General features: G+C 44.6%; 1 protein-coding gene across 4 annotated transcripts; it reads right to left on the reverse strand.

Annotated features, from left to right (window-relative positions):
* Window positions 1–7,608: 7,608 nt before the first annotated feature.
* On the reverse strand, window positions 7,609–117,472 carry ANKRD17 (ankyrin repeat domain 17). Of its 4 annotated transcripts, none has more exons than XM_079949173.1 (34): window positions 117,035–117,472; window positions 77,348–77,501; window positions 75,850–76,006; window positions 73,100–73,247; window positions 68,096–68,243; window positions 62,957–63,190; window positions 61,191–61,285; window positions 58,934–59,171; window positions 57,774–57,965; window positions 57,412–57,521; window positions 53,369–53,456; window positions 52,629–52,756; window positions 51,598–51,741; window positions 45,071–45,173; window positions 42,479–43,243; window positions 39,604–39,749; window positions 38,390–38,501; window positions 37,362–37,507; window positions 35,863–36,005; window positions 34,398–34,611; window positions 32,749–32,924; window positions 31,921–32,083; window positions 31,042–31,137; window positions 29,650–29,766; window positions 27,445–27,616; window positions 25,056–25,503; window positions 22,186–22,341; window positions 20,731–20,880; window positions 17,237–18,882; window positions 15,162–15,359; window positions 13,707–13,958; window positions 10,889–11,067; window positions 10,230–10,394; window positions 7,609–8,193 (listed from the first exon to the last, which is right to left on the reverse strand). In XM_079949173.1, exons 1-34 carry the CDS (start codon window positions 117,455–117,457, stop codon window positions 8,134–8,136), a joined length of 7,866 nt encoding a protein of 2,621 aa, XP_079805299.1. In that variant the 5' UTR covers window positions 117,458–117,472; the 3' UTR covers window positions 7,609–8,133. The 4 variants fall into 4 exon arrangements, with proteins under 4 accessions (XP_079805299.1, XP_079805298.1, XP_079805300.1 ...); XM_079949172.1 differs by having other exon boundaries at window positions 39,604–39,752; XM_079949174.1 differs by lacking the exon at window positions 117,035–117,472 and adding an exon at window positions 95,022–95,164 and having other exon boundaries at window positions 39,604–39,752.
* Between the last annotated feature and the right edge of the window lie 12,557 nt (window positions 117,473–130,029).

Raw genomic sequence — 130,029 nt, forward strand, 5'->3', positions numbered from 1 at the left:
AGCAACCTTTGTTGTTGACAAAGGACAGCCGGACATATAAAGGGCTCCATTAAACCTAAATCCAGCCCTGATTGCATCCTGAATGTGTAGAGTCAGAAGGGACCCTCATCTAGTCCAGGGTTTCCCAAAAGTGGTTTTTTGGACTACAACTCCCATCATCCCACTGGTCCTGCTAAGTACAATGGGAGTTGTAGTGCAACAACAGCCAGACACCCAAGTTTGGGAAACCAGTCGAAAACCCCTGCAATGCAGGAATCTCAAGTAGATCATCCCATGGGAGTAGCCAGGATTTATATTAGTGGGGACACGACGCCCACCTGTCATCATCCTCCTGTCACATCCCCGTGTGAGAGCACGCCCCCCCCCAAAAAAAACGGGATGTCCCAGCTAGTTGACAGTTCATTCCGAATCTGGAGTCGAGCCTGGTGGCACTGCAGGCTGCGTCCGGGCTGCCCTGGTGGGCCGCCGTGGTCGCCGCCAGTGCCCTCCTGCGCACCGACGTCACCTGCTCGCCGCCCTGCAGAGCCGCGTCCTCGCCAAGGTGGGCACTGCGCAAGGGCGCACAGAGAGGGGGCTCCTGAGCATCTGCAGAGGGCTGCCGCGCGCGTGTGTGGAGCAAAGGGGCGTGGGCTGGGGGTGGTGGAACGCGTAAACTTGGAGGAAAAAATGTAATGTACGGCATGACTTTCCGTGGCGGGTTTCGGTGTGGTCCGCGCGAAAGTTAAATAAACAGCAGATGACCCAAGCTAGTTGACAGAAGGAACTGTCTCCATGACAGTTGTTTTAAATTGCTTTCTTTTCACCCTAAATGCTCAGAAAAACCGTATCAAAATCTCTTTACAATTTCTACTTTATCTAATGGAATTTTTACATGGGATCCCACCAAACTACTGTCAAATCAGAGATCATATTTGTCTCTGCACATGGCACTGTTGTTTTAAGTCACAGATATGGTACTTCATGGCACCCACATGGTGGCAAAACATTGCTAAGAGGCATGGGTGTGTGTGTGCCTGCCTCGGGCACCGGGAGTTCACACTGCATGTCTGGTGGCACACACCTGTCAACTAGCTGGAACATCCTGGGTTTTTTTTGGGGGGGTGCTCTCACACGAGAGCATGGCACCCACAAATGTGCAGGCTTGCAGCAGGATGCACGTCTCAATATGAGAGCACAGCACCCCAAAGGTGGTTTTTTGGGGGGTGCTGTGCTCTCGCACAGGTCATGTGACTCGCGCAGGAGCACATGCATGGGATATGTTGGAGGGTATGGTGGCACCATTCACACACAAAAAAATGTACTTCTGAAAATGTTGATATCTCCGTGGTATATCAACATTTTCAGAAGTACGGTTTCCATGGCTTGGCTTTTGAAACAGGGAGGTCCGCAGCACTTAGCTAATTGGGAACCAGTGAACTAAAGCATTAATGTATCTAGGCTTGGGAACAGAAAGTGGCCTTCCCAAGTTGTGTTTCTCTTTCACTTTTCTGCTTTGCCGGCGTGAAGGATGCTGCAGAAAAGGATCCAGGTTAAGCTTGCCATCTTGTCATCTTTATGGGAAGAATAAAACATTCTCTACAACAAAAGCATCACTGTGACTATGACTCAGTAGAACTTACGGTAACTTTTTCCAGTGGACCACCTCTTTGGCTCGCTTCCTCAATCACCTGCCCTCCCTCCCTATTTTGCAGGTTAGGCTCTGGCCTTGCTATGGACTTTGGTTGGTCGCCTTGGTTGTCCGAGGGGCCTGGTAGGAATTTTTCCATTTGGCAGATTGGCACTGGCCACTTAGTTTTCGCCTACCTTGTAGCAATCGTCACAACTTTGATAGGGTTGCGGTTAGGCATTGTTTGACCTTGTGGGGGGGAGGGGAGGTGTGGCCATCACCTGCCCCTCTATGCTTAAGGGTGTTCTGTTAAAGGAATCCGGGGGTGTTGATCTTGTACAAAACCCAGCTGGGGGGCTAAGGCCTTGACACGACCCCGACGGGAACGCCAGGGGGAGCTTGAGTTGGTTTGCATAGACAGGGCTTACCCTTTTCTGGACTTCCTGCACAGTGGGCAAGAGTCAGATAGTCGGGTCCAATCAATGCCTAAGCCAATACCACTCACATTCTGTAATTCAATAAAATTATGGCCAAAATTTGCTCAATAACATAAACCTAATATTTGTGTCCAGGTGTGAGTTATTTCCCAACGAGGGGGTGGCTGTGGGGTCTTGACACGCAAGCTACGGTTTCAAATATCATCACAAATCCAATAGGGGGTGTTCCTCTCTCAGCCTCAGCTCACTGTATGCCCAAGGTGGAATTGTTGCTGGCATCTGTTTCGAGAGAGAACAAAGTGCATTTCCGGGGGTGAAGCCAAACTGCTGTGTTAGCAGCTCTGAAGTGACATGCCTGGGCAGTGTGTCTGTCGATCCTGGGCTGCCCAGATAAGACCACCCCGTTCTTGGCCTCGCTGATGTGGTCCAAAGGAAAGCAGAGCAATAAGTTTGACACCAGCTTGGCTGCTAAAATTGCCAGAAGGATGCAAGACGCCATCTAACCATTTTAGGGACTCCAGATTTGTGTTGGGCTTACTCCTTATTGACTTTTGATATCCCGCAAAGCAGCAGAGATTTGGGACCATTTCCCCCCTCTTCCTAGACAGGCCACCTCCCCAGGTTGACCAACCTCACCTGCCCCTCACTTCCCTCTGCAGCACGAAACTGCCTGCTTGACCGCCAGACCCACGTTTGACCTCATTCGCTCAATCTGCCAGAGCTCGTCTTTGCATACAGGGGAAGTCCCTAACTAACCAAGGGTTCAAGACCCATCAACTAACCTCAACAGGTTTAGCTGGCCGGCTGAAGCCGTTCCCAGGCTGTGGCTGCTGTCACATACTGGCAGTTTCTAGGAGCCACAGGCGAGAGCTGAGTGCAGGGTGGTGTTCAAAGGTGGACAAACTACCGAGCTCTCAAAATACAGTGGACGCTCAGGTTGCAAAAGTGATCTGGGCGGGAGGCACGTTCACAAACCGCAGCACTGCGTCTGTGCACATGCAGGTTGCGATTCGGCACTTCGGTGCTGGTTTTGACCTTTAAAGCCCTTCAGGACCTAGGACCCTCGTACCTACGGGACCGCCTCTCCCGGTATGCCCCACGGAGGATCTTAAGGTGCATAAATAGCAACACCTTAGTGGTCCTGGGCCCTAAGGAAGTTAGATTAGCCTCAACCAGAGCCAGGGCCTTTTCAACACTGGCTCCAGCCTGGTGGAACGCTCTGCCTCATGAGACCAGGGCCCTGCGGGATCTGATTTCTTTCCGCAGGGCCTGTAAGACAGAGTTGTTCCACCTGACCTTTGGCTTGGAGTCAGTTTGATTCCCTCCCCCTCTTTCTTTTTTCCTTTCTCCTCCTGTGATGAGGCTGCATTTTAATGTTTTACTGTTGTATTTAACCTTGTTTTTAAGTTGTATTTCAATCAACTTGGTTTTTATTATTGATTGTTAGCCGCCCTGAGCCCGGCCTTGGCTGGGGAGGGCAGGGTATAAATAAAATTTATTACAGTGGTGCCCCGCAAGACGAATGCCTCGCAAGACGGAAAACCCGCTAGACGAAAGGGTTTTCCGTTTTGGAGGTGCTTCGCAAAACGAATTTCATATGGGCTTGCTGCGGGGTTTTTTTCCTCCCCCTTTTTCTAAGCCGCTAAGCCGCTTATCTGCTTATCCGCTAAGCCGATAAGCCGCTAAAAGCGCTAATCCGCTAAGCCGTCAATGGGCTTGCTTCGCAAGACGAAAAAACCGCTAGACGAAGAGACTCGCGGAAAGGATTCTTTTCGTCTTGCGAGGCACCACTGTATTATTATTCTGCACACGCAGAAAGCTTGATTTAGCGCTTCTGCACATGCGCGACTGCCAAACCCGGAAGTAACTCGTTCCGGTACTTCCGGGTTTCAGCGCGTCCATAACCCAAAAAAACGCAACATGAAGTGTCTGTAACCCGAGATATGACTGTACAGCCCTTCCTCCCATCTCAGCAAGCAGAGACAAGGCAGCTAAAGCTTCCCATTCTGGCATGCTGATATTGCAATACTCCCAGTGTCCTGCTGACTGGAGCTGGAAAAAAAATCTTAAGTACCTGTCACCAGTCAGCTAGGCAGGGGAGGCCAATGATGGGATCTCAGGAATCGCAATACGCCTGCTCCTCAGCTGCTGCCAGTACCAATCCTGAGATGTGCAGGAAGGCTCGCCAGGGACCGCATGTGGAATGCCAGTATGTGTTATACAAGTTTCGTGAGATTGTTCTTACATGATGTAGGCAATCGGAACACTTTAGTCTGTATAAATAGTATTAATTCACGTGGTTCTCTCCCGCTACAAATTGTGTTGAGCAGCGGTTAATAACAGGTTAACATGGGAAACGCAGAAGTGGAAACTGTAAGAACACGGTCGTGGACTTGGATCGAAAGAACTGTGCAACTCATTCCAAGAGCCCAAGGGAGGTTTGGACTTGTGTTTCTTGAACAGCAGGCTCTCAGCCTCTGCAGTTTGTGGTGTGTTTATGTCTGCCATTCAAAATGGAGAAAGCTAAAAACTCACCCAGTCATGCTCAAGTCGCTTAGGTACAGAGAAAACAGCAGGTTAGAGACTGCATGTGGTCTGAAATGCACTTCAGCACATTAGGATTTTAAAGTGCCTGGGTGGGTTTATGAAGCGAGTTCAACCACATTTAGCGTGCTGAGATTTTAAGGAGTGAATGTGGGGCGCCTCTTTCATACACCAAAACAAAACAAATTAAAAATACACCACATCAGCCCTAAATCACATGGGGGGGGGGATTCTGCTTTTACACGGATCTTGTATGTTATAAATGAATATGTTTTAAAAAATAGAGAAGACCTAGAAGGTCTCAGAAGAGGATGTTCCTTGTTTTTATTGGTCAAGTACGCATTACATTTGAAATATAAAAAAGTGTTCCAAAAATGTTGCTAATACAGACTTCTATCACACCCCACCCCACCCCAAATATTTTGTTCAACAAGTCTCATCCAGGAAACAAGACATGGGGCGTTGTTCTCCTATTAACAGTTTTGCTTTCAAGTCAATAAAATACAGATAGCTTTAATAAGAAACCACATCCTAAGAAATTAAGCTCAGCAGATTCTGACAATATAGTTTTGTTGTAATAAATACTGAGCATCGACTCCAAACTGAAGGATTATTTCACGTGAGCAGAAATAATCCTAGTTAGTTGTGGAGAGGCATTTTGCATACACTAAAGGGGAGTGGTGTTATATAAAATACTTGAATAGCGTTACTCCCCCCTCCTACGTAGTAAAGTGCTGAAAATTAGTTTCTCTTCCTCTCCTTTCCACCAGTGGCTGTTTGGTTAAGTTAGGCATTCAATTTTGCTTCAACCAATTTCAGACATATCAGTAGGAATAGTACATGACAATGGAAAGGTTATTTTTTATTTTATTTTAAGAGCACCAACAGAGGGCATGTACACAGATGAACTGGTATTTATTCACAAGCCTCTCAACATCTTTTAAGTTGCATTTAGAAGGCTGCAGGGTTCTTTGGGAAAAGAATTATTCTTGCTGGCTTTACAGGTGAAGCAAGCATTTTAGAGCTCGAGTTTTGTAGCTGAGAAATTGAGCTGGTTTAGGGAATCTGAGATTTCCATTCATCCAAATCTTGAGTTAGAGCCACTACCTCTGTATGAGAGAGGGCTAATCTGAGTGCCAGTGTAACATTAAAACAGACTTTCAGTTCACTTTCTTCAAACTAGCAAAAGAAAGAGACAATGGACTGTTTGTATCCTAACATGCAATACTAAACATGATTAATAGATCAGTTTATAAATTTTAAAATACACATCACACATTCACAGACATATCAGTTATATGTAGGGTCTTCCGTTAAGATAATTGGGCGTCACCAGTTGCCGCAGGCACTTCTAAAATCCCCTCTAGAGCTAAATAGCTTCTTTCTTAATTGGAACGCTGATGCTTTCATGCCATCCAGCTTTCTAGGTGAGGCAAGTAACTAAAGATGGCCACGTTATTCATCTTAGATTGGAATCTTGCAAATCAATACAACTGAGCAACGAAGCCGTTTCATTTCAGAATAGATCGTTTTCTTGGCCTAGTAGCCCAAGGTCTTCTGAAGAATGCTTGTATTTGGGACACGCCCGATAGTGAAGTTCTATTAGCAGATGATGCTCATCCAGTCTTCAAAAGTTGCTAGCCTGCAGTAGCCTGGGGTCTCGTCCACTCAATCTGCCCCGAGCCTGTATTTACATGCAGAGTGAATCGGAAGTCTCCAGCCCTTCTTCACCAGCTTGCTTGACTTCTACGCTGTGGTGAAGGAAGGGGATTTCCTTCCTCTGTGGCTAGCACAGAAACCAAGCAGACAGGTGGAGGGAGGAATAGAAAGAGCTGTCCCTTGTCTCATCTGCATGGAATCCCTGGTTGCTTATGGCTACCCAGCAAGTTGTTGAATACACGGCTGCTCGCTTCACTGTATTTATTTAACGAACTAATGAAACTCACTTGAATCCAAAACAGATTTCAGGGGCAGGACGCATAAGAATTTAAAATTCACAACGCAATATTAAGACATAAATTAATGGGAAAAGCAACATAATCGAGAGGAAAAGAACTATTCAGCCAGCTGAAAGCAAGCATTTTAAATGCCTGGGCAAATAGAATTGTTCGAACGTGTTGCCAAAAAGAATACTGTGTACCGGTGCTACCACCCCTTGCAGGAGAATTTCAAAGTCGGGGTGCCACCACCGAGAAGGCCCTCTCTTTTGTGCATGCATAGCATCGTCCTCCTATAGATGGAACACAGTGAAGGGCCTCTCCTCTGACAATCTGAATACACAGGAAAGTTGATATGGAAAGAGACGCTTGTTCTGAAATCTGGGCTCTGAGTGGTTTAGGTAACCACCAGTACCTTGAATTGGGCTTGCTAGCACTTAGGCAGCTTATATAGTTCCTTCCCAGCTGACGTGGCTTCTGCACAGTTTGCAGGCCATTCCCACACATAATACATTATGCAGTAATCCAGCCTGTGTTATCAAAGCATGGACCACTGGGGCCAGGCTACACCAGGCTGCAGTTGACCACTTGGACCTCGAGTGACAGCAATGGGATCAAGGAGCACACCCAATCTATGCACCTCCTCCTTCAGGGGGAGCTATCTGTAAAAGGACATATGGCAACAACGATGGATGACAAGAGAAAGCAATGGAGGACTTTGCTCAAACACACCTTACGGCATCCTGCACCAGGCTTTATAAACCCACCTTTGGAGGAGATCAGTTAGAAGAGATCTCTGCAGAGCTGAAAAATCACTTAAAAGAACAGCAAAACTTATTGACGAAAGAAAAAAAAATAGCTTAGAAAGCGCCTAACAGTAGTTGAGATGAGAGATTTGTGTTTGTGTGTTGTGTTGCTCAGTGTCTGTAAAGGAGCAGGGGAACTAATTTCTCATATTTCTGTTACAAAATTAAACAAAACAATACTGAATCGATGTCAAATTCTGTAGTATAAAACTGTGGGGCACCCCACAAATAATGCCCAATTTTATGCTGTATTTAAAATTACACAAGTAGAAAAAAAGTTATGCTTATTAATAGTTTAATGTATGAAGGAAACATCCAGACTGCTGTATATGTAGATACATCTGTCACATTAAGTAGAGCCTGACATACTGAAAAAATTTACTTTCTGCGTAGCCATTTCTGTTATGTAAACAATTGTACATTTATTTGCCATTCTAAAACTTCGGGATCAAGTTTACATAATTTTGCTAAATTTCTGTGTATGCCCAGAAGCAGCTTACAGTACTAAAAACCAACCAGCCAAAGAACAGCTTCAACAGAAAGTTATGTCCCAAAAATTAATAATAATCAAAGGGGAAAGAAAAATGAAACTAAGAGAGGCTAAGTGGAACCATATGACGGCAGGGAATGAGCAGTCACAATGTTCACAGAAAAGGGTCAGTTAGTACGCTCCTCTGCAAAAGCCTACATCAGTCCAACCTATCGGAAGAATGATCTGAGAGACGAGGAAAACGGTGCTGCCATTTGCATTCTCCTCCAAGCCGAAAGGAAATCTCCGGGCGATCCGAAGAGACCTCCCCCGCTCAACCCAGCTGGTTCATATGCACACTGTTCATATGGGGTGTCCACGTTCCAGTCCATACCTGAAGAAGAAGAGAAGCGGGGTTAATCTATGCAGAACCAGCTGTTTCATACAGGTATAAAAATGGATTGCAATAGGGTTTTATACTGCCTGGCTCTGTATTTTAAGGACAAACTACTGTACGTATCTCAATTTACTTTTATTTTTAACCATGTGTGAAATAATCTTAGCGTGCGTATACAACTACACTTGTAAACTGCTCAGAAGCCTATTTCGGCATTTGGTTTGAATATAAAGCAGCAGCCGTATTAACAGCAGTAGTAGTCATGACGATTATAATAACTGTCAGGGAACTGCCATCAGTTCAGAGGCGAGAGGTGGAAGGGCAGTTGTGTTATAGGGAGCCTCCGAAAGTCTTGCGAAGCAGTTCCTCCTCCGCGAGGAGGAAAGACCCACCTCCAGTGGGGAGGTGGTGGTGGGACCAGGGGATGGTAGGGAGAGCCTCAACACCGACCCTGAGCAAGCCAGAGAAGAAAGAAGTACCCCTTTGTCAGTGCCCACTCTGAGCAGTAGGTTTCGTCGCAGGGAGGGGAGGAGAAGGTTGGGGGTCAAGCTGGGGGAGGTACAAAGACAGACCACTCCCAGATTCTGCTAGCGACTGAGCCAGACATGAACTTGCGGCGCTCTTCACTGTAAATAGTTTGCACTAAGAATAAAGCCTGGAAAAGACAGGTCGGAGTCTTGCCTGTTTGCTCTCGAGCAACCACACCAGCACCTGACAAGAACATTGCTGCCACTATGTCACATGCACTTATCACTTCTTTCATTGCAAAAGCAAAAGGGGGACGTAAAATGTGTAACAACTTAGGGAATGTGCTGGCTAAAGGCTTGTAAAACGAAAGGAGTGTGGAATGCTAGGACTTAGATGATGGGGCTTCGCTGTCCTGCAAAACTCCATGTTTCTGCCTTTCCGTTCTTTTCTTCTTCAACATCAATTTCTGCAAAAAAAGAGAGGCCAAAATTCCACGGGAACTCGGCTGTTACTGTGATCAGATTAGTAAACAGCACAAAACTGAATTGCTTTAATGCACCAGGATGCCAGTGCAGTGATAACACATGAAGAGCGCCGCCAACTCAGGCAATCTAAGTCTAGCATCTTGTTCTCACAGTGGTTAAACAGATACCAAAGGGAACTCTGCAAGCAGGACCTTGGGACGAACAGCACGTTCCCAACTTGTGATTCCCAGCAACCAGTATTAAGCATATCGCCTCTGACTGCAGAGACAGGTGGCAATTTAAATGCCGCCTCTGCTCAAAAAACTCACCCAGAACTCAGCACTAGGGTTACACATCTGTTATGGAATTAAAAATGCCATGATGGGGATTGGGCCAACTAAATATGTGGCAGGGTAATGGTCAGACATATGTGGAATAGTCAGTCTCACTTCAACCAACAGGCTTAAGCTTAATTAATGCATGAAGGGGTTAATGCCATAGAGTAAGCTGTTCTGCCAGGCATAGCTAGGTCACTACTCCTCACCTTGGGAGGAAGGTAGTCAAGCCTATTGTTCCCCTTCTGTCCACATGTGAACTCTGAGCCTCCAGCCACATGGCTCCAACAAGCCTCTCTTGAGTTCCTATACCAATAATTTAGGAACTTCCTTTACTTTGGAACTTGACCAAGTTTTACTGCCTGTGCATCTTTTTCTGACTAATGTATGGAAAAGTACATGAAACAGACAATTGAAGAGTTTGTAAGTAAACCCATTTTTTAAATTGCCAAATGTGAGGTCTTTTCCTACACCGGGGGAAAAGGGAAGTTTTGGAACTCACAAGGGCGTATTTTAAAGGTCTAACATCCTACATTTCCATGCTTTACTTTGTGGTATTTTGCCATTTTAAATCTCTGCTGGGGTTCTTTCACCAAAGAATACTTGCCCCTAACTTGGATCTCGGCATCCAGGAATTCTCCTGTTAAACTTATTTCCACCCCACCCCCCTAGCCAATCAACACTTTTAACTTGGAAAAGGAGGTGGAATAGTAATGCTGTAGTTTGAAAGTTATCAGCACATTGACTACACGACCCCGGAGCTTACCGTCTGAGGGCCATTATTCTCTGTGGAATTTGAAACCATCTTTATAAGTGAGTTCCAAGATGGGTCAGCAGCATGAGGTCCATTGAATATAGGCCCCCCAGTACCATCTGCAATGGGTGCGACAGGAGGAATCATTGCGTTCCCATACACTGAGAAAGGCATGCCCTGTAAGGGGAAAAAGAGCTAGTTGTACAACATGCTTTGTATTTCTATAGTCACAATAAAGATCATTTCACCTCTCAAATTTCAAAAAGTGTGCGCGTTTTCATCTCAGTTATAAAATCAACATACTTAATCTGCCAAAGAAATTTGTTTCACAACTTCTCTGCGAAATGATTTTGTTTGCATCGTTTTGAATTAATAGTTCTGCGTGTGTCAAGGTGGCCCAAATGTGGCTCCCGGGAACCTCTAGAGCTGCTCCTGGTCAATTTAAGGAAGTAACTAGGAACAGTCAGGCAAATTGATATTTGCTCACCCTCTGGCTATAAAGAGGTTTATAATACAAGGCCCACCAAAAACTACTAAAAAGGAATGACAAAGGTAATGCAGGCTCCGATAGAAAAAGCAATGTATGATGTAGCTTTTAAACAGGGTATGCATATTAGAAAGCTTCTATGTCTGAGTTTCTAGCAAAAATACAGTAACATTTGGATCGTTACCCCAACTTTAGGGAAGTCCATGTATCCAGCAGGGACATGCTGATGGAATGTACCGGAAGGAGTTACAATTCCTGTGCTGTCTCTCTCCATTGTTTGATGTTGCGAGAATACACCTGGATCAGACATTGGTCTGTGAATCATATGGTTCCCCATTCCACTGTGACACCAATCTACTTTATCTGGCAAGAAAGAAGTGGGTATTACCCATTAGTAGCACACTTTAACCTAAATTATTCAGTTGTGGTAGTAGCAGTTAGCATCCTGAACACTTGGCAGAACCATCTAAACATTTAGTACAGAGCCAGATTGGTAATTGGAAAGGTAAGGTATACTTAGTGGCAGCTTCATGGTGAGACTAAAAAGAAATTATGTTCTTAAAGCAGGATTAAATCATTTGTGAACTTTAAATTAGTCAATTCATGAACCATGCTGCAATGCAGATTCGTCAAGGCTACCATTTGTAGTGGGAATGTTATTTCTGCATTTTAAGTTGTCCTAATCAATTGTCTTTTTAGGACAATTAGGACACGGGTGGCGCTGTGGTCTAAACCACTGAGCCCAGGGCTTGTCGATCGGAAGGTTGGCGGTTTGAATCCCCGCGATGGCGTGAGTTTGGTCCCAGCTCCGGCCAACCTAGCAGTTCGAAAGCACGCCAGTGCAAGTAGATACCGTATTTTTCGCCCTATAGGACGCACCGGCCCATAGGACGCACCTAGATTTGGGGGGGAATAAAGGGGAAAAAATTATTTCCCCCCCCCAGGCGCAGGCCCGAGCTTCCCCCGACCCCAGCCCCCAGAACGGGAGCCAGAGCGATGCTGAAGCTGAGCGCAGCTTCGGCATCGCTCTGGGAGCTTGTGCGGCTGGGGGCGGGGGAAGCCCGAGCTTCTCCCGTCCCCAGCCCCCAGAACAGGTCCCAGAGGGAGGGATATCACCAGTTTTCATTGCCTCCTCACAGCGGATCAGGCGAGGGTGACTGGGGAGCCATATTTGCAACTTTGTAGTCCTCATGAACGCGCCCTTTCTCTCTCCCTCTCATCCTCCCCTCCCCAGATGTTGCAAAACTCAGGCATAGTTTTTGGGAAGGTAGGGGAAGTTCAATACAAGGGTTGGAGGATGGGTGGGGGGCTTAAACCCTCCGATATAGCGAAGAGGGCAAGGAAGCTGACGGCCGAAGCAGCCCCTGATGGAGCCACCATCCTCACGCAAACACAAGATACACAAAAAGGCGGGCGAAAGGAAGCGGGGGTTGCTGACTGGTTGAGTTACCCCCCTTTACCTCGGGGCTGGACTTGGGATGTTGTCCTGCTTCTGCCTCTAAATAAAGCTGAAACTTTGTCCGAGCGAGGAAGAGGTTGGAGCTGCATTTTGTAAAGTCTCCCAGCCACGCCCGGGCGATTTCCAGGGCTCAGTTTCCCCCCCCCCCCCCCGGTGCCCATTTGCAACAGAAGAAAACACTTCAGCCTGTGTAAGGTTGGGGCGGCGGGGGGGGGGGGGGAGAGAACTTGAGGCGCTGCATCCTTGCCGCCCAAGGAGAAATTAAGGTTGCCCGTTTCGAAGGCTGCTCTTTGTGGGGAGAGATTTGGGTGGCTTCTACTCTGCGTAAAGACGATGGCTAAGGAACCGGAGTGCGAGCTTTCATCTCCCCCTCCCATTCTTTTGCAAGAACTCGCCTGTGTCTGGGGAACCAAGTGCCCCCCCTCCCCAACCCCACCCTCTTTAAAGATGTTTTCCTCCGCTAACGCGGTGGTGGGGACATTTACGTAAGGTTTTAAAATCATAACGCAGTTTGGTTCCACTGTGCTGGTGGCGGTAGTGGGGGAAATGTATCTGTCACCTACCTCCTTTCGCCCCCATCTCCCTTACTACCCCTGCCTCGGAAGCAGCAGCAGCTGCAGCTCTCTGCGATTTCGGGCCCCTAGACAAGCGCAAGAACCTGACCTGCAGATTAATGTAACGTGCTCTTTAAACTTTAAAAGAAAGAAGTCTGGAAGGGGGGGACGCTTTTTATGGCACACACACTGGCGCAGTTCTGCTTCTCCCTCTTTCTCCGTCGCGGGTGTTGACTAAGGCTTGTGCGGGCAGACGCGTCTCTGGCCACGGGCGTGTTTGTGTGTGCGCTCGTGGGGACGCCGGAGCCGCCTGCTTGTGGGTCGGGAGCTCTGTCGGAAGAGCGCACTCCTCGGTCTGTCTCTCTCTCTCTCTCTCTCTCTCTCTCTGTCTCTCTCTCTCTCTGCCTCCGCCCCGCGGAAAGCCTCTGCCTAACTTGGGTCTCCTCGTTGGCACTGGCCACACACACTCCAAAGTAGGACACGGCGCCATCCCCCCCCCCAATCGAACTGCAAAGGAGATAAGAGGTTGGGTTGGGAAGCAGAGCTTGCCGGGCTGGGGGGGGGGTAGCTTCTTGAAGCCTGGAGAGCAAGAGGGGTCGATGTGTACCGACCCCTCTCGCTCTCCAGGCTTCAGCGAAAGCCTGCATTCGCCCCATAGGACGCACACACATTTTCCCTTCGTTTTTGGAGGGGAAAAAGTGCGTCCTATAGGGCGAAAAATACGGTAAATAGGTACCGCTCCGGCGGGAAGACAAACGGCATTTCTGTGTGCTGCTCTGGTTCGCCAGGCTTAGTCATGCTGGAAGTTGTCTGCAGACAAACACCGGCTCCCTCGGCCTATAGAGCAAGATGAGCGCCGCAACTCCAGAGTCGTCCGCGACTGGACCTAACTGGACCTGTACTTTTACCTAATCAATTGTCTTAGCTCTCCTTCAGAGAGAAAATCAGAAGATGATAAACAAGTATGTCTGTTCAGGGGCAATACATACCAGCTTGGTTTCCTCCTATCCCTTCGAAAGACCATATACCACTGTGCCCCACTGGAGTGGCCAAGTTGCTCCCTATAACAGAGGGTGTAGATGTTCCAGTTTGTCTGATACGCGCAGAACGCTCTGTTCCAATTGGGACAGGGACCTTTCTGTCCTGAGAGACATTGCTGGGTTTTTCTGACCCCAGGGAAACAGATGAAGGGGTTGGAGATGGTGCTCGAACTCCAGCAGACACTGGCTGAGCAGGTGGTTCTGGAGGAAAACAAATTTTTAAACGAGTTACAGACATCCGTCCTAGTATTTAAAGGCAATATGACAGCATTCAAAAATACTCTCTCTACACCAGTCTCAGCAGAAGTAGCAATGCAAGCTCAGGAAATTTCATGACTTGTTAAAACAGCATTAGCTACAAAAAGCCTATGAGAGGTTTGCCACATTGAGCCAGTAGTTTAAACCTTTTATAACAGGCTTTCTATAATCAACGTACAATGGAATGAATTTTTGTCAGCTGCAAAAAAATCACTGTCAGAGTTATCAGAACTCAATATATTAAAAAGTGATTACTTAGGATATAATGGTCCTTTTTGCAAGTCATATTAAGCAAATGAACTGTGGTTTAATGTGAATGCTCAGTGTGCTGTACATACTTGACAAAAAGTTCTCTCTGCTCTACTCCTGCTGCTTGAAAACAAGGCAGAGTCTGGCTTGTTGTGATGTTTCTAGTTTGTTTCCTGCAAACTAATCAGGAGTAGTAAGCCAAGAACTTACTGCTCAAAGTTTATTTGGAGAGAAATTCATGAGCCTGGGTTTGCACATCAGATCTGCCATGTTGTTGTTGTTGTTGTCAACTGACCCAGACCCTGCAATGAGCATCTCAGGCCCTTCTTCACAAGAGGTCAGGAGGGTGGCAACATGAGAACAGGCCTTTTCTGTGGTGGCTCCCCGTCTGTGGAATGCTTTCCCCAAGGAGGCTTGTCTGGCACCTTCATTACATATATTTAGACACCAGGCAAAAACATTTCTGTACAATCAGGATTTTGGCTGATTAAAATTCTATGGCCTTTTAAATGTGTTTTTTTGGGGGGTTATTAGTCTCTCTTTGCTTATTATGCATTTTGTGTTCTCATTTTGTATTTTTATTTTGTGAACCGCCCTGTGATCTTTGGATGAAGGGTGATACACAAAATTTAATAATAATTAATTAATAATAATAATGGTTTTCTGCTGCAGCACCAGCTGAGCTACAGTGCATGAGACTTTGGTCTATAATTAGGCACATAGCATTAGCGCTTCATAGCAATGGATTAGAAAGAAGTACTTGGAACAAAGCAGAGCAGAACTCCCCGAAAAGGCAACCATCCCACTCTTCCCAGCATCATCCAATTCAGAAGTTGGAACACCCAGAGTTATATTACAGCAACAAAATAGTGCGGTTGTTGTTTTTTAACAGCTTACCATTTGATGCAGAGGAACATGGAGGCAATAGGTTCAGTGGAGAAAAATGCTGTCTGTTAAAATTAGCAGCTGCCGGTGCTCCCCCAAGGCCTGTTCCTGGTGCATATACTTGACTGCTTGAAAGGTTCGAGGCAAAGGTACCCAAGTGCGCAGAAGGTGGTGTTACAGAACCATATGGCGAATCCATACTGACAATACCTATAGAATGATGTGCAAAACGTCAGTACTTTCTGGGAAAATAGCAGCATTCAAAGCAGGAGGTGTAGGGAAGGAACTTAACTTTTGCATTTTGTACAGTTTGCTTCCAGTTCGGATTAAAATAGTTATTCTCTTCTATGGATCCTGGAAAACTAATTTGTTCCAGACTGCTTTTCTGTAGCCTATATTTTTATGGCACTGATTCCTGAGACTATGTGCTTCCTTAGAATACTGTATTCTTACGGTTTGACCATTCAGATATATCTCAATGGATCAGTGATTCTATTTGAAATTAGACAAGATGCTCAGTAACCCACATTTAAAATCATCTCTTTGGAAATTACACCCCCAGCATACTTTCAAACAAATAAAACATCTGCCTTATCCTCTCATGAAGCATAGCACCAATGGGTTATAATTTTGTTCTCATTTTTAATTCACATCCATTTCCATTTGTTTCCCCCATTCATTCTAAACTGAAGCCTCTTTTGCCAGTATCGAGTTGCTCTATAAAGTATAAAAACTGCCTATGTTTTAGAGAAAATAGGTTATGCAAGTCAAAATCAAGGCATCTGTCATAATGTTTGCAGGGCAGTAGAGCAAGTAGTGCTCCTGTTTCCAGCTGGCCTACAGGAGAGAGAACCACTCAGCGGCCAAGTCGTTGGACTGATGTGCCCTTGCTGCCCACTCTCAGTCAGAAGAAGTGGAGATAAATTTTCTATGCCAAGCCTGCCAGCTATGTGCAGAGCAGCTGACTCTGCGAATTCCATCCCAGATTCCCTACAAAAATAAAAATGCATCTTTGACTTCGGAAGTGTGTAGAGAGGGAAGGGATGATTTTAAAGGGTTGGGAAAATGTGGGGGTGCAGGGGAAACCAAAAGTCAGAAGAAGATGGGAACCTCAAGGGTCTCCAGGTGACCAGGGCTTCTCCCCCAACACCAAACTGGGCTACTCTGGTCTACAGAGCTCACCCCGTCTTTCAACCAAGAGAAGGGACTATCCTGGAATGTGGCAACTGCATTCTGGCCATGGAGGAGTATAGATAGGAGACTGCACAACCTGAATCTATTCTTGTAAGATGCAAAGAATGCTTGTACAATTTCCCAATTCACTCCTCCATCTATTTTCGCTGCAGATGATCCTCAATGGGATTACCCATGTCCGGATCAAAATCTAGCATCTGAAGAACTGAATCAAAAAGAAGTGACAAGGCAAGTTCTAGGGGAAACTGACAGATTGCAAACAAGTCGCCTGCCCCAGTTGGCATCCAAAATTCTGTGTCGGTTAACCTAGCAACTGTTTTGGTGAAATTGGGGAAAATAAATCATTATTTAAAAAACCATAGAACCACGAAGCTTACAGAACAACAAGCCTTTCTGGGGAAGAATCACAGCATGCCTGGTATAAAGGGAAGTTCTACCATGCCAATCTTTTACTCTGAGAATGTTAACAAGCATATGAATGGATGTGATCCAGTCAACACTATATACCTGGATTTTCAAAAAGCTTTTGACAAAATCCCTTACCAAAGGCCCCTAAATAAATCTGGAACATCGTGGTTTTCCTATGGATTAGTAACTGGTAATGGAAAGAGAAAAAGGAAGCATGGAAATCTCCCAAGGATCGGTATTGGGACTGGTGCTATTTAACTTGTTCATAACTGGACTACAGTCAGCAGCGAGGTGACCAAATTTACCAATGAAACCAAGACAATGAATGGACAGCAAAACAGCAGATGAGGTTCAAGGGTTAAGTGTAAAGATATGCATGTTGGGGCAAACCCCATCCCCCCCACCCCGCCCTACTGCACACACACAGATGGAGCAATCAGACCCGAAGATCACTTTATCCTTGCGGAATATAAAGAAACATTCACCTGAGGGACTTGGAGCTGGTCTCTGAAGTGGGGGCCTAAAACCTGGGGCTTTGGAAGTATCTAACTGGTGCAATGGATCCGAGTTTGGCAGAAATGAAGACTTCCCAGACAGAATGGATTCCGGCGCTGCCTGAGACGACAAGACAGATCCCCCCCAGAAGGTGTGAGCAGAGGCAGGGCCGTTCTCAAACAGTGTGCTGAAGGGCCCAAACGGCAAAGCAGCGCTGAAATTTGGAGCCATGGGCTTGTTTGCCGGATGGACAGAATTCTGAGAGACACTTTGCGTACTTAAGGTAGAAGGAAGTTGCACTGAAGAAGGAACACTGTGGGGTCTTTTGATGTGGCTGATATTGAGGACGGCAACTGAGGAACTCTGAACGGGAGCGGAATTCTTGTGCACGGGGTTAGCCCCATGGGATGCTAGCCTGATCGCGGGGCTTTCCATTTTAGCTGGCGGAGATGGCTGAGCAGATCCCACTGATGCCTGAGGCAAGAGATAGTTCGCTGGCGTACTAGCAGGCGCAGCTACCGGGGCAGCGGAACTCGCAGTTGCTAAGTTTGGAGGCACGGCCATTCGCGGATCTTGTGACGGAACCTGAGGCTGCTGCAGAGGTGGCCTTGCTTCCTGGGAAACAGACCCGAGTGTCTGCGGCTGAGCAAGATGCTCCGATGGAATCCCAGCAGAGCCGCTATTCGCCTGCCTGGTGCTGGTCAGATTTGCTGCTTCCGCTGCTGGGGGGCTACTGACTTCCTGGTCTGAGGAGGGCACCCCTTTGCTGGGAGAACTCGTGACACATTCTGAAGGACTGCTTCTGGAAACCCTGGCTGGCTGGGCTGGCGGTGAAGGGGAGGAAGTGGACGACACAGGGTGGTGCTCTTTGGCAGTAGGAAAAGGGTAGGTGGCGTTGGTAGGCGTTGTGCTGTTGTTGCTGGCCGTGGTTGCAATGGTGGTGGTGCTGGATGTCTTGACCACGGTGACAAAGAGCTGCCTTCGGACGGAAGGGGAGCTGGGGCTGCCATTTGCAGGAGGAACAGGCACAGCAGACACGGCAGGACTTGTGGTGGCCGTTGGGCTGGGAGCCAACGAACCCGCCGAATTCACCTGAGAACCGCTGCTGTTCTGATTGTTATGGCGAGGCACCGTGTGAGGCTTAGGTGAGTTAGTAGCTTTTGCGGGGCTGAGAGGCCGAACGGGGAAAGGACCCCAGGTGGACTGAGCGGGCGGGAAAGTCCCTCCAAAGTGGGTCATGGGTAACCTCGGCGGACGGATCTGCTGGAAAGTCTGAGCAGCCAGCAAGGCGTGTGCAAACTGGGGAGGAGGGTAGGCCAGCGGCAGAGAAACTGGAAACCCAGGCCGCACGTTATTCACCGGGTTCTTGACTGCTTTATGCGTCGGTGCCGAAGGGAGGACAGGCACGGAAAGCGCTGTGGCCATCTGAGACGAGGAGGAGATTGCGACAGTGGTCACCTTGCTCCCAGCGACGGAATTGTGGGTAGTCGTGGGGCTGGCGTGAGCCCCTGTTTTGGGATAGGCTGCAGAGCTTCTCAAACGGTTCTTTGGAATGAGTTCGTCGATTTCTTTGTCGGGATCCTTGATCAGAGCGTTGATGAGCTGTGTTGCTTGTCTTGTTGATTCCGTGCCTCCCCTGCAAGAGAATCATAGAATTGTAGAGTTGGAAGGGGCCCCAAAGGGCATCTAGTCCACCCCAACCCCTGCAATCTCTTGGCCAACATGGGGATCAAACCCACAACCCTGGGATTAGGAGTATTGCTCTACTGACTTGAGCTCTCCTTCAGGTCTAAATGCATCCTTCAGGAATAAATGCATGAAGACCATTTCTTCATTCATGGATAAGCTTAATAAGAAATATTTCCCCTTTTCCGGCCTAGGACCCTCGTACCTACGGGACCGCCTCTCCCGGTATTCCCTACGGAGGTCCTTAAGGTCCATATATAGCAACACCCTAGAGGTCCTGGGCCCTAAGGAAGTTAAATTAGCCTCAACCAGGGACAGGGCCTTTTCAACACTGGCTCCGGCCTGGTGGAACGCTCTGTCTCATGAGACCAGGACCCTGTGGGATCTGATTTCTTTCCGCAGGGCCTGTAAGACAGAGTTGTTCCACCTGGCCTTTGGCTTAGAATCAGTTTTATTCCCTCCCCCTCTTTTTTCTTCCTTTCTCCTCCTGTGAAAATACTGCATCCTAATGTTTTAATGTTGTATCTTAATCTTTTAAATTGTATTTTAATCAACTTGTTTTTATCATTGGTTGTTAGCCACCCTGAGCCCAGTCTTGGTTGGGGAGGGCGGGGTATAAATAAAAAATTATTATTATTATTAAAAAAAATGCATGTAAGTGTAAAAACCTTCGCATGAATGAAATTTAACGGTTTTATGATGCAAGGCTTGAATACACAACCGCTCCCTCGGACAGCAAGGTTAGGTGGTTTGGTGCAGACTGGACTGATTCCATTTTTAAAATGTTAATGTTTCAGCTGCAATGGGGCCTCTGAGAAACAAAAGTGGGGTGTCAGCATATATCTGAGTAAAAAAAAAAGCTTTAAAAAGCTTGAGGAGGATTGAGCATGCTCAGTGGCCTCCAGAAGTTACAAAACAGGTGGAATAGGAAAAAGCAGACTAAGTGGGTGGAGAGAATAAATGGGCCTGACAGACTTATAGAATCTTGGAAGAGGATATGAATGGCTGGCTGCATTTTAATTGTTTTAATGTATTTTAATCTTGTTTTTAAGTTGTATTCATTCAACTTGTTTTTATTATTGGTTGTTAGCCGCCCTGAGCCTGGCCTTTGCTGGGGAGGGAGGGGTATAAATAAAAATTATTATTATTATTATTATTATTATTATTATTATTATTATTATTATTACTGGAGTTCTGAACAGGACCAACCCTGCTGGAGGGTAAGGAATCACTGAGACATTCTGATTCATATAAGTCCCATGTATATTTACCGCTTTGAAGTTGTTGGGGTGTTTTGTTTTTTAAAAAGTAATCAAGCAGTATATAAATTGAAGCAGTGCATAAATTATATAAAATAAATAACTAAATGTCCATCTAACAGAAATTACAGTGGTGCCCCGCAAGACGAAAAACCCGCTAGACGAAAGGGCTTTCTGTTTTTCGAGGCTCTTCGCAAGGCGAATTTCCCTATGGGCTTGCTTTGCGAGTCTTGCAATTTTTTTCGCTTCCCCCCCCCCTTCTTCTAAGCCGCTTTGCCGCTAATAGCCGCTTTGCTGCTAAGCCTTTAATAGCCGCTTTGCCGCTAATAGCGTTAATCCGCTAAGCCGTCAATGGGCTTGCTTTGCAAGACGAAAAAACCGCAAGACGAAGAGACTCGCGGAACGGATTCTTTTCGTCTTGCGAGGCACTACTGTAGTTTGAAATCTGTTTCCTATATAAAGTGAATGGCAAATTAAATATGAAGTCCTCCAAACCAATTCAGTAACTTAAGGTAAACAGTGCCTGGATAGGAATTTACCTTATTGTTATGATTCTGTCCCCCGTTTTGTCTTTCTGCTTATCAATGTCTATATGCGCGCCAGTAAACTCTCGGATAGCGTTGATGTTGCAACCCCCTCTTCCAATTACTCTGGAAATGACAGTTGACGGAACAGAAACCTTCTTTGATCTAAGAGACAGAGAAAATTACGGCAATCAGGTAGAACAGACTTAGTATAGTACACTTGTATCAAACTTAAAAGTTTGGTAGCAAACGGTCGGAAGCAAGTATGTATGATGCAATGAGATGCGCCAGCGGCTTGTACGCTTTGTAACATGTGTGCCATGCCTGAAGTCAAAGAGGCCCAAAGGCTGGCTATGGATGCAATCCAACATAGCACAGGCAGGTGTCTGCTTCCGCAAGTGGGCTTCTTCTTTCTCTCCTCTCCCCTCTAGTCCCCTGCACCCCACCAAATCTGCTCTGTGGGCTGGGGGGCGAAAAAGAGAAACTGGGAGTCCCATTGCGCAAGCAAGACATCAATAGAATTCACCCTATAGATATTTAGTGGAGAAGAAAAGCATTCTTACGAAACATTCTCCTGTCCCTCCACCTTTCAAATGTAAAAACAGAAAAGCTAATACAGTGGACCCTTGAGTTACATACCGCTCTGGATACGTAACTTTCGGGTTGCGAACGCAGCAAACCCAGAAGTGTATATTTCCGGGTTTTGCTGTGCGCATGCGCACAGAAGCAGTCAATCATGCCATGCGTGTGCGCAGAAGCAGCGCCTCCAGCTACGGACTTTTCAGGTTAAGTACGGACCCCTGGAACGAATTTAATTCATATCCGGAGGGTCCACTGTACATGGCCTCTGGAGACTGTGGTTAGAAAGCTTTAGTAGTGGCGCCTGCCCTGTGGAATGCCCTCCCAGCAGATGTCAAGGCAATAAACAACTATTTTACTTTTAAAAGACAACTGAAGGCAGCCCTCTTTAGGGAAGTTTTTAATGTCTAATGCTGTATTGTTTTTAATATTCAGTTGGAAGCCGCCCAGAGTGGCTGGGGAAACCCAGCCGGATGGGCGGGGTATAAATAATAAATTATTATTAGTATTATTATTATTATTATTATGGGCTGAAACAAAGCACTGAAGAACTCTGCTAACAGTTGTAGCTGTGAAAGTGTCCCAAGTCTACACAAAAAGCTGAAGAAAGAGGAGAAAGAGAAAAAGAAAAAGAAAACAGGAAGACACTAGCATGGGTAATGTATTCATATCCTTCTTCTCAGGTGCTGGCACCGAAAACAGGCTCTAATGCTATCTCTTGGAAGTTACAGACTTTGAGGACCAAGGAATGAAACTGCCATACCATGACTAATTTTGCCAGCAATGCAAAGCATGGTTTAAAGTAAAATATTCAAAGCAGGGACTAGTGGTGGGTGGGTGGGTGAGGTAGAGAATCACTGGCAATTACCACCATCACGGAATTGGACTTACCTTCTTACAACCTCCTTCCATCCTTCCTCCCTTTTCTGACCACGTTTAGGGCTAGCTAAGGTCAACTTTCCATTAGGAGAAGACAGCGGCGATGGAGAAGGTTTTGTGCAAGTAGATAAGGAATTGCCAGTTACTTCGCTAATAACTTCTGACAACCTTTCAGAGGAAAGGGGGAGGGGAGGAGAAAAGAGTGATTGTTAACTTAACTCTTATGAGAAAAACATAAAAGACAAATGCAGAGAGTCTTGTTTAGCCCTTTAATAACATCTTTAGTATTAGAATATTAAATTTAACACCATGCTAAAAACTAAACTGATCAATCATAGACAAAGTACGCTTGGCTTTTGTTTGCTTGCTTTTGTTTGTAAGCCTGTTTAGAATAAAAGACATTTGGATATACCGTATTTTTCGCTCTGTAAGATGCACCCGACCATAAGACGCACCTAGTTTTAGAGCAGGAGAACAAGAAAAAAAAATGTTCTCTCCTTCTCTGCTCAGTGCCTCTCTAGCAAAGTGGGAGGAGAAATGGAAGGGGCTTCGCTGAAGGGGTGCTGTGCAGAGAGGGAAAGCTGCACAGCATGTCTCCAGCAAAGCAAAGTGAAGCCAGGAGAGCAAGAGGGATCGATCCCTCTTGCTCTCCTGGCTTCAGCGAAAGCAACGCGAAGCCTCCAGAGCACAGCGGGAGGAGCGCTCCCGCTGCGCTCAGGAGCCTTCGGGTGGCTATCCCTGAAGCCAAGAGAGCAAGAGGGATCAGTGCGCACCTATCCCTCTTGCTCTCCTGGCTTCAGTGAAAGCTGCGCAGCCTGCATTCACTCCATAAGATGCACACACATTTCCCCTTACTTTTTAGGAGGGGAAAAAAGTGTGTCTTATAGAGCGAAAAATACGACAAATGAGGATGAATCTCGGTATCCCAAGATTCACAGTGGGGGGGGGGGATGAGGCAGATGAAGAACAGCGCCAAAGCAATCTACACTAGCAAGACATAAGAAAACAAAGTTTTCCTCTTGCATTTCATGCAAACCATAGCTTGAAATGCACCTAGCAACTGATAATCAAAGTCCATTCATATGTAAAAACACAAGCGGTGGAATGAACACTACCTTCATCACAATCTAACTCAAAATTGGGCCTTTCCCTCTTCATCAGCAGAAATGGGCCGTCTGAAGGCAGAAGTAAAATCTTAAAGGGAAAAAGCTGCATGCACTTGCAAAGTCTAGGATGCGAAAACTGTCACAGGACTCTCAATGTTTGAATGTAGCAGTGATTCTGGGATTCTGCTGTGGGGATAGGATCTTGAAAAGCTCCCACCTATGATTTTGGTCTTCTGTTACTATGGTCTCCAATTAAGCAACTCAGAACTAAGCCAAATTAGTTTGGCTGCTCAAACAGCTATTGATTATGCTATTTTATCTGCTGCTTCACGGTCAGTTCTACTGGCATCATATACCGTATTTTTCGCCCTATAGGACGCACTTTTCCTCCTCCAAAAATGAAGGGGAAATGTGTGTGCGTCTTATGGGGCGAATGCAGGCTTCAGGAAGCTATCTGCAAGCCTTGCGAGCCTGGCAGGAGTTCCCATCAGGCTCCCAAGGCTTGCGGTTAGCAGCCTGCATCCCGAAGCCTGGGACGCGCTGCATAGTGCACCCCGGGCTTCGTGCAGATATCGGGCAGCCCCACAAGCTCAGGGGACAGCAGGGAGGTGCAGTGCGCCTTCCCGCTGTTCCCCGACCTGGTTTGGAGGCTGGCGCTGGGAGAAATGGGCTTCTCCCCAGCGCCAGCCCCACAAGCTTGGGGAACAGCGGGGAGGCGGAGCGCCGCCATCCCGCTGTTCCCCGACCTGGTTTGGAGGCTGGCGCTGGGGAGAAGTGCATTTCTCCCCACCGCCAGCCCCACAAGCTCGGGGGACAGATATCCACAAGCCTGGGGACACCGGGCGACTTCCCACCAGGCTCCCTTGGCTTGCGGATAGCAGCCTGTTCTGGGGGTTGGGGTCAGGGGAAGCTCGGGCATTCCCCGCCCCAGCCCCACGCCTGGGGGGGGGGAGAATAATTTTTTCCCCTTTATTTCCCCCCCCCCAAAAAAAAACTAGGTGCGTCCTATGGGCCGGTGCGTCCTATGGGACGAAAAATACGGTATTCTGGTTTGTTCTTAATAATTCTGGTAAACCACTTTGAGTACCAAAGTGGTAGAAAGGCAGCAGAGACTTTTCAACAAAATAAAAAGTACCATATTTTTCACTCCATAAGACACACCTGGCCATAAGACGACGCACCTAGTTTTTAGAGGGGGAATGCAAGAAAAAAATATTATTTAAAGGGAGTGCTGAGCAGAGGATGTATGCATCCCAGTCTCTGCTCAGCGCTCCCTTTCATGAGCCACGTGGAGCGTGTGTGCGGCTCTTGCAGGCTTTTCCCCGAGGAGGGAGAAGGGCAGCCCATCACTGACGGGCTGCCCTTCTCCCTCCTTGGGGAAAAGCCGCCAAGGGCTGCACACACGCTCCACGCGGCTCTTTAAAGGGAGCACGGCTCTTGGGGGCTTTTCCAGGAGGTGGGGGAAGAGACTGAGGGGCTAAGCCAGAAGCTAGAACAGTGAGAGGGATCGCTGTGCAGCAATCCCTCTTGCTGTTCTGGCTTCTGGGATAGCAGCGTAGCCTGCATTCGCTCCATAAGACGCACACACATTTCCCCTTACTTTTTAGGAGGGGAAAAGTGTGTCTTATAGAGCGAAAAATACGGTAAATAATAATTTCACAGTTCTGGTCCATGAAGTAACACTGGGGGAAGAAGATGGAAGCGTTGAGAACATCCCAAGAGATGAGATTACAACTTGTTTGTGTGTGTGTGTGTGCAAAAGCTAAAGTAGCTTACTTGACTGAAGATTTCCCAGAAACTGCTTTTCGCTCTTCTTTTGGGAAAGTGACCAGCACCGATGGCTGCTTCTTGTTGCTCTGCGCATTAGTGACTGCTGTGGAAGAAAGACTGTCACTCTTGTGGCTGCTGTTACTATTGCTGCTTTCATCGCTACAGCTGGAAATCCTCATGTTGTCACTATCACCACTTTCACTGGTACTGCTGCTTTTGGATTCGCCATTTATTTTCTCTGGTTGAGAATAGGAGATGGGGAGCTGATCATCAAAGATGATCTGAACAGTATCTTGGCCAATTTTGTTTCTCCTGCTTTTCCTCTTAGAGCTGCTCGTAGTGACAGTATTGTTTCTTTTGCCATGGGAACCTGCCAAAGTTGTCCATGTTGCAGATATACCTATGGTGGTCGTTGTGGTAGCACTGGGTGGTTCTGTTAGCATCCCTGGCTCATCTAATTGAGAACGAGAAGAAGAATTGACTAAAGTCCACAGTAATCATCTTGCCTGAACAGGTTTTTACTATGCTACTGGCCCATGAAGATCAATGCAAGTCACTTATACAGTACAAACATCCTCTGATACTACTTCATATTTCAAACCTATTTACCTAGTGCATATGGCCTAACACACACACACAAAATTTCTAAAAGCAGTTTAAATTAATTTACAATTGTAATTTACAAATATCCAGGGAACTGGAACACCTGGGTTTAGGGACTGATTGATAAAATAACTTTATTGCCTTTCCACGTGAAGAGGGTTTGGAAGGATTAAGCTCTTAGAGCAACCTATGGAAAAGTGGACAGTCATATCTGAATGGCCTGGGATAAGGGGATTCCAAACACTCTCAATTAGAAACATGCTTACATGGGCACAAATGATTATTTGCATAGGGTGATAATGACATATTGGAATAAGCCACAATGTATTCACATAAGCAATTTTAGTTAAGTATTCACAATTGAGAAAGGCTGATTCCTACTTTGATATGCTCTAAGGCAGGCATAGGCAAACTCGGCCCTCCAGATGTTTTGGGACTACAACTCCCATCATCCCCAGCCGACAGGACCAGTGGTCAGGGATGATGGGAGTTGTAGTCCCAAAATATCTGGAGGGCCGAGTTTGCCTATGCCTGCTCTAAGGGATACTTTCCAGAGGCATAGCCATGTTAGTTGCTTTCAGCAAACAACAACAACTCAAAAAGTCTCATGGCACAAATTTATTATGGCAACTCAGGACATTATTTTTTCCATCTGATAAATCTGTGACATAATAAATGTGTATTTATTATGCCATGAGTCTCTTGTTTTTATAATAAATGCTTATATACTAATATGCAAGTTGAGAACCAACTATAATTAGGACTGAACAGTGAAGAAATGCCTATCATGTTCTGCCTGTTGGCCTTTGTATGCAACCTCTTCAAAACCAGGATCCAAAGAATCATGAAACAACTTCCACAAGTCTGTGGAGTCTCCACACTTATTTTACTTCAAGCAACAACTTTGAGTGCCTTGCGGCAAACTGCTGTTTAGAGAGAGGTTCAATCAGAATTAGACAGATGATTTGGAGGATCAGCTGCTCACAAGGTAGCCAAATGCCCCAATGGGAACTCAATTTCTTTGTGTGAACCGAAGCAGCTAATTGGATCCCAACCCAGGTGGTTTATCCAAAAGCTCATGAAAGGCAATGTTTCCGCCACTGCACGTGTCAAGAGTGGTAAAAGATAAAGGTAAAAGTACCCCTGACTATTAGGTCCAGTCGTGGCCGACTCTGGGGTTGCGGTGCTCATCTCGCTTTATTGGCCGAGGGAGCCGGCGTACAAGTTCTGGGTCATGTGGCCAGCATGACTAAACCGCTTCTGGCGAACCAGAGCAGCGCACAGAAATGCCGTTTACCTTCCCACCGGAAGGTACCTATTTATCTACTTGCACTTTGACGTGCTTTCAAACTGCTAGGTTGGCAGGAGCAGGGACCGAGCAACGGGAGCTTACCCCGTTGTGGGGATTCGAACCGCCAATCTTCTGATCGGCAAGTCCTAGGCTCTGTGGTTTAACCCACAGTGCCACCTGCGTCCCTTGTCAAAAACCCTCCCCTAGTGAAATGCTTATTATGACGGTTGAAAGGAAAAATCCAGTTTCAGCAGATAAACTATGTAACTTGACTGCCATTTATCTTTATCCCATGATTTTAACACTGATCTATCCTATTTTCTTCAATAATTTGTAATTATTTCCAATTGAATATATTCAAGTTGACAGGATTTAATGATTTAACATTTAGTTGTGTTTCAGAGGAGAGATGCTGAAAATGGAAGAAAAGCCATCTTTTGTGTTTTTTAGACAACTGCTGACACCCGCTCTGAGGCCATGGGGTACAAATCCAATACCTACCTTCAGCTTTTAGTTTTTCCTTTTCTTGAGCAGCTTGCAGTTCAAAATTCTCTTTGTTTTTTGCCTCTATTTCTTCCAGCTTCCTCCTTTGCTCTTCTTTTTTCTTCCTTCTCTTCTCCTTCCTTTTCTCTCTTTTAGCAGCTAATGCCAGCCTTCTGCTTTCTTCCCGTAGCTGCAAGTCAAATTCATTCAACAGCGATGAAAGGAAACTGCCAAAAGGAAACTGCACCTTGAGCAGATAAGGCTGTACAGCTTAGCATTAGGAAGAGACTAGATGCTGTGCAGCAGTCTCAGCTGGTTACTTCTAAGAATACCTAGCCTTCCAAGAGTTCTATACTAGCTCCCAACATTGTGGGAAGGCTGAGTTTGTGGGAAGAGAAACTTTCCCAAGCCCGCTGTCACAGGCCCAAGATGAAGTGGCTAATTTGATCATCCTGCATCCAGACCAAGTGGAAGCCAGCAGAGGGGAAATATTATGGCCTTGAATCAAGCTTTGTGGGAAAGCTGTCTATCAATGAGTCCACAGAAGCTGGGATTGCTCGACTGGTAAAGCACGAGATTTTTAATCAGAAGGTCATGGGTTCTCAAGACCCGCGTTGGGCAAAATATTCCTGCTTGGCAGGGGGTTGGACTAGATGGCCCTCGTGGTCCCTTCCAACTCTACAGTTCTGTGATTCTATGATTCTATTGGAAGAGCCTCTCAAGTTTGAACATAAAGGCTTTCCACTCATGGAGGAGGTTGAACCTCTGGCCCCACAGTGTATTCAGGGTGATTATTTCAGCTGGGAATTAAACATTTTGGCAACTTTTCCTTTTCAGGGTGTAATGGTTCTAGGGGTTGCTCGTGTGTAAGTCGTCGCCACACCTGGCTGAGTTACCTGGGTGAACCCTTTCTGTCCGGACAGCCACTCACCCGTGACTGTCTCAGTCGCTGGCAGAATCCGTCAGTGGGCATTTCTTGAACTTCTTCCAGCAAAGAAGCTCTTTGACGCCTAGTCTCCGCCTACTCTCCCTGTGCGGAAGCCTTCTGCGCAGGGAGGGTGTGGGCAGCAGAGGACCCGTGCTCTCCCCGCTGGTCTCCGGCGAGGAGTCATGGAGCCACCTCGCCGATTCCCCCATCTGCCCCCCTTCTCCACTGGTGCTACGCTGATTTCCCTCCCCAATGGATGGGCTGCTTTTCTCCCTCCTGGGACGCTCTCCGTAATCTCTCTGGAGCCCTCCCTCTCCCTCTGGCTCCGATGGCAGTTCCCTGACACAGGGAGAGAGTAGGGTAAGGTTACCAGATTTTTTTCAATGAATCCGGGACCCTTTAATTAATTAAATAAGTAAATACTATACGTTCAGGACGTTAATGCTGAAGTGATGGCGGTGGCAGAGAGGCGGCCGCCGCCTTGACCTCAACCGCCACGTTTCCCCTTCCTCCGAGGCTTCTATCTCCTTTCTCCATGAGCCTGGGCAGCCCCTGAGTTCTTCGGTGGTGGTGGGGCAGCGGCGGCACAATGGGTCAGGCATGGAAGATGGAGGAGGGCCGAGAGCAGCGGCTAGGCTCCCTTCCCATCAGAGCAACCCCAATCCCATTCCTACTTGCGTGCAAGCAGGAGGCGGCAGGGATCCCAAAGCTGGGAAGGGGGGCTTCCCCTTGCCTAACTGAGTGATCCCTGCCCCCTCCTGCTTGCACACAAGCTCTGATAGGCAGCGTGAAGCCTCCCTTCACAGCTGAGAGACCCCCGCCCCGCTCCTGTTTGCATGCAAGTAGGAATTAGGTGGCTGCTCCGATAGGCAGCATGAAACCTCCCTTCACAGCTTAGTTGCTGGGGTCAGGGAAGGTGGGCAGCCCAGAAGCTGCATCTTAGAGCCCCTGCACCACCATCATATAGGAACTTCCAAGCAGCTCCTGAAGCCAGCCAGAGCCAACTGCTCTGGGCTGCTGAGACTGCTGCGTTTCCCGGGGACATTAGATGAATTCCGGGCACATTCCAGGGATGGAATTTGTCTGGGGACTTTTTCGCAAATCCGGGGACTGTCCCCGGGAAACGGGGACGTCTGGTAACCCTACAGTAGGGGGATTCCTCAACTCCACCACAAGGAGTGTTTTTTGATGGCTAATTTTTTTTCCTATTCTTGCATGCCCTGCCTTGAGCAACTACAGAAAGCCAGCCTATAAAGTGTTTTAAAGTGGAAATCTGAACTTGCAGTGTTACTTACCTTCTCCAAATCCAACTCCTCTAAAAGAATGCTTGCATTCTTGTTTGCTTCAGCAGCCTGCCTGTCTTTGGCTTGAACAATTGATTCTATACAGAGGTGGCACTTCTTCAGCATTTCCTGCGAGGACAATGCAAAAAGAACATCATTTCTGAATTGGCACAAGCAGTTGAACAAATAATGGATGTACCAGCCTCAAACACTGCAATAAGGGAACTGACAGGGAGCGTGAGGGGCTCGTTGTGATCTGCAAAGGAAGGGAGGCTGCTTAACGAACAGGCAAGAGGGCAGAAATGAAAGGAATGGATTGGAAGGCTCCTGTGGCATTAAAGGGGCTGAACTGCTAATGACTGTGGATATGCTGTTTCTCCTTGTGTAAGAATGGAAAGATGGCTGGAGAGGAGACAAACAACAGAGAACATTGTGAGAGGGATTTTATTCTGCCAGTAAAAGCCAAAGGGTTGTAATTGCTTTGGGAAGGTTGTGGAATGGCAAATGCCACAGGGATAGAATTCTCTAGAGTGGGAGTCAAGAGATTCCAAATGGCAAAACAGGATTCAGAAGTGCTCTAGTTTTGAAAAAAGTTTGGTTGGGGAAAAAGACTGTATATAGGCATTGGAACCAAGGAAAGGACTTCTTATGCTGAGACCAGATATGAATATATAAAGAAAAAGTGGGAAGGGAGAGGAGCTTTGCAACCTTTGGCTAATTAAATTATTGATGACCTTTTAAACTGTGTGAGAGTGTGGGGTGTCATTGTTTTGTATTTTTGTGTTTTTATATTGTAAACTTTCCTGGAATCCTTGGATGAAGGGTGGCACAGAAATTTAATAATGGTAACTTTGGTCTGCATTTTATTTCCCCCCCTCCTGTGGTATTTTATTGTGTAACATACTTTGGGATTAGGAAGGTTAAATATTTAAACACACTAAAACAAAAAATAGTGTGCTCTTGAATGAAGCCATACAACTGAATTGGGAGTGTAAAGTCAAAGAAAAATACCGTATTTTTCACTCTATAAGACGCACTAGACCACAAGACGCACCTAGTTTTTGGAGGAGGAAAACAAGAAAAAAAATATTCTGAATCTCAGAAGCCAGAACAGCAAGAGGGATCACTGCGCAGTGAAAGCAGCAATCCCTCTTGCTGTTCTGGCTTCTGGGATAGCTGCGCAGCCTGCATTCGCTCCATAAGACGCACACACATTTCCCCTTACATTTTAGGAGTGAAAAAGTGAGTCTTATAAAGCAAAAAATGTGGTAGTCTGTCCAATGCTGTTCAGGGTCGAGATACGCAAGGTTTTAATTACCACTTATGATGTATTCATCAGCTTACTGGGAAACACTGGTTTTACCAAAGTTTTACTGAGCAACTTAAGCAGCACATTATTCTTACCTTGTCAGTAACTGTTGCTATGTATCTCATACATTCTGAATCTGATGGGAACTGGTTGACTTCTTTTACCAGGTAGCGTACAACTTTCACATGACCCTAAGAATGAAGGTTTCCAGCATTAGTCCTTTTCACATGAAGGCAGGCTGTACATTTAAATGAAATAACTAAACTATAAAAGATAATTCAGTGAAAAGAGTAGCTGCAGCAACCTCAATTCCCCAAAGCAGCAGGAGCTTCAGAAGCATACAAAAATTGCCAATCTGTGAAGCTAGGGAAGGAAAAACTCCCGTTCTCTTTAATAAAGCAAGGCATTTGAAAATACTCTGGGATACAGAAAAGCAGAGAGGGCAGCTTATTCAATTGCAATATTGCACACACTGCCAATATGTTGGTTTTTTGCAACGGTTATATAAGTCTCCCCCCTGAAAACCGCACGCTATGGGAAGCATAACAAGTCCATTTATTAGAAGAAGAAGAAGAAGAAGAAGAAGAAGAAGAAGAAGAGGAGGAGGAGGAGGAGGAGGAGGAGGAGGAGGAGTTTGGATTTGATATCCCGCTTTATCACTACCCGAAGGAGTCTCAAAGCGGCTAACATTCTCCTTTCCCTTCCTCCCCCACAACAAACACTCTGTGAGGTGAGAGAGGCTGAGAGACTTCAAAGAAGTGTGACAAGCCCAAGGTCACCCAGCAGCTGCATGTGGAGGAGCAGGGAAGCGAACCCGGTTCACCAGATTACGAGACTACCGCTCTTAACCACTACACCACACTGGCTCTCACTGTGTGGGTGATGCAGTTATATTTCCAAATTCATACTGCAACAAATTAGTTCTTTTTTATCAAGAGGGTTAAAAAGAAACAAGGCAAAAGCTTTCACTCTACCTTTCGAAAGGCTGCCATCAGTGGAGTTATCTTTCTGTTATCAGCAGCATCTACATCTGCTCCAGCTTGCACTAGCAACTGGACAACATCTAAATGACCACCGTTTGCAGCAAGCCATAATGGAGTATTTCCTTTTTTGTTCCGGACATCGATGTGAGCTCCCCTACAAAAAAAATCAAAAAGCCTGATGAAAATACTGAATGCATATTTTACCATTTAAAACACACACACACACACACACACACACACAAATTTGAACTGAAGGACTGGTTATTGCTACTGGCTTTAGAAAGGTGGTGGAAGTTGGAGGGACAGCACTTCTAGAGAACATCACCATGTTCATAAAACCATTTCTAAACAACTCTGAAATAGTTCACTTCTGAAACATGAACTCCTGGCATCTGCACAACTTCTATCTTAACAGATGCCATTTTCTTTCTATATAATAAAAATGTAATGCTGTCATCGTGCAGCTAACATAGGAGGACTTGTAGTGCCACATCAGAACTAGAATTTCCTGCTTTCATTTATAGTAGTGCCTCTGGAATTGCAATTATGGAATTGCCACTCAGGAATGGAACATTTATGCCAGACATTCAATGAAGACCCACAATCTAAAGCACACACAGTTGTTTCCTGAAAAATTCACCAATCAAAACTTTCTCATCAGACCAACTCTTCTACTCTTATAAGTTCAACTTCTGTGTGGGCTCAACAAAACTCTTTAGTAAACACCCACAGATAGTGTATCAGGATCCTAGAGCCAGTGACATTCTTTGTAACCTAGGCCTCTTGATCCTCCACTTCTAATCATTTCAAATATGGTACCTGCTAATAAGCAGCTCACAGAACTTGTAATGCCCTTTGTCTGCTGCAATGGTCAGAGCTGTGTCTCTTGAAGAAGGGACTGGCGGAGCGTTTACATCTGCACCTTTGTCTAGAAGAACTCTGCCTACTTCTGCATATCCACCAGAGGCAGCTTCCATTAAGGGTGTCAGGCCGGTCTAGGTTAAGAATACATTAGAAATGTGTGAAAATCTATAGCTACAAGAAGGCAACAATCATTTCTGGTTTATAGAGTATCAGTGACCACTGTTAACTCATAATAATCATAATAATAATCATAATAATACAAGAATTTATTTATACCCCGCTCATCTGGCTGTGTTTCCCCAGCCACTCTGGGTGACTTCCAACAAGATATTAAAATACAATAGCCTGTTAAACTTTAAAAGCTTCCCTAAACAGGGCTGCCTTCAGATGTTTTCTAACAGTATGGTAGTTGTTTTTCTCTTTGACATCTGGTGGGAGGGCATTCCACAGGACGGGAGCCACTACCGAGAAGGCCCTCTGCCTGGTTCCCTGTAACTTGGCTTCTCGCAGCGAGGGAACTGCCAGAAGGCCCTCGGCACTGGACCTCAGTGTCCAGGTAGAACGATGGGGGTGGAGATGCTCCTTCAGGTATACTCCTTCAGGTATGTTTATTATCAGGCACTCTACTGTATGGAATACTCAACTATTAACAGCTGAATGAAGAGAGATCCAACAGATTCATCACTTTATACCCATTCCACTTCTCACCAAATAGAATGTGTTGGGAATAAAGAACTCCTTCCTTTTACTTACTTTTAAAACTCACCCCCTCATCCACATCAAACCTGTTTCATCTTCCATTGTGATGATTTAAAACAGAAGCAAAGGACTACAAACCACACGTGCTCCTCGGATGGATGGATAGATACCAACTCCAGAAAGGGCCATCAATAGTCTGAGATAACTATCGGGGCAACCCCAACTTTTCTGGGGCTGCTTAAGACAGGTCTGTGGGCCTTGAGGAAAGGCTTTAGAGAAGAAACACAGGCCAGGGAGCTAGAGCCAGCATCAACTCCCGAAATTTGCCTGAAAATATTCTGTCCCATTTTTCCATGTTAGGATTTTGCCTAGTACAGTGGTACCTCGGGTTACATACGCTTCAGATTACATACGCTTCAGGTTACAGACTCCGCCAACCCAGAAATAGTACCTTGGGTTAAGAACTTTACCTCAGGATGGGAACAGAAACTGTGCGGTGGCAGCGGGAGGCCCCATTAGCTAAAGTGGTGCTTCAGGTTAAGAACAGTTTCAGGTTAAGAACGGACCTCCGGAACGAATTAAGTACTTAACCCGAGGTACCACTGTAAACCTCTTTGGGTGCCTTGCCAGAAGGGCAGTATATAAATGTAATAAATAAATAAATAAATAAGCATGATGAATTTTTTTTTGCTGTATATTCCACCTTTTGCAAAGTTACTCGCAAGGCAGTGAGGAACGATATAAAGTCAACACTCCAATGAAGCAAATAAAATTTGTTTACCCTGATGGTGGACATAGAACGGCTGTGTACATTCAAGATTGAGCAGACAAACATCTGGAGTGTGAAAAGTAATAGAAGTACTAACAAATTTAAGCTGAAGACATTTAAACCAAGATCTTCCTACCTTAGCTCTGTGCTCAACATTAGCTTTTCTATCGAGGAGAAGGCTAACCACTTCGGTTCTTCCTTGGAAACAGGCCAGTGTCAGGGCAGTATTCCTATTGGTCTCTATCTGTGCATTAATATCAGAACCCATGTCCAACAGCAGCTTAACAGCAGCAGTATGACCATTCATGGCTGCCAACATTAACGGAGAGATTCCCAGCTTGCTACCAGTTCTGGAAACAAATGAACACAGGTTACATTTTAAATTTATATAGCATGGTGATTTTTAAATTCGCATTTACCTATTTCTGTCATGTGAAAGTCCACGTACATATGAACCTATAGGTGCCTGTAGACCTCTAAATGGGAGCTGCAGAGGCCGTATACAGTGGACACTTGGATTACGTTACCTTCGGGTAACATAACTTTCGGGTTGCGAACGCGGCAAACCCAGAAGTGTATACCTCCGGGTTTCTGCGCATGCGCAGAAGCGCTCTATCACGCCGTGCACAGAAGCAGTGCATCTAGATGAGGACTTTTCGGGGTATGTACGGACCCCCAGAATGAATTAAGTTCATATCCGGAGGGTCCACTGTACCTGTAAGTGTAATTAGTTATGATTAGCACCCATTAGTTTAAACACATTTTGTAAATTTACAAGCCAATAATCAGATTTACAAGCCAATATCATAATCATTTCAAGAGCTTTTAATTCAGTTCCTCTTTGGATTTGTTATACAGCAGATTGCTCTCTGTATGTTTATATTTAAGTTTCCAGTTCAGCTATGTCTTTGATCAGTAAGGGGCATGTTTTGTTCCTTCCTTCCTTCCTTCCTTCCTTCCTTCCTTCCTTTCTTTCTTTCTTTCTTTCTTTCTTTCTTTCTTTCTGTAACAGCATCCACTGATGAATTCTCCCCAGATGGCTGCTTTTAGAGTTTCCCAAAGCAAAGGCTCAGGAAACTTGATAGGATTGCTATGCACAAAAACCTCTCCTATCTATTGCTTCAGACTATCAACTATTTCTCTTCACTGTAGAAGGAGAGGATTCAATCTTCAAGTAGGATCCCTTCACAGTTCATCACTGAGCTGTAAAATGGTAAATAGTGGGTTGTCATATGAAATCAAGGTAAGACTCATAGAAGATGCTTTGACATGACTAGGTATGGTGGAGGGAGCATAACAAGGAATCGATTCTGTTACAGGACACATAGCTGCTGGAGAGAGAAAGAGAAATCTATCTCAATAGGATTCAACAGGCACTAGAAGTCCACTAAATTATATTGCAGCAACAGGGCCACCAGGACACCTGGTCTGGGCATAGATGCCAGCCGTAATTTGCTCTGTTTCTCTTTCTTTGGATCAGTCTAAAGCTTCTCTCGGTATGAGATGGGTCCTCCTGGAACCCTGTTGTGAACCTAGGGTAGAATGGAAGAACATAACAAGAAACAAGAGCACCATGAAATAAGCGTAGAAAGAGAACTTGCCTTGAATTGATCTCTGCACCGGCATTCAACAGTATTTTGATGATGTTCACATAACCACCAGAAGCAGCTAAGCTTAAAGGGGTGTAGTCAGAAACATTTCTGTGCTCTTTACTTGCCCCTCTAGCTAACAGAAGCTCCACCACCTGAATTGTTGTAAAAATACGAATAGTTACCTTCGAGAAATGATTATCACTCCCTTCCTGAACACAGAACTGCAGTCGGAGGCCCCTCAGGCAGCAGCGTGGAAATGGAGGCTTATTGCCATCTCTGTGTTACCCCAGGTAGAACACACAATTCTGCTCACGTGGCTCAGAGAGAATGTATGGTTATGTACCATGCTAGTGATATTAAGCCATGGTATAAACACTTATAAGATCTGCTTTAACCATGCAAGATGATTATACATTGACTTGGGGCTGTAATGGCACTTCATATACAAATGGTGCCTAAATTAGATATTGTTTATTCATATGTCACAGTATCTTTGCTGCTTAACAGAGAAACACAGGAGAAGCTTCCCAAATTCCGTATTTTTCGCTCTATAACACGCACCCGACCATAACATGCACGTAGTTTTTAGAGGAGGAAAATCCGTAGGCATGCCACCCGTAGGCATTCCCTCCATAACACGCACAGACATTTCCCCTTACTTTTTAGGAGGAAAAAAGTGAGTGTTATGGTGCAAAAAATACGGTACATGTTCCATAAGGTAAATGGGGGCAGAGAACCCTTATTTGAAATAAGTAGTGCCACTTGTTGGATTAGATGACCCTTTTGGTCCCATCCAACTCTGAAGTTGTATGATTCTATATACATGGAGCTAGTCATAAAATTCTTTGGATAACTACCACCATTTTACCTAGTAAACACCCTTGTTGTTTGCTGGCCCTTTGGGGTACCAAGGAAAATCTGAGTAAACAGAGAAGACTTGACAAACTCCTAACCCGGTTCTACCTTAGATATCTTAAATCACAGTTACAGTATTAAAAAGATGCCAATAGCAGTAATAATAATGAAAAAGAAGACATCTACTAGAGTGTGGTCTTTAGGTAACTTAAAACAACATACCAAGTTGCTGAAAGCAAGAACCATTGTAATTTGCACAATCAAATAAGCAACATAAAACAGTAGATTACACTGGTTATAAAATATGGTTAGCAAAAAAATTACTACTGTTAAATATTACGTGTCCAGGGCTGAGCTGGCATTTTAATACTGCACCTCAGTTTGGAAGTAACAGTTTGGGAGACACATGTTTAACATTAGCCTTCACGAGCCTGGAGTTCATGTGCTCTCCCCTCCCCTCTGGTACAGGAGTGATGAGATGATCAGAAACACCTATTTTTAAATTGATTAGAATTCTGTATATTCTAACTGGAAACAGCTGAACAAGCTCTCACGGAGTGTGTTCAGAATCAAGGATTAGAGTTATATGACAAGCATTAATCACAGTGAAAGGCTTTCAGTTAGTACGCAACAATGGGTACTGTTTACTTCACCTCCTGTCTTCCTCCAGAACAAGCTAAAGATAATGGGGTGTCCTTGGTTCTCTCAGACTGAGCTTCAATATCTGCACCGTTATCCAACAAGATCTCAACAACACCGACATGACCAGCTGTAGCAGCCAAAATAAGGGGGGTAAATCCTGGAAGGGGAAAATAGGCACCGCTCAAGGATTTTTGACTTGCACCCATTTCTAAGATAACGAATTTTAACAGGAAACCAAAACAACAACAACCACCCTAATACAGGACACCTGGAATGAAATTAATTTTGCAGGTGGAAAATGTTATCTACAGCAGAAACACACATTAGCTGGAGGAGGATCTCCTTCCACAGGAATATAATAATAAATAATCATAATTTTTTATTTGTACCCAACCCTTCCTGGTTTAAAAACCAAGCTCAGGGTAGCTAACAGCAAATATAAAACACTGATTAAAATGTGACTTAAAAACAGCATAGAACATAAAATGCAGCATCAATATCAATAAAATTCAAAAATTCAGGGGGCATTTTTTTTTGGGGGGGGGGCCCAGTTAGTAGACACTGAATGATCACCAGGGCTAAGTTGGTCCTACTAGGGCCAGCAAGGAGGTGTGTTAACAAGAATTTAAATGTGGGGTCCCAGAAAGGGTTTCTTCATAGAAGAGGAAAGGGAAAAGAGGATCAGGCTAATTCAAATTGAAGGCCAGGAGGAATAGCTCTGTTTTACAGGCCCTGCGGAAGGAGATCAAGTTCTGCAGGGCCCTAGTCTTGTGGGACAGAGCATTCCACCAGGTTGGAGCCGTCACTGAAAAAGCCCTGGCCCTGGTGGAGGATAGCCTGGCTTCCTTAGGGCCCGGGACCTTGAAGCTATTATTTTTCATGGACCTTAGGGTCCTCTGCGGGACATACCAGGAGAGGCAGTCCTGTAAGTACGAGAGTCCTAGGCCACATGGGGCTTTAAAGGTCAAAACCAGCATATGTTAATCTGTCATCTACAGAAAACTCTGTTTATACCATTACTTTATCAGCAGGCATGTACCTTTTTTGTCCCTGTGTTCAATATTAGCTCCCCGCTCTAGGAGCGTTTGCACCAGCTCCTCATGTCCACCAGCACATGCAAGGGTCAACGCAGTGTCATGGTTACTTTCAGTCTGGAAGACAAAGGCCATTTCAACACGTTAATGGCTTTCCTTATACTTTGTGAAGGAAATGTACATCATTTAACTACTACAACAACAAGCATCATTAAATGTGAAATATTATTGCCTGTAGAGTCTTTGGACGAGACGCTCTGCTTCTAAAGCTGCTTTGTAATAAACACAGTGCAATTTAGGAAATCAATCTAATTCAGTCTCTGATAAAGAATCACCAATTCAGGGAAGTTTTTAATGTGTGACATTTTTGTGTATTTTTGGTCTTTGTTGGAAGCCCCCCAGAGTGGCTGGGGAAACCCAGCCAGATGAGCGGGATACAGTGGTGCCTCGCAAGACGAAAAGAATCCGTTCCGCGAGTCTCTTCGTCTTGCGGTTTTTTCGTCTTGCGAAGCAAGCCCATTAGCGGCTTAGCGCTATTAGCGGCTTAGGGGCTTAGCGGATCAGCTGATAAGTGGCTTAGCGGATCAGCTGTTAAGCGGCTTAGCGGCTTAGAAAAAGGGGGGGAGGAATAAAAACCCGCAGGAACTCGCAAGACATAGGAAATTCGTTTTGCGAAGCACCTCCAAAACGGAAAACCCTTTCGTCTAGTGGGTTTTCCGTCTTGCGAGGCATTCGTCTTGCGGGGCACCACTGTACAAATAATAAATACAAATACAACAGATAATAAATTAACAAATAATAAATTATTATTATTATTATTATTATTATTATTATTATTATTATTAAAAAACCGGGAGTCATACTTCCCAAAAATGTTCCTAATGTCTCCATGTCAAAAACAAAACACAAAAGCACAAGTCAGAACTGAGTAAATGTACATGCGCATTCCAGTTCCTATATGACAAGATGTGATATGATGCAACAAGGACACCCTGTGGTAAACACTGGGCTCGTGTTCTCCAATCTTCATGTGTATTAAGAGTTTTATCTAACAAACCAGGATTATTTTCTCTAACCATGGTTAGGTTCAAATCATAGCTCATGATATTCAGATGTAACAGGCAACTGTGCTTCGCTCAAAAACACAAGAAGCAGATTTAAACTTCTTAGAACTGGAGGAGGAGTGAGTATGCAAGTCTATGGCTTACTGCTGGCTTACCTGCGCATCAATATCTATGGCAGGGTAGACTGGTAGCATGGCTGAGGGAGAAATGATAGGGCTTGGAGCTGGTGTCTGAGGTTGGGAGACAGACGTCGCGATGCTGTGGGTAGGGGTGTTGGACACCGCAGATGCTCTTCCGCTCACTGCTATTGGAGAGAACAATTGTGCTTATTAGAAGTATGATTAGCTAGAACTTCTGAAAGTTTCTCAAAATGGTCTAATTAAAAGCTGCATGTTAGGCAAGATGGGAAAAGCGGTATTCCTTAGGCTGAATCAATCTCCAAAACATGCCACGCTCTTGCCTTCCTTTCATTGGGGTAAAAATGTAGCCAAGAAGAGTCAGCTGTATGGGGGCAGATGACAGCATTTGGCCCTAATGACAGCGATCCAAAATTTAGTCTGTACCAAATTAATTCTTGTTTGGAATGTACTGCTAGGTCGGATAAGAGCTGCTGAGAAATGGAAGGTTTGATAGAACAGAGGTTTGACATTTAAAAAATGGCTATCTGGGACTGGATTATTAGAAACCAAACAGCCATCCTCCAATCCCTCTTAAAATATATCTGCTTCTACCCAACAGTCTGAAAAACGAAAACCACAAAGTTACAATTATGTATGGATCAGAGTATTTAGTGAGAAGAACTATAGGGATTCCTTAACTCAGGGAACTATGCTCAAAATATTTGACCTAGGATAAGGCGGCACTGGCCCAGTTTGCATGTCATACAAAGTCATGCTTTAGTGAGACAACCATATGTAGGAATTCTTGTGAGTCTTGGGCTACTGCACTTCCTGCATGGCCAGGAAGACTGCAACTGCTTTACTTTCACCTTTCTTAACAGTTTGATTGTTGTGGCATCCAGACCAGAGCCTCTTGTTTAAACTCATATCAGTTTCAGAACAATCTGACTTCAAATCATGCTTTCTGAAGCTAGTTTAAGCTAACTATACTGTACTTATGCGAATCTAATGCGCCATCGAATCTAATGCACACCTCAGTTTTCACAACCTTGAAACCAAAAAAGTATTTGCTATGTCAGCGGTGTTTTTCAAGGTTGCAATCGAATCTAAAGCGCCATCGTATCTTATGCACATCCTAATTTTCGCGATGAAATTTCGCCAAAAAAGGTGCACATTACATTCAAGTAAATGCGATAATTTGTTACAAACCATGATTCCTGGGTACAAACGACGTAAAGGGATTCAGGGAAAGCAGGGAGGGAACCTGCCCGAGCCCTGCTCCCAGAGAAGCCAAGGTTTAGGATGACATGGGAACCAGTCCTTGAATTAAGTCAATTGTATTAAATATCTTTAAGAAGCTTCTCTCACCAAAAAAAATATCCAGGGGGAAATCAAAACCTTAAGAATTTGATGTCGAACAAGAAATAGCAAATTCAGAGTCAGAGCTCACATTATCTTTATTTTAATTGTCTTAGAAAACATTGATACACACTGAAACAAATCTTAACTGCCAGCAGATTATGAATTTTTTGAGCAAGTAAATTACCATGTTGTGGTCTCTCATACCTTTTATCCTATAATTAAGGTTAACATCTTTATGTATCAGTACATGGCTATAACTATGAGAGCACGGGGCAATAACACCACTAACTGCTCAAACTCAGATTCAATATGACTGGTATCAAGAAACAAGCTGTCTACACACCAGAAGATGAAAATTACCAATATTCTATTAGTATCACCACAAAGCTTCTGAAAGGGTGCTAAACAACTTCTTTGTGTAAATGAAATTCCAACTTGCCCCTATACTTTAAAAACAAACAAACCAAAAAACAGATTTCTGGCCAAGTCACGGACCAGTTGGAATATTTAAGGGCAAATAACCCAAGAGCCAGATGTGTGTCAGAATTCTTTGGGTGGATTTGCCAAATGACCCAAATGAAGGTCTTCTAGATACATGTAATAAAGCCGGCTAAGGCTGCTGAAAAGAAATGAAGGGCCTGTGGTAGATGCAAGGATAAAGGGCAGCTTGACTTGCACAGTAAACTCTTTGGCCTGAAGAGCGAAGCTTCAATACTTGTAAACTAGTAAAATTTACAAATGGCAGCACAGAGCATCTTTAAAAAGCCAGGTTATGGTGACAACCCTATTTTCACTACTGCTATCTTTCTGCTTCTCGCGTGTTCAAAGCGTTGACCAAAAGATGTCTAGCTGTGAATGGCCAGATGAATCTGAACTGGCAACACCTATTCTGCTAAACCAAAACAAGCATGAACTCAGGTTAACAAAGGAATGCCAGTTTAAACTCAGAGTCAATTTGCACAAATGGAGGTCCATGCAGAAAAGGCCTTCCTTGTTTAGCTCTGTTTATGCAATGGGGATGGAAGGGAATGAAGAACTCTGTTGCAGCCACAGAGCTCTGGAAGGAGCGCATTAATATGGCTAGATCGATCTTGGCTATGATCTCTTCAGAACATTACTGTGGAAGTAAAAAAAGTAGAAAATTAAATTTCTTATCCAAGTCCTCCTTCCCAAAGTAATGTTCTTCTATAATTCAAAGTGTTAATTCAAGTCAATTCAAACTATTTTTCATGTATTTCAGAAGCATGAATGGGCTGTAATTCAAAAGAGAAATTAATTCATGGGAGCGGGCAAGGAACACAGCATCCTTTATCAAGGCAAAAACCTCTGACTTCCGGAGCTTGGGACTAAAAGGGACAACGTAACTCGCCAAAAGCAAACTTAAATGTGAATGTTGGTTTCACTTCTATTTCAGGTAATTCTAAAATAAGGGGCCAAAACAACCCAGGCTTTGTAAAGCTGAAAGAAAATAAAAATGTTGGCATGCCTCAACTGCTTTTTTTTTTTTAAGCATACGACATTGCACTTGTATGTAACAAGTTATACACACCTGCCATGATGTCGTCCAGCGTGTCATTGAGGGTCTGGGCAGGGCTGGCTACCATTAACCCCTGCTGTGCGTCTGTCAGAATTCCTTGCCCCAGCCCTGTAAGTTGTGCTTGGCCCAGTACTGGATGTCCAACTATGACACCTTGCAGTTCTGTAAGATTTGCAATAGACCCTGGAGGTAAGGAACCCGCAGAAAGAGGCAAAGCTTGAGGCACTGCAAGAGGCTGGATTGGAGCGAAGCCCATCTGGGCCGCCGTTTGTTGGGGATCGTCTTTGAGCAAGTACGGGTCCACCTGTTGCAACCGTGCATAGTCTCCCTCGGTCAGCTGCTCTCCTACTCCAACGGGAGTCAGAAGTCCTAAGTGCTGACACGACTGTTGTTGTTGCTGCTGCTGCTGCTGCTGAAGTTGAATTCTCTGCGCTTTCACCTCCAGGTATTGCTTTTTCAGTTGCTGCTGGGTTTTCAGCTGCAGTTCCCGCTCTACTTTCTGCAGCTCCTCCAAGATCTTTTGCTTCTTCTGAATTTGCTCCTCTCTCGTTTTGTTCAGCTCCTCAATCTTCTCCTTGGTCAGCTGGTCGGCATGTGCCAATTCCAAAGACTGCAGCTGGGCGTTCTTCTCTATGGCCTCCTTTATCCTTTGCTCCAACTCTGTCAGCTTGCCCTGAGCCTCCTCAACAATACTCTCTGGAGACTGATTGGCGATGTAACCTTGTACATCTGGGCTGTTTGGTTGCAAATGGTTGCTGGACTTTTGTTTGGAAGTGGCTGTGTGAAAGAGAAACCCCCTCAGAACCAAATGGAAGTGCATGTGAACAGCATTCTCATTACAGACTTACTGATCAAGAAAGCACAAACACATTGTGGAATCCACAAAAGGTGAACTGTCTCTATGGGGAAAAGAGACATACCTATTTTTCTTCTGAGCATTTTATTGAGGAATTAAGATTGTAAACCAAAAGAGCTTGGTTGCTTCAGGGTACAGATATTGTACAATAGCTGTGCACTTCATATAAAAAGGGTACAAAACTGCAGTCAAGTGCTTTGCAGCCTACTTGCCAGTCAAAGAACACACATGCACTTAAATTGTAGGGTGCAGTCCATATGATCCCATTCCCATGTCCACACTACACGCCCAACCTTCCCGCATTGATTGGGGAGGGATGAAGGAAGAGGCTATGGACATTTGACTGATAGTGCTTAGAATCTTCCTCGCGATCTGGAAACCTGCAGGACCGAGGTTCTCGGCAGCAGTGAGATACTAAGCATGTTCAAACCAAATGTGTGAAGAATTCCCATTCAGATCACCATACTCAATGTGGGAAGGATAGAGGTCAAGTGGGAAGGGATGCTGGAAGTGGGGCTGGCGTGAGCATCGTTTAATGCAAAAACACATTCTTTGAATGCCTCTATGAAGTTTAAACACTATATTGGTACCTTACTAAAAATATTAGCTTGTTAGCGCGGGTGGCACTGTGGGTTAAACCACAGAGCCTAGGGTTTGCCGATCAGAAGGTCAGCGCTTCGAATCCCTGCGATGGGGTGAGCTCCTGTTGCTCGGTCCCTGCTCCTGCCAACCTAGCAGTTCAAAAGCACATCAAAGTGCAAGTAGATAAATAGGTACCGCTCCTGCGGGAAGGTAAACGGCGTTTCCGTGTGCTGCTCTGGTTCTCCAGAAAGTGGCTTAGTCCTGCTGGCCACATGACCCAGAAGCTGTACGCCGGCTCCCTCGGCCAATAAAGCGAGAAGAGTGCCGCAACCCCAGAGTCGTCTGCGACTGGACCTAATGGTCAGGGGTCCCTTTATCTTTTAACATTTGAGGGCTTGTGCACAGTGCCCAATCTTCAAAAACGGAAATCATTTAAAAAGCCTGCAGTGAGTACATTTCCATGTTCTATGTAAGAAGTGGCTTTGCACATGCCACCAATCTGAGTTTCCTGAACTGAAAAGCAAATAATCCCATCACTGCAGAATAACAACTGCTAGATTACAAGTCTTTTCATGGGTTGTTGTTTTTTTAACCAATTTGAGCAACATTACAGTGATTTAGCTGCAGATGCATCGCTAGGGACAGAGTTACACTTTTATTTTAACAGGCAAACAAAAACACAGTGTGAGTAAGATAAAAGGCAACATCCCCTCATCTGAATGCAAGCACCCCAGTTTCTAAATAAGTTGTTGACTCCTTTCTCCCAAATATAGGAGAGTTATTAACAATCCTTTACAGATAAGTGTATCTTAAAAAGGATGAATGTGTTAAAAATTATTTATTTTAATGACAACATTCAAAGTGCACGCATATCAAAATTTATCGGTGTAGTGCTAGCCAGAAATTCTGCCAGAACAATTGTAACATCACAATTATCTCTCAGTTACACCACCGTGAAAAATGTCTCCTTATTAATGTGAAAACCCAAGCCAGCAATTTAGCTAACTTATACATAAAGACAGATTTCCTGGAAAACATCCCTTAATAATTTTGTTTTCCACAAATACCCACTAGAGAAACTAGAGAGATGCTGAAGAATTGAAAGCAATCCTAACATTACACCTACAAAACGTATTTTACTGATAATCTGTAGAGCTACAACTGACCTTTATTTCTGATGGGAAGGGTTGTGGCGACGTTGGCAGGGGGTTTGTCAGGCTCTTGGGGAGGGACGACCATGGGAAGTGCCTGCACTGGTACACGAGGAGCCTAGAACAGGGGACACGAAGGTTACATCCTTTGTTGTCCTACATGACCAAAACAAACTGTTCCAACGAAGTGGCATGTGTAAACATCTCTCAATTCATACAATAGACTCAGCACCAACAGTTACAGCTTCAGATGGCTTATGCTTTGATTTGTACTAACAGAAGTAGCTTTCCTAGTGTAATGAAAATTGCTTTAAGACAAGTGTGAAGTCACAAAATTGTCCACATACACATCTCAAGACAGTTAACTGGGTAAAAAGTACCACTGTGCCTACCTGAAAGGTAGATCTGCTCGTCCAATGTAGTATCACTGGGTTGGGTCTTATTGTGCCTCTAGCGGACGAAGGCAGGAGTAGCTTTTACAAAAAAAAATAGGCTGGCCCCTCTTCAGTTTTGCGTACTCGACAAGCATCAACAGTCTAGAACTGAAACTCGGAATAGCGTTAACCTATTTCTCACAACAAACCATTAACTGAAAGCTAACTGCGCAAATAGAGGTGGGAAGAGGTGTTGTGGGCCATGCAAAATCGTGGCCCCAGAGATGTTACACTAGACTAGCAGATCTACCCTTCAGGTAGGTACAATGGTACTATTTCGCTTGCTAGCGTAGCATCACTGGGTTATAATAATATAATAATAATAATTTATTATTTGTACCCCACCCATCTGGCTGGGCCTCCCCAGCCACTCTGGGCGGCTTCCAACATCAAAATGTCACACATGAAAAACTTCCCTGAACAGGGATGCCTTCAGATGTCTTCTGAATGTCAGGTAGTTGTTTATCGCTTTGACATCTGATGGGAGGGCATTCCGCAGGGCAGGCGCCACTACCAAGAAGGCCCTCTGCCTGGTTCCCTGTAACTTGGCCTCTCGCAGTGAGGGAACAGCCAGAAGGCCCTCGGAGCTGGACCTCAGTGTCCGGGCAGAACGATGGGGGAGGAGACGCTCCTTCAGATATACTGGACCGAGGACGTTTAGGGCTTTAAAGGTCGGCACCAACACTTTGAATTGTGCTCGGAAACGTACTGGGAGCCAATGTAGGTCTTTCAAGGTGTTATATGGTCTCGGTGGCTGCTCCCAGTCACCAGTCTAGCTGCCGCATTCTGGATTAGTTGTAGTTTCCAGGTCACCTTCAAAGGTAGCCCCACGTAGAGCGCATTGCAGTAGTCCAAGCGGGAGATAACCAGAGCATGCACCACTCTGGCCAGACAGTCTGCAGGCAGCTAGGGTCTCAGCCTATGTACCAGATGGAGCTGGTAAACAGCTGCCCTGGATACAGATTTGACCTGTGCCTCCATGGACAGCTGTGAGTCCAAAATGACTCCCAGGCTGCGCACCTGGTCCTTCAGGGGCACAGTTACCCCATTCAGGACCAGGGAATCCTCCACACCTGCCCGCCTCCTGTCCCCCAAAAACAGTACTTCTGTCTTGTCAGGATTCAACCTCAATCTGTTAGCCGCCATCCAACCGCTCCAGACACTCACACAGGACCTTCACCGCCTTCACTGGTTCTGATTTAAAAGAGAGGTAGAGCTGGGTATCATCCGCATACTGATGAACACCCAGCCCAAACCTCCTGATGATCTCTCCCAGTGGCTGCATGTAAATGTTGAAAAGCATGGGGGAGAGGACAGAACCCTGAGGCACCCCACAAGTGAGAGCCCAGGGGTCTGAACACTCATCCCCCCCCACCACTTTCTGAACACGGCCCAGGAGGAAGGAGCGGAACCACTGTATGACAGTGCCCCCAGCTCCCAGCCCCTCAGGACAGTCCAGAAGGATGTTATGGTCGATGGTATCAAACGCCGCTGAGAGATCCAGCAGAACTAGGAAACAGCTCTCACCTTTGTCCCTAGCCCGCCGGAGATCATCAACCAGTGCGACCAAGGCAGTTTCAGTCCCATGATGAGGCCTGAATCCCGACTGGAAGGGATCCAAATGGTCCGCTTCTTCCAGGCGTGCCTGGAGTTGTTCAGCAACCACTCGCTCAATCACCTTGCCCAAGAATGGAAGATTTGAGACTGGGCGACAATTGGCCATCGTGGCCGCATCTAAAGATGGTTTTTTAAGAAGCGGTTTAATAACCGCCTCTTTCAGCGGGTCTGGGAAGGCTCCCTCACGGAGGGAAGCATTCACCACCCCACGAAGCCCATCGCCCAGTCCTTCCCGGCTAGCTTTTATAAGCCAGGATGGGCAAGGATCCAGGAGACAGGTGGTTGGCTTCACTCGTCCAAGCAGCCTGTCCACATCCTCGGAGGTAATGGGATGTACAAAAGATCACCCAGCTAGGGTGGGTTTCAATTGTAACAAGTTATTACAGTGGGAGAGCCTGCTCTAAGACCCTCAACAAATGCCACTTCAGAGGAAGCAAAGGCATCCTGGTGAACGTGTTTGGGGACGCTCAGGTCACTGCTCTGCATATTTCTAACAAGGAGGCATTTGTAGAAAAAGCAGCAGAAGTTGCCACTGCTCTCATAGAATGGGCAGTCAGGTGTTTGGGAACAGGCAGTTTCTGTGCTTTGTAGGACAGTGAAATGGACGCTTTTATCCATCTGGGAAGCATAGCTGGTGTCACCCTCTGCTCCAGGAAGAAGCGGTGAAATGAGACAAAGAGGGAGGAAGTTTGCCGTATGTCCTCTGTATGGGCAATATATACCTTCAGCATTGGGCAAACATCGAGGGAATGCCAAGCCTTCTCCAGGTTGCGTGATGGATTTGGGCAGAAGGTGGGCAAGATGACTTATTATGGAGAATGAAACAGCCCCTTGGGAAGGAAGGTGGTACCCAACTGAATTACTCTGTCACTATAGAAGACACTGAGATGCCTTGCTACTGAAACGGCATTGATCTTGAAGACTCTGTGGGCTGTGGTGATGGAACCAGGAACAGGACATGAAAAGAGAGGATCTTCAATGGTACTTGTTTCAGTGGTTCAAAAGCTGGTCATTGGAGAGCTGAGAGCACCTTGTGAAGATTTCAGGAAGGAAAACGGTGAATAACTGGAGGGCTTTGGAGAGCGGCTCCACGGAGCAAGTGTTTTACCAGTAAGTGGTCAGAGCGGGCATATATAGCCATGCCAGAATAGAATGATTTTAATATTTTGTTGGGAGCAGCCCAGGGTGGCTGGGGCGACCCAGTCAGATATTATTATTATTATTATTATTATTATTAATATTATAGAAGAAATGGCCACCACTTGTTGTTTAGGCGTATAAGTTTTGAGCCCTGGTTGAAGGCCTTCCTGTAGGAACACCAATAAGTCAGGGATGGAGGTGGTTTTCCCCGAAACTCGCCTGTGCCTCGGCCATTTAAGAAAGGCCCTCCACATCATCTGGTAGATGTGGGAGAAGGGGTGTTGGGAGTGCACAATTGTGGAAATCAGTGAGAGCTCCTAGTTCTTCAGACATTGCCATTCAAATGGCAGGCAGTTAGGTATTGCTAGGCTGAGTCCGGATGCAGGACTGGTCCTTGTGAAATGAAGTCTGGTCTGGTTAGAAGTGTCCGTTGGGGGGTTTGTTCACTTCCAGGGTTAAGATCCCAATAGGGAGCCAACAGGATCAGCTGTGCCTCCCCCCCCCCCCTGTAGTTTGCAAAGAACTCTGGGCAGAATCATTACTGGCAGGAAGGCATAGTGCAGACCCCAAGACCCAGGCTTCCACTCCTGGATCCTTGAACCTTGAGTAGCAGTAAGGAAGCTGGTGGTTCACCTTAGAGGCTAAGAGGTCTATATCTAATGGGCCTGGGACTTACTGAAAGTGCCGAAACAATGCATTGTGTAGTGTCCATTTCCCTGGGTTCAGTCTGGTGCGGTTCAACCAGTCAGTTTGTGTGTTGGACATCCAGGACATGTGTTCCACTGAGAAGGAGTTCTCAAACCCAGAGCAGGAATAATGTTGTTTCCTGTTACCAATCCACAGCTTTGGTCCAGCCTTCCCTGTTGACATAGGAGCAAACACTTGGGTTGTCCGTTCTGATTAGAAACATGCTGTGGAAGAAGTGCTAAGTGGCCAGCCATGCTAAAGTTCAAGCCAGTTGATGCTGTGTTGTGACTCAACAGGTGTCCAGTCCACCTGGACCAGTTGCTTCTCGCAATGGGCTCTCCAGCCCTGCAGCCTGGCAGTGTCTGATGTTATGGTTGTCTTTGGGGGAATCTCTAAATTGGGTTCCTTTTCAGAGGTTGCAGTCCCTGCTCCAACAGCACATGGTCTCTCTTAGGCATGGAGGGAATGAGATGTAGCAGTGCTTGCTGTGAATGATCAACCACTGGTGTGGTAGAAAGAACCACTGGAGTGGTCTCACTTGAAGCTTGGTCCACGGGGAGACTTGTGAGGCTGACATGCATAGGCCCAGGATACGAACCAATAACATGATGTCCATCCTTTTGGAAGATATAAGGAACGTGACTGCTGCCTTGATCTTGACGATCCTTTCAGAAGACAGGTGGCATTTATCAGTGCACAAAGATGTATGAGGAACTACATATGGAGGAAATGGCTCTTTCTGTCTGTGAGTTTGGAGGGTCCTCAAAATGCCCTAAAGATGGCGGGCTCATGGTTGGAGAATGGATGAGGAGGTTGTCTAAGTACTGGTAGTTGTGGTTGACCTGTTGGTGGAGGTGAGCTACCAGGGCAACCATTATCTTCATGAAGACTCTTGAAAATGAGGCCAATCCAAACAGGAGGGCTATGAATTGGTAATGGTGCAGGTGAATGAAGAACTGGAGATACTTGTGGTACTTGGGATTAATAGGAAGATGCAGGTATGCATCCTGTAAGTCTATGGATGTCATGAAGTTGTTGAGATGAAGGGACTGCTTGATGGAGGCTAGGGATTCCATCCAGAAAATTCTGATCACCCAGCAACTGATCATCCTTCTGATCAAGTACTGCCTTCCAGGCTTTGTGGTCTTTCTTGGGAACTATAAAGAAGACTAAGTAGACACCTGATGAGTGTTCTTCTGAGGGTACTAGATCTATTGCTGCCATGTTGATGAGATGCTGTATAGACAGACAGACAGACAGACAGACAGACAGACACAGACACAGACACACACACACACACACACACACACACACAAACACACCCCAATCTGGCATTTGGAGGGTGAGGCAGGGTGAGTGATGGGATAACTGATGATTTTTTTGCAGCAACTGTAGATGATATTCAGAACCCACTGATCCGTCGTTGAGTAGTGCCAACTATGTATGAATACTTGAAAGCCACACACACACACACACACACACACACACACTTTATCACTGATGGTGTCTTTGGTGGTTTTGAGGGTTCTTGGTGAAGGTTGGAGGTGCTGAACCTGTCCCCTGCTGTCCCTTCAGAGAAAAACATGTTTTGTTCCAGGGTTGTTGTTGTTTTGGCCTGTATTCCTTCATTCTGCCATGCTGTCTGTAGCCTGCTTGTCCTCCTTTCCTGCCTGTCCACTGTGGTAGTAGTAGGCCCTTGAAAGTGCATGTTTTGCATGAGGCCTTACCGAGCTGCTAGGCTCCATTATCATCCATTGGGGCTTTCTGTGGGGCCAAGGCTGCCATCTCTCCATATAAGGGAGGATAAGAGCTCCAGTGGTGAAAGGAATGCCACACGCAACTGCTGTGGGGAAGCCATGGGCCCCCAAAGGCCTAATCTGGCCTGCTTGGGAGCGTTGGTGGGATGCTTTTGTGGCTTGGGAGTCTGGGCAAGGAACGGCCCATATCTTGACTAGTGCTGCCTGGACATGCCTCAGGGAATCCACCCCAGCTGAATCTGCCTCCGTAAGGGCTGAAAATTAAAGCCTGTGGGGCGGTAGGTCTCAGTATATTGCCACAACCCTATGGAGGACGATCCAATGCTCCTTGGGATAGGATCATTCACTGCTTCACCCAAATGAGAAAAAAATTCTAGTCCCAGAAGCCAGTCCGTGGAGAAGAGGGAAAGGGAGGATTCTAATCTTTTTCATTTTTAGAAAATACAGAAAAAGAACCGTAAAAAGAGTGAATCACAGAAGAAGTAAATTGCCAAGCCAAGGTGAAGGAATTAAGAGGAGCCAAAGGAGAATGTGACTGTTTTGTTGAAGAAGGAGCAAAAGCTGAAGAGCGGCCAGCCTATTTCCTGTAAAAGATGCTCCAGCCTTGGTCCACTAGAGGCACACGTAAGCCCAACCAAGTGATAAGCAAAATATTCTTTCCAAGCAAAGAGTCCTCTGTAATAGTTTTCTTGCAGATCTGGAAGGCAAGGATTAAACTACATCTAACAAAAGACGGCAGTATTTCCTTTGAATTTTAGCAGTTTCTCACTGAAGATTACCAGGACTTCTACAATATCTGATGACTACAACACCTACTTTTCAGATGAGAGGCAATAAATTCATCACTAAGAAATTGACTCTAAAACATTTTAAAAGGGGTCAAGCATGCTGCCGCTTTAAATCTTACCCTATTTAAATCGTGAGATGGAGGAGTCAGCTGGGTGGACTCGGGCGGAGGAGCAGAAAGCAGATTGTTAGGGTAGTCCAACAGGTAACAAACCACACTGGTATGACCACCCTTAGCGGCTTCTATTAGCATGGTTGAACCATCCTGGAAAGAAATCATGGGTTAAAATAAGGAGCCACACTGAAAGATGCTTCTTGGTTTTGAATTCTAAAAAAAACCCAAAACGGTATGTTACATGATATCTAACATTTTACAAAACATTTAAATTGTTTTAAATTACTCTCCATGTTTAAAAGAGTAAATTTAACTAGTATTTAATAAATTTATTTTGGCTCCTGCCCACACTTTAATCAGTTTTTGGCTTCCTTAAGCAAAATTCCCTGGCTGCCTGTAAATGGTACAATGGACAGAAAGTTTACTAGGATGTTATATTCAGAGATGAATATAAAAATAGCATCACAGCCAATTTTTTTAATATAAGATTTTCTTACAGATTCCCCCCCCCCACACACACATAAAAAAGTTAGAGGGGAACTTGATGCAAAACCCATTTGTGGATGAAAAATACCCAAACTGTATAATCAAGTCATTTTGATATTCCCCACTGTTAAAGGTAAAGGTAAAGGGACCCCTGACCATTAGGTCTGGTCGTGGCCGACTCTGGGGTTGCGGCGCTCATCTCGCTTTATTGGCTGAGGGAGCCGGCGTACAGCTTCTGGGTCATGTGGCCAGCAGGACTAAGCTGCTTCTGGCAAACCAGAGCAGCGCATGGAAACACCGTTTACCTTCCCGCCAGAGCGGTGCCTATTTATCTACTTGCACTTTGACGTGCTTTCGAACTACTAGGTGGGCAGGAGCAGGGACCGAGCAACGGGAGCTCACCCTGTCGCGGGGATTCGAACCACCGATGTTCTGATCAGCAAGTCCTAGGCTCTGTGGTTTAGACCACAGCGCCACCCACTGTTACACTGGTTTATTGCCCTAAAACACAAACACACACTACAAACTATGGAAAGTAAAACACTGCGTACCTTCAGTCTGTGCGTAGGATCAGCTCCATGAGCTAACAGCAACTCCACAACCGACAGGTGGCCTCCAGCACAGGCAAGCGACAATACTGTGTGATCATTGTTAGCTGTGGTTCTATTCACATTTGCTCCTGACATAAAGCATAGAAAGAAACTTTGTATTCTAAATCACACCTTTACTTGTAAGGTTAGAACCTTCCCTCTGATCTCCTCCTATAAGGGGCTGGATTCCAATCTCATCCCTATCCCTGAAAAAACCATAACCGTCTGTGGCGGCTCCTATACCATGACTATTTACTACTGAGGCTGCTTAAAAGTTGTACATTTCTTTGGAATTGCATGCTGTTTTGCAATATGTTCGTCACATTTGCACCCAAATCACATAACCAAGAAGCTTATCACATTTTATTCTCACAACCAGCCTATGAATAGTGATCTATCTACCCACTAAGCTTCAAGGCTAAGTGGAATTTGAACTCTTTTCCATTATTCAAGGCCACACTGGGTCATGTAAGTAACTGAAGGAGACGCAAGTCTGACATAGAAGAAAAAGAAAGCAAATAGGACAATTTTTCTTCCTCAACTGAATCATAGGCAAGTGAAAGAAATTAATTTCACCCTTAATTTCTGGAAGACTCAAATCTATGAAATTATACTTTGCTCAGTTGTGATTCTGTGAACTGCTGGGCTATTAAACAAACACCTGAAAATCCTTAAAAAGGTGAAACATTATTCAAACTTACCCTTGCTAATTAAGAACTGAACAGTACAGACATGACCGGCTCTTGCAGCTTTCATTAAAGGAGTTCTTCCCCCTTCAGATTCATGTTCCTGGGGGAAAAGAGAAATAGAATCCAACTTGCAAATCAGAAATTCCTAGTTGTTGTTTTTTTAAATGTTTTTCATGCAACCTCTGTTTTTCAAAGTTGTTTTACCTAATAGTTATGCCCAAATTTGAAAGTGCAGTGTTTAATAATCCGTTAACTGCAATGGAAACTTTCTACGCTTTCAAAACTAAATTTGCTGGGTTAGATCAAGATTTGCCCCTTCACGGACCAAGGTGGATCTGCCAAGCTCCCTTGTTATTTTTACTGTTCGAAGTTGTTAATGTAAACTTGTTAAAGATCCTTGAGGATTCTCTAGTCCAACACTGATAGTACTGAAATGTTGTTGTTTTGTATGTTTATGTGTATGTGTGTGTATTGCTATTGTGTTGTTCGTTTAGTATGTTATTATGAAATTTTTTGGCAGTGTATGATTTTGAAGTGCATTTCTGTTTCCTTTGATGTAGACTGCTTGGGCACGATATTTATTTATTTATTTATTTATTTATTTATTTGGAAAAGCAGCATGCAAATAAAATGATGCTGATGCTGAACACTGAAAAAAAAAAAAAAGATTTGCCCCTTCACAAATGGAAGGGCTCCTTCTATTCATGGAAGCAACTGGGAACCAGTGGAGGCACCCCACCGAAGGAAAGAAATAGAAGGAAATAGATGGCAATCTTCATTCATTCCTCCTCCCACCCTTCCAGACCAGCTTTTCCTAGGGGAACAAGAGGCTCCAATCGGAAAGGTTGAATCAGTGAGAGTCACCCTCCAACACACAAACATACACTTCAATCAATACAACCACAACTCTTTTGAGGGAAACTCTAGATTCATCACACTTACTCCATAAGAAAAATGTCTGCAAGAATGCATATAGTTCAATAAATGCAAAGAATAATTGGAACAACACACTATGGAAAGACATTAGGTTCTAAAAGCAACTCAGTACTTCCAATATACCTGCTGGAGCTGAACTTGAAAAGATTCAGGAAGGCAACCCAACAAATAAGTAAGTGGCCAACTACAAAGGCATCATCACCTTGGGGAAATGCAGATTGCAACAGAAACATAATTTCTAGATGGAATTACCAGATTTAAGAGCTTATTTAGCTGCTGCTTGGTCTTAAGTACCCAGAGTGTCTCATCTATGCAGCCGCCACACAAGCAGGAAGAAGAGGACTTCTTTTATTGCCTGCCAAAGCTAGTCAAAAGGAATGGACTCCTGTAAATCACTGCAGCTTTAGAACTGTTGGTGATGAAACCGACTAGAAGGGAGGCAACCCTAGACTTCACCCCAGAGTCATGCCCAGGACTTTGGTATACTATAAAAGGTAAAGGTACCCCTGCCCGTACGGGCCAGTCTTGACAGACTCTGGGGTTGTGCGCCCATCTCACTTAAGAGGCCAGGGGCCAGCGCTGTCCGGAGACACTTCCGGGTCACGTGGCCAGCGTGACATCGCTGCTCTGGCCAGAGCCAGAGCCAGAGCCAGAGCCGCACACGGAAACGCCGTTTACCTTCCCGCTGGTAAACGGTCCCTATTTATCTACTTGCACCCGGAGGTGCTTTCGAACTGCTAGGTTGGCAGGCGCTGGGACCGAGCAGCGGGAGCGCACCCCGCCGCAGGGATTCGAACCGCCGACCTTTCGATCGGCAAGCCCTAGGCGCTGAGGCTTTAACCACAGCGCCACCTGCGTCCCTACTTGGTATACTATAGTAGTGGTTTTATATAAAGATGCGATGAAATAAGCTTTGGCAGGAGCTTCTTCTTCTTCTTCTTCTTTTTAATTTTCAAAGATCTTTATTGAAACTTAACATATATACATAATAACCAAAATTCCCAATGATTCCCTCGCGTAAAATATAATATCTAAATTACAACAGTTGAATAATTATACACTTAATTATAAAACCCATCACCCACCCTCTACTTCCCTCCACAGCAATTCAACTTCTGTATATTTCTTTCTACCTTTTCCCCTTTGCATTCTATAATAAATTATTTTTGTTAAATTCTGATTTTTCTTTCTTTTTTTATTTGTTTTGTTATTGCTTACATTTTTTATTCTAAGCCTATTAACGTGTCACTGAAATACTTCCACTCCATTCTTAACTTTTGATTTGACTGATATCTTATAACTGAAGTTAATTTTGCCAATTCTATATGCTCACTTAATTTACAAATCCACTTTTCCTTTGTTGCTATGTGGGCAGGAGCTTCTTGTACATTCTCTCTACAGGATTGATCTAACAAGTTTCAGGATTGCCTAGGTATTTTGCTCCAAAAATTCAGGAGGTGGTTCCCTGATCTGTGTCCTGTGATATTCACTCAGACACTGCACAATTCCTGGAGCCTTGGCAGCTTTCCCACAAATATATCTGAGCTGTGATTCCTGTTCAGACTCGGATGGAATATAACTGAAGGGGCAGTTGACACCAAGCATGCCAGTAATGTCTTTGTTTTCTGGGCAAGAATGACACTGCCAGGGCTACCATTATACATAGCGTGATAAAAATCACACTTTAATAACTATGTATTCTCTGCAGAGCTGGTTCTGAAGTGTGGCCAGAAACTACAACTGGTTCAGAATGCAGCAGATCCTATGACACTTGTCCTGTAGAGGTCATACGAGTTATCAGCTTTTTCTAGGCTCAATTTAAAGTGCCTTAAGATCTGCTGGGGAGGCTGGAAGAAAGTCTAGAGAAGAAGTGGGGAAAGGCCGAGTTGTTTATCCCCTTCTGCAGACCAAGCGGGGCTGTGATGTTACAACAGCACCAGGGGATCCATCTTTGCTTGCAAGGCTAGAAATAAAAGCCACACAGGCAAAAGCACAGCCCACGCACAGGGCTTTGCAAGCCCCTTTCATAGCGCTCTGCAAGTCCACCAGTCGGAGTCTTTTGGAGCACTGCGCTCAGGGCTTCAAAAGCCCCATAGGCCAGCTGATTGTCGGACTCCGTTAAGTCAGGCACACAGGGCTTTGCAGTTGCCACCAATCAGCTGAGTGGCAGTTGCCACGTACCCACTTTCAGCTTAGCCATGTCCCTACCTGCCCCACACCTGATATATCATGTCGGGTGTGGGGCAGGGTATGGAGCTTGGCCAAAATAGTCCAGCAGGCCTAATTAGCCCAACTGGGTTGAAGGCTCCCCACATCTGGTCTAGGGCTTTCTGAGCTGAAGCATCAACGTTTGAACTCTCTTCTCCAGGGAAGCATGTCTGCTTGATTAGGTCTTTAAAAATCTTATTAAGCATGCTTGCCTGTTGTTGTTGTTGTTGTTGTTGTTGTTGTTGTTGTTGTTGTTGTTGTTGTTGAACCTTCCTTTTATGTCCCATTAGAAGCTGTAGCCCCCAGCATTGTATTTTTTAAAGTTTTTGTTAGTGGTGATCAACTGTTCATTTTGTCTGATTGAATATGCAACTTTCCTCAAATCCGTTTACTGTATTTTTCGCTCTATAAGACACACTTTTTCCCTTCTAAAAAGTAAGGGGAAATGTGTGTGCGTCTTATGGAGCGAATGCAGGCTGCATGGTTAAGCCCAAAGCCAGAACAGGGAAATGGAGCGCTGCACAGCACTCCATCTTGCTGTTCTAGCTTGGGGATGGCTGCACAAAGCCTCCGCAGGGCAGCAGGGTGCCTTCACCCCGCTGCCCTGTGAGGGCTTCAAAGGCTGTCCCCGAAGCCAGAACAGCAAGAGGCTATCCCAGAAGCCAGATCCCTCTTGCTGTTCTGGCTTCTGGGGTTCAGAATTTTTTTCTTCTTGTTTCCTTCCCCCCCCCCCCCAAAATTAGGTGCATCTTATCGTCCGGTGTGTCCTATTGAGCGAAAAATACGGTAATTATACTTTCTTATTTGCCCATACTTGGGAGAAGTGAGGGTTGGGATGGTTCAATATAACCAAGTCCAATAGGGTCCATACACAATGTAAAACAAGCTCAAAGCTTCTACTGGCAGCTTACCAGATCAGCGTCTGCTTGAAGCAACACATCTGCTACATCGGTATGGCCATTCTCACAGGCGTATGTCAGCGCTGTGTCTCCTGTTGCTGTTGTTGCATGCACGTTGGCTCCTGAAACAAGTACAATAAGCTTAGAAAATATACAAGTGCCTCATCCTCCAGCAAGACATTTCATCACATTTCAAAATAGCCAAGTATTAGGGTGCTTGGTTATTATGTTCCAAAGCAACCACTTTACATAGATTTGCATGGACTACTAAAACACACGCAGCAGGGAAATACAGCCCCGTGACAGTACTGCTCTAAGAATGGGCTTTCAATTATAAACATGAAGAAATGTGTGCAAAGGGAACAATTCCATACCTGCAGCTAATAAGTATTTAACTAGCTCCAAGTGACCCTCCTGAGCAGCTTCCATCAAAGGTGTTGAGCAGCCAAGCTCTATATCAGCTCCCGCTTTGATAAGAAAATCAGCCACTTCCAGAAAGCCTCCACAGCACGCTAAAGTTAAGGCAGTTTCTTGGGTCTCTTCTGTCTGGGCATTGATGTTGGCTCCTTCCAGAAAGAAACATACCAATGGAAATTAAGCTTAGAAACAGCACAGAAAGAGAGACAATATGTGTACATGGGTATCAAGTCTTTTTCAAGATGAATTAATAAATCAATTAAGATAAATCTTCCTCAGGTTATTGACTGGTAGTTTTTCAAGATCTCATGATGGCCCCTTCTTTACAATTACAGTGGTACCTCTGGCTATGTACTTAATTCGTTCCGGAGGTCCATTCTTAACCTGAAACCGTTCTTAACCTGAGGTACCACTTTAGTTAATGGGGCCTCCCACTGCTGCCACTGTGTGATTTCTATTCTCATTCTGAGGTAAAGTTCTTAACCTGAGGTACTACTTCCAGGTTAGCAGAGTCTGTAACCTGAAGTGTTTGTAACCTGAGGTGTTTGTAACCCAAGGAACCACTGTACTCCAGTATATGAGTCTGCCAAGTGCACCTATTAAGTGAATACGGACTTTCTAAGGTGACCTTCTAAGGAACGTATTTTCTGCTGTGATTGACATGTAAGGTATTAACAGAACTCATAGGAAGGTTGGCATTCCCTGGAGTCAACATGTTATGTTTTGAAAAGGGAGCTTTTATATAATGTGCAGTACAAGTTAAATAGGAAAAATGGGCAAAACAATTCAGTCTTGAAAAGACGCTTCCTAAAATATACAGTTCAATATATTCAGAAGTTTTCAGTGCCGCTATTATCGTACTTGTTACAGTCATACCTCATGTTACATTTGCTTCGTGATACGTTTTTTCAGGTTGCGTCCTGCGGCGACCCGAAGTACCGGAAAGGGTTACTTCCGGGTTTCGCCGCTCGCGCAGATGCGCAAAATGACGTCACGCGCATAAGAGGTGAATTGCGACCTGCGCAGACGCGGGTTGCGTTATTTTCAGGTTGCGAATGGGCCTCCGGAACGGATCCCGTTCGCAACCAGAGGTACCACTGCATACTGTTACAGTTACCTTGACCTAGGAGTAATGCCACCATCTCCTCATGACCCTCTCGGGCTGCTTCCATCAATGGCGTGTAGCCTTCATCGTTCACCTCTTCCAGGTTAGCCCCTCGCTCTATTAATAAGGCAGCCAGCTCCACGTGTCCACCACAGGCTGCCAGAGTTAATGGAGACTCGAAGGAATCAGCAGGCATGTTCACTTGGGCACCACTATCAAGGAGCAGCCTTGCAACTTCCACATGCCCATCCTAGAAAGCAAAAACAGACAAATAAATAAAAGGTTAACTACATGAGCTCTGGATGAAGAACTTCTTCAACCCCACTAACTTATTTCACACCACTAAGGGAGGCAGTTATACAAAGCTTTGCAAAGCACAGTTGGCAGACAGCAGCAGGTTCAGGTTTTCGAAAAATGCTGCTGGCATCCGTCTGTCTCAAGAGACAATAGAGTGCACCTCCAGGAGCGAAGTCAAATGGCCGTGTTAGCTGCAGGAAAGTGACCTCGCTGGGGTGCAAGCCAGGGCAGTAGAGCCCTTGAGACTGACCCAGAAACTCCAGCGGGTGCAGAATGCCGCGACAAGACTCCTTAAGGGGTCCTCACCGCGGGATCACATTCACCCGGTGCTATACCAACTGCACTGGCTCCAAGGAGTACAGGATCAGGTTTAAAGTGCTTTAACCTTTAAAGCCCTATACGGCCTAGGACCCTTGTACCTACGGGACCGCCTCTCTTGTTATGTCCCAAGGAGGACCTTACGGTCTTCAAACAAAAACATCATGGAGGTCCCGGGCCACAGGGAGGTTAGGCTGGCCTCAACCAGAGCCAGGGCTTTTTCGGCTGTGGCCCCGATCTGGTGGAACGCTCTGTCACAAGAGACTAGGGCCCTGCGGGACTTGACATTTTTCTGCAGGGCCTGCAAGATGGAGCTGTTCCCCCAGGCCTTTGGCCAAGGCACAGCCTGACTCCCTCCTCTGGCAATCTTCACAGAACTCTAGCCCAATGGTTGCCATTAATTTGATTTTGAATTGATTTTAGAATGAATTGATTTTAGAATGCTGTGTTACTTTTATTGTTGTTAGCCGCTCTGAGCCCGGCTTTGGCTGGGGAGGGCGGGATATAAACAAAAATGTATTATTGTTATTGTTATTATTATTATATCGTCAAAAACCGGTTAGAAGCCCATATTGTGATATTAGTTTCATAATTTCTGACCTGGTAATATATTGCGAATCGGGGGGGGGGGTGTCTGCATGCACACTATGCAAAAATCACAATATTGGAAAAACCGTGAAGCCAGCCAACGCGTCTCTCAATTCCTGCAGCTCTTCTTAAAGGGGGAGGCGAATCACAAGAGCAGTTACACAAAAAAGCAAGCAATTTTAAAAGCAGAAAGGGGGGGGGGAGCTTCAGAGAGCAGTTTGCATAATTGCTTTCTAAAATGACCCTGGGGACCCCCCCTCCCCCCGTTAAACATTGCTGGACCAGTGTTTAAAAGACTGTGGGAGGAGCTTCAGAAAGCAGTTTGCCAAACTGTTCTCTGAAGCACTTCCCACCCTCCTTTAAAAGGGGTTGAAGGTTTCTCTGAGCTGTGAAGGAATAGGGGAGAAGGGGGGGGGGAGTATAAAGGGAAGGGAGTTGGTCAGGTTGAGGGGAAGGAAGTGGCAAAAGGGTGGAAGGTTTGGTGGGGCTGGTAAGTGGAATGAGCAGGGGTGGCAGTCCCTAGTATACATATCAACATTTATTTCTTATTATTTTAAAGCAAAACTGACTGGTCTCCTGCTAAGTTTTGAGTTTCATGCACAGTGAGAATTTAGCTCGTGAATTTTAAGATTAGACCCCCCCACTGTGGTTGTAGTTATATTTCATATTCATAGTTCTTTCTGGGATTGTTTTTTCACGTGTTATGTGTTACGCATCCCGAGTCATGATCAGATGTACATGTATTGTAATATTGCCTTGTCTAACAAGTGCAAAAATTACTTGGGAACAGAACCTAGGCAGCACATCTCTACCCAGCCAGTAATAGTTTGAGTCCCACAAATGACTCGTGCTGTGGACGAGGAATACCTCACTAGCAAAATTTCTGCCTCCAGACAAGATCAACATAGGTTGCATGTCATCAGATAAAATACACGTTTGTCTGTCTGGTGAATAGCATGAGGTCAACTCTTCCCCTCCTATCAATTTTCAGGAGTAGCAGCTTTATACCAAAAATTGAAGTACAAAAGCAGGTTGATTTCTGGGCATCATCTACTGTACTTCTTACCATGCATGCCTCCATTAATGCAGTGTGCATTTCATCTGTTTTATGCTCCTGGTCTGCACCTGCTTCCAGCAAAAATCTCACCATTTCTAAATGACCTGAAACACACACAAAACCACATTTTAATAAAAGAAAATGCAGCAAAGATTTATTGGTATCCACTGATGATTTCAGAAAGAAATTATGTTCTCTTTAACGGTGCAATTTGGGAACACTTTTTTTGTGGGGGCGGGGGAAAGAAAGTGTTGGTATTGCAGGTCGATAGCGATGTATTGGTAGAATCCCATGATGTTTTGGTAGATTGCGGTCGATCTCTGGCTCCCTTTCCTCTGCGTTGTTAAATCTGACTCCTGCCCCACCCCTCGTCCTGCCCTCCATTGTTATTAGAACTCAGGAAGGGAAGATGGAGACCCCTCTGTGTGGCTGTTTTAATCCATAGTGATGTTTTTGTGAGTGACTTAACCCCAAACTCCGTTGCCTTCCTCCCCGCCCCCAAAACAGACCCCTAAAAAACGGGGGCAGATAACTGCCAGATTTTAATTCTGAAAGTAGATCACAGTCTCTTGGGAGTTGGCCACCCCTGCTATAAGCCATGGAGAAACAGCAGAATCCAAATCCAAATAAAAATCTCTCTTTCTAAAATGTTAATTTCTATTTGCTCTTGAAACTACTAAAATCAAGGGAAAGTGGATGAACAATACCCAAAACAGTGGCTTTGTCCATATTGACACTCACTGAAATGCTGCAATAAAAATAGCTTTCAAATCTCAAAAGTGAAACCAGGAACAAAACCTGGAAAAGTGAAAAAGATTGTATCCAACAATGTCGTCCTATCAGTGCTAGGGCATCTGCCAGTGCAACAGGACTTCTTCTTCCTCTCCGAAAGAAAATCTGCCCTGAAGGGTTGGGCGATCCACCAGAACAGATTAGGCCAGGCATAGGCAAACTCCGGCCCGCCAGATGTTTGGGACTACAATTCCCATCATCCCTAGCTAACAGGACCAGTGGTCAGGGATGATGGGAATTGTAGTCCCCAAACATCTGGAGGGTCGGAGTTTGCCTATGCCTAGATTAGGCTATGCACAAGGAGATGAGAGGGCATTCCATTGCGCAGCTGTAAGTCCTTGCACCAACAGGATGACTTCATTGAAAACAACTAAAAAAATGACAAAGGAACACAAAGCTTTCTTCCTTTGTGAGTCTTGCAGAAAATGGGGTTTTTTATAGCCTCAAATCTTTAGCTGTTTTCCTTCCATGGGGCACTATATTTCACAGCTTAAAATTGAAATATTATAATTGTAATTGTAATATTAATAATCTGCTTTAGAAGTCCTCCACCGCTTCAACCTGTTTTCAGCCCTGGAAAGACCTGCACCTCACTCCTTAGCAGAAAAGAACAAAAGTATAGCATGACTACTGAACACTACACAATGTTCAATACAACAGCCCCTGTTATTTTGCAGCGTGTTCCGGTACTGAACATGTGTAATTTAAGTAGGCGTGGTTTTTTTGGAGGGGGGCTGGGGAGTAATGAAAACTGCTGAACATTGAACAAAGGTAGGGCTGGATTCCGATGGTTTAGGTCAGAAATTAAAACCATTTACATTCTCTCTCTCTTTTTTAGTTTGAACCAAAAGTGCAGAAGCAAATGAGAATTAAGATCTCCAAATTCAATCCTAATAACGTAAGTTGACTGAGGGGCTTTGCAAGCCCCGCAGAAGAGTGATGTCAGTTTTTATCAATGAAAGGCTTTAGGTGAGATACTGTACCTTTATAGCAAGCCAGTGTTAGTGCACTTTCCTTAAATTCATTGGAATGCGTATTGATTCCAGCTCCGTTTTCCAGCAGAACTCTGGCAACTTCCACATGCCCAGCGCTCCCGGCTTCCATGAGAGGAGTATGGCCATTTTCGTTATGGTCCTCAATACTAGCACCCGACTCCAACAGGGCCTTGACCACATCTACATAGCCTCCAGCGCAGGCATACGTGAGTGCCGTGTTCCCTAATTTCAGAAAAGAAAATACACTGAAGTCAGTTTGGATAATCCTCTCTTGTCCCCCAAATTCGTATTAGCCCTGGCCACTTGCTCCTATACTTCACGGAGCTTTCGTGAGAAAACAGGTGGTCTTGCAGCCAAGAAGCTGAGCTATGAGATTGGAAATCCTAAATTCCAATCTTTCCGCTCATTAGTGGTCCTGAGAAAGTCCACTCTCCCTCAGACCTCTCTGAGATAAGGAAATAATAATAATAATACTGCTGCCAAGAGAGGGAAGGTACGTGAAGCACTTTGAACCCTTTAAACTGCAATATCAAAGCTGAGCGTTTAATTGGCCTTTTTGAAAAAACACCGCCATACAACAAGAGTGTTATCCGGAGGTAACTTCTACGTGACCCAAGAATTCTGGATTGAAAAAAGCAACAATAGATCACTAATTCATCGGTGGCAGCACTGGCTCTACTGAGTGTTTCAGGGTACTAATTATAAGCAACGAAGCCCTTGCCACAGGGACAATCCTGCATTTCTGTCATTCCCAACATGAATTGAGAATAGTCAAGGCGGCCCAGGTTCAGATCCCACGCTGGCAGCCCAAAATCTTCTTGATAGTGGCACAGCCTTTTGTAAGATACTGCAAAATATCTGGCTCCGGTCTCAAGAGACCAGGGCCCTGCAGGATCTGATTTCTTTCCGCAGGGCCTGTAAGACAGAGTTGTTCCGCCTGGCCTTTGGCTTAGAATCAGATTGATTCCCTCCCTCTCTTTTTTTCCTTTCCTTCTCCTTCTGCAATGAGGCTACATTTTAATATTTTAATGTTTCAATATTTTAATGTATTTTAATGTTGTTTTTAAGTTGTAATCATTCAACTTGTTTTTATTATTGCTTGTAAGCCGCTCTGAGCCCAGCCTTGGCTGGGGAGGGCAAGGTATAAATAAAATTTATTATTATTATTATTATTATTATTATTATTAAAATTGTTGTTTTCAAGCAGGCCTTGGACACTGTATATTACTGTGAAGGTCTGACTGATGTATAAATGAGATGAAGTTTTATTGTTACTGTATTATAAGGGTTTTATTATTGATAATTCTGTTTTAAGCCACCCTGAGCTCTCAGAGAAGCGAGTAGTAAATGTGTCCCAGTAATGGTAATAAACCGACTCTTGTTTTCATGATCATTCCTCTTAAGAGTAAAGTGGTAGCAGGCATCCCCAAACTCGGCCCTCCAGATGTTTTGGGACTACAATTCCCATCATCCCTGACCACTGGTCTTGTTAGCTAGGGATGATGGGAGTTGTAGTCCCATAAAATCTGGAGGGCTGAGTTTGGGGGTGCCTGGTGGTAAAGTGTCCCAAATCTTGCCAAGCACATCTTGCCTCAGTTCCAGTTTTTTTATTCAACCCAAAATTTTTGGAAGTGTTTGCTGAAAAAAAAACTAGTTATCAATCAATCAATCAATCAATCTTTGTTACAGTCCAGAGACCCAACAAATCATTACAAATCGATACACAATTCATACAGACTACCTTGAGGTTAATCAAGCATTTTGTTTAGAATATAGGGCTCATTTGTTCTTGCAACCACCGATAAAAACTTTGCCACTGCTAATGTTCTAACATTTGTCCGGTCTTCCAGTAGGAACCTGCCATAGTGAGCCTCTGATTTTCCCGGGAAAGGGACCAGCTAAGGGTAGTATCAGTTCAGCCCTGGCCTGCTCATATTTTGCACTATGCAACAAAATATGTTTTATGGAATCGATGTCTTGAGCAAACGAGCAAAGTCTGTCCTGGTAGGGAACTCCTCTCAACCTGCCATCCACTAGTTATCAGAAATGAAAATTGATAGAGGACTAAGAAGAATTAGAGAGCACCTTCCAGATAACTGGAGAAGGGTACACAGAAGGAAAATATGGCTTCTATCTTTGGGAAAATATGGAGTAAGTTGTACCAATGCAACCAAGTTTTCTTCTTTGAAAAAAAAAGCAAGAAAGCAAGTTGAAAGCCTTTAACCTAGTCCCACAAGACACCCTATCAAGAAAGCTTGAGAAAAACAGACTAAAGGGAACCGTAACATGAAACGCAATTGGTTGAATCAAAGGGTAACAACAAATAGTCCAATAAGTGGTTTCAATTGTAAGTTAAGCTAGAAAAAAAGATAACTAGAGACATTTCACCATTTCTCATATGACAGAAAGACAACAGGAAGGAAACTAATCGGTGTGACATGAAGTGAATGCACACACCACTTATTAAGAAAAATAATGTGAAGCACTGTAAATTTTCAGATAAAGCATGTGAATCTGGAGGTCACTGTTAACTCACTGTATGTAAACTATACGAAGCCATTTGAACTGGTTTGCTCAAAGTTTGGTTTTGGCTTCTTTTCAAGGTTAGTCTGCAAATGACGTAAAGCCATGACTGTGTGGGATGAGTTTTAATGGGTAGGAGAGGAAATTAATTGCAATTTATCCCTCCGTGCCCCCACATGTGTGGGTTAAACAGCGTTTCGAAATCCCATCCTTGGCAGCAAAATTAGAAGCACAGGAATTGGGCTGAAAAGCCTCCTATCCAGCGAGTTCACCTAACGAAGAAAGCCGGCTTCCCCCTTCTTCGCCGCTTAACGAAGAATCAGACTACGACCGGTAAAGTAAATTTTAAAATAAGATTTACTTACTTTGTATTCGTGCAGCGGTTCACAGCAGCAGTAGCAGTGAAAGCTATGCAGGCAACATACTTGTGTTTACAGTATAATCAGCTTCAGGCATGTGCCTGTAGCTGGAGCAAGCAGAGGCATGTCTGCATCTATCACTGGTCAGATGAAGAAAGAAGAACAGAAAGTACTCTCTGCTCCTCATTCTCCTGGAGAGGAGGGGAAATGACACGACACTGAGCCCTCCCTACCAATTGTATTTCTGTGGTCTGAGGATCTGCCTATCAGAAATACAGCCCCTCCTCATGCTAACTAGCAAGAATATGCATCTGAAAGGCTTGGCTGCTCATTTCCCACAGATTGGTTGGTTTCCTCCCTGGCATGGCAGCAGGAATGGGCAATGAGCAACTCAGGAACTTTTGAGCAGTAGCCCCTAGCTTATGGTTACCAGACGTCCCCGTTTCCCGGGGACAGTCCCCAGATTTACAAATCTGTCCCCGGACAAAATCCGTCCCTGGAATGCCCCCGGATTTCAGTTACCGTATTTTTCGCTCTATAAGACGCACCTTTTCCCTCCTAAAAAGTAAGGGGAAATGTGTGTGAGTCTTATGGAGCGAATGCAGGCTGCGCAGCTATCCCAGAAGCCAGAACGACGAGAGGGATCACTGCACTCCCTCTAGCTCTTCTAGCTTCTGGCTTAGTCGCGCTCTGTCCCTTCCCCCACCTCCCGGAAAAGCCCCCAAGAGCCGCGCTCACTTTAAAGAGAGCTTTTCCCCCGAGGAGGGAGAAGGCTGTCAGTGACGGGCTGCCCTTCTCCCTCCTTGGGGAAAAGCCTGCAAGCGCCGCACACATGCTCCACGTGAAATGGAGCGCTGAGCAGAGCCTGGGATGCATACAGGCTCTGCTCAGCACTCCCTTTAAAGAATTTTTTTTTTCTTGCATCCCCCCTCTAAAAACTAGGTGCGTCTTATGGTCAGGTGCGTCTTATGGAGCGAAAAATACGGTAACGTCCCTGGGTTTATATTTTAAGTGTTGTAGATTTATTAGTAGGGAATGAATGTTGCGTGATTAGTTCAATGGCACAAGACACATCATATGGGGACTTCCGGCGAGGCAAAATGGTGGGCACCACAGCAGTGAGCAGCTCCTGAAGCCAGTCAGAGCTTCCACCGCCACTGCCGATGGGGAACTGGGGATACCCAGCGCAACAACTGGAGGAACCACTGACACACACACGACCCAAATCGAGCTGGGATGAGAGCACCCGGCCACCCGCCCAGCAGCGCTCCCAGGCCAGGAAAACCCCAGAGCCAAGGCAGGGAAGAGGAGGAGAGGAGAAGGAGAAGGAGAAGGAAGAGAGAGAAAGAGGAAGGACAAAAAAGAGGGGAGCCCCAACCTTGCTGCACTGCCACCACCTCTGAGGAGCAGAGGTAGGAGAACACCAGGAAGACAAGGACATGTGGCCGAGCCAAGGCCGGACCGAGTCTACTCCACGGCGGCTAGTGCTCCAAGAAAGAAGCGGGGGCCCAGAGGAAGGCCGCCCGACGGAGGAGACCAAAGAAGAGAAGATATTACTTAATTTTTTTTTTAATAAAAAAATACCTTTTTAAAAATACCTTTTTTTTCACTTTTCAAAAAAAATAATTGTCCCCGGATTCCTTTTTTTTAAAATCTGGTAACCTTACCCTAGCTTGTATCTCATTCACACTGAGCCACAGATTAAACTAGTGCAAACGGGGCCAGTGTGTACCCTGATGTGATCACACAATGTCTGTTTTTTGTGTGTGCAGTTTTTGCAACAACAAAAAAGGGGAGGGCAATGAATTGAAACTGAAAAGTTGCCAGCATCAGAACCAAAGTTGCCAGCTCTCCAGAGAAGCTGCTAGCATTCCTGCACATTCTTCACATCCCAACTTCACCTAGTTGCTTTGCACTGTTTTCTGCAAATCTTAAAAATAATGCCTTCTTGACCCAGATGAGGGAGAACAGTGCATTAAATTCCCTTCCCCTTTCTCTGCACTCACTTCTTTTTGAAACACCTCCTTGCTCCAGTGTGGCAACATCTCTGTTGCCTGCACTCTAGTGCCAACCAATCGCTGCCAAAATTCTTCAGATTGGAGATAACTTAGCACTGAGGAAATTCCCCCAAATGGTATAATACTGAATAGCCAGCAAAATACTGAACTCCTTCATTTAAGAAATGCGGTACAGCTTCCAGGTTGCGACACGTTTCGTTTATATTTAATTGTAACATATTCATTACCTGTTGAAGACTGTGCATTCACGTCAGCGCCATGAGCTAGCAGCAATTTGACCATTTTGACATGTCCTCCATTAGCAGCAGCCATTAAAGGTGTTACATCTCCTTTGATGCCTCTGTCTTCAACATTTGCATGCATTGCCAGGAGAACCTGTTGACAGAGAGAACAAAAAACTGGTGAGGTAGAAGCGACTGGTTCAGTTAGGTGCCATTTTTGGGTGCTTACTGTGTCTTGTAAAATAATCTGTGCAAGAACCTTCAAGCATAAAATGTACAGTAGGTATATATGGGTTCCATGATCACTGCAGATGGTGACTGCAGTTAGGAAATTAAAAGACGCCTGCTTCTTGTGAGAAAAGCGATGACAAACCTAGGCAGTATCTTAAAAAGCAGAGACCTTGCTGACAAAGGTCCGTATAGTTAAAGCTATGGTTTTCCCAGTAGTGATGTATGGAAGTGAGAGCTGGACCATAAAGAAGGCTGATCACCGAAGAATTGATGCTTTTGAATTATGGTGCTTGAGGAGACGCTTGAGAGTCCCATGGACTGCAAGAAGATCAAACCGATCCATTCTGAAGGAAATCAGCCCTGAGTGCTCATGGGAAGGATAGATCCTGAAGCTGAGGCTCCAAGACTTTGGCCACCTCATGAGAACAGAAGACTCCCTGGAAAAGACCCTGATGCTGGGAAAGATGGAGGGCACAAGGAGAAGGGGATGACAGAGGATGAGATGGTTGGACAGTGTTCTCGAAGCTACCAGCATGAGTCTGACCAAACTGCGGGAGGCAGTGGAAGACAGAAGTGCCTGGCGTGCTCTGGTCCATGGGGTCACAAAGAGTTGGACACGACTAAACGACAAGAAGGTATATTGGCATGTTTGTGCTTCAGTTATGCAGTGTTTTGGCTACATTACGTTACACAAACTGTGTCCCAGGGAAGAAGGAGCAGCTGCTGCAGTGTTTGCATCGCAGGAATGACAACATTATTAAAGTACAGTGGTGGTTTCCCCCACCCCCAGAAAGATCTAGACAAGCAATCCCACGGTTTCCTCTCCAATTTTCAACTTCTTTCCCATCCCATTCTATGGCTAATTCAGCGATGACTGAATTTGTTCCTTTTTTATTTTTGCCACTCAAAAAATCAAAGTTGGTCCCCTATAAACTTTGCAAACCTTGCCCTTATATGCATACATATGACTGGGCGTTGCAAGGGCAGAGAAGCAGTGACCATACCTATATTCTGTGCTATATAACTAATATGAAAACTAATCCTATTCAGGATAATGCTTTCTGACAAGGCAAAATACTTCTATTGCGTTTTGCAGCTATGACCCCCAACACTGAAGTGGATTTTTCGACTGCAAAAAAGGCTCACAAAACCGAGAAATTATTGGGACTTTTCTGTGAAATTCTGTTCTTATCAAGGCAAATGGCACAAAGTCCTCGGATAAGTTTGTCAGGGCAATGAAAACAGCCCCCCATTTTCTGTATCCAGAGGAAATGGGGCCTCTCACCTCATACCCCAGTCATAGTTGGCAAAGCACCCCACTATTTCAAAGAAAGAAATAAGGTTAAGGAGCAGACCAAATTAGTGAAAAACATAGGAAAGACTGAAGCAACCTTAGACAATATCAGCAAAAACTAATGAACTTCCCTTGGGTTACAGAAGATGAACTGGCTAGAGGGAAAGGTAACAGTATGTTAATATTCTTCTCCTTTATGGTGTGTGTGTGGGAATCTAACAGCCCAAATGCTTTTGAAGTGAGCACACCATTCACTTGGTTGACATCTGTTGTGATCACCTCATTTGAGGGTTTCTCTACTGGAATTCCTGGGTTCAAGTGTCATATTGATCCTTCAAGTGATTGAGTTCAATGGACTGTGACTGAACCTGGAATCCTAGGAGTCGTAGGGGTAATGTTTGCCTGTGTGTGCGAAACTCCATTTCACACCCCAGGAGAAAGTCTTGACACAAGATCATCGTTCTAGTAGAGGTGAAGAAGAGACAGAGATAGGAAACAGTGACTCTACTCAAGCAAAGATGGTCAAAGCAATGTCCTTTAGAAGTTTATTCACAGAATAAGAGTAGATCAGGAACCAACCTAAAGCAACTGGAGCCATCAGAATCTTTGAGAGGACTCTAGGATGAAGAGACTGCATTCAAACTGGGGATGTGAAGGTAGGCCTCTGAAGTTGATCAAGGTTGATCAAGGTCATGAAATCTCCATTTCTGATGCAGATCATCATCAAAACAAAGCATTTTCATACAGAATTTGCATTTGACTAGGAAACAGATATGTATTTAAGGACAATATAGGTCTCTTCAGCACTGTGTGCACTGTAAAATACTTTTCACATGCCTTGCTGCAGGGATGGCAAACCCAGGGCTAATATACCACATTTTTTGCTCTATAAGACGCACCTGACCATAAGACGCACCTAGTTTTTGGAGAAGGAAAACAAGGGAAAAAATATTCTGAATCCCAAAAGCCAGAACAGCAAAAGGGATCGCTGCGCAGTGAACCCTCTTGCTGTTCTGGCTTCTGGGATAGCTGCACAGCCTGCATTCACTCCATAAGACGCACACACATTTCCCCTTACTTTTTAGGAGGGGAAAAGTGAGTCTTATAGAGCAAAAAATACGGTGTATTTTGTGGCAGCCTTGACAATTTGGGGGCAAAATTCCGCACGTATACAATTACACACACCCTTAAAACATTTCACTGTCTACCAACCTTCATTGGGCTCCCTCAATTTTTATTTTCCCGAACCACAGTTTCAAAAAAACCTCCAAAACGTGTCCTTTGTAAGTGTGTTTTGCCGCTATTAATAGTGCTAAACAGGAAGCTGCTCGTAATGCCACCAGCAGCCGAAGATCAACTAGGACTGCCAATTCCTGCCAAAGGCATCAAAGTGGCAGATAGAGCTGCAATCAGTATAAATAGGTCAGCGTTCACCTGAAGATTAACCATCACTGTTGAGTCCTTATGAAGGTATCCGGTGCCAGACCAACAGCTCACAGCAGACAGCATGAAGTAGTGAAACGTGTGGGCTATAACTGCTAAGCAACAAAACTTTTCTTTGGAGAATTTTTGGGGCAGGGGGGTGGAAACTTAATTGGAAACTGGCAGAACTAATCATAAAAAAAAAATAATTTTATAAAAAGGACTGAAAAAGAAATGATAACCATTTGAAAATGTAATTGTAAAGAAAATAGAAAACAACACTAAAATGAAATGATAATGTTAAAAATGAAGTCAACCTCCTTAAGATGGAAGGAGGAACTAAATGGAGGCAGAGGGTATTTTTTTTTTCTCCAAAGAGGACTTTAAATAAATAAAGGAAAGAATTTTGAAAAATACAGCTAATTGTGAGAAAATGATTTCTTCAATCTGCCACGTAGTGTGCTATCACACAAGTAACCTTGAGCACATTGTTATGTCTTTGCCAATACCAGCACTAAGCAGCCCTAGGAGACAAACAAGGTCTCTTCCCTCCCACGCTGCAAATTCGTGGGAAGCAATCGCAGTGGCCTCCACTTGTCCCTGAAGCTCAAGGACCGATTGCAAGGTTGCAGGGCAGGTGGCTGAAACGTCATTGAAGTCTGAAATTTCAAGCAAAGACTAATTATTAAGGTGGAAGAGTTTGTATTCTGGGGTGCAGGGAAATCTACACTTTCCTCATGTTCTAATTAACTGAGGGTATCTCAGTTCACTCTCATCTCACTTAAATTCTAGCCCCCTTTAAGCTTAAAATCAGCTCAAAGCAGTTTACAAAATGAAAGCAAAATGAACACAGTTAATCAAAAAAAGCCAGAAATCATAATATAACAAACATCCAGCCCACAAATCCAATAAAATTCCAGGTCTAACCTACTCTAAATGTAGGCGACGCTTTTGGAATATGCATTCTGTAACAGGCAGCTGAAGAACACAGGGTGGTCAACTAGTCAACTGTAGTCTGGATTTGGTGCTCAAAGCAACTTTAATTATTTTATGGAGGCTCTCCGACATCTAATTTAGGGTGTGAGGAAAGAGTTTTGCCATTTGATTTGAAAGGAAAATCAGAAATGAAATTCTGCATGTATTTGCCAGAAGTTATTGTATTGCCATCTTGTACGCATTTGAGCAAAGAATCACTGCCAATATGCTCCTTAAAGATTCCACGATGCACACGAGTTTTCCTGTCCTGTCCCCAATCAATGACATCCCAGCATCTGAGTGCAAAAAATCTATACCCACGAAGTCCAGATGACCTGTTAGCAGATCCCTATTCATAAGTATATGCAGAGAAATTGGAACGCTTCAGCCTTCAAAACAATAATTGGAGGGGGGTATATAGCAACAAGAGACATCACCTTGCCAACAAAGGCCCGTAGTTAAAGCTATGGTTTTCCAAATAGTGATGTATGGAAGTGAGAGCTGGACCATAAAGAAGGCTGATCGCCGAAGAATTGATGCTTTTGAATTATGGTGCTGGAGGAGACTCCTGAGAGTCCCATGGACTGCAAGAAGATCAAACCTATCCATTCTTAAGGAAATCAGCCCTGAGTGCTCACTGGAAGGACAGATCCTGAAGCTGAGGCTCCAATACTTTGGCCACCTCATGAGAAGAGAAGACTCCCTGGAAAAGACCCTGATGTTGGGAAAGATGGAGGGCACAAGGAGAAGGGGACGACAGAGGATGAGATGGTTGGACAGTGTTCTCGAAGCTACCAGCATGAGTTTGACCAAACTGCGGGAGGCAGTGGAAGACAGGAGTGCCTGGCGTGCTCTGGTCCATGGGGTCACGAAGAGTCGGACACGACGAAATGACTAAACAACAACAACAAATATAGCAACAAACAGAACAATTCAGAAGTTTGCTATCCCTGCTCTTAAACACCAGTGAGCTTAACCATCTTAAGTGTAAAAATTAAAAATGCCCCCCTCCCCGTTCAAGATGAATCCAGAAAAGTCAAATGCCAGTGCTCTGTATTTTCTGCCAAAATAGAGCATAAGGTACAAACCTGAGCAAGTTCATAATATCCAGCTGAGCAAGCCAAACAAAGAAGACTTTCCCCTTCTTCAGTGTGCTCATTCACACTTCGCCCTTCAATTAGCAATTTTCGCACAGCATTTACATCACCTTCTGAACAAGCTTCTGCCAAGCTGCGGCTATAAAGAGAAAGAGGAAATTATAGTTATACACCAGTGCTTTGAAGTGGCATCAAATACAGTCCCCATCAAATACAGACCTGGCATGCCACCTGGATACACTGAAATGCAACAGGTAAGCCTTAAAAAGCAAAGGTGAGGATTACTATAGGATGCATGGTGGTCATCACAATACTTGCCCCTGGTTCCTCCAAAATTAGCAATATAACTAGAGTGTAGGTCAACTTTACTCAATCTGCTGCCCTCCAGTAGCTTTCAATTAGAACTCCAATCATCTCTGACCTCTCATAATCTAACATAGTCATTTACACCAAGGTAAATCTGCTGGTGAACTAAGCAATCCACACAAACTTATTACCGTATTTTCGCTCTATAGGACGCACTTTTCCCCCCTCCAAAAAAGAAGGGGAAATGTGTGTGCGTCCTATGGAGCGAATGCAGGCTCCTTGGCTTCAGCGATAGCAACGAGAAGCATTCAAAGCGCAGAGGGAGCGCTCCCTTTGGAGGCTTCGTGTTGCTTTCGCTGAAGCCTGGAGAGCAGGTCGAAAGGAACCCGAAGCCTGCGGAGCCCAGCAGGAACTCCCGCCGCGCTCCAGAGGCTTCGGGTTGCCTTCACTGAAGCCTGGAGAGCGAGAGGGGTAAGTGCACACCGACCCCTCTGGCTCTCCAGACTTCCAAGGTAGCCACCTGAAGCCTCCAGAGCGCAGCGGGAACTCCCACTTTGGGTGAACGCACCTTGTTTTTGGAGGGGGAGAACAAGGGAAAAAAAATCTCCCCCTCTCTGCACAGCGCAGATGGTGAAAATGGGGGGGGGGGGACATGAGGCTTAGAATATAAAAGCTACTTACTAAAAACACTATACAGTGGTGCCCCGCAAGACGAATGCCTCACAAGACGGAAAACTCACTAGACGAAAGAGTTTTCCGTTTTGGAGGTGCTTCGCAAAACGAATTTCCCTATGGGCTTGCTTCGCAAGACGAAAATGTCTTGCGAGTTAATGCGGGGTTTTTTTCCTCCCCCCCCTTTCTAAGCCGCTAAACTGCTTATCCGCTAAGCTGCTAAGAGCCGCTAATAGCGCTAATCCGCTAAGCCGTCAATGGGCTTGCTTCGCAAGACGAAAAAACCGCTAGACGAAGAGACTCGCGGAACGGATTCTTTTCGTCTTGTGAGGCACCACTGTAATGCAAGTATTTTCGCCACCCTCTTCTATTTTAGGTAATTCGTATTCAAACATATGCCACATTAGGAAGGGCCATAGGAAGTTCTCTTACACTGAGACAGACCCTTGCTCCATCTAGCTCAGTATTGTCTCCAAGGCTTCAGGCAGAGGACATTTCAGGCTCTACCTGAAGATGCCTGAGATTGAACCAAACCTGGTACCTTGCTTCACCACGGAGCTAGGGCCCCTCCAACTGTTAACTGTTTAAACCTAGCTCTTAGCTCAGACCCTTTCCTTAAAGGCTTCCTGCAGGAATTGTTTCAAAACACAATCTGAGCTTTCAATATTTTTGTCCGAAACAGATTTTGCAGGCACTGAAGAGGCAAATCATAAACTGTGCACGAGACAGGAAAATGAAGTCCAAGTCGTTTTTTTAAATGCAGCCCTCATCCACTGGATCTTTCAAGACAAGACAACACACTTTAGCAAAACAAAGTCTTGCATTATCTTTTCGGAAAAAAAGGTCTAATACACAGGAAGACAAAGGAAAAGCTTCAATGAACATCTTGAAAAAAATTCACAATAACTAGACCAATACTATTGGCTACAGTCTTGGGATCTTCAACAAAAGAAATTTTAAAATTGCAGAAATAGATCCTGCATGTGCAGCGATATACATGTATATACACGTACACAAAGAGAGCGCGCGCGCAATTCTATCATGTTAACAGTTTTAGGCCTGTGAATAGGGCTGGCAGTAGCAATCTTCACATACCGTATATACTCGTATACTCGAGTATAAGCCAACTTTTTCAGCACATTTTTTATGCTGAAAAAGCCCCCCTCGTCTTATACTTGAGTGAGGCGGGCGGTGGCGGCGGTGGAGGGATGAGCAGCCCGAAAGGAGCCCTTTCTCACCACTGGTCCAGCCACCGCCGCCCGCCTCTCGCAAGGGCAGGCACAGGAGCCGCGGTTGGGAGATGCACTGCGCTGCGCCTCTCCCAAGTTTGTGCTAAAATTAGGTGCTTCGGCTTTTACTCGAGTATATACGGTACCTCTGCCCCAAATGTATAAACATCTTCCTCCCTCAATTCTCAGCAATTTGCAGAGTACTTGGGGGGAGGGGGGGGGAAGAATGCAGAAGCCATGAAAGATATTTGCCAGAGGACTTAAGAGTGGGCCTTGATGGTGACCCCAAACAATGCCTGACTATGAAGACATGCCAAAATTTGTGCACCCCTTCTTCTGGGGGTTCCAAGGTTATTCCAAAGTGCACTGCTTTCTCTTCCTTAAGATCCCTAGTGCCAAATGGATCAAGTAGGAAATAATATTTGTATTAATAATATGGGTAATTTAGCAGACACTTTCGTTTCAACCATCGCAGAAACACAAGGAACAGCTGTCAAGACTGTTAGAACAGGCTCTGGCGAAGCAAACACTCACTTGTCCATCTGCCCTGAATTTGCTGTACTTTCAGCTCTCATTCGGGTGAGCGCAGCAGCAGCCTCATCTAACGCACAGCTGACCGAAGACGTCAATCTGCGAAGCACCTCGGGATCTGCAAAGGCTTTTCCATCGGCTGTGGATAATTTACCTATTCCTTTTGTTCCAAGATCAATAAGCCAGTGGATAAGCAGTTTTTGCATGGGAAAGAAAAGAAAAAAGACCATTTGAGCCCATACAAAATACTAGCAAGACACTAGTTTTATCACATCAGGAAAGGCCAACAAACTTTCAGCGGTGGAAATGTAGTGTGAAAATTCACCGGAGATCAATCTTTTGAGGATATTAAAAGTTACTAGTACATTCTTCCTGGCTTCAATGAGTTTATAGTTTCTTATTTCAGGTTACTACTGATCGCTACCAATCCTCGATTCTGACTTTTGAATCAGAAACCAGAATCTCCACACAACCAAGTATGTATAGACCTAATGAGAAAGAAACTGACAGGTTGTGTTTATAGTGTTACTACAATCTCTCCTTTTATACACTGTTTCTAAATTTAAAATACATTTCCAAAGCAAATTATGAAATCAATAAACTTAACATTTAAGATATAACAAAAAAGTCTGTCAACCAAGGTACAGGCAGAAAATAAAACCAGCATTAGCAATTAAATGAATAGAACCTGCTCATAAAACGACATAAAACAGTTTGTGCAAATGTTAAGCGGGTAAAAAACGAGTTTGTGCTTTGTTAAAAACCTAAAAACTCAAAAAGGCACTGGCAAATGTAAGGAAGTATCTAAATTAAGATCAATAGTTTTTGGCAGGCCTTTTCTATTAGTGGTTCCCCATTTGTGGAATCCTCTCCCCAGGGAGGCTTGCCTGCAGCCTTCATTACATCTTTAGGCGCCAGGCAAAAAACGTTTCTCTTCAACCAGGCATTCAGCTGATTAACATTCTATGGCTTTTAAAAGTGTGTTTGTGGGAGGGGTTATTGGTTTGTTTTATTATGTATTTTGTGTTCTCATTTTGTATTTTTCTGTTGCGAATCACATTGGGATCTACCAATAAATAGTGGTACATAAATAATAATATTAATAATGATAATAATGATAATGATGATGATGATGATGATAATAATAAACAACTATGGAATAGTTATTTGTTTGAACTTATTCAGTCGGACATTGTTGCAGTCATGTCACAGGAAACAACATGGAAGGTCAAGTCCACCACAATAAGGAACAGATGGAACTCCTATCTTCAATGGATAAAAACTACTGGAACAAAAGAAATTCAGTGGAAACTAAAGATGCTATGCCCGTGGCTAAGGATAATAGTTTGAACCCTTCCAATGGAAGGGGAGGGAGGGAGGGAAAGGAAAACATTGTACGGGAAATTTAAAATTGGAAGGAGATAATATAATGTATGTAAAAATCCCAAACTCGAATTAAACTAATAATAATAATAATAATAATAATAATAATAATATTTACCGGCAGCTTCCAGTAAAGCTTCTAACCTAGCTTGGGTTTCTGGATCTACTGTTCTTAGATCAGCACCATCAGCAGTACTCGACAGCAGCAATTTTGAAGCTGTCTCCAGCATTGGATTTTCCAGGTCATCCTGATCCAAAATAAAGGACTCCACCTAAAAGGAAGGAAAACGTTTTAACACATACTCTATTTGCAATGCTGTGACAAAAATCAAAAGACGCTGATGATGTCCTTCAGTATCTAATTGGCTATATTATAGTGTGAGAATAAATGGCAATACAAAGCATTCATACAGACTTGCTTCCAAAACACTGGACTTATTTCATCGAGACTCTGAGAAACATCTGGTCCAACCCTCTGCAATGCGGGAATATGCAGTTGTCCCTTACAGGGAACAACCATACAAGCATGGTTGAAAACAACAAAGTTAACCGCAATACTTATTATTTGTCTCTAAATTTATTGGTTTCTTTTGCACTCCTACCTAGAAACACCATGCACAGCTGCTTCTGAACACCCGGCTGACACGCCACTCCATCTCTAGCCTAACAAAAGTTTCCCATTAGTAAGGGACTTTAGTCATTGTGAGGGACGCGGGTGGCGCTGTGGGTTAAACCACAGAGCCTAGGAGTGGCCGATCAGAAGGTCGGCGGTTCGAATCCCCCCAACGGGGTGAGCTCCTGTTGCTCGATCCCTGCTCCTGCCAACCTAGCAGTTTGAAAGCACCTCAAATTGTAAGTAGATAAATAGGTACTGCTCCAGCGGGAAGGTAAACGGTGTTTCCGTGTGCTGCTCTGGTTGGCCAGAAGCGGCTTAGTCATGCTGGCCACATGACCTGGAAGCTGTACACCGGCTCCCTCAGCCAATAAAGCGAGATGAGCACTGCAACCCCAGAGTTGGCCACGACTGGACCTAATGGTCAGGGGTCCCTTTACCTTTACATTTACCTTAGTCATTGTGAGCCATGATCTCATCAAAGTGTCTTAGATTAAGACTAATTGAATAACTGCAGGGCTCATCTCATCTTCTGCATTATTTACTAGCTTATTTACACAATAAGGAGCAATGAAGTCCAAATGAGTTTACCATGTAGAGTAAGGGACACATACAGAAGTCAACACACACTAACAAACCCTAACTTCACATATCCATTGAAGGGGTCTGAACTGGCAGTTACTAAGCAGGAAAAAGATATGATGGTCATGGTGGATAGCCCATGTACAGCAGCCCATGTACAGTACATACTGTCCCATGTACAGCAGCCATGGGAAAGGGCAAATTTCATGCCAGGGATTGGGAATGAACACCCAACTGCTAATATTGTAAAGCTCTTGTACAAATTTCTGGCATAACCACAACTGTGTGCAGTTCTGGCTGCCCCCATCACAAAGAAGATGCTGTAGAGCTGGGCATCTTGAAATGAGTTGGGAACATCTTTACAATAAGATAAAGCATTTCTGGCTTTTTGAAAGACAACTAATGCAAACTATGATGAAAGCTTGTAAATTATATATGGAGTGGAGGAAGCAGATAGAAACGTGTTTTTCCCCTTCTCTCATATTATACAATTCAAGCTCATTTTACAGATATCATTTCATCAGGAGGTCCCTTCTGCACAATGTAGAACCAGGCCTTTAGTATGGCGGCACCTACAGTACTCCCTTCCAATACAGGAGCCCTCTTTCCTACCCTTTTCGGTGCCTCTTGCAGACTTTCCCTTACTAAAAAGCCTTTTAAGTGGAGACATTTATCGCAGTCTGAATCTGCACTGGACCTGAATTGTTTTTATTTATGCTTTTCATTGTTAAAACATCCAAAAGTTATTTACGGGATGTGGTTCATAAATGAATAAAATCAGTAAAATAATCTCAGCCTGGGAATACTCTATTTAAAATATTCACTTCTGTATAAATTACCATTCAAGTAGAAATCACTTATTTTATAGGTTAATAAACATCGATTATGCTTTGGAGGTCTTTAAGCAGAGGCTTGACAACCATATGTCAGGAGTGCTCTGATGGCGTTTCCTGCTTGGCAGGGGGTTGGACTCGATGGCCCTTGTGGTCTCTTCCAACTCTATGATTCTATGATTCTTTCAGAAACAGAGCTAAGTTCCATCAGCGCCAGTTCCATCTCATTCCACCAGCGCTAGGATTTTCCCTTGTGCAGCAGAACTCCCCCTGCACGCCCACTAAATCTGTCCTAGGGGTTTTCCGGAGCAGATTTTGGGAGGCTATAAGGTACATATAGGGAGGGGGGGCAAAGTTCTATTGTGGAAGCATAAATCCTTATCCTAAGTGAAGGAAGGCATCAGATATTACCCCTAGTATGCAACATCTCCATGAAACTGCTGGGAGCTATTATTCAAGGATTTGGAGTGAAGTGCAAATGAATAATAATAATTATTATTATTAATAATAATAATAATAATAATAATAATAATAATAATAAATAATAATAATAATAATAATAATAATACACACCCCGCCCATCTGGCTGGGGTTCCCCAGACACTCTGGGCAGCTTCCAACAAAATATTAAAATACAGTAATCCATCAAATATTAAAAGCTTCCCCAAACACTCAGCTTTCTTTCAGGAGTCAGGTGAGGCAGTCAAAATGCTGAGTGACTACCTGGACTCAGTAATGGGCTGCATGAGGGCCAATAAACTGAAACTCAAAGTTGAGAAGATGGAGATTCTGTGGGTAGCTGATCTGCCCATCCAGGGAGATGGTGCTCAACCTGACCCAGATGAAACTGCACTCCCTATAAAAGGATCCAGATCACTGCCTGGCAGTACTCCGAGATCAAGTTGCACCACCAGAGGACCAAGTAGTCACCTTGGCAAGGAATGCCTTTCAGCAGTTTATGGCCAGTGTGCCAGCCTCTCCTTCAAAGATACAATGGCCACGGCTGTAGGCTCTGGCAACATCTAGGATTTACTGCTGCAATGTGTGCTGTGGGGGGAGCAGCCTTTGAAGACTTCATAAGCTGCAGTTTGTTCAAAATACTGAGTCTGGTTGGCAGGAACATACCTAGTCAATTTTGAAAGGTTTCTAGACCATTTCCAAGCTCACCTCTGAAACCCTACACTGCTTAGGACTCCTAAGGGCCGAAGCTGACAGCCAGTCAAGCCAAACACATCCTAGGGTTGAGACGGGCAGAAAGTGAACTGGGAAGAGGTTGTCTGTCCCCCTCAGGTGAGCCCTGCTCATTTGCATCTTCCCTCCTAGGGCAGCAGTTGGGAGGAGACAACCCATTCATAGAACCCCTCCTCCACTGCAGGAAAAAGAGAGAGGTCCCAAGTCTAGGGTTTAAGTGCTCCTTCCACATCACCCTTACTGCTGATAGAAAGTAGTATTTGATGCAGGTAAATACTCCTGTACATGAAAGCTTATGTCATAATACATTCGCTAGTATTGAAGGTGCACTGGAATAGCAGGTAGAGTTTTGCAGTTTTGGGACATGAAGTGAGGGAAGAATCCTAGCAGGCTTGCCTCACAATCCACCAAAAAGTTCCTGAAACAAATAGATACAGCAGACGCTATTAACCAGACTTTCAATTTTAACTTCCCTATTCCATCTACAAGTGGAATGTATTTCAGATGTGGCAAGTAATGGTGAGATAAGGTCTAACGTCCAGATCCTGTTAGAGACCTAGTTACCTAGGCTTAGAAAACATCACCTGGGAGATTTCAAGGTCTGTTCCAAGCTGAATGCCCAGTTACCACAGCAAGTACTGTCACTCTCATTGCCTTTGTGCATTAGAACAGAATCTCATTGCCAAATAAAGGCTTCCTGTGCAGGAAGGATGACAGCCTCAAAGATCAAGGTCATTTTCTTGGTAAGCTGTTTAAAATAAAATAAAAAGGATCCCTGCTTTCATCTTCATAAAAGAAGGACCAGAAAGAAGAGATGGCAGGGGTGCCTAAAGTGTTTTTTCTCTGTGCAGCTACAAAACATGGACATAAATAAAAACCACGTTTCAACGACACTGTATGTACTAACTTAGTTGGACCTGCTTCCTCACTCTGTGGAGAAATCACATAACAGGCCAAATCACTTGACACTGCACAACAGGAGATATAAGGTGCTTAACGGTAGCTTCCTCTTAACAGTGCAAATATAAAAAGTTGAAATACAAGGTAGATCAGGCTGCAAGCAACTGTGAATGGGGCCGCAGCCCAGCATGTGCTCTGTGGACTCTCCTCTGGCAGCTAAAAAAGCCAATGCAATTCTGAGCTGCATCAATAGGAGTATAGCATCTAGATCAAGGGAAGTAATAGTGCCACTGTATTCTGCTCTGGTCTGGTCAGACCTCACCTGGAGTACTGTGTCCAGTTCTGGGCACCACAGTTCAAGAAGGACACTGACAAAATGGAACGTGTCCAGAGGAGGGCAACCAAAATGGTCAAAGGCCTGGAAACGATGCCTTATGAGGAACGGCTAAGGGAGCTGGGCATGTTTAGCCTGGAGAAGAGGAGGTTAAGGAGTGATATGATAGCCATGTTCAAATATATAAAAGGATGTCACATAGAGGAGGGAGAAAGGTTGTTTTCTGCTGCTCCAGAGAAGCGGACACGGAGCAATGGCTCCAAACTACAAGAAAGAAGATTCCACCTAAACATTAGGAAGAACTTCCTGACAGTAAGAGCTGTTCGACAGTGGAATTTGCTGCCAAGGAGTGTGGTGGAGTCTCCTTCTTTGGAGGTCTTTAAGCAGAGGCTTGACAACCATATGTCAGGAGTGCTCTGATGGTGTTTCCTGCTTGGCAGGGGGTTGGACTCGATGGCCCTTGTGGTCTCTTCCAACTCTATGATTCTATGATTCTATGATTCTATGAATCCCCATACAGTAGTGGTGCACTTAACCCAAAGCAGCAACAATGAGGTCTACCTGTTTTAAACTGGACCGGGCTTTAACCTCTCTTGTAGCCTGGCTGCTCTTTCTTAGGAAAAGGAAGAATGCATACCTTCTCTCTCAGTAAAGGTAAAGGGACCCCTGACCGTTAGGTCCAGTCGCAAACAACTCTGGGGTTGCAGCGCTCATCTCGCTTTATTGGCTGAGGGAGCCGGCATACAGCTTCCGGGTCATGTGGCCAGCATGACTAAGCCGCTTCTGGCAAACCAGAGCAACACATGGAAACGCCGTTTACCTTCCCGCCAGAGCGGTACCTATTTATCTACTTGCACTTTGACGTGCTTTTGAACTGCTAAGTTGGCAGGAGCAGGGACCGAGCAGCGGGAGCTCACCCCGTCGTGGGGATTCAAACCGCTGACCTTCTGATCAGCAAGCCCTAGGCTCTGTGGTTTAGACTCTCTTAACATGGGATCGGCTAGTGCTTCAAAAGCTGCAAGGAGGCTTGTTCTTCATTCTTTCATGCCCCTGGAGGCAGCTATCCCTCTCCACAAGGCTGGAAGTTGGCGCTTAGTCTTATGATGCGACTGCTGTGCAAACAAATACAGCTTTAAATTAAGAACGGTGGGACATTCGGCAGAGCAATATATAGCAGCTATCTTGTCTGCGGCTCCATGTGTCATTTCCTAAAAGCTTTCCCTTACCACCACCACCCTTTAGGGCAACGCCCAATTAAGACTAGAAAGGAAATAGCCTCTTGTACAGATTCTAGGAGGTAGTCCTGGTTGCTACGTGGGATGACCAAGACTGCTTTATCCACCCTTTCTGTGCTTCTAAGTGAGCACTCTGAACATATTGCATGGGATTGCTTCTGACCTTGTTGCTTTTAAAAAATGGCAGTCACATGAAAGAGCCTTGTATTCAGCCCTCAGAGTGATCCCTGCTGAACAAAGCCTGCCTCCTAATACATAGTGCAGCATCAACTGTTCAGGACAGGAGTAGGGGACTGGATGCAGCCAGTGGACCAGATCCTGACCTCGCCAAACTTCCTGAGTCACACTGAGAGAGTGGCAGATCTCCATGACCTGACATCACCATGGCATCAGTTCAAGTGTTTTCTTTTACAGACCAGCCTGAATTGCAAACAAAATGTTCCTTTGCCCCCAGTTTGATTTCAAACCTTGCAGGCAAAGGAAGCAGCTGCCTACTATTGCAAAGCCCATTTTCTTTGCTGGGGTGGTGTGATTTCAAGTTGCATGCAAATGAACACCATTGCTTGGCAGGCAGGCTTTACCTTTTAATGTGCCCCACACATGACATGAGGTGTGAGACAACTGAGTGTGGTTTCAGGTAAATAGCTTTGCATGCAAAATTAGGTCCTTCTTGGGCACAATTTATTTTTCTGGGCCTTTGACAGGTAAAATGTATGTGATTTCTGTAGGACTACCTCCATTTGTTCATTCTTTGACTTGTTTTAAATTGTTTCGTTGAACTCCTTTGTCACTGGATTATACGGTTGTAACTAGGACCTTATGATGAAGTATGGGTAAGAAACAATTTTAATGAGCAAAGTATAGTGAAATCATCCCTCATCTATACAAGTTTATTTCCTTTAATACAGGATATTTTGTGACCCAAGTAAACACAAATCAAATTCTGCACCAAACACACCACATTTTGAACCCAAATATATGTTCATTAAGCAACATTCTGCAAATATCACGTTATGTATATACGTCTTAAGATTTTACAATTTGGTACTAAACTTTTAAACAATTACTAAGTAATGCAAAACAATTTATTTCTCAGAATGCATACAAATGTCATGCTTTATTCACTACTGCTGCTTTTGTAAAATATGCACCTCACTTTTCTTTTGGCAATGATCAATGAAATGAATGTAAGTGAAAAAATGTGATTGGGGACGGGAGCACCTAGTCATACAAACTATCCCTAAGCAGAAAAGCTCCCATTCTTTTTTCAAAAGCCACCAACATTCTTACATGTATTTAAAGCTGAAAATATAATAGCTAGCTGGAATTCTCAGGAACCTTTGATTGTTGTCAGATTCTGACAGATTCCGCATAAACAGATTATTCAAGTAAATCTTAATGCAAATAAGTGTGCACTGTCAACAACTGCTTTAGCACTAAAATCTACATAGAAATTTGTGCCTCAACACTCAAATTTCTGCAACTGTGAGGGCAGCATATAAGTTTTATTGGGATTGTTAACGAAAACCCATAGGCTGCTATAAAAAGCCAGTGTAGGGTGGTTGAATGCAGTATGCAACTTAGAAACCCCCTTAACTCCCCCAAGTTATGCTACACAAATTTGATTCTCATGACAAAATCCAAAATGACAGTTGAGAAAACAAAGAGTTCTTTATATATTGTATATATAAATGTGGCTGGAATAATAGCTCTAACACAATAGTAAGCCCTGAACTGTATAATAGAGGGAAGTGTTTTGTCCAACTCAGATGGCACCACATCTCCTCACTAGAAGATGACAGCAGGGACTTAAGGAGGACCCCTTCTAATTAGCAAGGGTCTTCCTAACTGTCCCAACTCCCTGGTAGCACCTAATGCAAATTTTACAATTAAAAAGGTGTGCAGACAAATATGTTCTAATTTTGTATTATGTACCCAGCATCCTTCTGGGGCCTAAAGGTAATTTGTTTCCATAGGTCTAAACCACTGGCCTTGTAAGGTGAGTCACACCAGGGCACAGTCATCAGAAAGTTACATCCTAAAAAGAAAAGAAGAAGAAGAAGAAGAAGAAGAAGAAGAAGAAGAAGAAGAAGAAGAAGAAGAGTGAAACCCATTTAAAAGACTGGGGTTGGAGGAAGGTCCCAGCCCTAAGACAACTTTAGATGATTGGCCTAGATCACAAGGATTTCCTTACCATTCTTCATGAGTGAGTTACTTGCATAGACTTCCAAAACTCTGTTTTATAAATTAGAGGGGGGTGCATTATAGAGGTATTGTTATAGTTAAATTAATGGTCTGATAAATGCGGTTTTTAAGAATAGAATTGGCATTAACAATACGAGGCAATACCAAGTGGACCAGCCATTTCTTGAGCAATACCATTTAAGCCAAAGTTACATTCCAGTAAGGATTCCACAAATGCCATGGTCGCAATCACAACAGTGACCATTCCTCCCCGCTCATGAGAGTGATCTTCCCCTCTTCTCTGACTTGAGTGAAATGAGGAGATAAGGATAAGGCACAGGCAGGCTTTAAAGTTTACTATTGTTTGTGCTGATTAGCTCACATTCACAAGGTGCATGAGGACATTTGTTCACTTATTTTATCTGTACTAATCAATTGGAAGAAACAGGGATTCCAGCTTAAAAATTAGTGCTGGGGGATGGAGTAGAATTCAGTTCTCTCTTTTGGTCTGCAAATCACTAAGAAAAACATCTTCAATTCTAATACTTCAGATTCCTGGTATGATCTGTGAGGTACTAAATACCAACAAATATAAAATAAAATACAGCCTCTATGCTTCTCCCCTTACCTTGATGAGGCTCCTAGATTCGGTTAGTGATTTAAGATTTTTGAAGAAAATTCATTCGAAGTAATATAACTTATTTGCAAGATTGTTTAGCTTTCAAACATAAATGTATAGACTGTACTTCAGCTGGCTTAATAAAAGATATTATTAACCAAATGTTCAACATATATTACAGATCCTATCCATGTTTACTCGGAAGTAAGGACTAGTGATCTTAATAGTGCTTACTTCTGAATAAAATATGAACTGCAGTTTTAGAATGACATGGTGAATGAAAAGTCCAAGCTTTTACTCAGAAACAGTTGGAATTTAAGAAGTGTTCTATGAATCAGGAGACCTGCCACAAATCCTTTTAAACACTTTTTAAACAGTTAAAATCCTTTCAACTCACTGCTTTAAAATAACTTTTTTTAGGAAGACACAAGATCTACCCACCCAGGAAGAATGGCAGATGAAGGTGATGGACTACATGGAACTGGAGGAAATGACTGGCAGAATCCGAGATCAGGGAGAAGAGTCGGTGGAAGAAGATTGGAAGAAATTTAAAGATTATTTACAGAAATATTGTAAAATTAAGGAATGTTAGAAAGATGTTGGAATGAAGTTACATGGCTTAGCAGAAATGTTATAAAGAATTAAGTATAATAGATTGTAATTGGATTAAAGGAAAAAATAATGTTAGAATTTGTTAAGTTAAATGATAGGACAGAAGTTTGAGGAAGATGGAAAGGATTTGCTGAAACAAATAATCAAAGTGGAATACAAAAAAGGGAGGTGTGAGGAGGTCGCTGAAACAAGCAAAAGAAAGTTAATAACATTGAAAGTATTGGTTGTGTTTCTTTTTTCTTTTTTTAACTGTTTTTGTTTTATTTTTGTTATGTATATGTAATATTTTTGTTTTTGGGTTGTATTGTATGGTTTTGTTATGTTTAATTCTTTTTCTTTTTTCTTTCTGTAACTTTCAAAACTTTAATAAATATTATTTTTTAAAAAAAATAACTTTTTTTAGGGCAATATTATCAACCAATAATTCATGTAAAACTTGCTCAGCAGCTTACCAAATTATGGATTTTCTCAGCAGGCATTTAGAGTAAAGTGGCATGTGCTTGTGAAAGCATGACTGTACCATATCATGTGTCATGCAAGCCGGCAAAGGAGAAATCCAATCATGAACTATCTTCACCATTATCAGCACGCTAAATGAATAATCCCATACGCTAAAAATAGTTTCATTATAAAATCCAGAGTACAGCTTTTCCAAACCACATGGCCAGAGAGTTTCAACAATCCATCTTGGAAAGACTGCATATGATAAATAGACTCTCGTCTACGAAATCTCATCCAACAAAAAATGTTAGTCATTCAGGGACTCTGCACTGAGAAACTGACAACTATGTCATTTTAGTAATAACATTTCTTGGGCAGGAAATTAAAACAGGCATCTAAATATCAAAACCCACACATGCACAGCTGTTTGGATTTTGAACCTGAAAACAAATTGTTTGAGAAACCTCTCAAAAGCTGTGAAATGAATCAAAGAATAAAAGTATATAGGCTTTTTCATGTGTTTATCACATTTATCAACTTAGATGAAGCCTGAGTTTACAAAATTCACCAGACTGAGTTATCTGCAGTATGCACATTTACCTGGAGAAAGTCCCACTGAACAGTGTTGGACTTTACTTCTGAACAAATACGCTAAGATTCACAGCATGCATTGCACAGCGTGGATTTAGCATCACAAAAAGAGCCTAGGGCAATGCCCACTAGGGGCTCAGTGTCCAAGAATGTACCCTCAGAATAAAGTACAGTCATTTTATTTCAAAAATCATTTAGATTCACCTAGACAAAGGATAGAATAATTTTATATTAGCCCACACTGATCGTATCCTAGTCCAGTAGTACAAAATGTGTATACTTAATATTCGGTAGACTGCCCCTAAAATGTTTCTCGTTTATTACAACAAAAACTGTTTTAACTAATTTGAAGAGTGTATCTGACATGTACAACTAACATTAAAACATGTCTTTTTCTGCTGAGGCACCCACCCAAGGAAGCCATTTTTCATAACATATTATGGTTGTATCCAATCAGACTGAATTAATTCAATGGGTCTACCCTGAGGAGGACTGGCTCTGGATACAACCCTTATCTCAAAACCACTTCTATAATATACAAAGATGTGACAATGAAGAACTGTATACTTAACATTTTAGCTCTAGAAATCAACCCACTAAGAACATTGTTCTCTCTAACTAACACAATGGTCTGTACATTAAGAAAAAAACACCCAGCTTATAATAGTCACTTACAGCAAGCAATAATTGGCTGTTTGTCTTAAAATACACAATCAGTGTATCAAAAATAAAATAAAATTATGAGGCAATTTGTCTAGTAAAAAGGCGATGTAGGCCTACTAAATGTTGTAGCCACTTGCAAGGCTAGATTGGTGCTTTTGTTATTACATTTCATGAGAATTCAAATACAATTAATATGAATGAAAAATTAAGCATTCACATGCTCGTTTACTTGACTGTACTTCAGAAGCCAGCTGAAAAATCCAAAATTTGTTAAGAACCCCTCTACCAAACTCCATATTAAAGCGGATGCCCCCAAGATAATAATTTTTTATTAAGTGTTATGAATGCAACTTGCCTTATAGAAAGACAACTGTCTGCTTTGTTTGTGTATTAGGGCAAATTTCTGTGGGCATAAATAATCCCCAAATAAAGTAACCAACTCCCTCATACTTCCTTCTTGCATTTCTAACATTAGGGCAGAACGGCTTGTTTTGACTACAAGGTTGAGTGTGTTCAGTTATGTGCTTCCCCTCTAGAAAGAACTTTCACATTCCAGCAAGGCAAAGCAGCAAGAAAGGTTTTGTCTTAATCAAAACAGACCTTCAGGAGCAACCTCCACTGCAAAACAAGGAGATGTAGCTAGTGGTAGAAAATACATAAGCACTGCAACATGCCAGATCGGAACAGAAGTCCATCTAGAACAGTATCCTGTTTCATACACTTTGGCCAACCACATGCCTTTGCTAAGTCCACAAGTAGCCTCTTCCCACTGCTGCTCTCCAGCGACTGTCACTCCAGAGACATACTTCTTCTGAAACTGTAGGTTGCCTACAGCAGCCATAAAGGTAAAGGGTAAAGGGAACCCTGACCATTAGGTCCAGTCATAGCCGACTCTGGGGTTGCGGTGCTCATCTCGCTTTATTGGCCGAGGGAGCCAGTGTACAGCTTCCGGGTCATGTGGCCAGCATGACTAAGCCGCTTCTGGTGAACCAGAGCAGCGAACGGAAACGCCATTTACGTTCCCGCCGGAGCGGTACCTATTTATCTACTTGCACTTTGACCTGCTTTTGAACTGCTAGGTTGGCAGGAGCAGGGACTGAGCAGCAGGAGCTCACCCCGTCGCGGGGATTCAAACCGCCGACCTTCTGATCAGCAAGCCCTGGGTTCTGTGGTTTAACCCACAGCGCCACCTGCAGCCATAGCTAGTAGCTATTGATCAACTTTACCTTAAATCAGGGATAGGCAAACTAAGGCCCGGGTGGCTGGATCCGGCCCAATCGCCTTCTAAATCCAGCCCATGGATGATCCGGGAATCAGTGTGTTTTTACATGAGTAGAATGTGTCCTTTTATTTAAAATGCATCTCTGGGTTAGTTGTGGAGCACAGGCATTCGTTCATTTTCCCCCTTCAAAATATAGTCTGGCCCCCCACAAGGTCTGAGGGACAGTGGACCAGCCCCCTGCTGAAAAAGATTGCTGACCCCTGCCTTACATCAATAAACCATTCCCCTTTTACAGTCATCCTATCCAGCAGCTATCATTAACTGCTTTTGGCCAACTTTGAAGTCATGGAATCTGCATCTAGTCAAAGTCTTAAGATGGCATGCAGCAGGTCTGCCTTCAACCTTAGGCAAAGCATTGAGTGGATTACTCAAGTAGTAGTAGTAGTAATACTGTAGTAGTAAAACTTGTACACCGCCTTTCATCCAAAGTTCTCAGGGCAGTTCACCCCATAAAAATACAAAATAGAAACACAAAATACCATATTTTTCGCCCTATAGGACGCACTTTTTCCCCTCCAAAAATGAAGGGGAAATGTGTGTGCGTCCTATGGGTGAATACAGGCTTCAGGAAGCTCTGTGCAACCCTCCGGAGCCCGGCGCGAAGCCGCACCGGCCTCCAGAGGGTCGCGCAGAGCTGCCTGCCCTCCTGGAGTCCACGCACCTCTGCGCGACCCTTCGGAGCCCGGCGCCAAGCCGCGCCAAGCTCCGGAGGGTTGCGCAGAGCTGCCTGCATTCCGAAGCCTTGGGCGTGCTGAAGAGCGCGCCCGGGCTTCGCACAGCTGTCCGCAAGCCTGGGGAGACCGGCGCGGCTCCCTAGGCTTGCGGATAGCAGGCTGTTCCGGGGGCTGGGGTCGGGGGGAAGCTTGGGCTTCCCCCGCGCCAGCCCCGTGCCTGGGGGGGGAAAATTTTTTTTTCTTTATTTCCCCCCCCAAAAAAAAAACTAGGTGCGTCCTATAGGGCGGTGCGTCCTGTGGGGCGAAGAATACGGTACCTAATAAAAACAAGAACAGAACGAACATGTAACACTCTCCCTCCTACAAACACATTTAAATGGGCACTGGGTGTCAATCAGCCAAAGGCCTATTTGAAGAAACAATCTTGTCTGGCACCTAAAGATGTAAACTGAAGGCACCAGGTGAGCATCCCTGGGAGAGCTCTCCACAATCGAGCAGCCACTGCAGAAAAGGCCCGTTCTCATTTTGCCACTCTCTGGACCTCTTGTGGAGGAGGCATATGAAGAAGGGCCTCAGCCAAGTTGGCTCATATGGGGAGTGGTGGTCTATGAGGTATTGCGATCCTGAGCTGTTTAAGGCTTTATAGGTCAAAACCAACCTGTGCAGTTGGGCTGGGATCAATGTAATATGCTCAAACCGTCTTACCCCAGTGAGCATCCTGGTTGCCGAATTCTGCACCAGCTGAAGTTTCCAAACAGTCTTCAGAGGCAACCCCACCAGGGCCGGATTTAGGTTTGATGAGGCCCTAAGCTACTGAAGGTAATGGGACCCTTTATATGTTCAGCTGTCCTTTGTCAAAAACCAATTTTCACTGTTTTTTCACAGAGTCATAGAATCATAGAGTTGGAAGAGACCACAAGGGCCATCGAGTCCAACCCCCTGCCAAGCAGGAAACACCATCAGAGCACTCCTGACATATGGATGTCAAGCCTCTGCTTAAAGACCTCCAAAGAAGGAGACTCCACCACACTCCTTGGCAGCAAATTCCACTGTCAAACAGCTCTTACTGTCAGGAAGTTCTTCCTAATGTTTAGGTGGAATCTTCTTTCTTGTAGTTTGGAGCCATTGCTCCGTGTCCGCTTCTCTGGAACAGCAGAAAACAACCTTTCTCCCTCCTCTATGTGACATCCTTTTATATATTTGAACATAGCTATCATATCACCCCTTAACCTCCTCTTCTCCAGGCTAAACATGCCCAGCTCCCTTAGCCGTTGCTCATAAGGCATCGTTTCCAGGCCTTTGACCATTTTGGTTGCCCTCCTCTAGACACGTTCCAGTTTGTCAGTGTCCTTCTTGAACTGTGGTGCCCAGAACTGGACACAGTACTCCAGGTGAGGTCTGACCAGAGCAGAATACAGTGGCACTATTACTTCCCTTGATCTAGATGCTATACTCCTATTGATGAATATATGCTATATGGTAATTTATGAACCTAATAGGTATCTAAAGCGTTTTGCACATAACATGTATTTTATCAAAGTAATTGTTGAACTGAAAGACAATTAAGAAGTATCCAGGGTTTTTTCCTTTGAATTTTTTGGGGGCCCAAGAGAGTGGGGCCCTAAGCTATAGCTTGTTTAGCTTATATGTAAATCCAGCACTGAGCCCCACATATAACACATTGCAGTCATCTAACCTAGAGGTTACCAGAGCATAAGCAACACAAAATAGGCTACCCCTGTCCAGATAGGGGCACAGCTGGGCCACCAGTCAATGCTGATGAAAGACACTCCATGCCACTAAGACAAAACCTGTCAACCTTCTCCACACCATTTATAGTAGTTTTATTATCCGATTTATTCTAAGAAAAGTATAAACCACTCAACATTTTTAAAAATGCTGATGTACAAAAGAGAACAGTGGCAAATAAAATAACCTAAAATCAATATAAAATGCAGTCTTTCCCCTATATCTAAAATAGCCAGCCCATGTTTCTAGCATGTGTTGAAACTTCTGTCGTGCCCAACTTACCTTTCCCCCCACTAAACTAAGTCTCAAATGCTTTAACCTTAACTCATACTAAAGATGTTCCAACTCATTTCAGTTGTCCTTCTCAGCATTGACAATATGTTTTTTTTTTGTGGTGAGCAACCAGAATTGTACACAGTATTCTAAGTGTGGCTACACTACAGATTTCTATATGGGCATTACAATACAAGCAGTTTTATTTTCAACTTCTTTCACAATAATCCGCAGCATGAAATTTGCCTTTTTCCATGGCTGCTGCATGCTGGGTTACGGTTTTCAGGAAGCTCATGACCCCAAGATGCCCTTCCTGGCTCAACGCTGCCAATTCATACCCAACCAGTGTATATGTGAAGTTTGGAAATTTTTTTGCCCCAATGTGCATTTCTTCACACTTACTGACACTGATCCTCCTTTGCCAGTTTTCATCCGATTTGGGGAGATCATTTTGGAGCTCTCTGCAGAGTGCTTGTGACATAATTTGGTGTCATCCTGGCTCACTGCTTGCCCATCATGCCAGATCATTTACAAAGAAATCAAAAGCATAGCTCCCCGCACAGATACATGGAGGATCCTACTTCTTAGTCCCATCTATTGTGAAAACTCACAATCTACCACTATTTTCCACTTACTGTTACTTAACCAGTTACTAGGTTTAAAAGATGACCCCTTTCTACCTTTCAATTCAAAACTTCCAGGGGAGTTTACAACAATAATGCTTTCCACCAATTTAACCATATTCAATGTTAAGCTGACCTGCAATTTCCTGGATCCTTTAAAAATGTTATAACAACTATTTTTAAAATTCTCTGACAGGGAATCCACTTTTTGTTAGAAGACCATCAATTTTAAACTCTAGTTCTTTCTGAACTCTCTGCTGAATGCCATCTAGTGAGCTGTTAACTTTTAGTTTGTTGATAAGCCCCAAAACCTCATCTCATCACCTCTGTTTGACTCAGCTCTTCAGCATTCCTGCCTTACATATTCCTCAGTGAAGTGATTCACAAATAATTCATTCAGCATTTCTGCAATCACCCTATTCTCTTTTAACATATCTTACACCTCTTTGTCTAATACTCTAACCTCCTCCCTGGCTGATTTCCTGCTTCTGATGTGCACCCAACACCAGGAAGGACCAAAATTACATTCATCTAACTTACATTAACAGAGCAACACAATTAATGGAAGTACCTCCTACTTGTTACACACAATTAAACCTATGGAACATTACAAAAAAACCAAGCTTAAAAATGCAAGCTGACTAAAAATATAAATATAAATATAAATATAAATCTTCATAAATGCAAGTCAACCAACAGTTACTAAGCTAGGAGAGAACTTCAGGGGATGGATTCTTGCTATAATTGCTCTGTCACCCATGCTTTTCCCACAAGGCATCTGACAGTCACTGATGTTTTTCACCTGTATACACTTCTCCCTCCCCATGGAGGGAGATTCAGCCTGCCTTACTGATTATCTGGTTATGGATTTTTCTGATTGTTTTACTTTACTGCTTGATTCTAATTCTCACACAGTTATTGTATTGTATTGTTGTGGGTTAAATACCAACATCTGCTTCAGGAGTCTTGTGGAATATTTTCAGAAAATAAAAAAATTATAATGCCAACCCAAGATGTGGTGATAATCCAAGAGCAAGTACTTTGAAGCTATCCTATATTTGGTACCTAAATCTTTAAATTAATTGTAAACTGGGAAGCAGTTTCATAACATAGTTGCTTCAATCTACCACAACAGTAGATGCACAGCCATGATGCTTACAAACATTTTAAAAACATGGGGAAATCAACTGCTGTTTTGGAAACTGTAGACGGCATGTACAACTACAAGAGAAAAGCTAGCCATGCACAGGGCATTTAATTGTAATAGGGAAACTGCATACGAAAATGCTTTCCTACGTTCATTTTCCATGATTTCATCAAGTACATGCATTGCTAAAAAGTATTCCGTAGCAGCATGCTGAAGATGCACCTTTAGAAGTGAACTTCTAAAAAGTCTTGCTTGAGTCAGAAAGGCATTCAGCCATTGGTGTCCGACGACTGTGGAGTGGGGTGGACTATTTTACAGATTCAGATTGAGTAAAAAATTCAGATTAGTAAAAAATAAATAAATAAAATTACAGAAGCAGCTTTCATTCTCCAGATCACAGAGGCATAAAACTGCTGCTGCAATGTCATCCCCAACCACAAAACACACACTCGCTCAATTCCCATCTCTCTCTCTCACTCTCTCTCACACACAGACTCCAGAAAATGTTCATTGATCATGCAGCACTTTATAATGCGCAGTAGGCCTTTATCTCCTGCACTGACTCCTCCCAGCTCAGCATTATTGTAACTGAGAATTCTATTAGTCGGCATGCTATAGATATATTAAAGGGGGGGGGGGACCCTGCCTGACCACCCGGCCAAGCTGTCATATTTAAGTAATAACTTGCAAGTCTGCAGTCACTGCACAGTACATAGGCCATCACCTACTTAGTAAAGACACCGCTAAACAGCACTTCACCTTTAAAACGGCAGTCAAGATGTGTTTTACTTGGTAATTAATTTTCTGTTGCAGTTGAATCGATGTCAAGACTAACGTTAAAAACAATTCTGCTCCCTCAGAACTGAAATATAAACATATGTTTTCTTCCAAATAATTAAGTATGTCAGACTCAGAATCTAACATGATTATCTGCCGATTTGCAGCCCCACCTTCTAACGAGTTAATCTAAAGGTCACAAGCAGGCAGGCGTAATGTGAAATCCCGGACTCCTCTTTCTCCCTCCCCCCCCCCTCTCCCCCCACTGCATATTCCACATCCACAATTTATAAACACTGAATGTTCCATTCTCGACTGATCTAGCTGCACTGCAAGTTAATCTTAGCACATCACACACGTAACAAGGACTCTGTGACTTGCCTTAAAGCACAGCGTCGCCCGAAAGGGACTTTTTAAAATTATCGGCTTTCAAATGCACCCTGCAATATGCAAAAAAAGCAAGCCCTACCTCAAGAATGTCTTCTAAAACATACGCTTCCATTTCAGCCGCTGTCTCCACCATGTTTTATCAAACTGCCATGATTCTTACTGCACTATGATTAGATCACTGCCAGTAGGAACACTCCTCTGTGTCAGCAAGGGAACAGGAAATGGAATGTTCTATTATACCCCTCAAGCAGCTTTACTGCTGGCAAACCAGGGATCTACCAACAGAGCAGGGGGGACTCACTGGATATCTTTTTTTTAAAGACACAGCTGCTCTTTTCTGGAAGCACACAAAGCAAACACAAGTAGATTTATCTTATTTTGCAATATCCTTTTCTGGACGTGCGTTTGAATTGGAAATAGAAAGCCAACTCTTCTTCTTTTTTTAAAAAAAACCAAACCATCCTGGATTGCCATGTTTTAAAACTTAATTGCAATTCACCTGCACCCAAGAATCCTGCATGCTGTTCTGCTTAGCTCCGTCAGATATACCACAGAATGCCAGACACTGAACGAATCTGTGCTTAATAAATATCTGTGACAAATTTCCAATACTCTGCTCATCCATTACAGCAAACGATAGAAAATGCCTGAGTCTTCTAAAACAGTGTTTCCCAACCTTGGGCCTCCAGCTGTTTTTGGACTACAACTCCCATCATCCCTAGCTAGCAAAACCAGTAGTCAGGGATGATGGGAATTGTAGTTCAAAAACAGCTGGAGGCCCAAGGTTGGGAAACACTGTTCTAAAACATGAACATTCACGTGTTTACATGGGATAGCTCCCTTCCTAAGATTATTTCATACCTAACACAAGCTGACCTACAGAATAATACAAACACCGCCTCTCTGCAACAAACCTAACTAATCTCAGAGCTTTATGTACTCTGCAGTGGAAAAGTTTAAAATTCTGTGCCCAGGCAATGCATTATTCTACAGTACGAAAAAGCAAGACTCAGTTGCATCATCTAGTAATAAGGGCTTATGAAGACAAAGTATATGCACTTCGCTAAGGGACTAAAAAAGCAAATATATTTCCTGAGAGATCTATTTAAGAGGCATCTGGTCAATCTACTGCCATTCCAGAATGCACATGAGATATTAGTACCACAGGTATCTATATATGGCATACAGGTGAAAACTAGCTTCTTCTTTTCCTTACAATATTTCACTATTGTTTTATTGGGAAAGTTTGTTCAGTATTGAGGTATTTCTGACTGATGCCATGAAGTACGACGTAATTTCTGAATCAGGAAAAATCCGTTTTCAGAAGTTCTGAAAAGAGGGGGGAAGACACAAGATAAGAGTGATTATTTATACAATGTCAGTCCCGGTAGTGTTGAAGGACCCTTGATTTCCAACTCAGACTTAGCATAAATACGTACTTTACTTCATTGCCAGTAAGGTAAAGGGTCCCCTGACCATTAGGTCCAGTCGTGGCCGACTCTGAGGTTGCAGTGCTCATCTCGCTTTATTGGCCGAGGGAGCCGGCGTATAGCTTCCGGGTCATGTGGCCAGCATGACTAAGCTGCTTCTGGTGAACCAGAGAAGTGCACGGAAACGCCATTTACCTTCCTGCCGGAGCGGTACCTATTTATCTACTTGCACTTTGACGTGCTTTCAAACTGCTAGGTTGGCAGGAGCAGGGACCGAACAACAGGAGCTCACCCCGTCGCGGGGATACGAACCGCCGACCTTCTGATCGGCAAGTCCTAGGCTCCGTGGTTTAACCCAGAGTGCCACCTGCGTCCCTTCATTGCCAGTACCATGCAAGAATATCCCAAAGTGAGCCTTCTCCATGCTGTCCTAACAGCTAACAGCACTTAAAGGTCAAGAGGCTGTCCCTGAAAAGAGGAACAAAACAGTCCCAAGGCTCACCTCCAGAATGCCAAAACAAGTGTCAAACAAGGCTACGTTCTGGAGGCTGTATGAAAAGTTCCTTCCTGCTGCCTAACCATAGATCTACTGCCTCTAGCATTGCAACAGTTACAACACATTGACTAAGGAACACAGCCCTGCATTCTGAAAGCTGAGGCAACTCTTCCTTCTAGACCTAGATTGCAATTCAATGCATGTTTATTTGGGTTATCCCAGGCTTAAAATCTGAAGCAGACAGAACCTGCACATTTCCAGTCTCAGGTGTACCCATTCAGAAGGAAAGAGCAGAAAAGAAACTTGGAAAAGGATAGACTACTGAGAGGGAGGGGGCAGAGAGAAGAAGAGATGAGATGAGCAACTGTAATCCGTAGCCTTATATACAAGTCTCCATTAACAGCATTCTACAGAATTAGGAAACAGAATAACCAAATTCATAAGGATTTCCATACTGTCTGAATGGCCATTTTCTGGATTTGAAGTAGGGTTGCATGCCTAAAAACACATTTAATTAACTTCTGCAACCTTTATCTTTTGGAAGCAATTTAAAGGGCACATATTTGTCAAGAATAATAATTGCATCAATGAGAGTTTAAAGCGTGGTTTGCTGCCAACACTTGTTAATTAAGATTGACATGATAGTTGCAACATCATTTTAAATACTCTTCTGTCCAATATTTACATGTATTGGAGGACGTGATCAATTTTTGTGGGAAAAGAAAGGGGAAATATTTGCTGCTATGAAAGAGATGCAGTTCTAATAAAAATTTCACTGGATTCCACAGAGAATTATTGGGTTGTAGCCAATGTTAGTCCCTCTCAGAGTAGACCTATTGAAATTAACGATTTACTTGGGTCCATCACTTCTAATGGGCCTGCTCTGAGTAAAAGTTGAATATAATCCATCATTTCTATTTACAGGACATTTTGACCACTCAGTCCCTAAAGTAGGGAGGAGACTATGAGATATTGCATTGAGGAACAACACCGTGAGATAGGTACTTCATGTCAAGTCAAAGCATGAACCCTTCCCTCCCCAGATTCTGTCCATGGTCACTAACAAGTGATGTCTCAAATTTCCAGAGATAGGGTCCTAATTTATACCAGGTCTGAACAATTATCCATGTTTTGCCTTACGGTCAAGCCCTAGCTGGCAGGACCACCTGAGTCTCAGGTACAAAGCCTTCTCCATCACACTTCCCAAAGCAGAAATGCTGAGGATTACGAAAAACCTGGACCTTAGATGTTCATGGCACATGTTCTATTTGTGAGTTGCTTGCAACTTGTTTTTACATGCCAACTTATCAGTAGCCTAATGCAGCCTTGCCATATGAAACTTGCCTGCACCCCTGGGGAAAGCAGCAATTGCATCAGGTGAACACCAAGTGGCAAACAACACAGCTCTTCTCCTCTTGCCTTGAAAAGAAATAAACCGGGAACAGTGAATAACTGGACGGTGATCTATATACCACCTTGTATTTAATACAGGGCAGCACTAAGGCTGCTGCGTATGCAAATTGAGACAGGAAAAAGTTCAAGAGAAGCGCCCCCCTAGTCACTTTCACCATGGCAAGTGATCTCTTGAAGTGAGTGTGATGAGGAGTCACAGCCTTCTACTTTCGCTCAGGGCTAGGGAGGGAAAGTGCAACACCCCTGCAGTACTGAACCTAGGAGCACAGATCAGTCACAAAGAAAATCCTTGCCCTTGAGAATGCCTGCCCATCCAATGCCAATATAAGGTCCAGGCATTTCCTCCAGCTCTGTAGACAAAGCTTGGGACTGCTCACTTTGACATCAAGCACAGAGCACTGGAGAACTCAGATAGCCTACCTGCTTAACACAAAAATAAACTCTAACCTCTCTCTTTGGCTCTATGGAAAGAATCTGGGGGTAGCTGACTGGATGCTAGACAGCCAGTGTTCCAACTTCCCCTGACTCCACACTGCAACAACTTACTCAGGCTTAGACCTGAAGTAAAGGGATCATCCACACAGTTGAACAAACACGGAGATGGTCCACATTTCTTCCTTCTCCAGCTTCATACTTGTAGTGTAGGGAGGCAGTGTCCCTGGCACTGTTCACGTGTGCAGTGTGAAGCCAAAGGGAAGGGGAAAGGAAGGTTCTGGCATCCACCAGTTTTGGCTGGACAACTAAGACCAGCCAAAATTTGTGGAGCCCTGTGTGACTATTTTAACTTGCCACTGCAATCATGCTTGTGCATACACCTCAGTGTCCTTCTGCTTTAATGTTGACTAGCCCTTTTAAGGCAGCTGAAGGACAGAGAGATCTTTCCCTGTGTTCTGTCTCCTACTCTCTCTCTATATATATATATAAATATATGGACAATCAGCACAGGACTCTATCTGCTTTGTCACTTCCCAAGGATTGTGGGAAGTACCAGCAATGGACAGGAGAGCCTAGAGAAATAGCTCAGCAGTAGGACAACTGATTTGCAAGTTGAATATTGCAGGTTCAATCCCAAACATCTCCAGGTATGGCTAGGAGAGACCCTAATCTGAAACTCTGGAAAGCTGCTATATACAACAAATGGTTCAATGGTATGACTCAGCATAAGGGAGATTCCTATGTTCCTCATTAAGTGCAAGACTGATATATTAAACAAGTTCACATGGTGTGAAACAGTCAAGAAAGGATTTTCTGACTTCACAAATAACAGCAAAACCATGGTTTAGTCATCAGGACCATGGCTCAGGCTTACATATTCTTTATTCCCTCCCTCACCTCTTGGTTTGAACAAACCATAGTTGGTCTCTAACACTGAACTAGAAAGCATAAAGCTATAGCTTCCAGTTCTGCATTGCAGGCCAACTGTGATTTGTGAAAACAAATGTAAATGGCAAACTGTAATTTACCTAACCTGTAAGGGAAAGGAGAGCATCTGAAGAGTGCAGATCTGAGGCACAGCCCTGAAACCATGGTTTTGCTATTTTAGGTGTACATTCTGCAGAGAAACCTGGGTTTACTGCTACTTATTGCACAAAATGGCCCTAAGAAGACGAGACCAAGTAGCACATATAAACCCAGCAAATCTTATATAAATTTATGCAAAAAGGATGCAACAGACACCATACCAGACTGGAATAGGCAGAACAAGATAGGGTGATGTAACCAGTGGGCCTCAGGCACCACCCTGCAAGACCAAACAAGCCAGCTGTTACAAGGCTGCATGGACATAAAGACACAGGGAGTCATTAAGTAATGAGCCCTACCTTCCCTTGCTACATTCTCACTGTACATCTAAGAGTGGCAAAGCTCTCATGCTAGAAGCAGCTCACATAGCACAGAACAAAGCAAGAGAAGAAGAAAAAAGCAGAATGGACTGCCTGGCTTTTCCATCTCAGAACGAAATATTCTTATGTCTGTTCCTTGTGCAACTGAAGCATATACAGGACAAACAGGAAGACTGTTAAAAGGGGGCTGCTAAAAGACCAGAAACTTTTGCTTCTCCTCTTCTCGGGTGTGCCAACTCTATGGGGCTAAGGTGTGTTTGCCCACCAAGAAAATCTGTTGGAAGCGGGCAAAGGAGGCTGAGCATGGAGCCAAGAGTGATACAGCTTCAGTGACTGGCTCCACATAAACATGAAAGAGGAGCCGCTGGCCACTGAAGCAGCACCACGCTGGGCTCTGCGCTCAGTCTCCTCCTGATTATATGATGCTGTGCGCTACATGCACATGACGTTACACACGCACATGACGAAGCATACATAATGTCACACACATGTGATATGTGCCACCACTCCCCAGTCTTGGACGCAAGTTAGTGCCTCTGCCTCTCCTTGAAAATATTCCATTCCATTCATTTTTTTTAGACTGCAAACCTGAGAGCAGAGGCTGTTATAGGTGACCTTTGAAAACTTCTCTTCGTTTTGGCTGAATTGTGGGATAACAATACTTTAAATAAAATAAATAAAATGATTATGATTAAGAATGAGTTGTAAGCTTTTTTACTATGTTCCTTTGGTCGCTGCTGCGAACAGTTTCAAAATTACTATAGTCTGCAGGTTCTCCTGGAAATTGTGGGTGGGATGGGGGAGTTCAACACAACGTTGTTGGGGTTTTTTCCAGGTCATAACTGGAGCCAGGTAATTACATGCTTCCAACAAATGATACAGAGAACCCTGAGGTCTGTGGGACATTAAATCCAACATACTTTGTACAGTGGTACCTGAGGTTAAGTACTTAATTTGTTCTGGGGGTCCATACTTAACCTGAAACTGTTCTTAACCTGAAGCACCACTTTAGCTAATGGGGCCTCCTGCTGCCACCGCACCGCCAGAGCACGAATTCTGTTCTCATCCTGAAGCAAAGTTCTTAACATGAAGCACTATTTCTGGGTTAGTGGAGTCTGTAACCTGAAGCATATGTAACCCAAGGTACCATTGTACATACAGTGGTACCTCTGGATGCGAACGGGATCTGTTCCAGAGCCCCATTCGCATCTTGAGTAGACTGCACGGGTTGCGTTTTGCCGCTTTTGCGCATGCGCAGGGCGTCATTTTGAGCGTCTTTGCATGCACGAGTGGCGAAACCCGGAAGTAACGCGTTCTGTTACTTCCAGGTCACCGCGGAGCATAACTTGAAAGCGCGCAACCTGAAACATATTCAACCCGAGGTATGACTGTACTGTGTGCAAAAGAAAATGGTAACTACATTAAAGCCAGTTGTGGATGCCAAAACCAGCAACTACACACATCTCTCTCCCCAGACCCAAACCCGCATCAATTATGTTTAAAGCAAAATGCATCATGGGACTTCATCCCTTAAGAATTCTGGATCAGGCAAATGGCCCAGTCCAGCGTTCTGTTCTCACAGTGGCCATCCTGGTGGGAAACCTGCAGGCAGAACATGACTACCAGGGCCTTCTCCCCTCCTGCAGTTTCCAGCAACTGGCCCACTGCATTTGCTACTCTTCCAAGATGTCAGCTAACTTAGTCTTACAAATTGCTTGGCAATGAAAGTTGTTCCTCACCCCCATACTTCTCACTACAGCTACTATTACACTACCCTAGTCATGCAGCTGTGCCATTGCCCCCACCCCTTGGCAGCACTATGGTCGCTATACATTATCTACTCAGATATTTTAAGGATCAGGGTGCTCTTTCCTCTTTCCCTTTCCGTATAAATCTCCACTAAAAGGAAGAACACATTGATTTATGTGTTACAGGAGGAATTCAATAGGTACTAACTGCCTAGGATGGCAAGGAAACCTTCACTGTAGGACAAGGAAAGGCTTCCATCTTAGGACAGGGAGTTGAACTGAATGGACTAAGGCATTCACCCCAAATCTTAATGCGTAATTTTAAATAAAATAAAAAATAAAATGGGAGAACAGCATGGCAAAGGATTGGCAGAAACATGTCACTTCTGACGTCAGCTTCCCTCCACTATTTTGGTTAAATGCTTTATTTCCATGTTTGTTTTGAGAATAAAACCTGAAGTTGTAACCACTCTGGAAGAGAAAACAATTTTATCCATGGTTTCAGCGTTTCTGTGAAAGACCAACAAAGCCGGGTGAACCATTATTTTTTTACTCAAGACTTATGTGTCATTTTTTCCTTTTACTTTACAGTGAAGCCTCCGGATACAAACTTAATTCATCCAGGGGGTCCATACTTACCCCAAAAAGTCCATATTCAGAGGCGCCACTTCTGCGCACATGCAATAGGACGCTTCTGCGCATGCACAAAGAGCACTTCTGCACATGCGCGTGGGGCGATCCCAGAAGTATACACTTCTGGGTTTGCCACGTTCGCAACCCAAAATTACATTACCAGAAGGTAACATAACCCAAGGTACACTGTATTTTTGTCAAGCTTGAGTATCATATGTGGTTCAACAGCACTTGTGAAATTATTAGTGCTGACCCGTACAACAGACATAGGCAAACTCGCCCCTCCAGATGTTTGGGGACTACAACTCCCATCATCCCTAGCTAACAGGACCAGTGGTCAGGAATGATGGGAGTTGTAGTCTCAAAACATCTGGAGGGCCGAGTTTGCCTATGCCTGTGGTACAAGGTCAGCATGGAACCAAACTAAGAATCGTATTTGCTATTTTTATTTCTCTAGCTCCAAAGCAATGGAATATATTGACTTCATTCACTAAATAAATAGATGCTATTTATTACTCCAATCAAAGCAGTCTTGGCTCTCTCTTATTGACTCTTTAAAGAAAGTACAGGGGTGGGGTCGGGGAGAAAAGCTGGGGGGGGGAAACTTCCTAAATATTTTCTCTATACAATGATGTCATTATCAGCATATATACTAAAAGTGATATCACTTTTTCAAATGCCTTTACTTATATGGCCATAATGCCAGCACCATGGTACTACAGCAAGTTTTCCGAATCTTGGGTCCACAGATGGTGTTGGACTACAACTCCCATCAGCCCCAGCCAGCATGGTCAATGGTTGGAAATGATGGGTATTGTAGTCCAACAACATCTGGGGACCCAAGATTGAGAAAGGTTGTGTAACTGGAGGAATATATCAGCATGCTTTGGGAGGAGCAGTGGGAACAGAGGTTTGCCAAAGACAAAAGTACAGGGGGGGAGCGTGTTTAAAGAATAAATGTTCATGTTGAATGGGCACAGAATAGCCAAACGGAATAAACGGAACTATTTATTTACAACATTACTTACAACATCCTACCTCCAGGAAGCTCTGAGTAATACTCATAGGCTGTCTCCAACAACCGCCCCCATCCCTGCTTTTATCCTCCCATACCAGTGAAAGGTAAAAAGATAAAGGTAAAGGACCCCTGACAGTGAACGACTCTGGGGTTGCGGCGCTCATCTCGCTTTACTGGCCGAGGGAGCCGACGTTTGCCTGCAGACAGTTTTGATTGACATATATTGCTTTTTCTTTATTTACAGCCTTTGTCAATAAGTAGCTTTGCCAGAAGACCACCAGCAAGTCTATTTGGAACTTATCTGAAATATTACATGGAAGAAAAAGGTGCAATCTTATGCTGAATATATTTCAGCTGAGAAGCAACAGGATTTGCTGAACGCCTCCTTTATACTCACAGAGTGCCAGAAACGCCACTGCCACAAAAAAAATGTAGCATCTTACATCTGCAAAACAATTCCTCAGCAAAGATATGCCAGCAGAAGAGTTTAAACAGTGCACTCATGGGCAACAGAGAAGTACAGTTACATCATTCCCTATGCCCCTTCAATCACACCGTGTTCCTGTAAACAGTGCAACTTTACACCAGAAGCTGGCACCAATAAGTTGCTCCCATCAACTTAAATGAAAGGGGAGAATTAAAACAGCCACTCGCATCAATAGTTGCCAGAACAGAGCATAGGATGTAGTGTAATTCAGCACCCAATCAAAACACATCACCATCAATATATAAACCTCAAAAAGGAAGATCACAACTCAGATGGTAAGAGTTTATGGAATGGGTTTTAATTCCCTGGCCTCATGTAGTTCACACTTCGAGTTTACAAGTGGGAACTTTGGCGATGTAAAACTATGAGGAAAGGGCGTTGTGCACGAAACAGAAGGTTTCCATAGCCCACATGGCTAATGTTCCTGAGCTGAGAACCCCACTGGATACACGCCTCAGGACCCCAGGCACAAATCCAACACAGGTAAGCAAGGGAAGGGGAAAAGACATATTGCAAAATTTAAGTGCTGGGACTGCTTGTTTCCCCCACCTTGTTTGTTGTAATTGAACAATGGTGTGTTGTTTGAACTGACCCACTCCAAGACCAACAGCAAGGACCAGGATTCTCCTGGCTGTTTCTTTATGGAATTAGTAACCTACTTCCTCCAGGGCAGTTGCCTGTACCCTTGCAAGCTCCATGACAGGTAAGTGTTCCTGCCATGAAGCTGGTGCAATCAGGAAAACTACACCTACTATGTTGTTGTTGTTTAGTTGTTTAGTTGTGTCCGACTCTTTGTGACCCCATGGACCAGAGCACGCCAGGCACTCCCGTCTTCCACTGCCTCTCGCAGCTTGGTCAAACTCATGTTGGTAGCTTCGAGAACACTGTCCCACCATCTCATCCTCTGTCATCCCCTTCTCCTTGTGCCCTCAAATTTTCCCAATCTTTCCCAACATCAGGGTCTTTTCCAGGGAGTCTTCTCTTCTCATGAGGTGGCCAAAGTATTGGAGCCTCAGCTTCAGGATCTGTCCTTCCAGTGAGCACTCAGGGCTGATTTCCTTAAGAATGGATCGGTTTGTTCTTCTTGTAGTCCATGGGACTCTCAAGAGTCTCCTCCAGCACCATAATTCAAAAGCATCAATTCTTCGGCAATCAGCCTTCTTTATGGTCCAGCTCTCACTTCCATACATCACTACTGGGAAAAAACCTACTCTGCTGCCAAACCACTGTCCCAAGCACAAAAGGGTTGCTGGGGTGGCCAGTCAGCAACCCTATGCACATTTATTTACCTTTCAAAATCTCTTCCATTCAGGATACTGATCAATGAAGGCCATGGCTTCATCAGATATTTTATCTCTTTGTTGCTAGGGTATGGAAGATAACTAGCGTGATCTCACTTCAGCTGGCTTCAGAATGGGACGGTGGCGGGGGGGGGGGAGATGAGTGATAAATCTCTCCCCTCCCCTGTGTGATATTAGTACAGAACTGTTCTGCAAGTTTCATACTTCCAAGTTTTAAATCAGTGTTATCCCATGCCTATTGGTCCCAAATGAAGGCTTTTCGTAGTGTGATGAAGAAAAATAAAAGTGATTAACAGGGTAATGCTATACTTGTACCCAATGAGGTAAATGGGTCTTAGCTGGAAGTAAGTATGAATAAGATTGCTGCCTAAATTCTTCTATAAATAATTGTGTAACAAAGAACACAAAAGTTAATGCTATTAAGCCGTGTGTTTTTTGAAAAAATATACCGTATTTTTCCGTATATAACATGGAAAAATGGGGGAGAGATTGCCAAGAGTTGTTGAGCTTTTGGGGAGGTTGCCGCTCACCCGCCTTATCACAGCAACCAATCGCCCACCCAATTGCCACAGCAGCCAATCACCAGCAGTCACCAATCACCCATCAAATCACCGCTTACAATCTCCTATTCGCAGGTGCAACCAATGGCCCGTCCACCCTCTGCAATATCCATGTATAAGACAACCCACAATTTTTATTTTATTTTTTTTAAATAAAAAAGCATCATCTTATACATGGTAAGGTAAAGGTAAAGGTATCCCTGACCATTAGGGTCCAGTCACAGATGACTCTGGGGTTGTATGCTCATCTTGCTTTACTGGCCGTGGGAGCCGGCGTTTGTCCGCAGACAGCTTCCAGGTCATGTGACCAGCATGACTAAGCTACTTCTGGCGAACCAGAGCAGCACATGGAAATGCCATTTACCTTCCCGCCGGAGCAGTACCTATTTATCTACTTGCACTTTGATGTGCTTTCGAACTGCTAGGTGGGCAGGAGCTCGGACTGAACAACGGGAGCTCACCCTGTAGCGGGGATTCGAACCGCCGACCTTCTGATCGGCAAGCCCTAGGCTCAGTGGTTTAGACCACAGCGTCACCCGCGTCCCGTCCTTATACACGGTGAAATGCAGTATATGGATGACAGACAATAAGAAATAACTGGTCATGCTAGATACAGATATTCAGTGTGATATTCCCCACATAATGGAATAAGGAGGATATTAAAGCAAAACAAACTAAGATCTCTAAAATAAAAAAGCAGCATCAATATCACTACTGAAATTATCTCAGGCTAAGGTCAAAGGCAATTTTGTTATACAATGTGAGTGTAAGAGGATGGGGAAAGTAGGTGGCAGTGTCACCTCTAAGAAAGTGAGAAAATTATTAAGAAGTTCTGACAGGCAATACTTGAGGTATTTGGTCATGAAGACTTTGGAACATGCAAATAACTGTGCTTTTATGTTTCATTAATAGTTCATTTGCCCAGTGAATTACTAAAATAGTGTGCATTAGATCTAACAGAGAGATCCAAGAAAATTCTGTTCCCTTGGCTACAAAACATTGCAAGTGCCTTAAACTATAAATGTGATCCTACCCCTTGAAACTCTTTCAGACTGAATTTATTCCAGCTTGAGAGATAAAGCTACACATAGTGGCACAAGGCTTATAACTTATTAACCTAAATAAGAGGCACAACATAGATTATACATAGGGTAGTTTGCTCCATTCTCCTTTTCCTTTGGAGGGGAACCACACTAGAACCCAGTTTGAATAACTATAGGAACCATGAAGAGCAATGCATTGGGCTGATTGACCAAACTCAACAAGTACTCACTAATTGTTCCTCATCATCCTGGAAAAAGGGGACAAATGGCCGGCTGCTGGGTTATCTCCTGGGCTCATTGTTGCTCAACTTCTTTGTAAATAACTTGGACGAAGGAATTGAGGAGATGCTCACTGAATCTGCAGGTGACACCAAAGTGGGAGGGGCAGCTATCGCTACTAGAAAGGGGTGGGGGTGGGAATCAGGATTCAAGATGACCGTAACAGATTGGAGAACTTGACCAAAACTAACAAAAGCATTTTCAATAGGGACAAATGTAATGTTCGATACTTAGGGAGAAAGAACCAGCGGCATCAATATAAGATAGGGAACATCCAGCTTGCCAGTGGTACATGTGAAAAGACAACAAGCTTAAAATGAGTTAGTAGTGTGATGCTGCGGGAGCAAGAAGAAGAAGAAGAAGAAGAAGAAGAAGAAGAAGAAGAAGCAGCAGCAGCAGCAGCTAATGCTTTTCTAGGTTGCATCAACAGAAGTATAGTGTCTTAATAGTCCCAATGTATCTGCCTTTGTGAGATCACATCTGGAGTCCTGTGTCCAGTTCTGCACACCACAATTTAAGAAGGATATTGACAAGCTGGAACATGTGCAGAGGAGGGCGACCAAGATGATCAAGGATCTGGAAACCAAGCCTTATGACGAATGGTTGAGGGAGTTGGGTATGTTTAGCCTGAAAAAGAGGAGACTGAGAGGAGATATGATAACCATCTTCAAGGGCTATCACATGGAAGATGGAGCAGGCTTGTTTTCTCCTGCCCTGGAGGTTAGGACCCAAACCAATGGTTTCAAGCTATAAGAAAGGAGATTTGAACATCAGGAAAAACATTCTGATGGCAAGATCTGATAGCAGAACAGACTCCCTTGGAAGGTGATGGACTCTCCTTCCTTGGAGATTTTTAAACAGAGGTTGGATAGCCACCTGTCATGGATGCTTTAGTTGAGATTTCTGCATTGCAGGGGACTGGACTAGATGACCCTTCAGGGTCCCCTCTAACTCTACAATTCTATGGTTCTATCTTTGTATCAAGGCTAAACCAAAGGCAACCAAAGTCTGCAGTGACCAGGAGGCGATAACCAGGGGTCACGGGATCAAGACAGCAGTCAGGACCTATAAGTAAGAACTAGAAAAAAGGCTAGAAGGATGAAATCAGGACTGACCAATAACTAGGAAAACACTAAAACTCAGGAAGACCTTGCTGCTCTGGCAAGACTCAACTGAAAAAGGAAGTCCTCTTATACTCTTTGACGCCCAGCAATAATCCAATGGTCAACATGGGTGGACAGAGTTAGTCTGAAACCTGAAGGTATATCATTGACAAGTTGCAACTTGCGGTTCAAAGGTCAGATCCAGCTGTTCCTGCAATATAATGGCAAGAAATAGTAAAGTTCTGTGTTCCACAAGACAGAGGTGCTCCAAGGCAATAAAATTTATAGCAGGGGGTAGGATTCAACCTGTGCTAGATAGCGTAAAATTTCCATTGTATCGTGGGTATACTCTTGGACCCACAGGCGTGCCTAGATGCACAGATGTCAGTGATGGCCAGGGGTAGATTTGCACAGCTTATGCTGATGCATGAACTATGCCCATTCCTTGAGGCTAAGCTGACAATCAACCTTAGTTACATCTTGACAGCATTATAACAACATACAACGTGGAACTGCTCTTGAAAATCATTTGGAAACTTCAGCTGGTTCATAACACTACTGATCAACTGCTAATCCAAACCAGTTACTAGGACATATCTCACAGGGATATTGGGGAGGGGGGGGGACTTTATTGATAGCTACACACAGGCTCTGTAACACACTTCCTTCCAGTGTTCGAAATTCCACCGGCACGTGTTACTACTGTCGCAGGTCCAAATGCGACTGACATCTCCGACGAGTCAGCTGACTTGTGCACAGCAAAAGTTGCCTCTTTAGCCTTGGATTGGGTCCAGCAGTCATCCCACTTTTGTTTTTGAGGGCAGCAAGTGATGAAAATCCCATCTTGTACAAATATTTGGAAAAAATAAAACATGTTTTCCCCATCATCATCAAAACCAGCACTGCATTATGAAAATCGTGGGGTCTAGGGCCTTGTTAACCTTTTGATAATTCAGTCCTCCGTCATCATATCAAGGAAAGTAAGTGCAGGGGCTGACTACAGATATATTTGACTGTGCAGCAGCCTTTCCACAAGCCACCCAAATGGAATTCACAGACCACAGTTTAAAAACCTCTGCCTTAGACAAGAGTTAATACCATTTCCATTTCCACTGTGTGTGTTTCTCCTTCTTGCATAATGGGACAAGTGAACTGTTGTAAAAGCAAGCTAGTCAAGCAATGTAGTTGAGGTCATAGAATCATAGGATTGTAGAAATGTAGTATTGGAAGGGACCCTGAGGTTCATCTAGTCCAACCCCCCTGGTGAATAGATATTCCATTGTGGTGACTGAAACCTAGGTTTAAGGTGCCATTTGGCATGTAGCTCATATATCTGAGTTTCTAATGCTGCTTCCTTCCTTTAGAGGCCCATCTGACCCCTTCTTTGATGGAATTCCTTCAGCATGTAAAGCCTCCTTTGTTCAAATAAGCTGTTCACCTAAGTTAATGTGCCTTCCAATGCTGAGTGATAGATTATATCTCTCAGGGTTTTTTTAGCTGCTTTGTTGTTCAGTTGCTTCTTTTATCAGCTTTGTTTTTGATACTATCTGTATAAAAAAGTATAGTGCATAGTGGACATGATGTAGAGTGGTACCTCCAGTTGCGAACGGGATCCATTCCAGAGGTCTGGCCGCATCCCGAGGAATTTGCAACTGGAGGACCACTTCTGTGCATGGTGCGTAGAGCGCTTCTGCACACGCTCACACAGTGAAACCCAGAAAAATACTTCCAGGTTTGAATCCCGAAGTTTACGTATCCAGAGGGATACATAAGTGGAGGTACAACTGTATAATTATTTCGATAGTATATAATAGAACAATTTTCATGGGGAGGGAAAATGTGGCTAATAATAGCAACATCGGCTTGAGGGAAGTTCACGCAAATGTATTTTCCTTTATCTATAAAGAGATGTCTAGATATGATTGGTGCCAGAAAATCTAACAAGAAGCAGTTATGAAACCAAAAAAATGGCAGTGTATAACTACAGATTTATAAAAGATGCAAGTCCAGTACTCTGTCCAGCTTCCTGGTTGACCTTGATGTGCCACTTCCTAAGGGTGCTTGCAAAACCATGGTAAGAAAAGCTTATGCATGCAGCTGAGCAGCAGATTCATTTTGGGATGGGGGATAAAGAGGGCTGTTAAACAAGGCCCATCTTTGCTGCAATCTGAGCTGTGTTCTGGATGGGTGGTTTGCCCCCTAGAATATTCAAACTACCAAGCAGCAGAAAATAATTTTTTCCATGGAAATACACCTGGAGGGAGGAGCAACACAGCTGGAGTAGCTGCTTTAGTAATCAAAGTCACTACATATATCTGCCCTGCATGTCTCTAAGCCCTCCCCACCCACCCCCTTCTCCTAGCATCTTTGTTAACAGAAGTGCATTATATAGTCACAAAGGAAATAGCTTGCTCTGTGGTACCCATCTCCAAACTGCCCTCCCTAAGGAGACACATCACGTGTTGACATATCACCTTTCTGACACCAGATTAATACTTTCCTACTTGTACTAGTGACTGATAGGTTGCCTTTTGATTTGGTTTTTCCACAATCTTGCATTTCTGTTGTACATACAGTGGTACCTCAGGTTAAGTACTTAATTTGTTCCGGAGGTCTGTTCTTAACCTGAAGGACCACTTTAGCTAATGGGGCCTCCTGCTGCCGCCACGCTGCCAGAGCACGATTTCTGTTCTCATCCTGAAGCAAAGTTCTTAACCCAAGGTACTATTTCTGGGTTAGTGGAGTCTGTAACCTGAAGCGTATGTAACCCAAGGTACCACTATATTGTTTTAACACTTTTATATGCCACCCTGAAATCTTTCCAATGAAGAGTAATTAAGAAATTTTGGGTAAGCAATAAAATTACAGTTAAACAAATATGATGGATTTTCCCATTGTTTCCACCAGGCAACTGTCGCTTCTACCGTGTGGTTGACCTTCCTCCAAAAAAAGTGTCAAAAGGAATTAGGTAGTCTAGTCTTCACACAACGGAACAATCAATCTATATTTTGACATAGGTCTAGAGCAGATATTGCGACAAAAACTTGTCACTTTAGAACGTGTTGTTGGTGAAGGTGAGAAAGAGAGTAATATGCTACCCTATGTCACATGCTCTCTCAAGAACGACAAGTCCCAAGACCCTTGCATCCTGATGGCATTTCCTGTGCACAGGCAGGAGCCAACAGAGTATGACAGCTAACTGGCAGCAGGAGGGAGAAACAGGCAGCATAATAATCAGGAACAATTAGATCACAGGAACAATAAGAGTCAGTGCTGCTGGTAAGGTTTACAGACCATAGAAAATGTGAGTAAACAAGTTAGGCCTCTGGTCTCTAGGCTCCACAGAAAAAAAATGATAGTAGATCCCAAGACGAACAGTTTCTAAAGCAATTTTGTAAGAATAATATATGCATGTCCCAAACTGCCACGTTTGGCTGTAAGTACAGTTCAGGCAGTGGAAAACGAAAGAGAGTCTAAGCAAAGAAAAGAAACTAAAAAGACAATTATCAAAACATCCTAGTGGTTCTTCCCTCAACTTGCAGTGAAGATTTCTTGGAATTTCAATTACCACCCTCAAAAAATTCCAGAATTGCAGGAATGGTGGCCTCATGGAGCAACACATCAACTGCAACCGGTGACCAAAATATGGGCCGTCATGACCACAGGCATTATAATAGTTATTCCATAAACATCAATTTTTCCTTTGAATTGGATGCACCTTGTAAAAGAATGCAGGATGAATGCAGAAAAGTTGGAGGAGGAACCTGAATGAGTTCTGTGAGACACTATTGTATACGAACACTAGAGAAATCATAGGTTTGTTGATGCAGTCGTCCAAGGCCACATCAGTAGTGCTGTGCATCTAATATAAGACATCACACAAGGAAAGAAGCTCCTGCACACTTAAGATTCTCATAGATGAAAATAAGGAGCCTGACTGGGAGATGACAAATATACCATCCATGTGAAATGAATACGACAGAAGATTTAGATCATTCTGTATAGACTGATACTCACAGTGTAACAAAATAGCTTTAACTGTGTTTTCATTTGAAACTACTGCTAGCAATAGCTTGATAGAAATGTAGACTGTTTCTCTTTGGTTTTGGAAGATGCCGGAGATAAATTACTACCAGTTTTAATAATGTTTCAGAACATTTAATAGCACCTGGTTTTAAGTTTTAGTCCACAGAACTCCTATCTATCCTGTAGAACCTATTTGCATAATAGTTGAATAGTTGTTGTTGTTGTTGTTGTTTAGTCGTTTAGTCGTATCCAACTCTTTGTGACTCCATGGACCAGAGCACGCCAGGCACTTCTGTCTTCCACAGCATCCCGCAGTTTGGTCAAACTCATGCTGGTAGCTTCGAGAACACTGTCCAACCATCTCGTCCTCTGTCATCCCCTTCTCCTTGTGCCATCCATCTTTCCCAACATCAGGGTCTTTTCCAGGGAGTCTTCTCTTCTCATGAGGTGGCCAAAGTATTGGAACGTCAGCTTCACGATCTGTCCTTCCAGTGAGCACTCAGGGCTGATTTCCTGCAGAATGGATAGGTTGGATCTTCTTCCAGTCCATGGGACTCTCAAGAGTCTCATCCAGCACCATAATTCAAAAGCATCAATTCTTTGGCGATCAGCCTTCTTTATGGTCCAGCTCTCACTTCCAGACATCACTACTGGGAAAACCATAGCTTTTACTATACGGATCTTTGTTGGCAAGGTGATGTTTCTACTTTTTAAGATGCTGTCTAGGTTTATCACTGCTTTCCTCCCAAAAAGCAGGCGCCTTCATGGATCACTGCCTTGCCGCGGCGAAGGGGCTTGAAGAACTCAGAGAAGCTATGAACGATGCCGAGCAGGGCACCCAAGATGAACAGGTCATAGTGGAGAGTTTTGACCAAACGTGATCCACCTGGAGGAGGAACCGGCAAGCCACTCCAGTATCCCTGCCAAGAAAACTCCATGGACAAAGACAACAGGCACATAAAAGTTGAATAGTACTCCTTCTGTATTCCGCAGCAGGTGTCCTGTGTTTAAAACAAACACCTACAGGGTAGGATATTTCTCCTCTCAAGTTTCTAAAAGGGAGTCAAGAGCAAAAGAAACCTAGCTAAAACAAACAGAGCTATTTTAAGGCCATACAGAATGTTTTTTCAATACAAATGCTACAGTTGCACAGATTTAAGAAAACCATGCATTAATCCCAAATGCTTCCTACCTTAAAATTCTAACAAAGCAATACAGCATAGATATATTGTGGCCTTCCCAGCAGCTGAATACTGAAGTATTAACCAAGTGCACATTTCAATGGGGTTGAGGACAAAAACATGCAGTCGACATCATGCTGTCACATTCATCACATAGGTATACTGACTTGGGAATACATTATAGCTTCTCTGCCAATGGCATTGAGTTGACCATGAGCACTCTTCTCTCAGTCGAACCTACTTCACAACATGTCAAGAGGCTGAAATGCTGCTCCAAGTTACATGGAGGAAAACCGAGATGCACATGTATGAAAAGAATTAATGTGGCTGCCCCAAAACTTCTTTAAAACTGCATTGGATGTAGAACAATGCAGCCTACCTCCTATGATGTACTGTAGAGCCACTTCATGGTGGATTATTGAACAAAATATCACTACCCACCTTGTAGCAGCCTCTCACCTAGCTATTGGGGAGAATAAGAATTGCTTCCAGGGTGACCAAGCAGGGGAACTCTGCTAAGGCTGGTCTGTTATTCTTTTAGGCCACGAATGCTTCCGCAGATGTGCGTGGTTAGCCAACTATTGTTTATGTCAGACAGAAACGGGTCAGTACTGAATTATACAGTATATCCCTAAGAAGTGTGGGCTTTCCGTATGATAGATACTGTCTTCTTCCCACAGTTCCCATTGGGAATTAGCTTTCTTGACTGCATTCTTCGCACAAAAATTACACGGTGGCCCACATTCCTCTGTCCTATCCACCAAAATCTACAATTCCGTCAAATCCATGTCAGCAAGATTCTGATAGGTTAGGAAATTGATTTCCTTGGAAGCTGACAATACTGCCCCTGTAATCAATCTTAAATCTTAACCTATGTTCCCTTTCCTGCCTTTTAAAGTCTAATCTCAATATTTATTTCATAACCAGCATTGGGGGTGAGGTTCCAGGGATTGTGTGTAAAGTCAAAATTACATTTAGCCAGAATAATCCTAGAAGTGCCCCTGCACAACCATCCCTACCATTTTGGAGTTGGTGCGCCAAGCTAGCATCACCCCCCACGCTGGGCTCTGGGAACCTCACAGGGTCCACACAGAACCTTTCCAGAGCTTGGTAAGCAAGGCAGAGAGCATTCAGTGCCGGGAAAGTGCTTTTAAGCTCTTGACGTTTACTGTAATTTGTGCAGTCACAACCAGCTGGCCGCCAAGCGTGTAAAGCTGTGATCACGCAAGTTATATGTGTGCAAGATGCGAGTCAGCTGTACCTTACTTGTCTGAATTAAGCCTCAGCTTCTTAGCCCACATCCATTAATATACACAGGAACTCTGGTTTCCTTGCTATTCTATGGAAAGGAGCCAAGTATCATCCACATATAGAATATGGCATATTCTTCTCACACACTGATTTAAGTGGGATATGCTTTAAAGGCTTTCTTCTTCAGGGAATGAGCTAGCCAGTGAGGGAAGAACTTCATTGTATTAACTGTGCATGAATCATATGAACAAATCTATGCTAAATTATACATGGCCTGTTTCTATTATATAAATAGCCACACCTTGGTTTTAAAAAAGCTAATGATACTCAGCACAATATATTCCCACCAGCATGCTGCTTGCATTTATTTAAATTATATGTATGTTTTTATGCACTTCTTTATATGGCTCAAGAGTCAATTGCACATATAAAAATCAAATTGGTGGGAGACTCACAACTTCAGAGACATCAAACTTTTAAATATATTAAGTAGTTATGGGTTTTGTAGCACACCAATCAAGCATGCATCAATTGGTCAAAACAGAGGAGATGCCTACAGATAAGAATTACCTCCACTGAGTTTTAAAATATGGAGGCATTGCAACCACACTTACCTGGAATTATCTGCAATCTGAACCAACTGGACTTAGGATTAGAATCAGGTTAGAATCATGCTGTAAGGCTGGAACTATATGGATTCATACTAGGAAATAATCTCATAAAAAAGCAAACAGCCATGCCTAAGACAGAAGGCAACAGGGGCTGAACAACCAGCACCTAAAGCAGGGATAGGAACCGGTGGCTCTTCAGATGTTGTTGAGTTACAACTCGCATCAGCCCCAGGCATCACGGACAGCAGTCAGGGATGATGGGAGTTGTAGTTTACACGGAAGTGCATGCCACGCAAGTACAAAAGACAGCTCTTGAGAATAGTCTGAGACGCCTATGTCTTTGTTGGCACCCATCAGTCTCAAGAGACAATGGAGTGCACCACCAGGGGTGATGTTAAATGTTGCATTAGCAGCTCCCCAGGGTGCAAGCCTGGGTAGTGTGTCCTGGGCTGGCCAGATGACCCCCTTCTCATTCTCAATGATGTGGTCCAAAGGAAAGCAGAGCAATACGTTTGGCACCAGCTTGGCTGCTGGAGTTGCTGGCAGGGAGCGTACAAGGCACCATCCAACTGTCTTAGGGTCTCCACTCTGGATTTGTGTAGGGTTTACTCCTTAGCCTTTTCTTCTCCTGAAGATATTCCTCCAGGCAGCAGAGCTTTAGGATCAGAATTTTCCTTCTCCTAGATGAGTTGAAGAGCCCCATCTGCCCCTTGCTTCCCTCTACAGCACATGCAGAAACTGCCTTAGTTTAGGAGGCAGCAGATAAGAAACTAGCTTTCGAAATAAAAACTGATAGAGAAAGCATCTAACACACCAAGCAAGCAGGCCTCTCTCACATTGCCTCCAAGAGCCTTATGCATGTTTCTAGCTCAAAGAGCCCTTTTTCTTTCCCCCAGCCCATAGCAGAAGCCACTCAATTTACCGACCCACTCCAGGAGAAAGCAAGAGACATGTGCAAGTGGCTGCAACCATTCCGATGGAGCAAAAACCCAACAGATCCCAGCAGGGCCTTGTCCTGAAGAAGCCCTTCCGAGATCATTGCAGCCTGTAAGACTCCCAACCGGGGGTGATGACAGCTGTGGTTTGAAGCTTGCCACAGTGCAGCACAGCTTCTGCTGGGACATTTGTTTTGGGGAGAGTGGTGGCGGCAGCGGCAGCTCCAAGCCCTGCTGTCAGCTTTGGGGTGCAAAGCGGATTCAGGCCGCGTGGGCCCCATATCAACCCTCCCCAGTCCAGATCGACCCCCACTCATGCTCTCTGACTCTCCCCCCCCCCATAGGCAACATGAAACTTCCTGGCTGTCAAGTAGACTGGTGGGTTCGGTCCCTACACGGAGCAAAGAGACTCCTGCATTGCAAGGGGTTGGGCTAGATGACCCTGGGGGGGGCGACCCCTTCCAACTTCACAATTCCACGATCCTCCTCAGGGAGGCGGGAAGCAGGGCTGAAGAAGCCCAAGGGGGCAGATGCCTCCGCCTGGCTGCGCTCTCCTTCCACCCGGGCAAAAAAAAAAAACAAGGTTATGAAACCAAATCAGAGGCGGGGGGGGGGAGAGAAGGTTGGTTGGTTTGGAGAGGCTCCCCTCTCCCCGCCCCGGAGACCCATTCAGGGGGCAAGAGGCAGAGGTGACCCCCCCCCTGCCACCCCACCCCACCCCCACCCGACGACCCACCTCAGACACTTCCTCCTCCTCCTCCTCCTCGTCGTCCTCGTCGTCTTCCTCTTCCTCCTCCTCCTCCTCATCTTCCTCCTCCTCCTCCTCGTCGTCGTCGTCGTCCTCCTCTTCCTCGCTGCTCTCGCTGCTGCTGCTGCTGCGGCCGCCGACGCCGCTTTCCCCGCCCGGCGGTTGCGGCTGCTGCTGAGGCGGCGGCGGCTGCTGCTGCTGCCTCCGACGACGCCGGGTCCAGCTCCGCTTGGCCGGCGGCGGCTGAGGCGGCTGCTGCCCGTGAGGCGGCGGCGGCGGCGGCGGAGGAGGAGGAGGAGGCGCCTCGCCGCTGAGGAGAATCAGGTCGCACACCCTCGCCAGCCCTTCGGGGTCCCCCTCGCACCCGCCGCCCTTCACCTCCGCCAGAGGAGGCGGCGGCGGAGGCTCCATGGTCGCCCGCGCCGTCTCGCAGCCGGTCACCTTCTGGAGCCGTCGCGGTGGAAGTGGCGGAGGTGGGAGCGGGGAGGAGGGAGGCGGAGGAGGAGCAGCTCTCGCGAGACCCGAAGGCCAGCGCCGCGGCCCGACCCGCCCGCCCTCACGCTTGGCTGGCCGTCAGGACTGGGCCCGCCCCCCGCCCCCCGACGCCGCGTCGCTTCCGCGCAAGCGCAGACGCCCTCGGCCGCGGCCGGAACCAGCTCTGAACACCAACAGGGAATAGCGGGGGGAATGTTGTGCTTTAGCTCACCCTCTGCGCTTGCGCCGAGGTTTGGGTTTCCTGGTGGCGGCTCGTGCGTCATCGCCGTGCGCCTTTTCCGCGCGGGTTGGTGTCTGCGCGGGGGAAGCTCTGAGTTGTCAGTCTGGGGTTGCCGCCTGTATAATTCAGGGTGGTCCTGTTTTTCCATTTAAAATATTTCGTCCTGTATTGATACAGTTTTGTCCTGTGTTTCAGCTCTTCTCTCTCTCTCCATTTCTGCCTATATATATATATATATATATATAACTTTTTCCAGTAGCACCTTAGAGACAATTTATATATACAGTGGTGCCCCGCAAGACGAATGCCTCGCAAGACGAAAAACTCACTAATAATAATAATAAATTTTATTTATATCCCGCCCTCCCCAGCCGAAACCGGGCTCAGGGCGGCTAACAACACTGAAGTAGTGCAACATTATAAAAACATTATAAAAATTAATTAAAATCAAAATTGATGGCAACCATAAAGTAAAGTTTTGTAAAGATTGCCAAAGGAGGGAGTCAGGCTGCGCCCTGACCAAAGGCCTGGCGGAACAGCTCTGTCTTGCAGGCCCTGCGGAAAGATGTCAAGTCCTGCAGGGCCCTAGTCTCTTGTGACAGAGCATTCCACCTGGTTGGAGCCGCAGCCGAAAAAGCCCTGGCTCTAGTTGAGGCCAGCCTAACCTCTCTGTGGCCTGGGACCTTCAAGATGTTTTTATTTGAAGACCGTAAGTTCCTCTGTGGGGCATACCAGGAGAGGCGGTCCCGTAGGTATGAGGGTCCTAGGCTAGACGAAAGAGTTTTCCATTTTTTGAGTCGTTCCGCAAGACGAATTTCCCTATGGGCTTGCTTCGCAAGACAAAACGTCTTGCGAGTTCTTGCGAGTTTGTTTCCTTTTTCTTAAAGCCGCTAAGCCGTTAATAGCCGCTAAGCCGTTAATAGCTGCTAAGCCGCTAATAGCCGTGCTTCGCAAGACGAAAAAACCGCAAGACGAAGAGACTCGCGGAACGGATTAATTTCGTCTTGCGAGGCACCACTGTAGTCTGTGTGTGTGTGTGTGTGTGTGTGTGTGTGTCTGCCTATATACATATGTTATTGTTTAGTCGTGTCCAACTCTTTGTGACCCCATGGACCAGAGCACGCCAGGCACTTCTGTCTTCCACTGCCTCCCGCAGTTTGGTCAAACTCATGCTGGTAGCTTCAAGAACACTGTCCAACCATCTCGTCCTCTGTCGTCCCCTTCTTCTTGTGCCCTCCATCTTTCCCAGCATCAGGGTCTTTTCCACGGAGTCTTCTCTTCTCATGAGGTGGCCAAAGTCTTGGAGCCTCAGCTTCACGATCTGTCCTTCCAGTGAGCACTCAGGGCTGATTTTCTTAAGAATGGATAGGTTTGATCTTCTTGCAGTCCGTGGGACTCTCAAGAGTCTCCTCCAGCACCATAATTCAAAAGCATACAGGGCAGCTGTTTACCAGCTTCCTCTGGTACGCAGGCTGAGACCCTACCTGCCCATGGACTGTCTGGCCAGAGTGCTGCATGCTCTGGTTATCTCACGCTTGGAGTACTGCAATGCGCTCTACGTGGGGCTACCTTTGAAGGTGACCTGGAAACTACAACTAATCCAGATTGGTGAGTGGGAGCTTGAAAGACCTACATTGGCTCCCAGTATGTTTCCAAGCACAATTCAAAGTGTTGATGCTGACCTTTAAAGCCCTAAACAGCCTCGGTCCTGAAGGAGCGTCTCCACCCCCATCGTTCTACCCGGACACTGAGGTCCAGCGCCGAGGGCCTTCTGGCAGTTCCCTCGCTGCGAGAAGCCAAGTTACAGGGAACCAGGCAGAGGGCCTTCTCAGTAGTGGCGCCCTCCCTGTGGAACGCCCTCCCACAAGATGTCAAAGAGAACAACAACTACCAGACTTTTAGAAGACATCTGAAGGCAGCCCTGTTTAGGGAAGCTTTTAATGTTTGATGTATTAACGTATTGTAATATTTTTTTGGAAGCCGCCCAAAGTGACTGGGGAAGCCCAGCCAGATGGGTGGGGTATAAATAATAAATTATTATTATTATTATTATTATTATTATTATTATTATTATTATTTATAGACTGCAATAGACCAACATAGCTACCTACCTTTCTGCCAAGTTAGGGACCCTATCCAAATGCATGTGTTTGAAATGGGGTCTGAAAGGTCATGTATTTAAGCTCCGTGTAGCAAAGCACACACAGATTTACGGATTCGTGTGAGTGTGTTTGTGCATGAGTGTGTGACAAATTCCAGAGGGGCCATCCTGCAAAAGATTGTAATGGATTGCTTTGAAGTCGCTTAAGCAGTAGGTGGGGGAAAAGAAATTATCCCCCAAACGTCCTGTATTTTGCCAGAACAAATGTGGGAACCCTAATTGTGACCCTCACATCCTGCTTCTGTTTTAATTTAGTTTTTATTAAAGAGTTTCTAAACAAATATTTGTACATGCATTAGCAGATAAACAAACATAGAGCAATGGTTGTTGATGTTGCGAGTTTGTGGGGGCCAGACCCATCAATTCATCCCTGAATCTAGCAAGTGTTAAACTTAAATGAAGGCTTAGAGTGTTAAACTGGGTGCCAGACCCCTGAAGGTGCGTCTCCACCCCCATCATTCAGCCCGGACATGGAGGTCCAGCTCCAAGGGCCTTCTGACTGTGAGAAGTCAGCTTACAGGGAACCAGGCAGAGGGGCTTCTTGGTGGTGGTGCCCACCCTTTGGAACACTCTCCCATCAGATGTTAAGGAAATGAACTATCTGACTTTTAGAAGACATCCGAAGGCAACCCTGTATCGGGAAATTTTTAATGTCTAATATTTTACTATTTTTTATGTACTGTAAGCTGCCCAGGGTGGCTGAGGAAACCCAGCCAGATGGGTGGGGTATAAATAATAAAATTATTAGTATTAGTATTATTCAATCCCTGGATCCAGCATGTGCTACAATCCAGCTTCCTGTGAGGTGATAGCCTGGGTGATGAGCCATTAGGGGGGATTAAGGAGCTTGGTGTAAGATGGCAAACGGATGTGGGGCCCTCAACAGATAAAGCCAGAGTAGAAAGTATGTGTGTGATGTAAACTAGAAGTAAAGCAGCAAGCTGGAGAGAAGAGTCTGAGCATGGTGTTTGATATGTGCTTGAATCCAATGCTGTGGCTATGGGAGAAAGAAGACTCTTGGGGGGTTAATACAGTGGTACCTCTGGTTATGTACTTAATTCGTTCCGGAGGTCCGTTCTTAACCTGAAACTGTTCTTAACCTGAAGCACCACTTTAGCTAATGAGGCCTGCCACGCTGCCACTGCGCGATTTCTGTTCTCATCCTGAAGCAAAGTTCTTAGCCCAAGGTACTATTTCTGGGTTAGCGGAGTCTGTAACCTGAAGCGTATGTAACCCGAGGTACCACTGTACTGTGAACCCCTCCATCATAGGCTCAGGTTATATGTTTGTAAATAAACCATATATCATAAAGCACCTCATTTTCAAAAGGAAACACGAGCCCTGGGTAAGCTCCTGGAACCTTTGTAATCTTGCACGTACATTGCTGTACAATTCTATAAAGGGTCATACATATTCTTTAAAGGATATATATTGTCAAGTAAAAAGTTGGGGGTCAAAGGTGGTTTCTTCCAGCTGAGCTAGTTAATTACCTGTCCATATGAGTTTTGGAGGAAGACAGTCTCTTTAAAAGAAGGGGAAGTTCTCAGCAAAACAGCAGATGAGCCACCCAGTGTTTGCAATCTTCAAAGCAAATAAAATTCCTGCTGTGGCACATCCATGTAGTGGCTCAAAAAAATGAATGCCAAGGACTATATCCTAGTCTTAACACACACACACAAGAATATAAGAACGTACGAAGAGCCCTGCTGGATCAGGCCAAGGGCCCATCTACAGTGGCCAACCAGATGCCTTTGGGAAACTAGTAAGCAGAACATGAGCACAAGAGCATAAATAATATGCCTAGCTGGGTACTTTGGGTTGTTACTTATATATGTTTGTGTGTGTTTTTGCTTTAAAAGCACACAGCAGCTGGAGATCAGTGTTCCAGATGCTCAAAAGCCGAGAATGCTTGGTAAAGAGGACAAATTGGTTTTCTCCTCACCGCACTTCCGAACTGTCATTTAACTCAATATGGGGGGCTAACACTCCTGCTGCTCCAGGCTGGCTCCACTTGGGAGTCTAGGAAAAGGAGGCAGAAACAAGTGAAGGAGGAGGAGGAGGAGGAGGAGGTAACAAATTGGTTAGGGCAGTGCTTTGCCTTCTCCACCCCGCCCTGCCCGCTGTTGCTGTTCTACGACATGAATATGTGTAGGGTCGGGTGGACTATTGAACATTTACACAGCTTTGTAACTATTGCGGACTTGCAAAGTTATTTTACATGTCAATATCAAATAGGCCTGTAGTGGTTTCTGGTGTCATTTAAAGTGTGAGTACACACATGCAAACACAAGAATCTTGGGAACGGTAGTTTACCCCTCACAGAGCTATACAGGGGGTTATTGGGGGGGTTTTTGGGGGGTTATGTATTTTGTGTTCCCATTTTGTATTTTTATGCTGTAAACTGCCCCGTGATCTTTGGAATAAGGGTGGTATCTAAGGTAAAATTTAAAAATCAATAAATAAAATTCACAACACCCTTAACAAATTACTTTAATAGTGGCTAAATTTTTGAGTGCTGTCCATGTGGAAAGACTGAGCCATTATAGAGAGATTTAGTGGTTCTTGATTGGTCGGTGATGTCGTCGTGTTATACTGTATTATTTATGCAAATTGTTATGCTGAATTCATATTTTCCACAATTTGTATGCGGTGTTTGTTTTATAATGTGTGCTTTGCTATGCCTAATAAAGGATTGATTGATATAACAAACTACAGTTCCCATTAGGGAATGTGCTTTAAATGTGCTTTACATTTGTGGTGTGCATGCAGCCCCAGTCTTCTGCCTTAATCTGGAAATGGGGTACTATGTCACTCTCCTATTTTGTGGATATGGGTGGGTACAATGTTTGACCCACTTCCTTTTCTGGGATGGGCAGGAGCAGTGGCGAGCGCAGTGACAACATGCAGTACCACCCATCCAATGGGGCAAGAGGGGAACGGCTGTGGCTTGGTGATAGGCAGCACCTAGGTGAGGCTGCCAGCACCAGCCCTGATTCCAGCCCAGAAGGTATGTTGGAGAGCATGGTAGGACATCCCTATTTTCACTGGAGAAATGTTGGAGGGTACAGTTATGTGACCCCCGAGCCAAGGAGATAAGTAACTAGACAATCTTTAGACATCTGATAAAATAAGATCCAACCATCTCGTCCTCTGTCGTCCCCTTCTCCTTGCGCCCTCAATCTTTCCCAACATCAGGGTCTTTTCCAGGGAGTCTTCTCTTCTCATGAGGTGGCCAAAGTATGGGAGCCTCAGCTTCAGGATCTGTCCTTCCAGTGAGCACTCAGGGCCAATTTCCTCCAGAATGGAGAGGTTTGATCTTCTTGCAGTCCATGGGACTCTCAAGAGTCTCCTCCAGCACCACAATTCAAAAGCATCAATTCTTCGGCGATCAGCCTTCTTTATAGTCCAGCTCTCACTTCCATACATCACTACTGGGAAAACCATAGCATTAACTATACGGACTTTTGTTGGCAAGGTGATGTCCCTGCTTTTTAAGATGCTGTCTAGGTTTGTCATTGCTTTAAAGCAGGCATCTTTTAATTTTGCGGCTACTGTCACCATCTGCAGTGATCATGGAGCCCAAGAAAGTAAAATCTCTCACAAGGCAGTGGAAGACAGGAGTACCTGGCGTGCTCTGGTCCATGGGGTCACGAAGAGTCGGACATGACTAAACGACTAAACAACAAAATAAGATAAAACTTTATTCGCATTAGCCAATTGCCATAGCAGCAGTAAAACATTACAGTATATGCAAAAAAGGAAATTTGATATAAGAGCACAATTTTAAGTCCTGAATCAGCCGTCAGTTAGTGGCCCTTATTCTGATTGCCCCTGCTATGAACCTAGCAACCTTTGCTGTTATCTGATCATTTTGATCTGATAGAAGAAAGGACATTGTGGCAGTGGTTGAGCGCCCTGGGATAGTTAGTACGAGTGAGGTGATGATCTCGATCCTCAGGTCTTTGTAGAGAGTACATGACAGGAGGATGTGTTTCGGTGCTACCATCTCCACAGGGGCAAAGACATTTCTCAGGTGGGATCTTTTGGAATCGACCCTCAAGTACCGCAGATGGCAAAACATCCAGTCTTGCAAGTGTAAAATCACGTCTATATTTTGGGATAATAAGTTTGTGCAGATATGGGGCCAGAGAATCAAAATAGGGAGGTGGAAAATGAACATACCAAGGGCAGAATTTCCTTATAGTGGCCAGGTTGTTCTGATGCTCAATATCTTTTAGACGTTGACCAATTAGACTATTTGCTTTAGTAGGGCCCATAGTGAGTAGGTGTTGTGGGGATAGGCCACAAGAGTGAAGTTTTTGATAGACGGTTTTAAGCCAGGCACTGTTATGGGAGTCTTGAAGTACTAGGGATAGTAAACCAGGGGGATTTGAGTTTAGGTGGCGCCAGAAGTTAAGAGTTCTTTGCCAAGTCCATACTTCTACTGAAGGGAGACTTGCCTCCAGTCTCAGTGATGTGTTTGGGACATCTGAAGGCAGCCCTGTATAGGGAAGTTTGTTAATGTTTAATGTTTTATTATGTATTTACATAGGTTGGAAGCCACCCAGAGTGGCTGGAGCAACCCAGTCAGAAGAGTGAAGGAGGAGGAGGAGGAGGAGGAGGAGAAGAAGAAGAAGAAGAAGAAGAAGAAGAAGAAGAAGAAGAAGAAGAAGAAGAATGGAATAGGACATCCCTGTTTTCCTCTGAGAAACGTTGGATGGTATATATGAGACAATCTAACAAAAAACCTTTATACACCTCATGCACAAAGGACTTAGCTCACTGGAAGTAGTATTTGGCAGTGGAATTGTTCGTTAAACCTTCTTTTCATATAAAACTTGGGCTTTGTACACCCTCAGAGAGATCTGGGCACAGTGGCTTAAGGCTTGCTGGGAATTGTAACTCTGTGAGAGGGAAAACTACAATGCCCAGAATTCTTTGAGGGAAAGAATGGGCTTCGAATGGGCTTTAAAGGTGTACATATGAACACTCCATTCAGCTGGGCCTCTTTGTATTATTGAGAAAGAAGCTATGTTTACTGAAGTGCTTTGCATGCTCACTCCTAAGCGTACATTCACTTCTAGCCCACGAGATCTTTAGTTGTGCTGGCTTCCCGTAGAACATGTACGATGCTACCACTAGGCAAAGTGAGCGTGCTGTGGCAAGCCCCACCCTTACCATGCTGAATCTTTATAGATGCATGGATAGACGTACAAGCTAAGGAGCTTTGGAGCTGCCAGTGCATGTTTGGGCATGGTTGGTATTCTGGCTCAGCGAGTTGTCTAAGCCGCTTTTATAATGGTTGTTGCTAAATATTTTTACTAGAAGAATAAAAATATTTTGGGTGCTAGGGACAGCATGGCCCAAAGAAATACTGAGGCACATTAATGACATATTCTTGTAAGTACGCCAGGGGAATCACAAACAAAACAATACACTGCAGAGCGAACAGGGCAGAGAAGTTAGCTTCACGCAGGTATAGTCTCTGATTGCTAGGGGAAATCTGGAGAGCAGGGTACTTAAGACGGCTGTAAGGAGGCTGGGATGGACGCGGGTGGCGCTGCGGGTTAAACCACAGAGCCTAGGACTTGCCGATCAGAAGGTCGGTGGTTCAAATCCCCGCGACGGTGTGAGTTCCCGTTGCTCGGTCCCTGCTCCTGCCAACCTAGCAGTTCGAAAGCACATCAAAGTGCAAGTAGATAAATAGGTACCACTCTGGTAGGAAGGTAAACGGCGTTTCCGTGCGCTGCTCTGGTTCGCCAGAAGTGGCTTAATCATGCTGGCCACATGACCCGGAAGCTGTACGCCGGCTCCCTCGGCCAATAAAGCGAGATGAGCGCCACAACCCCAGAGTTGGCCACGACTGGACCTAATGGTCAGGGGCCCCTTTACCTTTAAGGAGGCTGGGACTTTCAGTCTCAGCAACTGATCCATGGGGCAAGACCTACCGGACTTGAGCTGCTGAGCTCGTTAGGCCTGACATTCCGCCAATTCTGTACAAATCGTACTCTTGCTAATAAAGAGTTAACTCCAACTTGCACAGTGTGATTTACTGCCTGTTCTTTCCTGAAAGGAGGTAATGCCACCAGTGTTCGGAACACTGGGGCAGTTGCAGCACCTTTATCCCAGCAAACATCAGCCGTGCCCCAGCTGCATGAGAATACCTGGATATAACTTGTCCTTTTCCCCCCACTTGTTAACCTGAAGGCAGGGCCTGTCTCTCATTTTTTGCGTTGATGTGAGCCGCTGTAGGAGACACTATTTGTCTGGAAAGGAGGATAAAATTACAGTTAATTAACTTAAATTAAACAGCCCTTGGTGTGCGGACGATACTGCTTGGAATCAAGTATGAGGCTTTGAGAAGCGTGACTCATGTGGGTAGCTGGCCTCTAGCTAATGATGAATCAAAATCCAAACATGTTGGGATAGATAATTGCAACACTTTCTTCACCCCAAATTTGCTGGCAAGCAAGAATGCCCTCCCCTCTGTTCGTAGTCCTATTCGTAAAACATGGAAAGGGTAAATGGGGAGCCGGGGGCAAATTTACTGAATTGCTGAAATTTACCAGAGTGCTTAATGCTCTGTTCTGTTGGCAGTGGCAACAGAAGTGCAGACACAACAGAACAGCAACAGAAGCTGTTTGGAAGCGCATGGGAGGGGACTGACTGCTATAATAAAAGGAGCGCTGTTCCCCATCACCACCAAAATCCCTTCAGAATGGGGCTTTCTTCAAAATCTAAAATGGTGACTGTCACATAGCTGTCAACCGTCTCTTATTTGGTGGGAAACTCCCTTATCCCAGCGCCGTGTCCCACTGCTGTCCCTTATTGATGATGTCTCTTAAATTTCCCGGGTTTCTAAGGAAGCAGCTCCTCTCCCTCCCTCCCTGCTGGCCAGGGAGGAGGGAGGCTCCAACTGTGTTGCTTGGCTGCGTTGCTCACCCAATAAGACGTCTAAGAACGACTGGGGGGTGGAGCTTGCATGCCTTGTGCCGATCAAATCAGCTGCGTTGCCTGGGGACTCGCCTTTGCTCAGCGCTTCCCAGCGGAGAGGTGACGGTGGTTTCCCTTGCTGCATCCCCTTTGCTGGGTTGCTGCGCTGTGGGAACCACCGCTTGAGGCTTCGTTTGGCTACTGGCTGGGCTTTCTGCCTTTGGCTCGGAGGGGCTCACAAGTTGAACATACCTGTGCTTGGGAAATCCCTTATTTTGGCTGCTGATCCTTTATTTTTGAGGCTCCTGGTCCCATATTTTCAAATCTGTAAGTTGACAGCTATGGACTATCATAACAAGAAAACTTTGGGAACTCTGGTCAGTGCCCCTCTAAAATCTGCAAGGGGCCCTCCACTCTAAAAGTGAAACGAGAGAGAGTTTGCCCCTTCTTAGATCTTCTCCCCAAATACAGGATTTGAAAGAACAGCAAACACTGCACTTCATAAATTACGACATAGTTGTACACAGAGCCATCTTGCTTCCATTAGTGATATTGCTGAAGTTCATAGATGGAGGCCTTTGAACATGAACTTGGCTAGCACATAATGCTCTCAGGAACATTACAAAGCAAGCACGGTATGTCCTGCGAGTTCTACTTTGGATTTCATAATGATATGAACCTCCCTCTCCTCCCCCAAGCTTCCTAAATACTCAGATGCCCTGGGAAAATTAAACTTACAAGGATGCTTGGGCCTTGGGCACTACCATTCCTGACATTCCACTACTCCAGCTGCTGGCAGATAAATGTGAAGAAAACATGCAGTGTTGGTGGGCTTTGGGGGGGGGTAGGGTTAGGCATTGACATGCTGTCGCAATCCTCATTATGTCATCAGGAGTGCAACAGATTCCAAAGTTGGAAAAGTGAAATAGATATTCCACTTTTAATAGCTGTGTGGTTTGCTGAGTCCAATCCTGAATCAAATTGAGGAGAATTCTCTCAGTACAGGTACCATTGGGGCTGCTCATTCTGCAAACGTCACAGGCTCATAGTCCTTAATTTATCCAGCCTATCACGTGCCACTTTGTTTCATTGAAAGAGGTGTAGATCTGTATTTGAGATTATGAGGTGTACTGTTGGATTTAATGCATGTTGTTATTGTTGTTGTTGTTGTTGTTCTCCTCAATTTCTTACCCACCCTTCACCATAAGGTCCCAGGGCCCTTTCACCCAACCCATCCAATGTTGTCATCTGGAGCCCAGGCAGTGCCCAGTTTCAAATCACATTCCAGCTGTGAGCTAACTGGATAGTCTAAGTCGTCGTTCTAGAACTGCACTAATTATATCAAGCCAAGCTTGATTCACTCAGGCATTGTGGCTTGTCAGGATCATGCCGGTTCAAAACCCTTAGCAACAAAATTGGTGAGTTGTGAAACCACTGCTAGGCCACCACATGTGGCTGGTAGAATGCTTTCAGCCTGGTGAGTCACATATCCTGTGCAGATGTGCACCGCTCTCTCAACAAGAACTCCCACAAGAAAAAAAACCAGCGTTGTCCAAAAATGCATCTGTGCAGGCATAACTCTTTTCCACAAGGTGGAGTCACAGACTGATTTATTACTAAGGTTCAGTCATCACTGCAAGAGGAGGAACCAACTCTAGGTCAGCCTTCCCTACCTGGCACTCTGCAGATTACAGCTCCCCTCATCCCTGATCCTTGGCTGTGCTAATTGGGGCTGATGAAGACCAAAACATCTAGGGCGGGTAAAGGTAAAGGTAAAGGTACCCCTGCCCGTACGGGCCAGTCTTGACAGACTCTGGGGTTGTGCGCCCATCTCACTTAAGAGGCCAGGGGCCAGCGCTGTCCGGAGACACTTCCGGGTCACGTGGCCAGCGTGACATCGCTGCTCTGGCGAGCCAGAGCCGCACACGGAAACGCCGTTTACCTTCCCGCTGGTAAGCGGTCCCTATTTATCTACTTGCACCCGGAGGTGCTTTCGAACTGCTAGGTTGGCAGGCGCTGGGACCGAGCAGCGGGAGCGCACCCCGCCACGGGGATTCGAACCGCCGACCTTTCGATCGGCAAGCCCTAGGTGCTGAGGCTTTAACCCACAGCGCCACCTGGGCGGGAGGCTGCCCTAAATAAGCACTTGGAGCTTCCAGTTGGTTTCAATTGCATCAGTGCAGTAATCCAGAACCCATAAGCATTCTCAATTGACCTGCAGGCAGAGTAACCTCATGATATAATTTAAGTCTTATATATTTTGCTTGTCCCACCCACACACACAGCCTGGTCTTATTGGCTTTAAACTTTTGTTTAGAAGTTATGTTAAAATGGATGTTACTTTTATATAGTTGCTGCTCTTAGTGCCTTTTAATGCATTAGTAATCTTTATGGCATTTTATAATATTCTATTGGAAGCCAACGTAACAATGCATTTGAAGAACAGGGAATAAATTGATAAAATCCTGAGAACTGGGGCATGGGAAGAAGGAGACCTGAAAGTGGGGGAATATTGATACCAGTCCCTTGTCATGGTCAGAGCAGTGGTGTTATGTACTGAGTTGTAAAGATAAAGGGACCCCTGACCATTAGGTCCAGTCGTGGCCGACTCTGGGGTTGCGGCTCTCATTTCACTTTATTGGCCGAGGGAGCCGGCGTACAGCTTTCAGGTCATGTGGCCAGCATGACTAAGCCGCTTCTGGCGAACCAGAGCAGCGCACGAAAACGCTGTTTACCTTCCCACCGGAGTGGTACCTATTTATCTACTTGCACTTTGACGCGCTTTCGAACTGCTAGGTTGGCAGGAGCAGGGAGCGAGCAACGGGAGCTCACCCTGTCGCGGGGATTCGAACCGCCGACCTTCTGATCGGCAAGTCCTAGGCTCTGTGGTTTAATAGGATCCAAAAAGCAGCAGTCTGATTGGTCCTAGAACAATAGGATTCAGAATGCAGCAGTCTGATTGGTCCACAGGAGCCACCCAAACCAGCTCCAGGTGGAAGAGAATCCACAACCTGATTGGCCTACAGGAGAATCCCGGAATTAGCCAATCACGTGAGGCCCATTGTGTAAATAATGTATATAAGGCAGACATTCTGGGGGAACTCCATTCCTCCTCACCACTATGAGCTGAGTAAAGAGCATGAATTCCACTCTCAACTTCGAGTATATCTTAGA

Source organism: Podarcis cretensis, assembly GCF_951804945.1.
Source record: "Podarcis cretensis genome assembly, chromosome: 13".
NCBI lineage: Eukaryota > Metazoa > Chordata > Lepidosauria > Squamata > Lacertidae > Podarcis > Podarcis cretensis.

Coding starts and splice junctions, on each gene's coding strand:
- ANKRD17 (XM_079949172.1), bottom strand. CDS start 117,457: ATGGAGCCTCCGCCGCCGCCTCCTCTGGCGGAGGTGAAGGGCGGCGGG. Junction 34,612..35,862: donor GGTGCAGAGATCAATTCAAG/GCAAGTTCTCTT, acceptor ATTTGTTTCCAG/AACTGGTAGCAAGCTGGGAA. Junction 31,138..31,920: donor TGATGGCAGCCTTTCGAAAG/GTAGAGTGAAAG, acceptor CTTCATTCTTAG/GGTCATGTGAAAGTTGTACG.